Genomic DNA, 106458 nt, shown 5'->3' with positions numbered 1-106458 from the left:
ATTCCCTCCTCCCCAAACAGCCACGCTGTGCCCCTGCTCCTCTGCGAGCATCGGTGCCACAGCCAATTCTGAGCCTGCCGTGCTAAATTCAGCCCTGCCGTGCCCCGTGTGTGTGTGATGGCTGCAGGCAGGTGAGGCCCGGACCTGCCAACCTCCGTGCACCAGGTCCGTGGGAGTCAGGAGCGGCTGGGCCCAGCGATGAGCGCGGGTCTGGGTCAGCGGGATGACGGACAGGAGGGCTGGGGGTACAGCAGCGGCTCTTAAATCTGCAGATGTGATAGCTGCCAGCCAGCTGCTTGCCCAGCTGGGTTTGTCTGGGTTTGAGTTATGTTCTATTTCTTTTTTTTTTTTTTCCTTTTTTTTTTTTTCTTTTTTTTTATTTTTTTCTGGAAGATCCCAAACTCGAGTTGCCACCTGTTGCGCTGTCATGCTTACCAGCAGCACAGCCTTCAGACTGCTCGGGAACCACCGGGACCTGACGTCGTGTCCAGGCCTGGTCAGACTGTTCCAAAATTTAACCGCATTTCACACCCTGGGATTAACGAGCTGGGAGCGGGAGCAGAGGGGATAGAGGAGGGGAGGCTGGTTAACGGCTGTCCCCAGAGCAAGTTGGCTCCTAGGACAAATAGAAACCTTGTTCAGATCAGTGGGATGGTGCCCAAATCCCTGGGTGACAGCAGAAAGGTGGCAGGGGGTCAGCGAGAGGTACGTGAGGAAGGTGAGCGCGCAGTCGGGGCTGGAACGCGCCACACGAGCCCTGCAATGCTGCTGGGAAGACACCCGGGGAGCCCACCCGGTCGGAAATCGAGGACTGAATTCAAGGACTGTGTTCGTAGACAGGATCTCTGCTAAAAGCAGGAGGAGCTGAGCTATGCTGCGGTCCTGGGTCCCTGCTCCTGCTGGGCACGTCCCCGCCTTCGCTTGTGGCGCTGGTTGGAGCGCGAAGCCGCTCTCCGGGACCCACGAGGATGAGGCTGGAGCTGACGAGGGGGGGAAGAGGCGTTCAGATAGCACTTACACATTTCTCCGACCTCTTCCAAAGGCGCCCGGCCCCTTTGAAGCGTGCTCCTCCTCATCAAATCGCCTCGACCTGCCCCAGAGCCAAAGGTGCCTTTGGCAGCCCGAGGGGAGCAGGAGGGTCGCTGCCGGAGGGCCGCCGCCGAGCACCCGCATCTGGAAAGGAGGAGCAGGGGAAAGAGAAATAAAAGCTAAAGATTATCTGTGTTTCAGTTGCACTGGGGTACGTTTCTTTACCCGTTTTGATGCTAATGTCTCATTTAGTATGTTGCATGTGTCTTTTTTGTTTTGATTTGTTTTTTATTAAATAAAAGAGAAAAATGTGTATATTTTTGGCAATTTAAGGTAATGTAGCTAAGATATATTTTTTTCACGCTGCTTGACTGTTCTTTATTATAATAAATAATATTAATATTAACATCCAAGACTTTTTAATGCAGTTAGGGTTTCGGCACTGAAAAAAGAATGAGGTCTGGGTGATGAACCCCCACCTGGGCGCTGTGCTGTCTGCGGGGCTGAGTTGCACGGGCAGGGTTTCTGCCTCTCTGCTGGCCTTGCACCTCGCGAGGCAGAGTTTGCCACACAAAGCCTGGGCTTGCAGAGTTGGACCATCGAAGGCTTTGGGTCATTGTAGGAGTTACTTGGAGGGAGAAGCAGGTTTGGTGCCTGCATCTGAGGACTCGGTTGCTCTCTGCTGTGGCCGGTAGCTGCAAAGCCTCCTCTTGGTGCCCAGAACCGCCGGGCCTGGAGCAGGTCCCCACCGATGTAAGGGGTTGCTGAGGGTGGAGAGCGGTTTGTGCCAGCTGAGGAACTTGTCCCCTGGTTTCTCAGACTGGAAGGAAATGCAGTGTTTCTGCTTCAGTCCTTTGGTGTGGAAGTGGTGGGAGAGGAGCCCAGTGCAGGAGGAAACCCGCTGGGGAGCTGGCAGGCAGCGTGCGGGCACTCGGTGCCAGGGCGCAGGCAGGGAGGGAGGCACGGGGGCTGCTCGTGGAGCACCAGGGGCCCGGATCCAGTTCTGCTGTGTTTCTTGGAGCCCTGAAGCACAAAGAAGCTGACTATTTCTGCAGCGTTGGGTTGGTTTGTTCCTGGCATGGTTCTTCTCTTTCCACTGCTTAGCTCTCGGTAGCATTTCTGTTCCTGTTTTGCAAGGAGGGGGCTGGAGAGGCAAGAAAGGATGGCACTGAGCTTTGTTCCGTGGTTCTGTGACGGATAAGTAGGTCGTGGCATCTTCTTGGACCAGGATAATGGGAGAAATATATCTACAGCAGGTGCATGAAATGTATCTGTCCAAGCAATCCCATGCAGCGCCCCTCTCTTCTACAGCCCTTAGCTCCTACAGGCTCTGTCGCTGGTCTCTCCCAGCCACTCACCAGTGTCACCAGACGTGGCTCTTGCACACACAGTGGCTGTCTCGGTCCTGGACACCACGGAGCCTCATTTTTTCCCCTGTTTCTACACTGGCAGGCGTGCTGTAGCCACAAACCGGCTGCCCTGGCTGGCTGGGGCTGGTTCCGACTCCGGCGCTGTCCCTGCAGAGCGCATGGATGCAGATGGCTCGAGCCCCTTGGCTGCCTACCAAAGACAACACAGACATAGACGAGGTCTTCTCTTGTGCTCGGTAGAGGACTCCAGGGGGGACATACCAAGCAGCTGATATCATACTCTTCGGGGTGAAATGTTCAGGCCAGTTGGCAGGGTGAGAGGTGACCGACATGCCTGAAGCAAGCGGGGCCGCGGGCCGCTGCGGTGGTGGAGCGGGTCCCTCGGGAGCTCAGAACAGGCTGCAGTTGTTTCGCGTGACCGGAGGATTGGCTCGGGATGCAGATGCTCTCCTGCTGCACAGGCCTGGAGACAGGGACATGTGCCGGGGGGCTTCTCTGCTCAGCACAAGCCCATCAGTTGGTCTAAACCTCCCTCTCTTCTCCGAAGGGGAGCGCAGCCACGGCTGCGTCAGGGGCCAGCTGCACAGAGCAGCAACGCCGGCTGCTCCCAAAGCCTTTCAAGTTAAAGCCGGGTTTGTTTGCACACCTCTACACCAGATGGTGATAAGGGCATCGCTCTGTTTTATGTTTGCACTTAAAGACACCTGCATCGTCCGTCCAATTCCAGCCCGATGGGGCTGAGCAGGCACCGCTGTGCCCCAGGCGGTTTGTTCAAGGGCTCTCTCCCAGCCCAGCATGTTTCAGGGCTGGCAGCGCACGCTGCTCTCTTATTTACTGTTGCCCTTGATATATGCTGCGCCGTGCGGTTTCTTAAGCCCACGTAAGTAAAAATAATCAAGTGCCCGTGATCCAAAAAAGCCTTGAGGCAGGGAGCTGAATGTGTCCCTGGTGCCTCTCCTGTGCTCATGGAGTTGTGAAGGCTGCGGATGTCACCTTCACGGCCAGGGGGGAGGCAGCAATAATCTCAATGGTAACTCACAGCAGCAGCTCAGAGGTGTCCCCTCCTCACCCATTTTTCTAGGTGGAGCAGCAGAGGCACGGAGGAGGAATCTGCTCAGGAGCCAGCTCTCCCACGCTTCGATCTGCCTGGAGAAGGGACGCTGGCTCTGCAGGACCCATGGGGCCAAGGCTCCTGGGTGTCCGCAGGGCTTCAGTCCTGCAGGGAAGCTTCTTGGGACGGGAAAGCAGAGGCAGCCAGAGAGCTTGTAAGCCTGCTAGCACAGCTGCTGCCCTTCTGGTCCTTCTGACAGCGCTGATGGACGAAGCCCAGCTCCAGCCGTGGCTCTCCGTGCCCAGCAGGGCGCTCGCAGCTGTGCAGGGGCAGTGAGGCCAGGCGGAGCTTTTGCTTTAGCTCCGGGGGTTTTACGTGAGAACCCTCGGTACAGAAAATCCCCTCCCAAAACCGGGGCATCGCCGTGGAGCTGCAGCTGCTGCCAGGACGGGGCTCGTGGCTGGAGCCCCCTGGTGCTGCGCTCAGGGCTCGGATCAGGCACGGCTGCTCCCCCTTGCCCCCATTTCTCCCCTCCCTGCCCGCACAGGCTCCCCCCTTGCAGCTCCCTCCTGCAAGCCCACAGGTAGTGAAGGTGCTGGGTGCCCCCGGGGGAGGGGGGGGAGCAGCAGCAGCACCCCCGGACCCGATCGTGATCGCGCCCCCCCTCCCCGCGGTTGCGGCCGTCTGCGGGGGCTCAATCACGGCGGCTGGCAGCAGAGCGGTGTCCCCCAGGGGTTAAACGTTAAAAAATAAATAAATAAATAAAAAATAATTAAAAAAAGGAAAAAACAAAAAAGGAAAAAAAAAAAAAAGGAAAAAAAAAAGGAAAAAAAAAGGAAAAAAAAAAAAGAAAAAAAAAAAGGAAAGGGGGGGGAACTCAATGTCCCTCCCCCTGCCCCCCCCGGTCTCTTCCGGCGGGGCGGGGCGAGGCGGAGCCGGCCGGGGGGGGGGCTGCCTGGGGGGGGCGCTGTGGCCATGCTGCGGCTGGGGGCGGTCACGCTGCGGGTGCTGCTCGGGGGCCGGGCTCGGGCCCCCCCGGGGGCTCTGCTCAGCCCCGCGCTCTCCTCTGCCCCCTCCGCCCCCTCCTCCGCCCCCCCGCAGCCGCTGGTGGTGGAGCTGAAGGCGGGGAAGAAATACGCGTGGTGCTCCTGCGGGCACAGCAAGACGCAGGTCGGGCTCGGGGCGGGGGGAGGGAGCCCCCGCGACCCCCCCGATTCCCCCCAAATCCCCTCCATCCCCCTTTGACCCCCCCAATGTCCCCATACACAGCGCGGGGTCGCGACAGCGGGGAGCTGGGGAGGTGGGGGGGGGGACGAGACGAGACGCGGGGTCCCTCGGGGCCGCTCGGGGCGGGGGCAGCAGCGGGACCCCCCCTCCTCAGCGCGTCCCCTTCCCCCTTGTCCCCCGCAGCCTTTCTGCGACGGCTCGCACCGGACGGCGGCCCCCGGCGTGTCCCCGCTGCGTTTCACGGCCGAGGCAGACGGGGCGGCCCCGCTGTGCGCCTGCAAACGCACCCGCACCCCCCCCTTCTGCGACGGCAGCCACCGGGAGCAGGCGGCCCCCCCCGGCCCCCGGCCCTGAGCACGGCCCCGCTGCGGAAACTCGGCCCCGACGGGGGTCACGGAGGCCGGGAAACGAAAACCACCCCCCCCCCCCACCCCGGGACTGGGAGCAGCAGGGAGCTGGGGGGCACCACTCACTCCCCCCCCCCCCCAGGAGCTGGGTCCCTCAGACGCAGCCGGGTGACTGGCAATCTGCAGCATTTATTCCATGTACAAAGCTGTCGTTATACAAATGTTTAACCAATAACGATATATGGGCATCAGAGTATCTTACAGGACATTAAAACGCCGTACAGGATGCAAACATACAGAGCAGTTTGGTTTTGTACCATATAGAAAAAAAAAGAAACAAAAACAACCCCCCCCCAGAGCCCCACACAAACCCCCCAGACCGAGGCGCTGCAGCTGCCTCCCTCAGTCCATTTTAGCCTATTTACAAGAAAAGGGGTGCCAAAACCGAGACGAACGCAGCCCCCCCCACACGCTTCGAGCCCCAGCCGGGGATGGGGAAGAGCCAAGAAACAACCGGGGCCCATCCCCAGCACCCGCAGGCGGGGAGCCCGGGGCTGTGCTACAGCAAAGGTGCCTCCGAGTCCGTGCGGGGGGCGTGCTGCTTAAAAACACACAGAACACAACAGTAACACCCCCCCCCGGTCCTGACCTTTGGAGCCGGGCTGTCCACGCAATTCCCGTGCCGCTTTCCTTTGGTTCTCACCGTGCCGCTGCCGGCTGCTGTCCGGGCGCTGCAGGCACTTGCTTGGTTTTTGTCACTCGTCCCCCCTCCCCAGCGAGGTGAGAGGGGAGATGAACCCCCAGGGTCTGCGCTCCCCGGGGCTCCTGTGCTTTTTTTTTTTTTTTTTGTGGCTGTGAAGTTGGTCCCCTCCCCGGAGCGCGCGGTGCCGGTGCTGCGCGGCTCCTGCCCGAACCAGCAGCGCCTTCCCACGCTTCCCCTCACCGAGCCTCCTGGCTAAAGGCACTGTAGTCATTTTTTTTATTTTTTATTTTAAAATCCAATGTGGGGGCAGGTGGAAAGGGTGGGAAGGACAGAGGGGAAAAAAGCTCTGAAATGTGGCGAAGCTGTGGACGTTTGCCAGGGGGCCGGTGGCGCGGGGGTCCCATGGGTGCAGGCAGCTCCTGGCCCTGCATCCCCCTGGCTGGGTGCTGCCCCCACCACGTAGCTGCCTGGCCACAGGCGCACCCAGGGAGGTGGCAGCTCCCTTGGCAAGGAAAAATCCAATATTCACTGGGGCTTGTGCTCCTAAACCCCCCTGGTACAGCTGGCCCTTCAGCATCAGGGCCCAAGTGTAGTTTTTTTTAGCTGGGAATAAAAAAAGAAACTACTTACTGTGCAGAAAGGGAGGCGTCTGTGTAAGGCTTTGCTAGATCAGAGCCTGAAACAACGTCCAGAGACCACACAGGGAAAGCACAAAAGAAACAGAAACGTGCATGGCAAGGCAAAGCAGGGTGGGCAACACCGGCAAGGGACGCTCGGTGCCAGCAAGCGGCCATCAGCACCAGCTGGCTGCGGGCACCACGTTACTGAGCCTGGTGCAAAAAGAAAACCCACGGAAAAGCAAAAAAAAAAACAAAAAACTCAGGGCACAGCGGGGCTGGGGGCACGCGGACACGGAGCAGCTCCCCCTCCGCTGCCAGAGCCCAGCGGAGCCGAGGCAGCCGGGGGCAGTTTTTGGCTTCTGTGCTTGGCCCTTACCTGTGCTTAGCCCTTACCTGTGCGTCCTGCAGGCCCTGCTCACCGCCCCGTCTCTCTCCGAGCGGGCACGAGGGGAGAGGGGTGGGGAGGAGAAGGGAAAAGCGTTAGAGAGAATGAGCAGGGCAGGCAGCGGCGCCTGCGTGGCTCCCAGCTCCGGCATGCAGCTTCCATAAGTTAAAATTAAAAAAAAAAAAAAAAAGAAAAAAAAGAAAAAAGCATTTAAAAATATTCAACCACATTTATGTGTCTTATTTGCATTTTAAATTAATCTGGTCAATCAATAGAAAATAAGTATGTATAATTTTTTTCTCCCTATGTACACATATATATTTATATATGTATATATATAATATATATAGATATATAAAACCCAGCCAGGCGTCCCTGTTTTGTTGGTTTTTGTTGGTTTCTGGTGGTTTTTTTTTCCCCTTTTTAGGTCAAGGCGGAGGCCGTGCTGCCATTGACAGTCGTTTTGCGGCACCGGCTGGCGGCGGGGGGCAGCGGGTGGCAGTTCGAGGAGGAGCCGTTGAGCGCGGGGCCGGGGCCGCTGCCGGCGGTGGAGCTGGGGGAGCCGTGGGACGGCGTCCCGGGGCTGGGCAGGGAGGACGAGGTGGCGGGCAGCGTGGCGGGGCTGTGAGCTTTGTCGCTGACCGACTCGCACTCGGAGGCGCCGCTGGTGTTGGTGCACTCGGAGGTGGCCGGCTGGGACAGCTTGAGCCGCTTGCAGGCGGGCTGGACGCGGTATTTCAGCGGCAGGGGCCCGTTCTGCAGGGGGGAGAGGGGCAGGAGAGCACCCGCGGGCCCCCCAGGAGCTGCGGGTGGGAGCTGACCTCCAGGAAACCAGCCCTGAAGGGAACACCTCCCTAAGGTGGGGAGGCATCTGGGGGGTTAATTTTTTTGTAGATGCTCCATTTTTTAAGTTTTCCAATTGTTACATTTTCCAATGGCTAAGGTTTCCAATTGGTAGGTCTTCCAATTGTTAGGCTTTCCATTTTTTAAGTTTTCCAATTGTTACGTTTTCCAATTGTTAGGTTTTCCAATTACTCGATTTTCCATTTTTAAAGTTTTCCAATTGTTAGGTTTTCCAATTGTTAGGTTTTCCATTTTTTTAAGTTTTCCAGCGCCATGTGCCTTCACCTCAAGGAGCACTTTTCCAAGCTTTTCTCCAAGAGAAGCCCTGGCAGCTGCAGCCCGCGGCGGGGAAGGGGGCGGCTGCGCTTACCCTCCTCCAGGGGTAGATGTAGGCGATGTCCATCAGGGTGTAATACTCCCGCAGGGGTTCGTCTTCGTAGAGGACTTCCACCTGGCACAGAGGACAGCATCAGAGCCACCAAGGGGACATCGGGGTTTTGCTGAATAGGGCCTGCTGGGGCTCCCAGCGCCCTTCTTGCCCGCAGCCAGAGCAAACCCACAGTTGATGTAAAAAATCCTGGTCCTTGAGGCTGCAAGGATGGGCCAGCAGGGACGGATCCTGCCCAGCACTCACCTGCCACCAATGCAAACCCCGGGCTGCCGCGATATTTGGGAACAGGGGAGAAGCCGGGCACACTGCCGGCAGGGGATGCGACACGGGACAGCCCCCCCCGGACCCGCACACCCCGCGGGGGGCTCGCGCCCACCTTGTACTTGCTGGGAACGTCCATCTTGTTGCGGAGGAACTTGGCCAGGTGCATGACCGTCATCGCGGCGGGACAGCGCAGGAACCGCACCCCGTTCTTCTGGGGACACAGCAAGGGGGGGGCCAGGGGAGAGACATCGCTGAGAGCCCACCCGTGGGTGGGGGCAGCTCCCACCCTCCTCAGCAGATGGCCTGGGGGCGCCCCCCTGTCCCCCCACTATCCCGATGTGGCTGCGCATGGAGCTCCCCATGCCTGGGCCCCACGCGCTCACCTTGTCCTTCTCCAGGTCCCCGTTCTCGATGCTCCCTTTCTTCTCCTCCCTGGGGGGCAGGAAAGCAAACGCAGGACAAAGTCGCAGGAGAAGAAAGAACGAAGGAGAAGTCAGTGCCCCAACGCCTCAGAACCACTACTCCCATCACCACGACACCCTTGGAGGCCGCCCCTGGTGCTGGGGATGCCTCAGCCTCGGGCTCCGCTGGGTGGGTGGGAGCCCAGGGCCGCAGCACCCATGGGAGACAGGGGACGGGGTGTGGGGCAGGGGGTGCTGGCTGCTGCCCCCCTGTAGCAAAGCCAGACCCCAGCCCAGGCAGCGGTTACCTCGTCCCTTCGTAGAACTCTATGGACAGGCTGACGATCTCGTCGTCCGCCAGGTTGCCCTTGTCCTGCTCGGAGACTTCCCCGCGATCCTCGTTGGAGCCGTTGGGAACTGGGGGGCAGGAGGAGGGGGAGGCTGAGCCGCGGCCGGGGGCCGAGCGGGGCCGGGGGCGCCCCCCGGGCTGCCACTCACCCTCGGCCATGGGGTAGGCCGCGTAGAAGTCACGCCGCCTCTTCATCTCGTCTGCAAGAGAAGGGGGGAGGAAGGTGAAGGAAAACCCAGCACGGGGCAGGGGAAGAGGAGCAGGGGGGGCACAGACCCCGGACCCACCGCCCAGACCCTGTCACTGTCACCAGGGATCAGTGCACGCAGGCGGCACGCAGCTTGGGGACCAGGCTCCCTGAGGGGTGGGATGGATTTAAAACCAACCCCAAACCCGTTCTTTCTCCCTCAGTTATAACCGTCCGTGCCCGTACCTTTGAAAAGCCCCGGGACCAGCTTGTACACGATATCCTGGAGGGTTTTGTCTGACCTGGGGGGAAAAGAAAAGGAAAAGAGAGAGAAAAATCAGCCAGATTGGGACATCTCCCCCATCTCCCTCTGTGAAAACTCCCAAATTCTGGCACCCATCCCGCAGCGACGGCTCAGCCCTGCCCTGCAGGAGCAGCTGTGGGCCTGGAGCTAGGCAAGTCCAGCTCCCCCTGCACCCCCCCAAAGGGTTAACCCTGGAAAAAGAAAGAAAACATCTCAAAAATCCTCGTAATTGCCGAGGATGATGACAGCATCATTTTGGGGCCAGGATCCGTTTCAGTAGTCAAAACTATTACAAAAACACACCAAGAACTTGCAAAAAAAAAAAAAAAAATCTAAGATCAGCAAAATGCTTCTGCAACTTTTAATTTGCATCTCGTTTTATCGCTGGGCTCAGGCGCAGCTCACAGCCGAGCCTTTGCGTTCCCCCTGCCGTACACATGGCAGGACAGAGCCAAATGTGAGCTGTTACAAACCAAAGTGAGTTTTTTTGGCTAAAATCTGAGCACCCCCAGGTAAGATCTCCAAAAGCACTCGAGCAGGGGGAGCTCAGGTCCCAGCCTCAGCACCAACCCCGGGGCTGGGGCTTTGCTCAAGGCCTTGGGCTCTGTCTCGCTGCAGGCAGGGCCCTTGGCAGCCTTTAAAAGCTGAATAAAAAAATCTCCAAAACAAAGCAAGAGCAGTGGGAATGGTGAAAAGTAAATTATATCTGCAATTATTTCCACTTTAATAATAAGGCCTTTATTTTAAAGGAAAACAAATGACCATAGCAGCTATTCACATATTATTTTTAGCCTAACCACGTCTTTCATCCCTAATTCCTCGGTGATGTCACTCCGGTTCACAAGGCCCCGCTGTGATTTTATTTATAATACATACCCAGAGAATTTGCTTTATAATTTACAGCAAGCTAATGAAAAAGCAACCTCTGCTGCTTGATTGGCAGCTTAATTACCAGCCGGCCGCTGCTGCTGCATGACTCAACCCCACTCAGCCCGGCGTGGCTGCACCGGGGGGCACAGGCGGGCAGCACCCCGGGCACGCTCAGCATCACGCCCAGCACCCATCGGTGCTGTGATTCACCCCCTCGGCCCCAAATCGCCCAAATGAGGGTGGCCGGGGGCAAGTGGGGTACCAAGGGGACCCTCGATGGCTGGGCTCGGGGCTGCCACGGCCCCTGTGCCGTGTTCCCGTCTGCGCACAGGCGGGGGGGGCTTTGGTGAGGGAGCCGTGGGAGCCGGAGTGTAAATATTTCATAGTGAACCAGAAAAAAAAAAAAACAGAAAGCGGAAAAAGTGTTACTACAGAAACGGATTTACATGGAAGAGGCTAAAAAAAAAAGGAGGAGGAGGGAGGAAAAAAAAAAAAAAAGCGCCCAGTGATGTATTGCAGCCTTTCACGGTTTCTATGCCAACCACCTGCAGAGCCAATTCCGCCCCGATGGGACGTGTCTGCGTCCCCAGCCAGGCGCGGGCTGGCACGAAGCCCCTGTGCCACGGGCACGGCTTCACCTGCGCCACCACCAGCCCCCCCGGTGCCCCCCCAGGGCCACGGCACCGTCCCCACAGGGCGCAGCGCACGGGTGGCCGCAGGTCACAGCAGGGGTGGTGAGGGGCAACCCCTGCAGGCACCCAGCCAGCCTCTCCTGGGGGGGACACCCCCGGTGCCGATCCCTTGGTAGTGGGCTCGGAGCCCCCCCCCTGCTCACCTGATGCTGAGGAGGGGCCTGGTTTTGTGCACCTGGACATCACACATGGGGCAGTACTTGTTGGTCTCCAGGTAGCGCACGATGCAGGTTTTGCAGACTGCAGGGAGAGACGAGACCTGAGCAAACGGGGAGGGGGGAAAAAAAAAAACCAACAAAACCACCAGCCCCACGCCACGCACTGACCCGGGGCAGGACCCTGCTGCCCCTGGCCACAGCCCCGCTGCGGCTTGGGCACGGCCGGCCCGGGGCACCCATGGGTGCAGCGGGGCTGGGACACTCACAGGAGTGCAGGCACTCCACGATGGTGGTGGCGTCTATGAAGTAGCCGCCGCACAAGGCGCACATCAGGTGGGGGTTGAGCTCGGTGATCTTTATCCTGGTGGTCCTGTGCATCTTGGAGCAGCGCCGCGGCGGATCCTCCCTGGAGGGAAATCCCCAAAACAGCCGCTCAGTGCCAGGCCAGGACCCGCAGGAGCAGCCTCCGAGGGACAAATCCAGCCTGGGGGTGCTGGGGCTGCCCCAACCCCGCACCCCACAGCCCTGGGGGGCAGGAGCAGCCCCCACGCACAGCCCCACGCAGCCCCCACCCAGCTCCCTTGGATGCGAGTTCGCATCTCCTGGTCCCCGAGCGGGTCCTGCCTGCAGCTCCCCGGGCTGTGCACACACAGAAACACACGTGCACGCGCACACACCCGCACGCACGAGCGTATTTTGGGTGCGTTTGGTGAAAATGGCATTTCCAGCCACTGCCTCGTGGTTTCTATAGAAACTCCAGGGAATTGGGGCCGGCCACCTGCCCGCGGCCAGGAGCGCACGCGGGCACCTGGGGAGGGCTGAGCGTGCAGGGCCGAGTGTGCAAGGCCGGGTGTGCACGGCCAGGTGTGCAAAGCTGAGTGTGCAAAACCGAGTGTGCAAGGCCAGGTGTGCACACGGGGCCTCGGGGTGCAGGCATTGTGCCCCCACCAGCACAGGGGGCCGCGGGGAGTCGCTGCCTGCGCTCTCCCCTGCCTGCTCCGGACCCTACGATGGGAGCCGGCGGAGCCGGGCCCCAAAATCGCTGCAGTTTTCCTGTTTCTACGGCAACCCCGATACCTGGAGCAGAGCCAGAACCTTATTACAACCAGCCGAGGCGGGGAGAGGGGAGAACAAGCCCCGGGTTTGTGTCAATGAGCGTGGGCAGAGCGGTGGCAGCGCCAGGGTGTGCCGGCAGCGCACGGCCCCCCCCGGGTACGCACACGGGGCCCCCCCCTGCACAGCCCCACGTGCACGCAGCTGGAGGCACACGGACACACCTGTGCCCCCCCCGTGCACTGGGCTTGCAGCGGTGCCAACACCGAGCCAGGCCCCTCACAAGCACCCCAACACCCCAAAAAAACACCGTGCCACCCCACCAGCCCCACAACCGCTGCCGTATGGGGATGGGTTTGGGGCAAATCCTGTGCCCAGGGAGAAAATGGGGCGCGGAGGGGGCTGCGTGTGCAGGGGGTGCTCGGGGCTGTGTGTGCAAGGCCGGGGCCGTGTCAGGCGCGTGTCCTGGGGAAGCCACTCCATGTGCCACCCCCTCCTCGCGCTCCAGGCTTCTGGGTTTCCGCGCAGGGTCCCCGGAGGCAGGTGCACGGGGACGCCGTGGGGACAGCGATGGGGACGCTGCGGGGACGGGGACCACAAGGACACTGCAGCTGCCCCAGCACGGGGCCAAGCGGAGCCCCGGGGGGGGGCTGGCAGCGGGGCTGGGGGCACCGGGGCGGGTCAGCAGCCCCAGACCCCGGGGGCCGGCGCTGGGCACCCCCAGGGGACCCCCGGGTGCCACCCCCAGGGGACACGCGGGTGCCCTGCCCCCGGCTGCCCCCGGGCAGGTGCCCCCGACCCCTGCAGCCCCAGGTGAGGGGGGGGGGGCGCCGGCAGCCTCCTTCTCCCCCCAGCCCGGAGAACGCCAAGTGGGACGGGGGCGCGCAGCTGCCCAGGGCTGCGTTTTGGGTGGGTTTCGATGTTTTTGGTACTTGCAGCCGCCAATGGCGGCCCGGGTCTCCCCGGGAGGGGGGGGCCGGGAGGTGGTGGGGGGGGGGGGGGGAGCCTGAGCCACCGGCGCAAACCGGTTTTAATAAACCCGGGTGATAACAGCCGCGATTTCCTGCCGCGGGGGCGAACAAAGCCCCGGACCCCCCCCCCGGACCCCTGCCCGGTGCTGTCGGAGCGGCTCCCGCCGCCTACCCCGGGATCGCACCCCCCCCCCCCCCCGGGTTTCCTCCCCCCCCGGGTCCCGGCTCTCGGGGTCTTTTGTCTCCGTGGGCGGTGGCCGGGCACGGCGCCCCCCTCCCCAAAACCCCCGCCTGGGGAAGGGCGTTTCAAAGTCACCGCTAACTTGGAGCCTCCCGGCCGCCCCCTGCCCGCGGGACCCCCCCCCAACCCCGGCGCTGCCCTCGCTCTCCCGGCGGCAGCGGAGCCCCCGCGGCCCCCCGACGGGACCCCCGCCCCTCCCGGGGTCCCGGCCCGGCCGCGGGGGGGGGGTGACACCGGCACGGGGCAGCCACCTCGGGGCGGAACGGGCAGGGTTTTTTTGGGGGGGGGGCACGGACACGCGGGGGCGCGCACGGGCACAGCCCCCGGCCCGCGACGGGACGGGAACCGGGACACCCCCGGGCACGGGCACGGCCACGGGCACGCGCTCCGCGCCCCCCCCCCCCCCCCCCCGCTGCTCGGTGCCCGGGGGGGGGCGTTTGGGGCCCGGGGAGGGGGCGGCGGCGGCGGCGGGGAGCGCCCGGTGCCCCTTTGTGCTCGGCGCCGGCTGACAGCCCGCCCGGGGGGGGGGGCCCTGGGGCTGTCACCGGTACCCGGTGATGGGGGGGGGTCCACCGGAGGGTGGTGGTGGTGGAGGGGGGGGTGGCCGCCCCCCCGGGCCGACGGCGGCACAAAGCGGGGGGAGGCGGCCATCCATCGGCCATCTTGAACGCGGAGAGAAAAGGGCGATGGGGGGGGGGGCCCGACGGGGGGGGGGGGGGGGCGGCGGGGCCCGGCGGGGGGGGGCCCGGGGCCCCGTCCCTACCTGGTGGCGGCGGGGGCACCGCGGCCGCCCCTCCGCTGCGCTGCCCCCGGCTGGGCTCGGCGCGGCGCGGCTGGGCTCAGGCGCGGCGCTGCGGCCGGGGCCCTTTTTTTTTTTTTTTTTCTTTTTTTTTTTTCCTCTCTCTCTCTCTTTTTTTTTTTTTCTCCTCTTTCCCTCCCTTCCTCCTCCTTTTTTTTTTTTTTATTTTTTTTCCTCCTCTTTTTTTTTTTTTTTTTTTTTAATTTTTTTTTCCCTCCTCCAGCCGCCGCCAGGCCCCGCCCCGCCGCACGTGATCTCATTCCTTTGGGGGTGTTGCGGGGAGGGGGGGGCCCCGTTCTCGGTCCCTCGTTGCCCCCCCCCACTCCCCCGTCCCTGCCTCCGAGGGGGGGGGCACCGGGACAGGGCCCCCCCTGCGCCCCCCGGGGGACCCGGGCGCGGCGGTGCCTCGGTGCCTGCGAACGGCCCCGGTGCTTCCACCCCCCCTCGCTGTGATCCCCCCATTCTGTGCGACCCCCCCCCAGTGCTCGGGGAGAAAAGAAAATTGCCCCAAATGCGCCGGAATGGGCCCCAAAGCCGGGCCGGGGTGGGGGTGCCCAGCCCCGCAGCACCGAGCGCTCCTCGCGCCCCCCACCCCGGAGGCACCGCCCGGGGAGAGCCCCGGGACCCCCCCCCGGAACCTCCCGGGACCTCCCCTCGGGACCTGCGGGACCTTCCCGGGGCCGCCGGCGGTCGGTGCTCGGCGGGGCCAGAGGGGAGAGGATGGGAAAGAGAAGGGAAAAATGGGAATAAAAAGGGGAATAAAAGGGGGAGGAGAGGGAAAATGGAAAAGGAGGGAAGGGAAGAAAGGAAAAGGTGGAAAATAGAAACGGGGGGAAAAAAGAAAAGGGGGGGGGAAAGGCAGGGAAAGAAGAAGAAAAAATAAAAAGAAACCCCGGGAAATAAAGAGAGAAAAGAGGGAATGGGCGCGGGGGGAGGCTCAGGCCAGCCCCGATGTCCCACGCGTGTCCCCATCCCGGGGTGGGTGCTCCCGGGGGGTGCTCGTTCCCGGGTGGGTGCTCCCTATGGGTGCTCCCGGGGCTGGGTGCTCCCGGTGGGTGCTCCCAGGGTGGATATTCCCGGGTGGGTGCTCTCATGGATGGGTGTTCCAGGGCTGGGTGCTCCCCGGGTGGGTATTCTCGGGGTGGGTGCTCCCGGTGGATGCTCCCAGTGGGTGCTCCCAGGGCTGGGTGCTCTCAGTGGGTGCTCCCAGGATGGATATTCCCGGGGTGGGTGCTCCCGGGTCTGGGTGCTGCCGGTGGGTGCTCCCAGGGATGAATGTTCCCGGTGTGGGTGCTCCATGTGGGTGCTCCCTATGGGTGCTCCTTATGGGTGCTCCCGGTGGGTGCTCCCAGGGATGAATGTTCCCGGTGTGGGTGCTCCCTATGGGTGCTCCCTGTGGGTGCTCCCATGGATGGGTGCTCCCAGTGGCTGTTCCCGGGTGGGTGCTCCCAGGTCTGGGTGCTCCCCCTGGGTGCCCCCTGTGGGTGCCGCCGGGGCGCTCCCCGGGCGCTCTGGCTCAGTGCGGCCGGCGCAGGGCTGTTTCCCAGCGCGGTCTCTGTGGCGCAATCGGTTAGCGCGTTCGGCTGTTAACCGAAAGGTTGGTGGTTCGAGCCCACCCAGGGACGGGCCGCACCTTTTCCTTTTTCACTCCATTTTTTTTTTTTCTCCCCCCCCCCCACCCGAGTCCAACCCGGCGGAGCCCAGCGCCGGGCAGGGGGGGGGGATTTTCATTTTGCAAAGCCCCCGGGGGGCTTTCCCTGCTCCCCCGCAGCACCAGGGAGGGGGCAGCCGGTGTCCGGCAGCTCCTTGCCCTCGGACAGTGCCGAGATGGACCGGGACAGGCTGTGAAGGGCCAGGAGGTGCCCCCCATGCCCCCCGAGGGGTCACAGCTCACTCCAGGGAGAAGCTTCCCCGAGTCGGAGGCTGAGCATGAACATTTCTGCTCAGCCTCTGCCCCCTGCCCCAGGCAGAACTTGGAAGCGTTTCCACCCAGAGCCTGTATTTTGTTTCAAAAAAAAAAAAGCTGAAGGGGGTCCAGGCTCTGCATTGCTGGAGTTCTCCTCTCCTACAAAGTCTTGTAAAATCTATTTATGTTCCCTGCCTGCCCTGATTTTATTTTCGTACCCAAAATAACGTCATTGGTGTTTCGATGCAGGGCGCGAGGCAGTGCCAGGCAGACCCCCGGTGCCTCCAGCTCAGAGCCACAAACAACGCTCCCACCACCGAGCCCAGCGGTGCCGGGGCTGGGGATGAGGATTTCTGCTCCCATCCAGGTCTGACAGCATGAAGGGCAGAGGTGCCCCCTGGGCATCACCTCCCCGGTACCGCCCGAGCCCCCCGGGGCCACAGAGGAACGCAGCTCTGCCGAAATCTGCCTTTGATTCCCGTCTGGTTTTGGTGCTCCTTCTCTCCCCAGCGCGTGGCTCATTCCTGCCAGGCATAATGTGGCCTCTGACTTCATTCCCGCAAGAAACCTTTTACAATGGAAAACTCTTTAAAAATACAACAGGCACGGGACAGGCTGAGCCTCCGGGGCTCGGTCCCTGAGCAGGGCCTGCACGGGCCGGAGGTTTTCATTGAAAGCAGGCGGGCTGCTCTGCTCTGCGTTTGAGAGCGTTTCCAAACACATGGATCTCTTTCCCTTTGGCACAACATCACTCCCCTAAATTAAACGTTTAATCCCGTCTCCTCCAGGAGAGGGGAGAGCTGGCGAGCGGGCATGGGGAAGGAAATCCAATACTCTGCAGAGCGCAAATCCCCCTTTCAGTTGCTTTCTGAATAAAAAATACCCCCGCGGCCACTTGCCAGACCCTTTCACCTCCCCAGGATGGGCCACAATTCGCTGCTCTACAGAGTGACTTTGTCGTGCTGCCCTTTCCAAAACTGGGCACGTTTGGGCTTTGGCCCCAAGGGCAGAGGGAGGATGCACAAAGCTCGACCCACACAGGGCTGTGCACAGTGAAGCAGGACGGCTTTCCTGGGGTTTTTACTTCAGTTCAGACAAGTTTGGGCAACTTTTCCCAGTGCCCAGCTGCGCAACACCCTGCACATCCATCCAGCGGGGTGCTAGCCCCGTGCCCATCCAGCTGTGGGCACTGCATCCATCTGTGCACATTACATCCAGCTGTGCACACTGCATCCAGCTCTGCATGTTGCATCCAGCTGTGCACACTGCATCCAGCTGTGCACACTGCATCCAGCTCTGCACGTTGCATGCAGCTTTGCTCACCGCACCCAGTTGTTCGCACTGCATCCAGCTGTGCACATCACATCCAGCGGTGTGCACTGCATCCAGCTCTGTGTGCTGCATGCAGCTTTGCTCACTGCATCCAGCTGTGCACGTTGCATCCAGCTGCGTGCACTGCACCCATCCCTGCGTGTTGCATGCAGTTGTGTGCATTGCGTCCAGCTGTGCCCACTGCATCCAGCTGTGCTGTTTCCAGCTTTGCTCACTGCATCCAGCTGTGCACACTGCATCCAGTTGTTTGCACTGCATCCAGCTGTTCCCCATTTCCAGCTGTTCCCCATTTCCAGCTGTTCCCCGTTTCCAGCTGTGCCCCCCCCCAGCCGTTCCCGCCGCGCCCCCTCCCCTCGGTCCGCCGCCGTCCCGGCATGCCCCGCTCCCCGTGACTCTTCACTTTTCTCCCCTTTTTGCCCGCCCCCCGGCGGGCCCGGCCGCCAATGGCGGGCGGCGAGCGGCGAGCGGCGGCCAATGGGAGGAGGAGGGAGGCGGGACGAAGGAGCCGGAGCAGCGGAGGCGGCAGGAGCAGGAGCAGCAGGGCCGGGCCTGGCGGCGGAGCAACGACCGGCACCATGGTGGGCACCGGCACCGGCCGGGGGGACCCGGGAGGGCTCGGGGGGTCACGGGGGGTCACGGGGGGTCACGGGGGGTCACGGGGGGAGGGCTGGGGGCACCACGGGGGCGTCCAGGGGAGTCCCGGGGAGTCCCAAGGGTTCCCGGTGGGGCCTGGGGGAGGGCCCCGGGGGGTACCGGGGGGGCTCGGAGGGGCCCTGGGGGGTCACGGAGGGTCCCGGGGGAGGGTGGAGGGGACCCGGGGTGGTCCCAGGGGGAGCCCCGGGGGGTGTCAAGGGCTCCCCGTAGGGCCTGGGGGAGGGCACCGGGGGGTACTGGGAGGGCTCGGGGGGACCTGGGGGGTCCCGGGGGGAGGGCTGGGGGGACCACAGGGGGGTCCAGGGGAGTCCCGGGAGGGCCCCGGGGGGTACCCGGGGGTGCCTGGAGGGTCCCGGGGGAGGGTTTGGGGGGACCCTGGGGGGTTCTAAGGGCACCCGGGAGGGTCCCGGGGCAGGGTCTGGGGGTTCCCGGGGGGTTCTCGGGGATCCCAGTGCAGCCCCCCCTCATCCCGCCCCATCTCGCAGTCGATCATGTCGTACAACGGCGGGGCCGTGATGGCCATGAAGGGGAAGGGCTGCGTGGCCATCGCCGCCGACCGGCGGTTCGGCATCCAGGCACAGATGGTGACCACGGACTTCCAGAAGATTTTCCCCATGGGGGAGAGGCTGTACATCGGGCTGGCAGGGCTGGCCACCGACGTGCAGACCGTGTAAGTGCCGCCCGGCCCCCGGGTTTGCAGAGCCCCCCTTTATGTGAGGGCTAACACCTGAGCATCACCGAGTTCCCTCCTTTGGGGAGGGCACAAAGCTGGTACCAGCACTCCTTTTCTCAGCCTCCCATCACCGGGGCTCTCTGGGGCTGGCTGCTGACAAGCCAAAAGGCTCTGGTTTACGTTAATGCTGTGCTCATCTTTGATCTCACAGCACACAGGGGTTGTGTTATTTCCCTAGTCTTTTATTTCTTGGGTTTACAAAGCTTCTGCTGATGTTTGCAATACGAGAACAGATTATTTTCTAAAAGTAAAACTGCACGATTTAAGGTATCGTCCCTGCTAAGACACCTGAATAATTTCACATATAAAAGGAGCTGCATCTGGGGTGCTCACCTGTTGCAGGCACGCATCAGATTTGCTACCTCAGCACGCAACAGAACACGGCCAGGCCTGGGTGAAGATGAAAGTGAAAGGAGCCTTCTCTGGCTTTAACGTTGTTTCTCCTCTCTTCTTGCAGTGCCCAAAGACTGAAGTTCAGGCTGAATCTCTACGAGCTGAAGGAAGGCAGGCAGATCAAGCCTCAGACGTTTATGAGCATGGTTTCCAACCTGCTCTATGAGAGACGGTAACTGTCAAACACCCGAGTCACTGCTTGTGTGTGAGTGAAGGCTGTGGCTGTCGGTACTGATCCCATTCCAGAGAGCTGGGAGGATGAGGAGGGCTCCTTGTAAAGACTTGTTTTGATATGGGAAAAGGAGATTTCCATCTAGAGACAATCTTATCTTCAATTTTCTTGCAAAACACTGGGTTTTGTTAAAATACTCCTATAACGGTACAAGTTCATTTACTTTGCCATGCTAAAACCATCACAAGATGCTTCCAGATTGATCTGAAAGATCCCCCAGCAAAAGCACCTGTGTAATATTTTCCTTGTATGGATGCTTACATGTGATGTGCGGCTGCTTCCAGGTGGCTGAACTGGAGGAAGACAGAGAAAAAACCTCTACTGTGCTTTTCTTCACAGGTTTGGGCCTTACTACACAGAACCGGTCATCGCTGGCCTGGACCCCATAACACACGAACCTTTCATCTGCTCTCTAGACCTGATCGGCTGCCCCATGATAACCGACGACTTCGTGGTCAGCGGCACCTGCTCAGAGCAGATGTACGGCATGTGCGAGTCCCTCTGGGAGCCTGACATGGTGAGTGAGGCGGCCAAGGTCAGCTCTGCTTCTTGGATTCAGCCTCCTGCTGTTAACTGGAGAACCGGACCTAAACAGGCTGGATGAAAAGCTCTGTCCTTTGATACTTCCTGGAGAAGTTCAGAAGAAAGAGGCTATAGCTTACAGCAGCCTGTAGGAAAATTCTTGCAGCATCGGGGATGATATTTTGAGGTTTGAGCAAAATCTGATGACTCAACACCTAGTTTTTACACCAACTGAAATAGTTTCTGTTCTTCAGGAGCCCGATCACCTCTTCGAAACGATCTCGCAGGCCATGCTGAATGCAGTGGACAGAGATGCTGTATCTGGAATGGGCGTAATTGTACACATAATGTAAGTGCTGCTCTCTTCCCCTACAGAACAGGTAGAATTCCACAAGCTGCATGTTAAAGTCAGTTGAGGGATCTTGCTCCCTTTCAGTAGCATTTTAGTAATGCTGTGTCCCTTCTAAGTGCTGTTTGATTGCTCATGGCTGCTCTCTGCTGCACACTGGCCAAGAGGATGCTCTTTGCCAAAGCTGGATGCATGGTTTGCTTCACAAGTCCAAATGCAGTCAGGAAGCTGCTTGTTTTGCTCATGGTGTTGCTTACTGCTGCTTACAGAATATCCCAGGCATTGCTGCTTATTGCACCTGCTGAGCTCCCCTGGGGAGCAGTGGCAGGAGGATGGGGTTTGCTGAGTTTTAACAGCCACCTTCAGGTTTAGATCATCCCACCTGCACTAGCAAACGAACCACACACGCACGTTGCATCTTGCTAAAGAAGTGATGCTCTTTAAGGAAGTATTTAACAGGAATTTACTGGTAGTTTTCTCTCTCTCTCCCTGTAGTGAAAAGGACAAGATCACTACCCGGACCCTGAAAGCTCGCATGGACTAGCCCAGCACAACTGTGCGTGCGTTTCACACCCCAGTCTGCTTGGACTTTTTTTTTTTTAATAAAATTCTTTATTGTAGTGAACTTTCCTTTTCTTGTATCTGAACGGTAGGTAGGTAATTAAGTTCTCATCTCTAAAGCTATCAGAAGGAGCTTGGGTTGCACACAGTGGTAGAGCTTATCTTTCTCTAAGCCACCTATCCTAACGTCTCCAGGCACACCTACATGTGGCAGAGCTTCAGCTGCATCCTAGGGAGTCAGCAGCCCCTCCCTGGAGGCAGTGTGAGCTTTTCCTGTTAGCTCTAATTTGTTCTCAGAGCCAATACTTGGTAAAATTAGTTTTTACTTAAGAGCCCCGGTTTCCAGGCATGTATAAACAGACTTTTCCAGCTGTGTTTAATACAGGACTTAAAACGAGCACATGCCTCGTGGAGTACCAGCTGATCAGGAGAACACTACACAGCACAGCAATGAGGAACAGATGTACACAAAGTTTTAATTTTATTTTTCTCTGGTTGGAGACTCATCTTGTAACATGCATGCATTTCAAAACAGTAACAGTGTCTCAAACTGCTCCTAGCAAACAGACAAGCACAGAGGACTTAAAATTCCTATTTAAAAAACAGCAGTGAAAAAACCTAGAATGCATTTTTTTTTTTTTTAGTTTTAAACTTAATTTATTCACATTTTTTCAGTTGCACTGATTAGCCCTGCCCACCCTTGTAACCTGTGTGTAATACACTCACTTGACACAACTCCATCCAGCTGCATTTAGCGGTGTGCAGCTAAACAAAGACCAGCACAAGTTCTGAGTGGTGAAAACCAAAACCACTAAAAACGACGGATGACCAGAAGTTGGTTCCCCACGCGTTGCCATTGCTATTACACAAGAATTCATTTCAAAGAGCAAGGAAAATCAGTAGTGGCTAATATGGATACTGGAGAATGGCTCTGCAGAAGTAGGGGAAGGTGACAGGCAAACCTGAAACGGGGCATTAAGACACGGCTGGGGAGAAGAGAGCTGTTTTGTTTTTGGAGCTTAGCATCATAACGATCTGTCGCAGATGGGTTACGCAGTGTTGCAAACCAAGTTTCAGTACACACACTGACTTCTGAAAGGTCTGTACCACCTCGGGGTTGAACACTTTGACCTGTGTGCAGCTTGAAGGGAGGCTTCTATAAAGACTGCTTAGTAGTCACAGGACTGGGAGGCAGCTGCTGAGACATCCTGTACACCAAACATGGCCTGTGACTACCATACAGCCTCGCTTTGTGCCTTAAACTGGGCTGAGGAGAGACCCCATCAAAGTTCCCACTGGAAGTAGCTGGGGCAGCGCTCCGGAGGGAAACACAGAGCTTTTCTCCCAGACAACAAAGAAGTAAGTCAAGGGCTGTAGTGCTCTTGCTGGCTACGATAAACCAAATTAAAAGCAGGATGCTCAGATGTGGGAGTACAGCCTCACTTACAGGAACCCAGGAGTCACCTACTGCCCCAGAATTTTCCTTGTGAGGGATTTTGTGCTCATGGCTATTACAATTAAAACCTGATCAATCAGAGATGGTCTGTGAGCCGAGAGGGGATTCCTCTGCTCCTGGCCATGAGAAGTGAACTCCCACTGACACTTGGTACATATCGCAGCTGCCAGGCCCTGTCCCTGGCACTGACACGAAGGCTGGGTGCTGCCTGCTACCTCCAAACATGGGGCTCCTGTTAAAGGGTGACCCATCAGCGTTCTCGAGTGGTTTTTATTGCACTAAAAGGGCAGAGCAGCACTCAAACAGTGACTGCACTCTGCCTTCTTCCTCTCCCACTCTTCTTTATGCCTAGGAGCTATCTCAGCAGGGAAGAGGCAAGCTCTGGCTTCAAAGCAGTTTGTAGTTCTTAAATTTGGACATTTTTGGCCCATGTTCAGAAAGAGAGAGGCCCCCAGCACAGGCAGGACGATGGATCGAGCAGCTCCCTTCTGACACACACTCACCCTGCCCTCAGGCACTGGAGTCACTCTGCCCACTAAGGTTTTCTTCCTTTTTGAAACTCCAGCTGACCAAAGAATCGCACTGCAACTTGAGAAATCCTGCACTACGCCTGGGATCAGAGCGATCTGCCTACCTACTGCAACTCTTGCAGCCGAGGGTGGTTGTCAGTCAAACGCACTTCAGTGTAAAGTGTTCCGCAGGGTACATGCTACAGACAGAAATATCTACATTCAGCCAACTAGAACTAAATTCACACCAGAAACAGACAACAAACTAGCACAAGCAGTTGTAAAACCAGAATTGAAAGGGCTGGGTTTTCTTTTTAAATACTTGAGTTAAAAAAGTGACCTAAAACAAGATTAAAAAACAAAACAACAACAACAACAAAAAAAGAAAAGAAAAAGTCCCTTTTAAAAACAAATCAAATATTTGCAGCTTCACCTCTTATTCTGGTAATAAAAATACTGTCTAGAAACAAAAATTAGCATTTTTAACATAATGCTACCTCTCAAAATGTAAACAATATACAAAATGCTTACGTTAAACAAAGTTACATACCTGGGTAATACATCATTAAGTGAGAAAATTGCATTTAATTACTTTAATACACACAGTATGGCAACTTGACAGAAGTGGCAGAATTGGGGAAGTGCTAAAGTGAATGGAGTTCACGGGGCTTTTTTGTATCACTTGGGCCAGAGACATCCAATTTAATTCTAGCAGGAGTTTGTTCAGAGTGGAGTACGAAAATACAGTTAGCTGCTCGTAAGCCCTTGGGATCAGTTCTGTAAAGACTGCTGCAGGAATTAACTGCATCTTAATTTCATTCCTGTTTACGAACTTCAGTGAATGAAATCGTTGCTCCTAGCTACACAAGCTCCATTCTTCTGTCTTTGGGTTGCTTGGTTTTTAGTGTCTCCTCGTAGGATGTCTGCAGTTCACTGATTTCCCCCTCTCTCCTCCCCCCCTTTCTTCTTCCTTTTTAACACAATTTAAGGATAAACAGTTTAAAAAATACAAGCTAGTTTCCCAAAAGGAGAACAGCAAACTTACCAGGCCAAAGTTGCAGATTCAATGCAGATTTTTAAAACTGTCAGGAATAAAAAGTGATTGGCATTTAATTTCCAATTGATAGTAAACGTAAGTGCTTATTTTTTTTAAGAGAAAAGCAACTGATATAATGCCCACAAAACTAAGCTGACAATACCCTCTAAGTCCTCCCTTTTCAAGGTGTCCTCATACCTGCACTTGTTTTGTGGCTTTGGCAGCTGGGCACCTTAAGACACGAGGCTCTCCGGCCTCTCGGACAACGGTGCCTTAGCCCCCCACGTTACCCCAAACAGGGACCGGACTACAGAGGCAGAAGAAATTTGTCCCACATCAAAGGGAATGACCCACGAATGAGTAAAGATTCGTATCCCATTACGACCCCCGATATTCACGTGTGACTTCCCAGACACCCTATTTACAGTGCGCTCTCACGGGCTCACTCTTTAGCCCCTTTTTTGTCCCCTTGGAAGCTGAGACCTGCGGCATTCACAGCGCGAGCGGGGGTCTGGACACAAACACCCAGGCCCACATCCAAAATCCAGACCAGAGCTAGCGTTAGTCTAGGGAAATTACCAGGATGGGATGAGCACCAGTTATCTCTCAAAAGGACCAAGTTCCACACAGCAAACTGTAGCACGCGTTACAGCACAGGACAGACATTCAGAAGAGCTTATTCCCGAAACAAAGGCATATGTGAAAACAGTTCCAAGGCAGATAAGCAACATGTTTCAACTGCAAGAGTTTGGTTCAAAACACTAAATCCTGCTCAGAAAGAAAAAGGAGGTTAAAAAAAGAACCAAAAGATCTGTAACTGTTGTGCAGCGGAGCTAACGAAACCCAAAGCAAGTCTGACAAGCTTGGCTGTGAAAAATATTACAAGCGTTCTGGAGACAAAACAGGACGTTATTCACGCAGATCAGTCCCAGTCTGGGGGGGGAGGAAAGGATGGGGGGAGAATCTGGCGCAAGTGTTCGAATATTTCCACTCCTTGACTGTTGCTCTAGAGAGGGGCATGGAGCAAAGAGTAAAAGCCATTCCAGCTCAAGTCCTGAGTCCTCTTGAGCAGCGGGACTCGCTCCAGCCCCAGCTCCCAGCACTCCCCACGGGTGGCGAGTCCAATTCCTTCGTGTGCAAGTCACATTGCCATCTCAAAAACAAACCAACCAGGCAAAGAACCTCTGTCAGGAAACAAATTCAAGTACCTGTTGCAGATCGGGTGAGTAAGGAAGACTGAACATTAGCTAGATTAACACTGGCAGAACCGCAATGTGAAGCTATAATCTAAGAGACATGGCAATTCCTGACTGAGGTGCAAGAGGGAAATGTTCCAGATAGTCAAATACTATCCCAAACCTACGGGCACAAAACACATTTTGCTTCTTCTTTCACAAACTCTTCATAGCTGGCCAATTTAAAGCACGATGGCTCTGAGCACATTATCGTCTGAGGTTGTGCAACGTCTCTACTACTCCTCACATTGTCATTTGAAGTTCTAGGAGTTACACCTTTTTAAGCGATCATCTTTGGTAGATGTTCATTTCCCTCATCTTTCTTGTAAATCAAGTGCAGTTACAAAAAAAAAAAAAAAAAAAGGTTTTGTTACTTAAATTAACCAAAAAATATAAAGTGTCCCAGTCTGAATTTACCTAAAGTTCAGCGACTCCTCCTTATCAGAGTAATATTTTCCGTCCTCGAAATGGTGAGCTATTTTCCTTCCAATTCCTACCAAGAGGGAAATAAAAGGGCTCGTATGTCTTTCTGTTAAAGACAGTCCAATAATAATAATAATTAAAAAAAAAAAAAAAAAAAGTAGTAGTTTGTGGAATCAGGCACTGCTTCACTCTCACTGGATGTGATCTAGAGCGACCCTTTTGTACAGTGCCACATGTCATATCCCTACGGGAGTCTCTTGATCAGAGAGGAGAAAACGTCATTAGAAAGAGCAGTGCAGAAACAATGCACTTTTCTTGTTTTAAAAAGCCCTCGAATCTACGTCTGGGCACTTCTGTAACAAAAACCCACTTTTCCACCTGGGTCAAGTGGACTGTTGGAGGGTGCACCTAGAATTAGTTTTCTCGTAAGTCACACAGTGCCACGCACTCAGTCTTGCTCACACACGCACAAACACACACACACACACACCCCACAAGCTGCTACAGTGTCTGTTTTAGTGTCACAGGCTGCGTTCTCTGGTTGGAAGTAGCCCCTCTTCTCTTCATTTTTCGCTGAAGGCTGAAGATGACTATGTCAGGATATTGGACATAAATTCGTTGAAGCGTTTCGAGTACTGCTCGGGGTTCACGGTGGAGATCTCTGCCCCAGCCTGCAAGGCAGAGAGGAGACAAGTCAGAACACCCTCCTCGGGAGGCAAACCCAAAGGGTGGGGGACGGAGGACAGCAGGGAGCGATCAGGACAACAAGGCCTGGCTGTGCTGGGAGAGACCCACAACAGAGCCTGCAAGTTCTAGGATAAAACAGGTCTAGAGAGATCCCCAAGCTGATTTTAGCTTCTTCTGCATCTTCTGCAGATCACCGAGTCAAAGCATTGCAGTTGTTCTTTTATGGTTTAAGAGGAAAAGCATGAAAAACTCCACGTCCCACTAATCTGGGGTTTTTGAGCCCTTTTGGGAAGTTCGAAGTTGATGCCAGGGAAGAGGCCTGGCCCCGAACGCAGTGTGAGGCAGACTAGAGGCATGATAATTATTTGTTCTGCTCCAGGAAGGAACAGGGAACCTCGGGTCTTGCTGTCCACCAACCAGAGGGAAAATCTTTCAAGACAGGCTGAGGAGACAGTGAAGGAACAGCAGTTCTTGGGCAAGGGATCACCAGAGGATTCCCATACTGGTAGAAAATCGGTGTCAAAAGGCATCACACACACACACAGAGGCACGCAGGCAAAGCAGAAGCCCCAGAGCCCATCCTCCCTGCATGCAGCAGGCTGCTTACCCCATGTTTCACCGTTTTGGCAGCGTGTGCAGCTTTCTTCTTCGCATCGTATGGCGTAAGAATGTCTATAATGGCCATGAAGTACACTTCCTTCTTGGGGGCACCTAGCGAGGCAAGAGAGTTGCTAGCACACCCTGAGCTGTGAGCGAAGCCCGGCTGCACCCCCCTCCTCAAGAAATACAGGGCAGGTCTGTGTCAGTGCAACCAGCAGAGAAAGCAAGGCAGCTGGAGGCTGGGGAAGGGCAGAGAACGACTGGAAAGGGCACAGCAGAGACCCCCACACTCCCTGAACGCTTAACTGCTCTCCAAGCATCACTTCCAACCTTTCAAACTCAACACTCCCACACTCGGCAGGGTCCCTGTCCCTCTGTGACAGCCCTTCACTCCACTTAGCTCAGGCAGACCAGAGGACACCTCCCCTGCCCTCCAGACCCTCTTGGGGGCAATGTTCCACAGTACTCACTTTCGTGACTTTTCATGGCATAGACGTCCACAGAAGGATCGAACTCTCCAGGCCCAAAGAAGCGAGGGTAGTTGAGGAGATTGCCAGGGCTGTCGGGGGGCGTGCCGTAGGAGGAAATGGGGTTGCCTCCAAGGCCGTCGTTCTCACACTCCTCATCCTCTGCCCGATCCTCCACTTCCATCTCTTCCTGCTCCGCTCGGTCAACATCGTGGATCCCGACCAGCAGGCTGTAGTCCATAATCTTCAGCTGAGCTAAAAACTGGGAGAAAGAGGTGAGCGGGGAAAAGAAAAAGAAAAGAGTACCCATGTGGGATCAGAAATCGTCAGTCCGGCCCCTCCCAATATCTCCCTAAGAAAGTGCAGTAGTGAAAGCTAAACCCTTTTATTAGACTATTTATTATTTACTATTTATTTTTAGACTATTTATTTTTTACTAATTAGTAGATTAGACTCTACTCCACAGAATCTACCCAGGCACTCGGATGCCCTCTGCCACCAGCACAATCCTGACTGATTTGTGTGGCTGGTGCAGGAGTGACCTGCTGCTCAGCCCCTGCTGGACTGCTTGGGCCAGAGGCCCCAGAATCCAGGTATGGGAGGCACACTGGGAGTAAAAGCTGTCCCCAGGAAACTCTACCTCCACATCCCGCTTCAGCTTTTCCAGGAAGTTCTTTTTACTCTCCTCCCCAACGTGCAGCTTCTGACCCTCATTCAAGAAGTCATTGTCCTTGAACGTTGGCAGATCCTTGGCCTGCAACAAAAAGCCCAAGTCAAATTCTCCACGCCCCAGAGGAAGGCAGGTATACAGCTCCTTCAGCCACGTGCTGATAGTGCTCAGAAATCGAGTGTGGGGTGGCACCAGAACATCTCCTGCCTGTTTGTAAGGCCTCATCCTGTCCACTAAGCATGAAAAACGCAAGAGGCAGAGCACAGCACATCCATGTGCTCCCTGTACCTCAGGGGAGGTGAAGGGAGACAGAGAGCAACTCGGCTTTAAAGACTGCCAGGAAGACGTGCTGCAGGCTGACAGCTGGGCTCTAGCCAGAGACGATCCAACCAGCTCCCAGAATAGACAAGATATGCATTTTGTTATTTTCTGACTGGCGGAAGAAAAAAATGCTTCTTTCCCTGAAGACTTGCGGAAAAAATTAAAACCACTGTGTTTTGAGGAATTTGTTTGCAACAGGCCCCGAGGAGTTCTCAAGGATATAGAACATACAACCCCTTGTGCAACTGGGAATTCAGTTATTTTCTTCTTAGAATGATATATGAGCGTGCGGTGGCTTTATATAGATCCAACACGAGTAGTCTGAGACAAACTGCACGAGCAGAAAAAGCCAGAGACTAAACAGCCAGTGAGCCAGGGATACTTGGGCACCGTGCAGCCGTGCCTTGATGCCAGGGCTGTTGGTGTAAGAGGAACTTCCTTTGCTTATGACAGTGACTAATTCTGGGGCAAGCTGAAATGGGATTCCTCTATGGTCTCCAGCCTGCAAAGGCCATGTGTGTGTGCAAATCAAACAGAAAAGTAGCACCAGGACTTCCCACGGCAGTGTCAGAGCCCAAGTTTTCAGGGGCAGGATTCTTGGCTGCAGGTTCCCCTTAACGGCACCAGGAGCCAATTTTACAAACATGGTGAGATACGCCAAGAATCGGAGAAGAGCTGGGCTGGTTTGTACCATCTCTGCCCAAGCAGTTCCTGGGCACAGCCTGGAAGGTGGCACACACACAGGGTATTGCTCAGGGCCCGTTTAACTTCCCCTGCTCAGCACCCCTTGGGAAGAGGGAAGTCAGTGGGATCCCACCTGCTTCCAAAGACCAGGAGGAAGGGAAGGCTGCTCGGGGACAGTCCGTACCTTCTCCTTATCGCTCGCTTCCCTGGATACTGTTGAGCCCTAGCAAAAGAATAAAGAGGTCGTTGTTGCACAGTGTTTATATTCCTGAGGAATTTATTGACAGCATTTAAGTCCTTTGTGCAGGTTAAAAAAAAAAAAAAAAACAAAACAACAAAACAAAACAAACCACAAAAAAAACAAACCACCTAACAAACAAAAAACCATGTTCCCCCCCCAATATTTTAAAACCAGTATCAAATCCCTTTTCATGCCTGAGACAGACTTGCAGGCCTCCCTGGTGTAGCACAGGCTGCTTGGAATAGGAGAACTGAATGTCATTTGAGTCTTAAGTGAAGCCCTAGCCAGAGACCCCAAAACCTGGGTCTCTGGACCTTCCCAAGCAGGTGTTACGAAGACCAACTCTCGCCCTCCCAGAAAAGGAGCCCTCCCTTCCGTGACTGCCCCCAGACGCTCACCTTCAGGTCGTATTTCCGATGCACAGTCAGCCTGTGGCTGAACACGTTCCTGGTAACCACCATGTAGGTTTCCACTCCATCCACGGTGAGCCGGTACATGCCAAGGAACTGGGGCAGGAGGGTGTTCCCGTGGCACTCCACGATGAACTGGGGAAGGGGAGAGAAGGACAGCACTGTCAGACAGAGCCCACCCCTGACAGGACACAGCAGGGCAGGTCTGCTGTTGGCACTGGCCAATATCACTTCTTGGGGTTATGCAAACGGATCTGAAAGTAAGGAGCAAAGGACTGGCAGCTAACATGGGCCAGGGCAGAACATTTCCAGTGGTGCCACTTGCCTCTCTTCCCAGCTGCAAGCAGCTGCCTCCTCCCCAGCCCCTTTGGAAAGGCTCATTCAAAGCACTGAGTTCGGAGCATGCTTACAGGGCTCAGGTAACTTCATCATTCACTGAGGCAGGTGACAGGGTGAGCTGTGAAGGACTCAGAGCTGTGAAGCAGCAGGCTGGCAAGCCCTAGTTGGCTCCCAGGTGTGACGGAACAACGCTGCTTTCCTCTGCAAAAGCTGTTTGCAAGCTCCGCCAGGTCGCTCACTGCGCATCCGAGCTCCAGTTCTCCAGCACATCCCGAGCCGTTTGCCACCTCCCCTCCCAGCGTTCCAGCCTCCCCCTACCTGATGGTACTTCTTTAAGATGTTGTGCATCTCCGCCACGTCCTCGCTTGACACCGCCTTAATGACAAACCTCCTGTCGTAGGTGGTGAGGAAGCGGGCCCCGCAGCGGCCCTGGCTGTCGCTGTTCACCGGGGCGCTTCGCGTCACCGAGTTCTGAGGGAAACAGAAGAGAAACGTGAGGAGGAGGAGAGGCAGGAGCTGCCACCCCCCCCGGAGAAGAAAGAAGAGAAGTCTCAGAAGGCAGGTGAGGCACGGGTGACCAGGACCAGCTCCACGGCCTGGCTCTGGAAGAAAAGCCAGCCCAGGGACGTGATGCTTCGTAGCCGTGGCCGTGTCCCAGCCCAGCTCCCGAGCACACACACAAACGAGCTGTGACTTAATCAGAAAGCATCTTCGAGCTCAGAACTGCTGAGGTTAAAGCCCACTTGACTTATTGAGAAGTCTGAACGTGGAGTTCAGAGCTTTCACCTAGGCCTTCACTTTGTTAACATTGTCCTACTCCCACACCTGGCACGCACTTCTGAAGATTATTATTATTCTTATTCATTAACTAATTGGTTTTTAAGAAGGCAGTATCAAAAGAGGTTGGACTCGATGATCTAGAGCTCTCTTCCATCCTATAAATTCTGTGATTCTGTGAAAACTTCTTAGGATTTCCTCCTGGGAAACAAAGAGCTGTCAGGATATTTCCAGGGTTTAAGTAAAAAGGGAACAAAACGAACGAGAGCGGCCTGCCTTCCTTCCCACCCCAAAGCAACGCCCAAGCTGGCAAAAGTCTCAGGAACTCTTCACAGGTCATTCAGAAACCAGAAGCCAGTTATTCCTACAATCGGATGAAAAGGATTGTGAGTATAAATAGCCTGGCTGTTCCTCCAACAACCAGCAGCATCTGTCTTCATCTCCCTGTCTCCACCCTTAGCAACGAAGCACTGCAGCTTCTTTTTGTACGTGCAGCACAATTGGAAAATCCCAAGCAGACCGCAGAGCAGCTGCCTGCTTCCTTCCCTGAGCCACACCACGGCTCTGTTCTCATCCACCCCGATCCCTTTTCCCAGGTGGGAGGACTTTCTGCGAGCCCCATCCTTCTGTTCAACCACAACTCTCCCAGACTGACCTGAGCAGGTCGCCAGGCTCCTCTGCCACTGCTCAAAAACCGCTTTCCAGTCACCTGCGTGTGCTCAGGAGCCATTTTGTCAACCCCCAGTACAAGGCTCAAACTGGTATTTCCTCACCACTGGTGCAGCTGGGGACAGCTGTGCTCCCAGACACAGCAGCACTGACTCCTGAGCCGCGGTCGTTAGCTCGAGGTGATGTCTTTCAGGGTCTCAGGGCTGGCAGAGCAGCCCGGGATGTATTTTTTTAGCTACCCATTACACCGTTCTCGCCTCCTTTCAGCCGTCTGAGGAGCAGACAGCAGAGGGAGCCTGCTCTTCTGCAGACAGGCAGGAGAGCAGAGCCTGCTGAGACCCAGGGATTTACCGTGTCACGCTGCAAGCGAGCCGAGAGGTTTCCTTTCAGAACGAGGCATTTAAAGCCTTTAAAACTTTAATGAAGCAGGGGAAAAACTCTGCTCCTGCCAATGGCTTTAGAAGCTGTCAGGAAAATAAAGGCAAACAAAAAACCCTCACTTCTTGCTGACATTTGCAAACGAGTCCGTGCTACACAGTTTAATCACCCCTCACCTCAAAACCACAGAGCGTTTCTGCTGGAGGAGATGGGAAGCAGAAACTGTGACCACATATGGACATTACCAAACTCCCAGCCCTTAGGTTTACTTCATTCCCTTCCTGTCATTTCCACCTCCTCCAGAGCTGGAGCGTTATATTTAGCATCCTGGCTCAATTCCCACTGCATTTTACCCACCTGAATTTAGCTCGATAAACGTTTTCTGCTTTCTGTTCTAACCAGAGACTTTTAAACAGCCGAACGGCTCTGCCCGAGGTGGAAGAAGCAATCCTTCGGAGCAACAAGTGAGGTGTAAAGGACAGACCAGGTCATGGGAACCAAGAGGGCTGGGGGTGCTCCTACAGCACTTCCTATGGTTTTGACCACTTCTTAAACACAAAGAGAAAAAAAACTTCCAAAATATACTACAGGAGATGGACAGGGAGAAAGAATAATTAGCAGAAATCACTTCACTGCATGCAAGGAGTGCATTAAGGGGCACGGAGGAAGGCAGCACAAAGCAGTGCCCCAGCCCAGGCAGCCCAGGGGCAGGGTGCTGCTGCCCAGAGAACGGGCACAGCAGGACGAGGGGGAAAGGAGAAGGAATAATCCTCCAGGGAGCTGGGCTGGCACCCAGAGCGGGGCAGCAGCCAGCTTTTACTGCTCCCCCTGGGGATGGCCGGCCCCTTGTGAAAGAAAAACAAAGCAAACCATCAGTTCTGCACCAAAAAGGCGTCTTGCTGAGCAAACACCCTCAGTGTGCCTGGCTCCAGCACGATGGGGCAGGGAGCAGAGGAGGAGGACGGTCCCCAGCAGCCAGCAGAGGCGACTGAGACACAGAAAAAGAAGCAAAAAGCCCCTGGCTCCGATGCCAGTGTCCTCAGAGGTTGTCCCTTCTCACAGAGGGACCCAAGAGCTCCCCCCTGGGTCTGGGGACGGGGCAGAAAAGGGGTGCAGGTGCTACGCATCTGCTCCTCGTGCCACGAGACCAGAAACCAGGTGGGGTACCCCCAGTTCCTCACTAAGCTAAGCAAACCCAGCTCTTTGTTCCATCAAGCTCAGAAGAGGAGCTGCTCAGGCAACAACCTAGACATGGGGAGACCTCAGAGAGTCGTGGGGAAGGCGCACACACACGCACGAGTGGCCGTACCACCAGGGAGAAGCAGCTCAGCGAGATTCACGGGAAATAAAGAACAGAAAGAGCACAAAGCTTGCAGCCCTCAGCCCCGCCAACGTGCTGCTCTGGGCTGGCAGGTTGCTGAGCATTTTGGTTGAAGCCCTCGGCCACTCAGTGCTGGCGCCATGCCCGCCTGTATCAAGGGCAGCGGAGTGCCAAAGATAAGGGGTTTAATTACCCAGCACTCGGCCGGCTAAAGGCCACGCAGAGATCAAAGCCACCCTCTTCTGCCCCGCTGGCTTTCCCCTCATCTAAGTGGCCTCTGAGCAGCGGGTTCTGCACAGCCTCCTGTGTGTGAGGCTGTGCACCCAAGGGTGGCCCTGCTGGCAGAGCTGCAGCATCTTTCACTTTTCACCTGGAAAAACCCAATTCAGCACTTAAAGCAGCACCCAAACCTACAGAAACACGACAGGCTCACGTTCCCTGCAGATCTGGCTCGTTGTTATCCCCCAGCCCCTGCCCACACCATGGGCTCTCCGGAGCAGGGATCATCTTTTCGTCCTGTGATTGCTCCGCTGCTGGGGGACAACGGTAAAACCATTCAAACCGTGCTTATAAACCCAAAAAACTGACCACAAATAATGTCGGTACTGTGTTTTCTCCCCCAGCTTTGTTATTGTGTCCCAGAGAACGGATTCAGGAGGGCAGGGAGAGGAGAGAAGGTACCTGGTAGTCTTGATCATCAATCCCAAATCTTTCCCGGAGGTTTCGGAACACCAGCGGGCAGTACTCCTTAAATTTAAAGCGACTTGGCAAGTTCTCCCTAGGGCAAAGCAGAACAGAGATCCTTGTGAAACGATCAGCTGGTGAAACCAGGCTCCCTTCGCCTCCCACTACATCACCCACCCCGGATATCCAAGCCCCCTCCTGCCCACGAGGGCCCCGTTCTGCCGATGTTTGCCCCTTTTTGGATGCCTACAGAAGTCATCTGGTGCAGGACTGCTGGCAGGAGCCTTGACTCCTGCCAGGTTTGACAGAATAATTTCTCTTTCCTCCTCCTTCGTCGCTTTGCTCCGTTCGGTAGCGCAGCTGCCCCCTGCCACACGCTGCTGCTGTTTGAGATGAAAAGCTGGAGGAAATCGGGGGGAAGCTCTGATTTCAGGCCGGATCAGATCACCGGGGCATCAAAATAAAGGTCAGCGTGAGCCAAACCTCGCCCAGAACACGGAGAGGTTGACTCAGCTCCAGCCTGGCACGCTCCAGAGCACTCCAACGAGCCCAGCACCGTCCCTACCCCTCGCTGCCCGGCACAGCAACCCCCAGGGCTGGGGGACATCCCCCTCCCACGTCCCCGTGTCCTGCTACGTGCTCCTGGCAGGGCCAGATCCTCTTGGCATTAGAGCAGGGAACAAACCCAAAGGCCTCCACCCCACCAGCTGCCCCTACACAAAGGGTTTTAGGTACAAATAAGCTGTGGAGCTCACGCTTACTTGTTAAATAGGTGATTGTCCACCTTGATCTTACTGTAGGCTTTGAAGTCGTCGGGCATCAGCATGACAGGGACGGGAACATTGCTGAGTTCATTGATCTGAAAGAGAAAGGAAAAGCAGACTCAAAACCCATATTCCACCGCCCTGCAGCTACCAACCATGGGTTCACGGGACGCCAGCTACCCCAGGAGCTGGTTTTGCAGGGCTATAACCCATCGGGCTGCTCAGACACCTCTCATTGAATCAATCACAGGGAGAGTGCTCCCCAGCCACCCTCAGCCCTTTCCTCTGATCGTTTAGGATCCAGCTTAGAACCGAGCCCAACCTACAGACCAAGAAACAGCAGATTTCATGTCTTAAATACCTCCCCTTTGCCTTTATTTGGGAAGCGTTGCATCAGCCCACTTCTGGACTGGTTCTCGGTGCTACAAGCCACGGATGGGCAGCTCCTCCACCACGAGCAGCCAGCACACGGAGCGGGCAGCGCCGCGCAGCTCCCTGCGGGTGCTGTTTCCATGTTTGCTGTCTCTGGTTGCTCTTTATCCCACCTTCTCCGGAGGGATGAGTCACTCCACTCGATTGTTTTTGCTCCTCAGCCATGTGTGGCAGCCACAGGGACAGAGGGGAGCAGAAGAAGGAACGCTCAGCTAAGATCCTACGGACAGGCTCATGCCGCAGCGCCCCGCGGCCACCACTGCTGGTGGTGCTGGGCTGCCCTGCCCCAGGCAGTGCCCTAACGAGGAGCCAGAGCTCGAGAGCAGGCAGTGCTGGAGAGCTGCAGGCAGCTCTGGCAGCTGCCAGCTCCAGGTTTTGCTCCCAGCACCCAAAGCCCAGCAGAACGGGTGACCCCCAGCACGCCTGGCACCTTCCTGCCGCGTGGGGACGGGGTGCAGGCTGCCAGCCTCGGGACACGGAGCCCGGTGCTGGGGCTCCCTGCGTGCACAAACAGCCCGGAGATGCTGCCACGTCTCCTGCGAGGAGCTGGAGGCAAAAAGAAGCAGGAAGAAACCATCCTGCAGCGGGATCCGCGGCACAGCTCGGCTCCGCGAGGGGCACGGAGGCGCACGAGGCCGCCCCGGTGAGGTGGGCACTTTTCACATCCTCTCCCTGTCGCTCCCGATGGAAAAACCAGACCAGATTTAACAAACGTCAGACTGGAAAGACACAGACACGCGCCGCAAGGAGGAACGGTGCCTATTTTCAGAGGCTGCCATCCCACACAGCACAGCAGCAGAAAGGAAAGCGGCCGCCGCTCCGCCAAGAGCCCCGCCGGTGCTCCCTGAAGCCCTGCCCGGTATTTCCTTCACAGCAGCACCCAGGAGCATTAAGCACTCCCATGAAGTGCTTCGGGACGTGTGGGGAATGCATAAATCACGTCACACGCCTCCCTGGGCTGTGATCACAGCAGAGCAGGAGGCCAAAACCTCCCCGGCTTCAGCCACGGGCTTCATCCTGCACCGAGCGAGCCCTTGGGCGAGAGGGAAAGGAGAGGGAAAGGGAGAGGGAAAAACACCAGTGGGAGGCTCTCAAACCCCGGGGTCCACGTCTCAGCCCCGGCGAGCCCCCTGCTGTCACCTTCCCGCTGGCAGAAAGGGGAAGAGAAAATTGCTAACCCTGTGCCGAGCCAGAGGTGCTGCCTCCAGCCCTAATTACGGCTGTCTAACGGGAGGGGAAGCCCGGCAGCACCACGCCTGCTCTCAGCCCCCTTCCCGGCGGTGCCGAGGCACAAAGATGCCGTTTGCAGCCCTGCTCCAGCACAGAGGAAGGGTGCTGATGGCTGGGAGGGAGCAGCAGTCGGGAGATTTTCTCCTCCCTGCCAGGAATTCAGAGAGGAGCGCGAGCAAAGCGAGATCTCAAGACGTCTCCGGGTGTCCTCGTTTCTGCCCAAAGCAGAAACCCCAAAGCAAACCTCTCCCAGCTTCCAGCTGCGTGCAGCAGAGCTTTCTGGATGCTTTGGGATCCTGGCTCTGGAGGACAGGGAGAAGGAAGGGATTTGTGCCACGGATTGCTGCCTCACGGAGCTCCCCAAGGAGCTGAGGTGGCCGCCCGTGGTCCCAGCGCTCGCGGCAGGTCCTCCACCACCATTAGATGGCTCCTGGTTCCTGCCACCAGCCTGAGATGAAGCACGGTTTGGGGCTGATTGACTGATTTATTCGGTAAGAGGGACGTGCCCTGCATGTTCCCACAACTCCAGCGCTTGATCCTTTTCTCAGGACCCCGAGGGAAGAGGAAGGAGAAGCCCCCACCCCGTGCCGTGGGTAGGGGAGACCCCAGCCCTGCCTTCTCGCGGGGCAATCCCACGAGTGGCAGGGCCTTTCCACGCATCAGCACCACCCAAAACCACCAAACCTGGCCCCAAAGCAAGCAGAGAAGAGCAGCGGCCGGCGCTGCCCCGCAGGGCTCCTCTCCTGCGCTTATCGTGGTGGAATCTGAGCAGCCTCGGGGAGCGCCGTGACGAGCGCCTGGCACACGTCTGCTCTCTCGCCTTCTCCCCAGGCAGCGGCGTGCAGCAGATTATATTTAGCAGAGCGTGGCCCCGGGCATTTATGCCACGGGAGGCAAGGTCACAGCAAGGTGCCCAGCACCCAGGTGCCCGGCAGTCCCTCAGCCTGACCCCGCTGTGTCCCCCGGGTGGATCCCACCCGTACCAAGCGTGCCCGGAGCTCTGGAGCTCTCCACGGGGCTGGCCTCGAGGTGGGCAGAGGGCTCTCGGGCAGGGCTGTGCCTGGGGCATCTCCACAACCCCCTCCTGCAAAGGATTTAGAGGTCCCCAAGCTGTAAAAACCTCGGAGGTGCTGCTGTGGAGCACGAGCTCTTGGTGCCAGCGCGGTGCTGGCTTTCTCCAAACCATCCAGCCCTTCAGACCGAACCTGTCTTTGAATCCTCTTGCACACGAGCCTGTTTTTGCAGGGTTTCCTCACGCCAGGAGCTTCCCATTTCCCCACTGGGCAGAAAGATCCCCAACAGGGATCAGCCCTGAGCTGACAGCACCACCGAGAAGAGCATCTTGCTGCTGCCACCTGCACCAAGCAGCAGCTCCCACGAAATTGGTCCTGCCCCAGGTCACAGCACGCAGGGCTCAAACCCGACGGCCTCACAGAAAACTGGGCACACACCGGGCTGGGAGGGTCCCAGGGGATTTAAAACCAAGCCTCAATTCAGACAAACCGCCTGGCATCCTCACCAGGCATTGCTGGAGGGATGCTTCACAACTCCCGGCTGGTTTCTCACCTCCTTCCGAGACCAAAGGACAGCCCCGTGCCCGGAGTTGTCCCAGCAGGGGACAAGGCAGCGGGTGACAAGGTGTCAGGACAGCAGCAGGCGAGGGAGGCAAGAGGAGAGCCCCCCCCTTCTCCCCTGAGCCTCAATTCTCCCTCCTCGCCCCTCTGCCTGGCAGCAGAGGAGCAGTGGTCAGCAGGACCCTGGGTTTATCCGCGGCTGATCACTTGTCCCTGCCACCAAAGCCAATTCCTTTGTCAATAAATCACGTTTCCATACTCCGTGCCGCTCAGGGACAGCTGTCAGAACGGACGGGCCAGGCACAATTTGGTTTCAAAACCTGACTGGAGCCTCAAAGTGGCAATTACCATTAGCAAATGGATGGGAAAACGCAATTTGTTTACTAACAGGATCCAGATGATGGAGCGTGAGAGCCTCCTCTCCGGGATTCTTTACGACAGGAACTCGTGCAGGAAAATACCAACGCTTTGTTCCTCTCAGCCTTTCAGCCCGGCACCTCCAGGTAGCTCCTGCACGCCAGCTCCACCTCACAGCACCCCGAGGAAGCAGCTGGGACACGTGCAGCAAAAAATCACCTCGACCAGCACGGAGACGAACCCAAACCTGCAGCAAAACTTTGCAGCTCTCAGCACGGAACAACCAGGCAAGGGCTAGAGGGAGCAAACCCACCGTTTTTCCATGAATTAGAGCATGATTAATCAGCAGCCGGCCCAACAAACCCCCGTGCAACGCTGTGATGATTCTTGGAGTTGATAATTTCTACCAGCGCCCTGGGGACGCCGGCGTGCCTTGAGAGAGAGGGAAGCTCCCGGTGATCGCGGAGCCTCCTCTTTGGGATCAAAGCACTCAGAAGCCTGCTGGCGAGCAGTCCCACACCCTGACGGGCTGCAGCACGGGCAGAGCAGGCAATATTGTACCCCCGGGGGGGCAAACGGGGCTGAGGAGCACAAAGGTTCAGCCTCCTACCCGCATCCTGCAGCAGTGCTGGCTCCTGAGCCCCGCGCTGCTCGCTGAGCTGCCCCCCAGCAGCTCTCTCCTCATTTCCCCCAAGGGAAGCAGCTCCTGGAGTCCCTGCTTTAAAAGATCACCCCCTTTTCAACAGAAATGGGATTTTTTTAACGCCTGCCAGCATCCCCGGACCCTCAGGGATCTGTGAGGAGCGGCGTCGCGCCCCACCGAGGCTCTCCCCTCGCTGCCGGGGGGCTCCCGAGGAGGCACCAGGAGCAGGGAGCCGCGGAGCCGCGTCGCCTCCCCCAGTGCCATGACAACAGCAGGCACGAGCAGAGCTTCCACGGAGCCATCTCCACGTTTGCTGGATCGCTCAGTGCCAGCTAGCAGCTGACAGAGGCAGAAATCGAGGGCGAACCTCCAGGACGCGGCTCCCTCCTCTTAGCCGCAAGATCCCACGCGGGGTCCTCTCCCCTCCGTGGTTTTCTGGCTCGAAATCTGGCTGCTGGGCTGACACCACCCACGTTTGGCCCCGTTTACGCCAGCCTCAGCCCCACCCCGGCTCCGATTGCTCCCAGTTTTGGCTGGGGACCACCGGGACGGCCCGGACCCAGCTGAGGATCTGAACAGAACCTCCTCCAAGCGGTATTCCAGAACCAGCTCCTGCTCTCCAGGCGCTAACATCGCAGCTCCAGATGCTCCCCAGCCCCTCTCCAGCCCCGTGGCTGCTCCCGGTGCCCCCCAGCCCTCTCCTCCTGCCCTCGCAGCAGCTGCCGGTCCGCCTGCTCGAACACCAGGCAGGGCCGAGCCGCTGCCAGGCTCCGTTAATGGACCCAAGAGAATTTCCTCACTCAGCAGAGACGGAGGATTGCATAAAACGCTCGCTTTGTTTGTTTGTTTGATTCGTCCACGGGAAAGTTCATCCCAATGCCACGTTTCTGACAGCGCGTTGTGCCGCAGGGACCCCGGGGCAGGTCCCACAGCCCCGGGATCCACCCTGCCCTGAAAAACTGGGGTGCAGAATCCCCTGTAAGATACCTAACGACGTTCAAAGCCTCTCCTGAAGATCCTCACGGGCTGCCCAGACCCATCTGCTGGGGCAGCACCAGCAATTCTGCTCGCTGGATAAGCGGGACACCAACACCTCGCCCTGCTCTGCGCAGTTTTGGGTGTGTTGAGCAACCACAAACGCTCCGGCACGGCCACGCCAGCTCCCGGCCCTTCCAGGCACCCCAAGGCTCGCCCCAACGCAAGCCGAGAGCAGAGGCAGCGAGCTGGAGGAATAAAATAGGAAAGAATCTGCTGGGAAACGCTGGGTGCCTGCCCGAGGGTGAGGAGGTCACGGCTGAAGTTTGCTGAACCCTTCCCCAGCCCCTCGGGGTACGGTCCTCGTTTCTGGCAGCGGTTCCTTCATAAACTCATCCGATGCAGCTCGTTGCTTCGGCGTTCCCCCACAGCCATCAGCTTGCCTCCTTCCCCGTGCCCGAGTGTTTTCACGGCCAAGTGCTCCAAAAGTTACAGCGCCCTGACCCCGAGCCTAAAAATGATGCCAGAGCTCCCAGCACCGGGCAGCTAAAAGGGGACATCTCGCTGCCACCGAGCAGCAACCAGCCCTAGGAGCCCACAAACGGAACCGGGAGGAATCTCCCCGATTTCCCCGTTTCTTCACGGCTCCTAACAGCATCGCTGATCAAAGCCAGCGAGCAGCAAGCACTGGGAAGATCCTTTGAGGAAGACAATGCGGCGCTGAGCTGCACTTGGGAGCTTTCATTCCGTTGTCACGCGAGCTGGGAACGTAATTCTGTGTTTCCAGAGCGTTATTTGCTTCTGCAAAGAATAAACCCCGACCCTTTTCGCTCTCTAGAAATCCCCCATTAATGCAACAGGGAAACGGGCGCCTGAACCCGAGGGTGCATCCGCCGAAGGGATGAGGATCCTGAACCCTTTGGGCACCTGCAGCACCTCCCGGAGCAGCAGCCACTGCTTGCATCCCTGCTGCCCTTCCTGTGCCAGGTCTGTGCCAGCCCTTACAGAGAGGGGAGGCTTCCAGAGGAGCCCATGAGGACGGGCTGCTCTTAGGGACGAGCAGCGGAGGTGGCCCCGGAGGCGTTTCCCCGGGAGCTGCTCCCGGTACCGACCCCCGGGGGAAACCGAGGCCGGGCCCCGGGAGCACAGGGCCGGGGTTCTGGCAGCTGAGAGCCCTAAAGCAGAGGGAGGCGGGTGGCAAACGGTGCCCGAGGGATTTAGGATGGAGCTGGGAGGTGTCAGGGCTCCTGCACAGCCAACGAGGGGACGCAGGGGAGCCCCCCAAAAAAATAGGCAGGGCCCTGAGCGAGCAGGGGGGGGGCTGAGGAGGGGGTGAGGAGCTGGGGGGGGGCTGAGGGAGGGCCCGGGGGGGGCTGAGGGAGCCGGGGAGGGGACGGCCCCGGGGGGACAGGGGGCTGGGGGGGACAGGAGGGGTCGAGGGGGGCTGGGGGGGGGCCCAAGGGGACCGGGGGGGGTTCCACGGAGCCCCCCTCATGGGGTGGGCGCCCAGGGGCCGGGATGGGGGGGGTATGAGGGGGTGTGGGAGGGTGTGGGGGGGTGTGAGCCCCTCGGTGAGGGCCTGGGGAGGGGGGGGGGGGGACCGGGGGGGGCTTGGGGGGAACTAGGGGGGTCCGGGGGGGGGCTCGGGGGAACCGGGGGGGTCCAGAGGGGAACCAGGGGGGGCTTGAGGGGAACTGGGGGGGTCCGGGGGGGAACCGGGGGAGGCTCAGGGTAACCAAGGGGGCTCGGGGGAACCGGGGGTGAACCGGGGGGGGCACCGTGGGGTCCCGGGGGTCGCTCACCGTGTGGTTGGCCCCCCACATGAGGACGCTGAGCAGCGGCTCGGAGGCCCGGAACAGCTTCACCTTCTGGCACACGAAGTGCTTCTTCTTCGTCTTGGTTTTGCTGGCGCTCAACGCCGAGCTCAGCCCCCCCACGACCCCCCCACCCCCCCCACCTCCCCCTCCTCCCCCCCCCGCCGCCGCCGAGCCCCCCGCGCAGTTCGAGGCCATGGCGGAGCCCCCGAGCCCCCGGCCGCGCCCCCCCCTCCCCTACCGCATGGTCCCGCCCGGCGCGGCGCCTCCCCCCCCCCACACACACCCCCAATGGTACCGCCCAGCCCCTGTCAAGCCCCGGCGCCGGCCTGGCCCCTCGGTTCCTTCCCTCCCCCCCCCCACCTCGCTGAGGTGGTTCCGTCCCCGCCTCCCTGTCTTTTTTTCAGCTCCCCCCCCCCCGCCTGCCCCCGCAGTGGTTCGTTCCGCCGCGCCCGGCCGAGCCCCGGCGGCGCCGCGCTGAGGGGGCGCCAAGATGGCGGAGGGAGGGGGCGGGGCTGGGAGGGACCATATGGCGGAGCGGAGGGGGGGGGATAAATAACGGGGGTGCTGAACGCGCGGCGAAACGGAGCCGGTCACCGGTTAGCCCCGGTGCGAGCGGAGCGGAGCGAAAAGAAACGGGGTTGGGTTGCGGCGGGCGGCTCGGCGAGGAGCGGCCGCTGGGAAAAGAACGGGCAGATAAAATCCGCCCCCCCCTCCCTCCCCGCCCCAAGGTGGTCTCGCCCAGCTGGCGTGCAGTCCCCGCCCGGGCCACGCCCCCTCGCGGGGATGGACCAATGAGCGGCGAGGCGGCTGGAATTATGAATGGGCCGCTGCTGACGTCACGGGCCACTACTAGAAGGCGCCCCCGGTGCGGCTCCACGGTTCCGTACGGCCCCGGAGCCCCCCCAGCGGCACGGGAAGGGGCAGGGGCGGCACGAACGGCTCGGAAAGGACGGCTCCGGGACGGACGGCTCGGTAGGAACGGCTCTATTGCAAGCACAGCCCTCTGCTGCCGCGCACCGACCCCGCACCCGCACCCTGTGTGGTCACAGCTCCGCTCCTCGCCCTCCCCTCCGGAGCTGCCCCCACCGGGAACGACCCCCCCCCCGGGCCGGGGCTGTGCCACGCACCGGGCCCGCAGGGGGTCGGGGTGGGCCGTGAGGGCTGCCAGAAGCAAGGCTTCGCTCAGCCAAAGGAGCCCGCAGGAGCCTGGCGCAGCAGCTACCGCCCCGCAGAGCCCGGCGCTAAGGACATACAAAAAACAGAACCACGCGAGGTGGAGAGAACAGGGAGAGCTCGGGCACTAGGCTAGGGAACGCCAGGGCGCGCGGCTCCTCCAGCTATGGTGTGTTGGCGAGGGTGAGGGCATCACCCAGGGAGGCGCAGCGCCAGAAGTCCGGAGCACCCCGCAGCACAGAAATCCAGCACCTCTTTGGGAGGTGGAAACTGGTCCTGGAGAGAGCAGTGAGCCTGGGCTGGAGGCCTCTCACCTTTGGGGATACGTGTCCGCTTAGCTCCTGCACAGGAGCAGGGGGAGAACAAGTTTCATCTCTGCATAAAGTTTTTTTCCAAGGCGGCGGGAGTTCTCTGAAGGGAGTGGATGTTGCGCTTTACTCGGTCCTCTAGAGTGGAAGTAGACGCGCTCTCTAGTTTTAAGCGACTGCAGAAAGAATAATGAATCAAAAAATTAGACAGGTTACCACAGAAGTTTACAATATTTTTGAGATTAATTAACAGAATTTGGAAGAACTAGATGTCCCTAGTTTTACTGCTTAAAAAGATATAGACAGATCTACACCATAATCTGAGCATCTCAAATGCTGGTTCCACCACCCACTCCTGAGAAGATGTGACCTGTATTTCCCCGGAATGAAAACGCAGATAATAAAGACACTCACTGCAAGAACTTTCCATCCCGGGAGTCCAGCTTCTCCAGCTCTCGTTCCAGCTCCTCCTCCTTTCGGTGTTTCCTGAGGTTGTTTGCTCTCTCTTCTTCCCGCCACTTGGCATTTTCCATCATTTCCTGGCGTTTACGCTCCAGTTCCTCCGGAGAGATCTTTCTAGATGTGTAGAAAACACCACTACTGTAAATAAAACTCTGCTAGGCCACAACCCTCTCTTCCTTTCCATTCTTTACGAGTTATGCCCCTCAAAATTGGGGGTGTTTAACATGGCTTTTCCTTTGGTACCCAATCAGCAAAGCTTGCAATTTCAAGTCTAAACGTTCTGCTCTGCCATGCCCCCAGGAAAGGCTGTTTTCCTCTTCCTTTCAGCCTTCTCATTTTTAATTGACTGGTAAGGTGATGCTGTCAAGGTCACCTTTTCCTGATGACAGTAAACCAGAATGCCTCTAATTAACAGCCCGTAGGACAAAGCCTTTCTTCGCATTACTGCCTTGCAAAGTGATGCGAGACATATGGCGAGCCAGCAGCCCCGTGAATCGGTTTGGGAAGCTGTCCAAGGAGTTAACGAACAACCAAGCTCCAGAGCACTGAGCTGAGCACTGAGCTGAGCACTTCGTCACTCTCTGTCTGACTTTCCCGACATCTGATACAATCTATTTTAGACAACAGAGCAAATTTGATTCACAGATTACACCCAATTGTTTCACAGTCTTTAGGGCAACTTCCCCCCAAAAGCACAGGGACAACGTTTTGCTTACCTCGTGTACCCTGGAACGTGCTGTCGTCGGTAGCTCTTTTTAGGGGAAGGGCTTCTGGCTCTTCCTTTCTCCTCTCGATTGCTGTTTGTAACACAAAATTACCTCTTTTTAGGACAGATGAACAAAACATACGTTATTACACCTCTAAATGTTACCTGGATTTTTTGTACACATTCTGAAACTAAAATCTCTCCCGGAACTACAGGACCGTTACCTGGCTGCTTTGTAAGCAAATGTTAATGGAAACTAATCATGTACTGAGTCATATTTTTAATCTGATTTAATTATTTCATTAGCAAGCAATGAGCACTTGGTATCTGATTTTATCAGCGTTTAGTAGGGGTAATTCAGCAATTACAAGTACCTTCTAAAGGAAATTAGGGGCCCAAATTAAGTACAGCCATAAGCAATGCCTAATGTGTGCACCCAGGAGGAGGCTGTCGCAAACGAGCAGCACGTTGCAGACAACAGGGCCCCTCCAGCTGCTAACCTGTGTGTTTCTGCACTCGTACAGCTGTGCAGCTCCTGCCTTTACACCCAGAACTTACCACGGTGGCAGGAGGAGACTGAGTAACAGAGCTTTTGATTCCTGAGAACCGCCCCCACCAGCAGCCCCTAGTTTATGTTTTCCGTGTCAGCCCCACTCACTGTTTGCTGTGCCTGGACGGAGACCTCGATCCCCTGCACCCCGACTGTTCTGTGCTCTTCTTGCTCCCACGTCTCTGCGGCGAGCGGGACTGGCTCCTGGACCTGGAGCGATCCCGGTGCTTGTGGGGGGCCCTCTCCTGGCTGGCAGCTGGGGAACTCCGAGACTTGTGGCTCAGGTCAGAGTCCCTTACCTGGAATGCAGAAGTGACCTTCAGGACAGATTCCCCTGAGAGCATCACAGCGAGGCTACAGAGGAGACCTCAGGTTAGACTAAGGGCAGGAACCACAAAAAACATTTTTGTTTGTGTTTATTTATCTCATTTCCTAGGTTCTTATTACAGGCTTCACCTTTAAGATAGTTTAAGACAGTTTAACTTACGGTGTATCATACTGAAATTGTTCTGACAATTAAGCACAGCATTTAAACAGACGTGTGACCCTGGTAAGAGAAACTAAATAAATCCTAACCTGAGTTCAGAGAGAATAAAATGTCCTACCAGCATCTGAACAGCTTCGGTTTCAAGGCTTGGATGGCTCCAAATTGAACTTTCTTAAATCATAATCCCCTTCTACTTAGTGGAGCAGCCTCTTGCAACAAGCAGCCTCAACTTTTGTTCTTCCCTAACCCAGGAATTTGCTGCTGAAAGCTGTGTGAAACACGGGTCCTTACCTGTAAGCCATATCCTGGGACTTTGGTAGGAGCAGGTTTCCAGGAGGAACTGTTCATCTTCTTCTGAGACCTAACGAGAAAACAGAGCAGTAGTTTTGATGCAGATGAGATCAATAACATAATATTTTTTACTTTAAAATGTCATAAAAATAACTTAATGCAAAAACAATGAAGTAACAATAGAGAAATGGTTAGGCAAATTAAGAGCATTAATTAGAAAGATAAGGCTTGCAGAGGATTAGAAAGACAAGAAAAACAGCCAGCTGAAACAGGACACGAGATATTTTCATTACAACACCTCAAAACATACCTAGCTTTGCTTCGCTCATCATCACTGCTGGCACTTTCACTGCTAGAACTGCGATGTCGATGTTTCTTGTGCTTCTTCTTCTTCTCTTTCTTCTTCTTTTTTTTATCCAAGCTGTTTTGCAGCTATAAAGCAAAACACTATCTCATTAGCAATAATTACTGTCCCTACACTCGTGCAGTCAGCATCACAAGGCAAGGGCAAAGTAAGTAAATCACTAGCTAAAAAAGCACAGCCTAGGAGCAGGAAGAAAAAAATACCACTGAATCCAAAAGGACGAGAAATTAATTGTTGCTGACAGACTGATAAGGAACCTTGTCCTATTATACGGGGAACAGACAAAGCTGAATTTATTCTGTTTTCCTATGAGTCAGGAAATGGAACTCAGCTCCTTCTCCTAAATATTAATTTGACCTATGAACCTGTCCTCAGTTCAGTGCTTTGAGTCTGTGGAGGAGTATGGAGATAAACCTACCAGTTCTTTGATTTTCTTCATTTTCACAGGATTATTCAGAACTTCTCTCTTCTTTTCCTCCTCTCTCTTTCTAAAGCAGAATAAAAGAAAATTAAACTAGTATTTGCAAGCAACTCAAAGTATATTTTAAGACCACAAGAACAACCTCTAAAAACATATAATGCAGAAAAACAGGCACATTTGATACATTCAGCAAAACAGGCCCAACTAAGATGAAGTCTGTCCTTTTCTTTTCCACGAGAGCACAACTATAAGGGTAAAAAAAAATCGTTCTGTTACCATCCACTGGGCTACAACGCTGTTAAATGGCTGAACTCTCAGAGCAAACCAGATCAATTCACACACACATAGGAGGGTAACATAAGTTTGCAGAGATGAATCAAGGAAGAATGACAATCTTTGTTGAATTCAAGTTAGAAAAACTACTGAAAAGCAGCAAACTGACTCGAACACGTTATTTGACTTGTTGCTGTGTCTAGAACACACAACCAAAAGCCTGCTAGTCAAGTAAGTGGCTGGTGAACTCTCTGCAGCCAGGACTGGCACCTGCAACCTAAAGCTCACAAACAAACAGATAAAACTTTGAGGAACAAACTTAGCAGCATTCTTTAAGTAAAGAACTAAGATAGTTCTTATCAAGTTACTGTCACGAACGTTTTGTCTGATCTACTGCTGCTTTCACCCCCATGTTTGGTACCTGATCATGAAGAGCGGATCCTCACGGATTTTGTTTGCCATGTCTAGAACAGAATTGGCACCAGACTTGGCAAAAATGGAGCCTGGGAGAAGCCCGGTCTCGTTGGAACAGCCCGCATCCTTGTCTTCTGTCTTCTCAAAGACGTATTTGTCCACGGGACGACCCATCAGGTACTCCTCTCTGTTGACCATGCCCCCAGGACCCTGGTACATCCACTCCAGCTTCTCTTCTCTTTTCCTGTTGCAAACAAGAGCGTCTTATTCTCTATTACAGAGCTCTAACGGTAAAACTTTTCCCTTCTAAAGGTAAAACTAAAAGGTAAAACTTAAAGCACTAGCTTAAGAAGGCGAACAGAAGACTTTCTGCATTGCACACGTTAAAAACAGTGCAGAAAATACGTCCCTCAGGGGCACCAGCAGGGCATGGAGCACGCCACCAGGCAGCACCGGTCCCCAGCAGGCTGTGGGTGCCGTGCAGTGGGCTCCGCGGCCACTCCTCACCTGACGGTGCCCATGTCCTCGGCGTAGCGCTGCATCTCCTCGCGGGCCCGCTCCTCCTGCAGCTCCCGCTGCAGCTCCTCGATCTTTTTCCGCTCGGCCTCATGCTTCTGCTCGGCCTTCCACACCTTCTCCACATTGCGCAGGGTCTGTGGGTGCCAGCTCTTCTTCAGGTTCTGCGGGGGGCGACAACCACAGCAGGGCCTTGACTTAGCACCCCGATAAGGGGCCGGGGAACGGCCTCGGGATCCCCCTGAGCGGGACTGGGCCCTAAACCCGCACCCCGAGGCCCTGTCCCGATCCCTCGGGGCCCGAGGCCCACACCACGAAGCCCAGGGCCGGTACCGGAGGCCCGGGGCCTGCTCCAGGAGCCCACGGGCCCGGGTCCCACACCCCTAGGGCCCTTCCCAGCCCCCCCGAGGCCCTGTCAGGATCCCTCGAGGCCCGGTGTCGGTACCCGAGGCCTCCCCCGCCCCGGCCGGACCCCCCCTCACCAGGTCGCCCCCCCCCATGGCGCCGCTCGCTCCGCGCTCCCCTCCCCGCCGGGCTCCGGCCGCCTCTCGTCACCGGGGCGTGGCGCCGGTTGACGACGTCACTTCCGCCGCGCCGCTGATGGCGGAAGGAAACGGAAGAGCAGGGCCCGGCCTTAGGAACCCTCCCGGGGCCGGTTCTGCCCGCGGTGGGATTCGAACCCTGGTCCTCCGGGCTCCCAGCCCGGCGCCCTGCCCCGGAGCCACGCGCGCCCGCGGCGGCTGGGGCGTGGCGCATGGGGGAGCGCGGCTGCCCGCGGGGCCGAAGGTCCCGGGTTCGAGTCCCCCCAGGGGCGGGAGCCAGCGCCCGGCTGCGTTAATCCCGGCTTCCTTCAAGCCGTGGTGCTCGGTGTTTGAGATAAACAAACACTGCTCCGTCTGCATCGCCTCTGGCGCTTGTGTGTAAAGCAAAAAGCCAGGAGGAATAGGAAGGTGTGGGCTGCTGTTGTGGTGTAAAGCTGGCAGGGGGCTGGGAACCACGCGGCTGCTTCCAGCTCGCTCTGCCCCGGTGGGATGGGGAGGAGAACCCGACAGGGAACGATGCGAGAACTCAGGGGTTGTAATAAATACAATGGTTTATTAGGTACAGCACAAGCTGTGCCCACAAACAAAGCAAAACGAGGAATGAATCCAGCCTTTCCCATCAGCTGGCAGGCGTTCAGCCACTTCCAGTGGCTCATCACTTCCACGGCTCATCAAACACGACAGCATTTGGCTGCCCAAGAAGCTCCCGATGTTGTCACCCCCCTCCTTTACCCCAGTTTTTATTGCACGGCATCAGATGGTACGGAGCATTTCCTTGGCCATTGTGGGGCAGCTGTCTTGGTCTGTGTCCCCCTCCTGGCTTGTTCATTCTCAGCCTTCTCCCAGCAGGGCAGCAGCAGAAGAGTCCTCGGTTCTGGGTGAGCACTGCTTTGCAGCAACTAAAACATTATCACTACTGTTTTCATCAAAAATCCAAACCACAGCATCATACAAGCCTTAACTAATAAAATTAGTTCTCTCCCAGCTGAAACCATGACAGATTGGCAAAAGAATGTGAAGTGACCTCTAAAACCTCTGGGGAATAAGAAGGTCTCTCCCTATTCTGTCTGTAAAGAAGAGAGGATGGAAAAGGAGGTAAAGAGAGGGGGCACCTGGAGTTGAACCAGGGACCTCTTGATCTGCAGTCAAATGCTCTGCCACTGAGCTATACCCCCTGAAGCAACACCTGCACCAGGTGGTTTTAAAAACATTTACACACAGCCAGTGTCTGACCACGGGTTAAGATTCATTAACTTGGCAGCAGCCTGGACAGGGCAATGGACATAATTGCTGCAGAGAGTTACTACAGAAAATTGCAAACTTAGACAAAAACAGCGCAGGGCAACTCAGAGCAGAAGCCCTGAGCTTTCCTGGGCCAAAGGCTGGCTGAAAAAGACATTTAAAAGAGGGGGCACCTGGAGTTGAACCAGGGACCTCTTGATCTGCAGTCAAATGCTCTACCACTGAGCTATACCCCCTGGAGTGACACCTGCACCAGGTGGTTTTAAAAGCAGTTACACACAGCCAGTGTCTGACCACAGGTTAAGATTCATCAACTTGGCAGCAGCCTGGACGGAGTAATGGACATCATTTCTGCAAAGAGATACTAGAGAGAATTACATCTCACACAAAAACACACAGACAGCACAGAGCTGCTTGGAGCAGAAGCCCTGAACTCTCCTAAGCAAAAGGCAGGTTGAAAAAGACAATAAAGAGAGGGGGCACCTGGAGTTGAACCAGGGACCTCTTGATCTGCAGTCAAATGCTCTGCCACTGAGCTATACCCCCTTGGGTAGCAACCAGAAAGGTGCAGGAGAAAAAAAAACAACAACAACAACAAAAAACAAAAATCACAGAGAGCTCAGTTGTTTTTTTTATTTGACAGACTCCTTTGCATTAAAATGCACATGCCAAAGTATATTCAGAGAATCAATACAGGAGACAAAGTATAGAACGACTGCAGTCTCTTGGCTGATCAAAATAACTCCTACAGCCCAGAAGGCAGCATCGTGCCTTTGCTTAGTCACTGACACGCATACAAATTTGGCTGAGTTTTTAGATTAATGCTCTGTCCTGGGTTTGGTTCAGAGACCAGCCCTTTGGCCAAACAGTAGCTCACAGGATCTAAAAATGAGGCAAACGCCTCGTCCTTTTTCCTGAAAAAAGCACAATAAAAAGAGGGGGCACCTGGAGTTGAACCAGGGACCTCTTGATCTGCAGTCAAATGCTCTGCCACTGAGCTATACCCCCTGAAGGAACACCTGCACCAGGTGGTTTTAAAAACATTTATACACAGCCAGTGTCTGACCATGGGTTAAGATTCATCACCCCGACAGCAGCCTGGACAGGGCAGTGGACATAACTTCTGCAAAGAGTTACTACAGAAAATTGCAAACTTAGACAAAAACAGCACAGGGCAACTCCGAGCAGAAGCCCTGAGCTTTCCTGGGCCAAAAGCTGGTTGAAAAAGCCATTTAAAAGAGGGGGCACCTGGAGTTGAACCAGGGACCTCTTGATCTGCAGTCAAATGCTCTACCACTGAGCTATACCCCCTGTGGCAGCCTCCTCCACGGCTGGAAGTTTTCCGCTCATTCCAAACAATTCCAGCACATCAACAAATTACTCCCAGCACAAAAAACACTGAAGGAAATACCTCTCTGCTCACAACCTCCACGGTGCCAGTCCTCTTCTCCTGTCAATCTTCTTCTTGCTGCCTGGCTACCACCACGTCTGCCAGAGGATGTTCCCTGCAGAGAGTTCAAGGGAAAGCAGTCAACTGAGAAGCCCCAGATGGACCTTTTGGGGGCAAAAAGTGGAGGAAAAGGGGAGGGGGCACCCGGATTTGAACCGGGGACCTCTTGATCTGCAGTCAAATGCTCTACCCCTGAGCTATACCCCCACCTGGGCAACACCTGCTGCATTCCAGGCCTTGTGTTCACAGCACCTGCGGCACGGCTCCCGCAGGAATTCCCTCTCCTTGGCCTCCTCCCAGCCTCACCAGCCCCAGGCCTTGCACCACACCTGCTCACAGGCTCCTGGGGGTCACGCCAACCACTTCCCACCTTGTTTTCTCTTACAGCACCTCGTGATGGAGTAGGAAAACAGAATGCTCAGAAACACCCACCTCAGGAGGCCTCCGAAGGCGCTCGGCCGTGCCCCTGTGTGCTCAGGGCCTCACCCAAACCACACAGGGAGCAGCTCCAGTGCTGCCCGCAGCCTTGCTGCCTTCCTCACTGACGGGCTGGAGGCTGCAGGGAAGGGAAACGCCGACACCCGGAGCCTCGCCGCCGCCTTCCAGCCGGGCCGGGCCCTGTGAGGACGAGCACAAACGTTTTATTTAGCACCAGGCAGACATCAAAGGCTGCGGGGTAAAATAATTCACCCCAGAGGTAACGCGCCACAGGCAGGGAGCGCCGGGACGTGTAATTAAGGTAATGAAGCAAAGGAATAATGAATTATAAGTGAGGATAACGAGCTGTAGGTGCGGAGACCGAGCTGTGCCCGCCCCCACCCCACAGGCCCATGCACCCGGTGCCGGGCCCACCTCTCCCCGCCGCCCGTTAACGGCCGGGCCCCCCCCAGCCCCGCTCCAGGCCTCCGGTACCGGCCGGATCCCAGCCGACCGCGGCTCCCGGGGCAGGCGGGGGGCGGCTGCCGGTACCGGGGCCCGGGGCTGGGGTCCGGGATCCCGCCTCCCCCCCCGGTGCCCCCGGCCCCGGTCGCGGTCGCCGCCGTCGCTAGGCCCCGGGCCGTGGCGCCGTTTGATGACGTCACTTCCGGCGCGCCGCTGAGGGGGACCCCGGGGAGCAGCGGGGGCGGCGCTGGGGCCAGAGCGGGGAGATCCCAACGGGAGCCTTGGGGACACCGGGACGGCCCCGGGGGCCTTTACGCAACCCGACAGGACGCAGGACTCTGCACCTCCTCTCTTTCCAAACAACCCTAACCGGAACAATAACCCTAAACCTGACCCTAATCGTAACTGTAATGACCCTAACCCGAACCCTAAGCAAAACCCTAACCCAAACCCTAAACCTCATGACCCTAAAGACCCAAACCCTAAAGCGAACCCTAACTATAACCCTAATGACCCTAACCCTAATCCTACTGACACTAACTCTAACCTTAACCCTAATTCGAACTCTAACCCTAACCCTAACCTTACCCCAACCCTAATGACCTTAACCCTGACCCTAACCTTAACCCTAACTCTAACCCTAACTCAAACCCTAACCTTAACACTAACCCTAATAACCCCAACTCTAAGCCTAACGACCCTAACCCTAACCTTAACCCTAACCTTAATGACCCTAACCCTAATGACCCTGACCCTAACGACACTAACCCTAACCTGAACCCTAACCAAATGACAGAGCTAACCCTAACCCAAACCCTAACCCTAATGGCAGAGCTAACCCGAACCCTAATGACCCTAACCCTAACCAGGGCCCTGGACACTTTCCCCCATCTACTCCCAATGGAAACCTTTGGGTAGACCTGAGCTCCCTCGGGAGCCTCAACGCCCCCCTCCCCCCCATACACACACACCACGTGACCCGGACCCTGCTCTCAAACAACCCGCGCACCCCCCGCCCCTCCCATTTATGGGCGTGGCTTCGCGTCTCTCATCCAATAACTGCCCTTCCCTCTTCCTCCCTCCCGCTCCGATTGGCTGCAATCGTCGGGGGTGGTTCGCTCGCCGCGCCGGAAGCGCGTCATTTGGTCGGCGGGCGGCGGAGGAGGAGGATGAGCAAGGGGCGGGAGGGCCCTGCGGCGGGTGGTGAGGGCCGGCGGGGCCGGGGGGCTCCCGGCGGGGCTGGGGCCGCCCGCGGTGACCGCGCCGCTGTCCCCCAGGAGCCGCCGCCGTCCTGCTGCGGTACCTGCGGGAGCAGAACCGCCCCTACAGCGCCCAGGACGTTTTCGGGAACCTGCAGCGGGAGCACGGCCTGGGCAAGGCGGTGAGCGGGCCGGGCCGGGCCTGGCTGGGCCTAGCGGGGCGGGGAGCGGGGCCTTGCTGACCGCCCGCCTCCCTCAGGCCGTGGTGAAGGCGCTGGAGCAGCTGGCCCAGCAGGGCCGCATCCGCGAGAAGGTGTACGGCAAGCAGAAGGTTTATTTCGCCGACCAGGTGAGCTCCGGGCCGGCCCCAGCCCTGCCCCAGCTCCCCCCCCTCCAGCCCCGCTGAGCTCCTGCTGCTTCCCTCCCCCCTTCCAGGAGCAGCTCCCGGCTGCCAGCGATGAGGAGCTGCGAGGGCTGGACGGGGAGATTGCGGCGCTGTCGGCTCAGCTGCAGGCTCTGCAGCAGGGCTGCCGGCAGATGGAAGCGGGTGAGGGCTCCCGGTACGGCCCCGGTGCCGGCCGTGGGCTGCGGGGCTGGGTGGCTGGGAGCCGGCTGCTGGTCCTGCCGGTGATCGGCGTTGCCTTGCAGAGCTGAGGGAGCTGAGCGGCTCCATGACGACGCCTGAGATGGCCCGGGAGGTCGAGGAGCTGAGGAAGGACTGCGCCAGTTACGCGGACAAGCTGGAGAGGATCAAGTCTGCCACCAACCACGTCATGCCGGAGGAAAAAGAGAAGGTGAAGAGGGGCTGGGGCTGAGCAGGGGGCACGCAGCAGGGCCCAGGTTGGGGCCAGATGTACCAAACCCTTGGCTGGGTTACCCTGCTCCCGGCCTGGCTCACCCCAGGATGCCAGAGGTTGGTGCTGGGCCCAGACTGCTCCTGTGTGGGCTGCGCACACACATCTTGGAAATGTGTCCCTTAGGCATATCTTGAAGTAGCCTGAGCTGTTTTTTCCTTGCAAGCCTTCGCTTCAGGCAGTCACTGGGCACTTTATCAATTCAACCTGTCCCTCTCCTGAGCTGTCACAAGGCACAATTCATGTCCCAGTGAAGGCTTGGGGTCGCTCCTGCTGCCCGAAACCCCTCTGGCCATAGCCCAGATGTACGACGTCCTTGGAACCAGACCTTTCCCAGCTTTGGGCTTACAGAGGCTCCGCAGGGCGGCTCCTGGCTGGGTTGTTCTCATTTTGCCTTGCTCTTGGCAGGTGTGCAGTGAGCAGAGGCTGTACTGTAAGGAGTGGAGGAAGAGGAAGCGGATGGTAAGGCTCTGCAGTGAACACAGGGTGGGTGGGCAGCTCTGGTGGGGGGAACAGTGGCAGTGACAGTCCCACAGTGACACTGGTGCCTGTAGGGGACAGGCACAGTCGGCAGAATTGCTTGGCAAGAGTTCTGTGAGCTGTGACACAGACTGGGGGGACTTCAGGCAAACACTGACTATTAAAGGTGCTCTGTGCACACTGCCAAGCGCTGCCCGGGCTTGGTAAGGACTAACGTGCATCAAAGCCTCTGGGAAAGGCCGTGTCACTGAAATAGCCGAGTAAGAAACATCTTTGAATATTGTTTTTTATTGTGGAAACAAAAGGAATGCTCCTTGAATCAGAAAGAGCAGTTTCCACCTTTCCCTGAGCTGTGCTGGCTCTGACACCCCCTGCGGGCCAGTCCCAGGCAGCTGCAGCAGAGGCTGGGAGTCAGCCCTGAGCCTGACCCCAGGGCTCTCTCTGTCCTGCCAGGCGACCGAGCTGCTCGATGCCATCCTGGAGGGGTACCCCAAAAGCAAGAAGCAGTTCTTTGTAAGTCCCAGCACCCGGCTCGGCCATGGGAGGGCTGTGCCAGCAGCTCCCATCCTGCCCCGAGCCCCTTTTGTCCTCACACAGGAGGAGGTTGGCATCGAGACGGACGAGGACCACAACGTCACCCTGCCCGCAGCCGTGTGAGGTGCTGAGGGAGGCCTTCACTTCAGGGAACAGAACGTGCTGATGGAACTCAGCTGCTGTTTTTGGGCTGTTTTTTTTTTTTTTTTTGGGCTTGTCCTGCATCTTTTGTATGCGTTTGTTTTAAGTACTTTGCCCCTGGAAGGGTTGTTGGAACGATTAACTCAGCACTGAGCCCTTTCCCTTTCTCCCTTGCCGAGGGAATGCCATTTTTTTCCTTACTTTCAGCCCAGTGTCCTGCTGAGGGCCGGTGTCTTCACCGGGCTGTGGCCAGGAAGCTGTAACTGCCCTGGTTTGGAGGCTCTGGTGGTGTAGCAAGAAGAGGAAGCGAGTGCCTGGTACAGGTGAACGAACTGGGTTTGGTGGGGGCTGCAGAGCCCCAGCAGGAGTTCAGCAAACTGAAAGGCAGGGGGCGGCTTCCCAGGGGGTGCACGGAGCTGTACACAGGCTAGGATTCATTAAACACCGTGCTTTTGTTCCAGACGTGCTTTGGTGTGGTGTCTTCTGTGTTCAGAGTGCTGCAGGGCCACCCTTGGGTGCAGCTCCCCTGCCTGGGGGGGAAGGTGAGAGCCAGGAGGGTGCTGCTGCCCTGAAAGCTGAGCCAGAAACTGCGTGTCCAGCTCTTACCTGCTTCAGGGAAAGGCTCTGGGACCCCAGCCACAAGAACTCAAAGCAGAGATGTCATTAAAACATTCAGCACAATTTATTTCATTACTTCTCGTCATAGAAAAATAACAGCAGGTTTGTAAAAACCCCCGTCCTCCTCGCGAGGTGGGGGGCTGCTTCTGGCAGAGGCTCTCAGCCCCCGGCAGCGTTTTCCTTCCTCACCAAGCAAGCCCTCCAGGGACACGGCTGCCCCTGCGCTACCAACTCCAGGCATCGCCCCCAGGCTCAGCTCCTCGGGGGCTTCCATCGCTTTGTATTGAAAAGAACACCCAAAAAAAGGGGGCTGGGGAAGAATCTCGTATAAAAATTAATCCCCAGAAGGGTTCCTCTCGAGTCAGGTAGGAGCAGCTTAAACAAGTTCAAGCTGCAGCATCCCGACCAACAACGTGGAGCTGGGAAACAGCATTATGGGGGAAAAACACCCTAAAATAGCTGCTGGAGGGGTAGCAAGAAGGTGATGAGTGAGACCAGACCCTGCTGCAGGCATCGCTGCTGTGGAGGGGGTCCAAAAACCCCCAGAGCAGCAAACAGCTCCTGCACTGCTCCACCCCCTCTGTGGGGCTGCAGCGTGCAGCACGGTCACTGTCCCAGCAAGGATCTGTCTGCAAAGCTGACACCGAGAGGGCTTCACAATGATTTCAGTGATTTATAAAATAAAATCAAGGCTGGTTACGTGTATATACGTATAAAAAAAAATCCTATGGTTCTAAGGAGGAGCAGTGAGAGCTCCCGGCAGCGCGGGGCTGCGGCTACTGCACTACTTCCCTGGTCAGCACGGCCACGTCACGACCTGAAGCCAGGCACATCTCAACGAGCACAAGCAGGAAAAGACTGCAAAGAAAGTCTGCTCCCTTCTGGGCTTTTATGGCTACAAAGAGAGGTCAGGACAGCGAGGCTCCCCCGGCTGCTCCCCACAAGCACAGCCCTGGCAGTGAGGGGCTGATCCTTCCTGCAGCTCCCCAAAGCATCTCCGCAAGCCCAGGACAGCCTCTTGCCCTCCTAAGAGCTGCTTCGGAGGGAGGGAGGGAGAGCCCGCAGCTGTGGAACCCTCCTAATTTGTGTCACAACAGCTTTTAGCATGCCTGCTTTTTTCATTTCCCAGGGGCAGAAGGGTTTTTAGCCCAGCCTGTTATGGAGCAGAGCTGTCCTGCCAGCCCGGCTGTGGCTGTGGAGAGTCAGTGGCCCAGGCAAACCCAACCACAACGCCTGCCTGAGCTAAGGACTCTCTGCTGGCTGCCAAGACAAATTCAAAACACTTTTTTTTCCTTTTTCCCTTTGCTAAGTCCCTAGAAGTACTTGGTAACGTCAGCTGTGACGGTACCTGTGGAGCAGAGATGCGCGCACAGCCTCGTTTCGGTTTTGCAGTCACAATAAATAAATGGAGAAGCTTCAGGAACAGCCCCGAAGCTGCTGGTGAGGGAAGGCTCAGTACAGCTGGCTCTTCAGTTGGTGCAGGACCCCGATGACGATGTCCCGGAGCGTCTGGGGCAGAGAGGAGACCGGGTCAGTTGTTGCAGGGGAGGAGCAGCCCTTCCCCAGCGAGCTGCTCCTGCTAAAATCCCCATCAGGAGGCACACACGGTGCATGGAAGCGATCACCCCTCCGTGGTCCTGGGCTGCATGGCCTCAGCACAACGAGGACCTGGCCTGCCTGCGTGCCTCACCCCCCTCAACGGCTTCTTAACTCCCCGCAAACTTTTGGGTGTCTTAAGGACGTGGTGGGAAGGGGCAGGACCCCTCCTGAACTGTTTTAAGGGGCCGGCTTCCAGCCCGGCAGCTGGAGGTGGGATCTTACAATCACGGAACCGTTAGGACTGGAGAAGCCCCTCCTGGCTCGCCCGGTGCCCGTGCTCACCTGGGGCTTGCAGTGCTCCTCGATCCAGCTGAAGACGCAGGCCGAGAGCTCCTGGAAGCTGGTAACTGAGATGGAGGCGTTGAAGGACTGGAAGAGGGAATCCATGACGCCTTGGAAAACGTTGAACTTCATCTGGTCGGAGATCTGGTCCTTCCCCTCGTTCGGGTTGTCCTGGTGAGCTTTCACGATCTGCTCGTAGTTCCTGCAACCAGCCAGGAGCCCGCGGGTGAATAAACTCCGGGCAGCTGCAGCCTCCCGGCCACCGGGAGCAGATCCATTTTCAGACTCAGATCCACCTCACGCTCAACCCCACCAGCTGGCCTGAGCCAGAGCCGAGCTAACGAGCCCCTAACGAGGAGGGATGCCAGCGGGGAGGCGCAGGATTGGTACCCCGGGTGCTGGGCTGCCTGGGGAGCGCTGGGAGCACCACAGGAGCCTCACAAGGACGGGGAAGAAAAGCAGCAGGAAGGAGAGGGCAGCGAGCACGCAGCTTTGCTTACACTTTCATGATCTTCAGGGCCATCACTTCTTTCCTGAGGATAGAAACTTCCTCTTCTTGCTTCTTCTTTTCCTTGTGCAGGAACTGGATGTAGTCGATGGCTGAGCAACAAAACACAGCGCGAGGTGTTGGGAGCACGCACGGCCCCCCGAGACCCCCCAGGGCAGTGGCAGACCCGAGCCTGGGCACCACCAGCTCCTGGTGGCCCCAGTTCTCCCGTGGGTCAGCACCCGGCTTCCCCTGACCACAAGATCCCCCCCCCCGAGCTGTTGCAGGGTGTTTTGGGGTTTGGGAGCACCTTTTTACTCTCCCTCCCCCCTCAGGACTCACTTTTCTGGAGGACGATGGCCTTGCTCAGCTTCTGGGAGCCGATGGAGAAGTCCTGCTGCTGGCAGGTGGGGACGATGGCCTGCAAGTCGTCGTAGCCTTTCTGTGGGGAAGCAGAGCCCCGCGTTTGGGGTGTGGGGTCACACACCCCACCCAGGGCTCACACGCAGGGTTTGGGGTGTCCAGATCCGCCGTGGTTTCACACGGGGCCAAACCCCAGCTCCCACCACGCAGCCAGACGGAGCCAAGGCGGCTCCCAGCACACGTAGGGTTAGGAGAGTAAATCCAGCAGCAAAAAAAAAAAAGGGAAAAGGGCACAAAAAGCAGGGTTCTGAGCGCCACAGGGCCCCAGGAAGCGGTGAGCCACCACGTTCCCATGGCCTCGGGGTTACCTTGATGGCATCTCGTCTCTTCTGCTCCGCCTGCGTGTGCGCCCGCCTGCGCTGGTCCTTGTAGGACTCCTTGTAGGGCTCCTGGTGGTAGTCGCTGTCCTCATCGTCTGCGGGGCGACAAAAAAAAAACATGAGCACGTGAGGGGGGGGCTCAAGCTGGGCCCCTTCCTCCCACAGCTCTGCCATGGCCCCCAGGACAGTTTGGGGACACCCCGGGGCACCCCCGGCTCTCTCCACATGGGGCCAGGCAGCGGGCAGGGGGATGAAGGGAACGACCTGGGGACAGACCCCAAAACCCACCTGTGATAGGGACAGAGGAGGGAATAACTGGGGGACAGACCCCAAAACCCACCCGTGATGGGGACGGAGGAGACAATGACCAGGAGATGGACCCCAAAACCCAACTGTAGGGATCAGAAGAGGCAATGACCGGGGGCCTGCCCCCAAAACCCACCCGTGTTGGGGACGGACGAGGCGCTGGTGGAGCCGATGCTGTTGGCGCGGGACACGACGCTCCCCTTGCGGGCGCAGTCCCCGAGCAGCGCTGCGGGCGGGCGGGCGGCCGGTGAGGGGCGAGGGGCGGCCACGGGCCCCCCCCCCTCTCCCCGCCGCCGCCCCCCCGAGTCCCGGGGAGCCCCGGGCCGGGTCCGGCCGCAGCCCCGAGCCCCGGCGGCACCTACCTGAGTCCAGGCCGTTGTCACCGTAGGCGGCGTCCACCTTGGGGCGGCGGGGAGAAGGTGACGGTCAGCGCAACCGGGCACAACGGGACCCGACCGGGCCCAACCGGGCCAAACCGGGACCCAACCGGGCTCAAAAGGACCCAACCGGGACCTAACAGGGACCCAACCGGACCCCAACCGGGCTCAGCCGGGCCCAAACGAGACCCAACCGGGACGAAAAGGGCTCAACGGGGACCAACCGAGCCGAACGGGGCCCAACCGGGACCCAACCGGGATGAACCGGGCCCAAATTGGACCCAATTGGGCTTAACCGGGACCCAACCGGGACGAACCGGGCTCAACGGGGACCAACCGGGACCCAACCAGGCTCAACCGGGCCCAACCGGGCTCAGCCGGGCCCCCTCGACCAGGCCCAACCGGGCCGAACCGGGCCCTACCGGGCTCAACCGGACCTAACCGGGCCCCCTGGACCTTTGCCCTCCGCCCCTCACCCTTGACCTTCACCCCCCCGCAGCCCCTCCCCGTGAGGCCCGTGCCCGGTTCCCGGTGCCCCCCCCCCTCCTCCCGTTCTCACCTTGCCCCACGAGTCCTCGGCCGCGGCCCCGGGCGGCTCCGCCATCTTCCGCCCGCCCCGGTCACGTGCCCGCCGCGGGGGCTGATGGGAAATGCAGTCCCGAGGAGCCGCCAGGGGGCGCCCGGACGGGACCGGGGGCGGGAGGGGGCGGGGCCGGGGGAAGGGGGGCGGGACCGGGTCGCTGCCCGGTGCTTGCGTAACGGCGCTGACGTCACTGTGACGCAATGGGCGCCGGGCCCGGGCCAGAGGCCGTCGGCCGCGGCCTTCCCTTGGCCCTGACCCCGGGAACGGCCGGGGGAGGGCGGTGGGGGCGGGGCGGGGACGGGGGCACCAAGGGGATGGGAACGGGATGGGGATGGGACAGGGACAGGAACGGGACAGGGACAGGGGACAGCACAGGGACGGGGACGGGATGGGGACAGCACGGGGACAGGGGCAGCACAGGGATGGGGACAGGGACAGGGACGGGATGGGGATGGGGACAGGGATGGGACAGGGGCAGCACAGGGATGGGGACGGGGACAGGGATGGGGATGGGATGGGGACAGCACAGAGATGGGACAGGAACAGGGACAGCATGGGGACGGGATGGGGACATTAAGGGGGTGGGGATGGGATGGGGACAGGGGTAGCACGGGGACAGAGATGGGACAAGGATGGGGTGCAGCACGGGGACAGGGACAGGGACAGTACAGGCATGGGGGGCAGGATGGGGACAGGAAGGGGATAGGGACGGGATGGGGACAGCAAGGGGATGGAGATGAGACAGGGACAGGGGTAGCATGGGGACAGAGATGGGACAGGGATGGGGTGCAGCATGGGGACAGGGATGGGGACAGCAAGGGGACAAGGGGCAGCACAGTGATGGGGGCCACACGGGAAGAAAGAACAGTCCCGAGCCAGTCCGTGCCCCACGTTTTATTGCCCAAACACCACAAACAGAGCGGCCACACAGCCCGCGGCCACTTGGTCCTGGTGTCGACAGCGTTCAACAGGAGCAGGGCTTACAAAAAACAATAAATTATCTCCGGGGTGGTTAAATAGCCATAAATAAAATAGGGGGAGGCCCTCAGCGGGGCTGGGGGCAGGGTCCGGCCGAGCTCAGGCCCGGCGCGCTACTCGCTGTGCGGGGCGGGCGGCAGCCTGCGGCCCGAAGAGCTCCCGCGCCCGGCCCTCGAAGGCGGCCACCATCTGCTTGGCCACCTCGTCCAGGAAGAGCCCGGCCAGCCGGGAGTGCAGCGCCGAGCGGAACTCGAAGGAGACCTGGCAGGAGGCGAAGAGGTGCTGGGGAGGCTCGGGGGGACGCAGCGGGGCCGGCAGCCCCCTGCCCCCAAAGCCTGTCCCGGTCCCCAGCACCGTGCACTCACCGAGAAATCCAGCGAGCAGCTGTCCGTCCGTCCCGGCAGCCCTGGCCCGAAGCGCCACAGCGTCTCCAGGTGCCTGAAGAGCCGGCAGTCGCTGCTCACCGCCTGCGGGAGGGCAAAAAAGCTGCTGGGTGCCCAGGCACCGCGCACCCAGCACCGGGCAGAGCGGCAGAAACAGCCCCAGCCCCATCCCCAGGTGCCAAGCAGGGGACTTGCAGGCGGGACACGGGGCTGCTGGAGCGGTTTTAGGGCAGGGGGAGTGTTGCTGGGGGGCAGCTTTCCTTCCACAGGAGCAGTTTGGGGTCTCCGGATCCGGGGTGCATCGCAGCCCCTCGCCCCCGGTGCCCCCTGCCCCCAGCTTTTCCCCCCCACATGGATCTGCTGAGCCCCAACACCCAGACGCAAACCCCAAACCCAAGCAGGGGGGGACACCACGGCTTACCCGGATCTGCCGGGGCCCCAGGGACACCTCGGAGAGGTACCGCTCCTGCAGGGGGGGGAAGCCGACCTCGAGCTCGGCCCGCAGCACGTGGCCGCGGCGGGACAGCACGGCCGAGCGGCGGCACCACGGCACGAAGAGCCGGTAGTCCCCGACGTTGGCCACCAGCTCGTACATCTGCTGCGCCGAATATCTGTTGGGGGAGGCAAAAATACAGCTCAGCACCAGCACCTCGCACCCGCCCGGTAACTGGGTGCCCCCCCCCTCCGGTACCGAACTCACCCCAGGACGCGCTGCTCCCGGTACCCGGTGGCACCGGAGCCCACCAGGCTGAGGAACGGCCGCGCTGGCTGCACCGGCTGCGGGCACGGGGAGCGGTGGGCAGCGGGGCACCTGGAGAGGATAAAAAGGGGGTCAGAAAACCGGAGCTGCTGCCCCCTCGGTGCTCTGCACCGACCCCGGTCCCGGTGTCCCGGTGTCCTGGGGTCCCGGTGCCGGTGTCTCACCGGGCAGCAGCCCCGAGCAGCGTCCGCCCGCACCCGGCCATGGCTCGGCTCTGCTCTGCGCGGCCCCGTGCCCCGTACCGGTACCGGGGCGGGACGGCCCCGGGTGCCCGCTGATATCACGGGGGAGCGCCGGGGGCGGGACCGGGAGCCCCGCCCCCCCACCCCGTACTCGGACCGGGACCGGGACCGGCACCGGGACTGGCACCGGGACCAGCACCGGGACCCTCCGGGGCTCCCAAACCGCTCCCGGTGGAGCCACCCCCGGTGTAACGGGAACGGAGAGGGGGGAGCCCCAGGATGAGGGCACCGGGACCAGCACCGGGAGCAGGGCAGAGCCCCGAGCAGCCCCGGCCGTGGGCTGGTGGCACCGGGGGGACACTGTCCGGTGGCACCGTGGGACATCCCGGTGGGCTGCAGCCCCCCTCCGAGCAGGGAAGAAGCCCCCGGGGTGGCGGCGGTGGTGGGGGCAGCCCCCGGGGGGGGAACGGCTGAAAAAGGGGACAAAAACACCCCACAGACACTGCCGAGGAAAACTGCTCTTTAACTGGCACAGCGGGACGGGCTCACAGTGCCCAGGGCCTGTCCCCAGCCCTGGGGGTTTGGGGGGGGGCTTCAGGCGGTGCCCCCCGCTCTCAGGACGTGCAGGCACCAGCGGGGGGGGCTCAGCCCTTTTGACCCAAGGCACTGCCGCAGCCATTCCAGCTCATTCCCACTCCTGGGGTCACGGTGTCCGGCGGCTTCAGCAGGGCAGGGGGCTCCCGGCCCCTCTGCGGGGTGAGGACGCAGCATGGGGGGGGGTCAGCCCCAGCCCCTCCGCACCCGTTTCACGGACGGTGCCCTCGCCCCACGTCCCGGCGCTGCTCGATGCTCGGTGTCCCGCGGGGCCGTTAGCGGGACGGCGATCCGGCCGCGGGTGCGTGGCTCAGGCGCTGCTGCAGGAGGTCCCAGGCCTTCTCCACCTGCCAGGGAACGGCCGTCGGGGGGGAGGAACCCCACGAGAAGGGCTCCCAAACCTTCTGCCCCTTCCCTGCTCCATTCCCAACCCTGAACGTGAGGAAGGACTTTACCGAAAGGGTTGAGAGGATTGGGATGGGCTGCCCGGGGAGGTGCTGCAGTCCCCAGCCCTGCAGGGCTTTAAAGGATGTTTAGGTGTAGAGCTCGGTGATGTGGGTTAGTGCAGGGGTGTTAGGTTAAAAATTTGGACTGGGGGATCCTGGAGGTCCCCTCCAACCCCAACAATTCAGGGATTGTGTGAACTCATCCCTCGTCCCACACCATGGCAGCCTCGCGGTGAGCCCCAGCACGCAGCCCTCCATCCCCGTCCCAGTCTGGGGTCCCCCCCTCACCACCCCGGGGGCAGAGCCCAGCTCGGTGGCCGGCAGCTCACCTGCTTGCGGGTGACTTCGGGCTCCCACAGCGTGCACAGCACCACCTGCGACTGCTCCACGCGCTGGCTGTCGCTCATCTGGCTCCGCAGCCGGCTGCGAGCAGCCTCCTGGCTCAGCCCGTCCCTGTCCATGATGCGCTTCACAGCCTGGGGGGAGCGCAGGGGGGGACACTCAGGGGCTTGGGGAGGGGGCAGAGGGGATCAGCAGAAGGGCAGCACCCACCTCCTCCTCGGGGATGACGGCCGTCCACACCTCGTGCACCATCTCCTGCCAGCCGGCCTCCAGCAGCACGGCAGCGTCCAGCACGCACACGGCTTTTCCTGCAAAACGAGGCCATCGCTCGTCGTTCCCGGCCAGGCAGAGGCACCACGAGCGCTCCTCGGGCTGCTTTCGGGGGCTGCGTTTGCCCAAATGCCCCGTATCAGGGGGGCAGGTGCCCCCTGCACACCCCAAGCCGATGCCTGCAGCCAAACGCCCGTCAAGCCCCCCCGGAGCTGGGAAGGTTTTGCTCCCGGAGGTTCCACCACAAACAAATTCGGGCTGTTTCGGAGCAGGAAGCACAGCAGCAGCAGTGAAAATCCCCAGCCAAAAAAGCAGGGGCTGAGCACGGGAAATCCTCGCGGTGCTGCCCAGAGCAGCGGAATCCCTGGGGAGGGGGGACTTGGAGCACAGCACAGGTCTGAATGCCCCGTTTGCACGCCCCGGTTACCTTGAGCATCGGCTTCCCCGATCTCCTTCCTGACCAGCCGGGCGATCTCAGGCCACACGATGTCCGTGAGGCTCTTCAGCCGCTCCTGGAAGGGAAGCACAGCGGGGTTCAGAGCTCCTGGGGGGCCAACGAGGGACCTGCCAGCCCCCGAGGGACCCTCAGGAGGAGCCTGGGCTGCGGCAGCGCCAGCGAGCGGGGGCTCCTGTGCAGCTGCGGGGTCACCGAGCCCCACTTGCCACGCGTCCAAGTCCCCTGACGGCCAGAGGGCACGGGTGACGTGCACGGCGGGGCTTCAGCTCGGCGCTGGGTGAAGGACAGAGGGAAGCAGGGCTTGGGAAGCAGCAGCAGCAGCTGCCAAGGGTGCCGGGGGCACGTCCTGCACGACCGCTGACGCGGTGACGGAGAAGTGATCCCCGTGTCCTGCCCTCGCCGTGCGGCACTGCCCGCCAGCACGCTGCCAGGAATAGGGCCAGGAGCTCAAAGGGCTGCGAAGCAAAAAGCCCCCGGCACAGACGCAGAGACAGCTCTTGGCTCGGGAGATTAAATATTGACACTCCCCGCGCCGCTTTTACCTGGTTTCCAAACACTTTGGCCCCGAGGACCTTCCTGTTAATCGTCCCGTCTTCGCTCAGGATCTCTGCAAGGCAGGAGGGGAAGGTGTTTGGGACGGGATGAGCCCCACTGATGCCCCCGTGGTAAGATGAGGCCCACGGGGCAGAGCAGGACTTCAGCACAGGACCCCAAAGGGCCCCATGGTGTGGGACCGGACCCGGGATCTCCTTATCATACTCCAGAAAAGGATGGACACGCAGCAGCTCAGCCCAGACCCTCGAACCAGCCCCTTGAAAGCAGCTCCGCCATGGGGCACGGAGGATTTGGGGAAAAACTTTGCCCCTTTGGGACCACCCAGCCGTCCCCAGGGACCCCTACCTGCCCCAAACGCCGCCAGCACCCGCTCGTAGGCAGGGCCCCCGGGGAGGTAGACGGCGTGGCCCAGCTTGTCGGCGTCGATGAGGAAGGCTCCGAGCTGCCCCAGGAGCCTGGCGATGGAGGTTTTGCCGCTCCCGGTGCCTCCGGTCAGGCCGATCACGTAGGGGCGAGGCGGCAAATTGGGGGCTTCCTGCGGGGACGGGGGCTGCCGTCAGGCTGGGGGGTGGCACACAAGGGTCCCGCGGGCGTCGTGGCAGCTCCCGGCCCTGCGGAGTGGGGACTTGTCCTTCCCTGGGGCTGGGATGTGCCGAAGGCAGGCAGGCAGACCCCCAAATGTCCCCTCTGTGGCAGGGGACGGGCTGGCTCCAGCACCCCAGGCTGCCATCCCTGCGGCTCCCCGACTTCACGAGGGCATCGAGCTTTCACCCTGCAACTCACCCAAATTGGTGGCCCCACTTGGGACCCCAAAACCCCGACCATTGCCTGCTTTCTGCCCCATATTTCACCCAGACCTGCTCCGGGAGTTCAGGACAGGAGCACCAGGGGCATCTTCAGGGACATTTCCCAAAGCCAGCAGCGGGGTCCAGCCCACTCTTGGGTCCCACAGACCCCCGGCACCATCACAACCCCTCCGAGCGTCCCCCCCTCACCCGCGGGGGCCGCAGCAGCGTCCCGAGCAGCCTCTGCCGCAGGCTGGAGGAGCTGATCTTCTCCTCCTCGTTCCGGCCGTGCTCAGGGTCCTTGATCAGCTGAATCTCAAAGAGCTCCAGCGCAGCGAGCCCCTGCCGGGACAAGGAGCCCACTGAGCCGCCGGCAGCCCCGGCGGCGGGGCCGGGAGGTCTCAGCCCCCTCCCCAAAATTACGTTCTCGAGTCTCTTCTTGTTCACGGCCTCCCCTCCCTTGCGCGTCTCCTCGCTGACCACGATGCAGCGCAGCTCGGGGTCGGTGACGGCGGGGCCGTAGGGGTCGCCCAGGGGCACGATGTCATACAGCACCCGGGGCTGCACGTCCGCCAGGAACTCGCGCAGCTTGGCGGCCCGCAGCTCGTAGGGCTCGATCAGCTCCTTCAGCACCTTGTCTGCGGGGCACGGGGAGGGCGCGGGGGCTGAGCGCGGAGCCGCAACGCGATGGAGAATGGGAAGGGAGAGAGGGAGAGGAACCGGCCCTGGGGTTTTGGGGGCCTGCCTTCTCCAAAGCCCCGCTCCTGGTGGGTCTCCTGCTGTCACCCCAAATCCCGGTGGGGCTCCTGCTGTCACCCTATCTGTGGTGGCACTGGGGTGCAGGGACACTGGGGTGCAGACCCCTCGACCCCCTTCCCACCAGCCTCCCCCCAAGCCCCTCCAGGCTTCCCAGGGCAAACTCCGCAGCCCCTCTGCCCCCCATCCCCACCCCAAACCCTCTCCACGACCCTCTCCCACCTCCCCTACCCCCGGGGCCGTCCCCCCCCCGTCCCCAGCAGCCCGGTGCCACCCCCGCAGCACTCACGGCGGAGCAGCTCCCCGTCCGCCACCCCGACCAGGAGCCTCCTCCGGGCCAGGAGGCAGCAGGCGCTGAGCAGCAGGCGGTGGGCACCGTGCAGCCGGTCGAAGGTGCCCCCCACCACCACGTCGGGGTAAGCGGGCAGCTCCCCCTCGGTGCCCTCGGGGGCAACCCGGGGACCGTCGGGGCCGCCCAGCAGCAGGGTGGGCAAGCCGGGGGGGCAACCGTAAGCGGCGGCCGCCAGCTGCCGGAGCCCGAAGCTCACCGGGTCCTCGTCGCCGCCCCCCCCGTCGGCCAGCAGGACGCGGGGCGGCTCCGCCAGCCGGTGCCCGTGACCCAGCAGGACGCGCACGTCCAGCCCCCGGTGCGCCGCCGCCGCCGAGTAGAGGGCGGCCAAAGCCCGGAGAAGAACCGGAGCCGGCGGAGGGGCTGCGGGGAGCGGTGCGGAGCCCCCCAGGAGCAGCCCCGGCTGCAGGTGCACGTAGAGCGGCCCCGCCACCAGCCCCGCCGCCGCCGCCAGCGCAGCCGCCGCCCGGCCCGGTACCGAGCCCAGCGGGGCCGTCAGCACCAGCAGCCCCGACGGGAACGGCGCCATGGCCCCGCCGGAAGACGGAGCCCGCCCGGAACGCGTCACCGGACCGCCCCGGCGCCGCCCCGGTAGCGGAGCGAGGTCGGCATCGCCGCCCCCGGGGGGGTTTCGGGGCGCCGGAGGGGACGGGAGGGGTGCGGGCAACCGGAGGGAGCCCCGGGGCTGCGAGCTGCAGGCTCGGTGCCTCCCGTTAAAGGCTCGGTGCTGCTCGCCCGGCCCCGGTGCTGCCCGCTGGGGGCTCGGTCCCGGCTGCCCGCCCACCCCACTGCTGTGTCCCGCAGCCCCAGGACTGCCCACCGGACCCCACTGGCTCAAAGAGCCCCGGTAGTGCCTGCTGGAGCCCTGGTACCAGTCCCTAAAACAGCCCCCAACTGGCTGCCCAGCCCCAGTACCGGCTGCCCAGTCCCAGTACCGGCTGCCCAGTCCCAGTACTGGCTGCCCAGACCCAGTATCACCCCCTTGATCCCCCATGACCCCACTCCAGCCATCCCACTACCCCCACTGGTGCCCCAGTCCCAGCGCTGGCAATGCCCACCACCCACCCACCACCCTGTCCCACAAACAGCGGGGCCGGAGCCGGAGCCGTGCAGCAGCAGCAGGGGTTTATTGCTGGCACCGAGGGACCCATCCCCTGCCACCGGTGCTCCGGAGGTGCCGGTGCTCAGGGCTGGTCCCCGCCATCATCACCGGGGCCGAAGACGAAGTCGTGCATGGCCCGCACGTAGTCGGAGCCGTCGGGGCTGGCCAGCTTCAGGCGCACCAGGGGGGCAAAGAGCTGGGTGGTGGCACAGCGCAGGGGTGGGCAGGGGGTGCTGATGGCCTCCAGGAACACCTGGCACCGCACAGGGCTCAGCACCGGCCCCGAGCCCCCAACCCATCCCATATCCCCATCCCATCCCATGTCCCCATCCCATATCCCTATCTTATCCCATATCCCCATCCCATCCCATATCCCCATCCTGTCCCATCCCATCCCATATCCCCATCCCATCCCATCTCCTCATCCTGTCCCATCCCATCCCATATCCCCATCCCATCCCGTCCCATCCCATCCCATATCCCAATCCCATCCCATCCCCGTCCCACCTGCAGCACCTCCTCCACCTCCTGGCCCGCGTCGCGGAAGAGGCCGTGGCAGTGCCGCAGGTAGCGGCGGTAGAGGCTCCGCGTGTCGTGGTCCAGCCCCTGCAGCTCGCTGCCCTCGGGGTCCGCTCGCTGCAGGTTCTGCAGGAAGCCCGTGTTGACCGGCCCGCACTCCACCAGCGTCACGCTGCGGGAAGGAGCAGCCCCACAGGGGGGGAGCCGTCAGCCCCCAGCCCCAAGCTTCGCGCCCCTTCCCCTCACCGCCGCCGGCACTCACTGGATGTTGAAGGGCCGCAGGACGATGGCCAGGCTCTCGCACAGCCCCTCCACGGCGAATTTGCTGGCGCAGTACACGGAATTGAAGGGCACCCCTTGGGGCAGAGCGGTGCTTTGAGAGCTGGGCTCCCCCCCCCCAAGCCAGCACAGCTCACACCCCCCCCCCATGCAGCGCCCACCTTGCAGCCCCCCGACGCTGCCGGTGACCAGGATCCTGCCGGCCCTGCGGCGCTTCATGGCGGGCAGGAAGGCCTGGATGGTGCGGATGGCCCCGAAGAGGTTCACCTCGAACACCGTCCTCATGGCCTGCTCGGAGCACGTCTCCAGGGGGCCCATCAGGCCCACCCCCGCGTTGCACACTGCCGGGGCACGGCCCCCGTCAGCCAGGCACCCCCAGCACCGGGGTGGCAGATCAGGGACGGGGACACGGGCACCAAACCCCCTCCCTCCTCCCTACACCCCCAACCCCATCCTTAGGGCTGCAGCACCCCCCGGCCCCACGCAGGACCACCGTGGCTCATCCTATTATTTGGCACCCGGTCCCAGCTGATGCCCAGGGGGGGCGGTGGGAACCGTACCCAGCACGTCCAGCCGCTGCCCCTGCACCCGCTGCGCCGCGGCAGCCAGCGAGCGCGGGTCGGTGACGTCCAACTGCAGCAGCTCCAGCGTTTCGGGGCAGCTGCCCCCAAACCTCTCCCGCAGCCGCTCGCTCTTGGCCAGGTCGCGCATGGTGGCGAACACTGGGGGAGAAAACGGGGCCGCGGGGCAGCGCTGCCGCCCCAGGGACCGGCGGGGGGAGAACCCCTCGGTGCCGGGACCCCCTCGGTGCCAGGATCCCTGTGGTGCCAGGACCCCCTATGGCACAGCGTCGCCCCTTTACCTTTGAACCTGCGAGCAGAATCGGCTGCCAGGCGGGCGGCCAGCCCCAGCCCGATGCCCGAGGAGCAGCCGGTGATCAGCACCGTGGTTTGCTCCATGGGCACCGCGGCAATGCCGGGCCCCTGGGGGGCTGCGCTGTTTAAAAGGGCCGGGCAGGGGGCCCATCCCTCCCTCCTTCCCTCCGTGTTTTGTCTCTCTGCTTATCTCAAGGCCCCTCCACCTGCCTCCCTCTGCCTTGATGCTGGTTCAGCTGCCGAGATAAAGACCCCGCGGCAGAGCCAGGGAGGAGGCACGGGGGGCACGAGGGGAAGGCAGCCCCGGAGCTCCACACCAGCCGGGGACAGCCCCGAGCAGCAGCCCCGCAGCTGACCGTGCTTTTTTCCTCCTCGGGGAAAAAAAAAATCTCATCTGCGAGCTGCTCCCTTGCCAAAATTCAAATAAATTGCAGGCTGGGGAGAAGCGGAGGAGCCCGACAGCACTCAGTGTCCAAGCCTTTAATAGCTCTGCAGGTTTCAGCCCCCACCCTGCCTGGGGCCAGAGTGACCCACGGCCACGCAGCCTTGGCCCGAGCCCCAGCGAGGGGAGGAAAAGGCACAGAAAGAGCCCGGCCTGAGGAGCCCGGCCCCAGCATCACCGCAGAAATCTCTGCCAAGGCTCCTTCAGTGCCACAGGCACCAAGCACAGCAGGGGCTGCGCTGAGGCCGACGGCCCCACAAGGAGGGGAGCCGGGGGGGGCACGAGCCATGGGGCAAGGCTGGCTCCCTGCTGCTCAGCCAGGGGCAGGCGCTCGGTGGGGACGTGCCAGCCCCTCTGTCCATCTGTCCTCTGTCCGTCTGCACCGTCCCAGGTCCCACCGAGCAGCAGAGCGCTGCCTCCTTGCTCCGTGCCGTGGGGCGGCTCAGCTCCAGTGGGGCAGGCGTGGGGCAGCCAGGAGGGGCCGTCAGGGCTGAGCACGGTGCAGCAGCGGTCCCTGGGGCACAGCCAGCCCCACAGCTGCCTGCCAGCCCCCTCCGGGGCTCGTCCTGCCCATGCAGAGCACGCAGCCTGGTCCCAGCGGGGCTCTGCGCCTTCATTCCAGCACCGCCGGGACGCGGCGATCGGGGAGGGACGCGGCGATCAGGCGAGGAGCTGCAGGAGCCTCGACGCGTGAGGACGCGGGGTCTCTGCCCTCCCTCCTGGGGGAGGCTCCGAGAGGCATGGCCCCAAATCACGCTGGCCCAGCCTGGCTCCGCTTCATGGCCCCGGGGTAGTATTTGAGGAAAAGCTTCCTGGAGATCTCCAGCGTGTCGCCGACGGGCGCGGTAGGGTACCGCTTCTTGTTGTAGATGAAGCCCCTCTCCACCTGGAAGACGGCCTGGTTGAACTGCTCCTGGTGGAAGGGGCTGCCCGAGTTGAGGCTCTCCACCAGGAGAGAGACGAAGAGGCTCCAGCGCACGCCGTAATAATCCAGCACCAGCCCCCCCAGCTGCTTGTTGGCGTAATCCAGGATGTTCCCGCTCGGTCCCCAGAGCGTCAGCTGGTTGCGGGCGTTCATCTCGTACAGCTCGGCCTCCCGGTCGCTCGTGGCCGCGGCGCGGGCGCTCTCCAGCCAGCGGCCCAGGAGGAAGAGGCGGTGGCTGGAGAGGAGGCTGTCGAGCTCGGGCAGCAGGTCGTACACCAGCACCCCGCCGGCCGTCAGCAGCTCCGGCAGCGCGCGGCTCTGGAAAGCGCCGCGGATGCTCAGGTAGTAATCGGCCACCAGCTGCTGCACCGCCTGGCGGGTGACGTCCACCAGGTCGTAGCGGTAGGTGAGGCTGGAGCCCAGCGCGGCGCCGGCGCTCAGCAGCAGCCTCCAAGCCTCGTAGACGTCGCTGGCGTTGTACCAGAGCTGCGTGTCCATGTGCAGGGACGGGCGGCGCACCAGCGGGCTGCGGTTGTGGTTGACGCAGACGCCCGTGCAGTTGTAGGCGCTGCGGAGGAGCAGGCGCCAGGCGGAGGAGGCGGCGGCGTTGGCGGCGCCGTAGCGGCGCTGGGCGTAGCGGGACACCCAGGCGGGGAGGTCGAGGGGCTCGTGGTGCCAGCCCAGCTCGTTCATCAGCTCGTACACCACGTCGTTCTGCTCGATGCCCTCGGGCGCCAGCCCGGTGCCCACCATGGTGGAGTTGGGGAAGCGGCGAGCCTCGAAGGGGCCGCGGTTGATGGACTCCACGGTGCCGAAGAGGCCGTGGTTGCCGCCGAAGTTGTGCAGCATGCACCAGATGAAGGGCTGCCCGTAGAAGGACTCCGTCCACGGGTAGACGGGCTTGGACTCGGCAAAGAGGTCGAGGACGATCATCCTGCCCAGGGGCACGCCGTGCAGCAGCGCCCGCACCTGCGCCGGCTGCCAGAAGTCCGGCTGGTGCTGGAAGAGCCAGCCCTGCATCAGCCACAGCGCCTCGGGGTCGGCTGGGGACGGAGACACGGGGTGAGGCACGGGGAGCACCCCCGGACCCCACCGCCACCCTCTTCCGCGGTGCCACCAGGCGGCCCCGGCCCCGACCCACCTCCCGTCATCGACCTGAAGACGGCGTTGCTGACCCTCGAGAGATACGCGGGGTCGGAGGACAGCGGGCTCATCTCGTTGAAGGTGTCGGCGCTGTAGATGTGGTCGGTGCCGAACTCCTTGATCAGCTCCTTCAGGAAGAGGGTGCCGATCACCTGGAACATGGGGTCCTCGGGGTCCAGCAGGTAGGGGCAGGAGTAGGTGCAATTAAAGTGGCTCCAGCCCCCGAGGCGAGTGGCGTTCACACGTGGGAAGACCCTGAGCCGGAGGGCAGGGACGGGGATCAGGAGCAGGATGGGACCGCACGCTGCAGGGCAGCCCCCAGGGGCACCCGGTGCTCCCCAAAGGTGGGACCCGGAGCCGGGACCCGCCGGGCAGGGAGCTCAAGGACCTGTGGGGTCTGCGGGCACAGCCGCACGTACCGGAGAACCCCCTGCGGCACGTGGCCCGCGAAGGCCGGCAGCACCGTGATCATCCCCAGCGAGCGCATCCTCTCCACGACCCTGTACTGGGAGAGAGGAAGAGGAGGGAGGAAGAGGAGCGACGGGAGAGGAGCCCCGGGCCCTACGAGGGGTCTTTGGGCACCCGGGGAAAGGAGCCCGCACCCAGCACCACCCCAGCAGGGCGAAGCAGGACGAGACCCCCCCTGGTACCTGCAGGTAGAGCTGCTTGAGGTGCCAGGAGTGCGGCAGCGGCCCTGCCCAGCCGTGGAGGTTCCCCAGGCGGTTCCACGCCAGGAACGCCGGCCCCGTGAAGTAGGCGTCGATCTCCGACTGGTTCAGACCCAGGGACAGGTAGACCTGCGGGCAGCCCGGCCGTCAGCTCCCCCCCCCTTTCCCCGACGCCCACCACGGCCCCCTCCCCGGCCCCGGGGATACCCCACCCGCTGCCAGACGAGCTCCTGCCCCATGAAGGCCAGCGCCAGGTTGATGCCGCTCAGCGCCATCCAGTCGATCTCCCGCTCCCAGCGCGCCCAGTCCCACCAGGCGTAGGAGTAGCTCTGGGTGCAGACGTTCTGGTAGTAGCGGTACCTGGGGCACGACGATAGAAGGACCGGGGGTGGGTGGGGGGGCACCCCGCTGCCTCCCCCGTTACGTAAGGTTGAGCGCCTTTTGTCCCGGGCTAACGAGCTGTGAGCGGTGCCCGGCTCCGTGCCCGAGCTGGCACAGACCGTGGCACGGATGGCACCAGCGGAGCCCCCCCCGTACGGACGTCAGCAGCACCGGGCGGGGGGGGGGGAGCCGGGACACGAACAGAGCCCCCCGGGTGCCCCCGTACCCAGGGCGTTAACGGAGCCCCAAGGCCCCTGCACGCCGGCAGCACCCGGTGCGTTAAGGGAGCTCCGTGCATCGGTAGCGCTTGGGGAGCCCGGTGTGGTAACGGAGCCCCCGGTCCCCATCTTGCACCCCGTGCATTAACGCAGCCCCCGGTACCCCCCCCAAAACCAGCAGCACCGGGGAGCCCGGTGCATTAACGGAGCCCCCAGCACCCGGTGCATTAACGGAGCTGCTGATACCCCCACGGACCGGCAGCACCGGGGAGCCCGGTGTGTTAACGGAGCCCCCGGTGTCCCCCGTGCAACTTCAGCACCCAGGGCAGTAACGGAGCCCCCGTGCACCGGTAGCACCGGGGAGCCTGCTGCAGGAACGGAGCCCCCGAGACCCCCCAGCACCCGGTACATTACCGGGGTCCCCCCCCCGGTGTCCTTCTCACCGCCACCCCCGGGACCCCAGCGCACCGCCAGCCCCGTGCCCGCCCCGCCCCGCCCCGTCCCGTCCCGTCCCGGTGCTCGGTCCCGGTACCGGTTGGGGGTGGCCGCGCGGATCTCGGCCGGTACCCGCGGTAGGGGCTCGGGCAGGCGGAGCTGAGCCCCGGCCCACGAGAGGTGGCAGCCGCAGAAGTCCCGCAGGTAGCGGTAGAGCCCGGCGGCGGCCGCCACGCCGCTGGAACCGGTCACGGCCACGGCCACGGCGGCACCGGGAGGCGACAGCAGGCGGTAGGCGTCGGGGCCGCCCGCCGCCAGCCTCCCGTCCACCGACAGAGCCACGGCGGAGGCCGCCCGGGGGCCCAGGAGGCGCCGAGCCAGGGCCCGCACCGCCGCCTCCTGCCGCCGCTCCGGGACCGGGGCCGGGGCCCGAACCGGCACCGCCAGCAGCGCCGCCAGCGCCGCCACCCGCAGCGGCCCCGCCATGGTCCCGCTGCCTCGCCCTGAGCGACGTGCCGCTCCGCCAATCAGCGCCGAGGCCCCGCCCCTCAGCCGGCGGCGCGGCCAATGTGGAGGAAGGGGGTGGGGTGTGGCCGCGGGGTGGGGCGTGGTTATGGATAGTGGGCGTGGTCAGGCTGTTAGGCGTGGTGGTAGCGGTGGGCGTGGTCATTTGAACGGGCGTGGTCAGAGTGATAGACATGGTAGCGGGAGTGGGCGTGGTCACGGGGGTGGGAGTGGTCAGAGGGATTGGGCGAGGTCTAGTAGAGGGCGTGGTTACTTGAAGTGGGCGTGGTCACGGTGGTGGGAGGGGTCGGGGTACTGGGTGGTGGCAGTGGGCGTGGCCACGATAGGGCGTGGTCACAGCTGTGGGCGTGGTCACGGCGGTGAGGGCGGGCATTAGGTTTAGGCTTAGGGTCAGGTTTAGGCTTAGGGTTATTGTTAGGGTTAGTGTTAGGCGTTAGGGGTAGGGTGTGCATGGCTATGGTTATGGCTAGGATCAGGGTCAGGCTTAGGGTTATGTTTAGGGTTAGGGTTAGGTTTCAGGTTCAGGTTTATGGTTAGGGTTAAGGTTAGGGTTTGGTGTTAGCCCTAGGGCTAGGACTAGGGTTAGAGTAATTGTTAGGGTTAATGTTAGGGTTAGGGTCAATGTTAGGGTTAGGGTAAGGGTTAGTGTTAGGGTGAGGTTCAGCGTTAGGTTTAGGGCTGGGGTTAGGGTTAGGTTTCAGGTTAGAGTTAGGTTTAGGGTTAGGTTTAGGCTGACGTTTAGTTTTAGAATTACAGTTACGGTTACTGGTGTTTGAAAAGAGAATGCGCAGAGTCCCGTTACGTGTGGGACTGCGTAAAATCTCCCCCAGGGCGTTCAGGTGAACCCAAAGGCTTCCATTGGGAGCACTTTTTTATGGGAGAAAGTGGCGCCCTACGTGTTCTCTAGGCTCCTATTTAGGGTTGGGCTCAGTGCTCCTCACAGGGAGGAACCCACCAGAAGATATGCGGCCCCACCAGAGGATATGACCCCAAAACTGGCCACACTGGGGAGACACAGCCCCAAAAAGATCCCCACCAGGTGGATACCACCCCCGAAACAGCCCCACAAAAATGAAAAATCCCCCCAAAGAACCCCAAAAATGGCCCCTGCAGGGCTTCTTCTGCTACCACTCCCCAGAAATCAGGGGCACCTGGCAACTGCTCTTGTAGCAGCTCCTGAGGCAAAGAAAAAGAAGCCAAGGGCCGAGGAGGAGGTGACGGAGCTGACCCCAACGCTGCCAAGCACCGGCCCCAGCCCAGCCAAAGGATGAGAGGAGGCTGGGGAGCAGCCAGGGGGTGAGTGGCTCCCAGGGAGCTCTGGGGATTGATTCCAAGATGAAACAAGAACTGGATTTTAAACTGTTGAGTGCACGTGTAATACACAGACTCGGTGGTTTGGTATCACCCAGCAATCCTAGAGGTTTGTGACAGGCTCTTTACTTCAGATCCCAAAGTAGGCTGACATTTTATCAGGTGACAGCTTGTCCTTGCAAGGCCAAACCAAAGATTTAGGCTAGTATAAAATTAATAAAGCCCCCACCTTACCCATGCCTCCTTAATTCAAGACAGTCTAAGCATCTGTACGGCCAACACTTTCAGGCAAGCAGATTTAGACAAAAAGAAGCACATACACGGGAGTTTCCCTGAAGAGGTAAGTTGTTTGCTGCACAAATGTGATCTGTATCAGTTTTTATGGCTTAGAAAAAGCAATGGGAAAGCTCAGTGACTCGGAAAGGGCTGGAAGGCTCAGGCCATCCAGCTTACACGTCTCTCCCCTATGGGTTGCTGGTTTGTTTAAGTGCCCACAGCAGGTAAAAGCTCTTCAGTCCCTTGCGGATGGAGCTGGCGTCCTCTGTTCGATTCCTACTGGCAGGTTCTAAGCTATACAAAGCTGTGAAAGAGGCCCAGAACAAAAGTGGCTGAGCAGGCCAGCTCCGCTTCTTCCCTCCTCCAGAAAACCTCTCCCTAGTTGTTCCCTAAGAGGCAGTGTCAGGGGAAATGTAGTATTGCTACTGTCCATGCCGGATGTGTTTGGGGATAACACAGGGGATTTTTAGTAAATTGTTAGTCCGGTATTTTAAGAAAGCAACACAAGAACAGCTGCCACACGTCGATGTTCTTTGCAGGACTCTAGTCATCACAGTAGATGTCTTATTGCCATTATGTCTCTTACAAAATAGCATCACTAGAAAGCTTGAGCTGGAGATGAGTGGTCATTACAAGTACAAACAGTTGTGGCCGTACACCACCACGTCCACAAGGGGAGCAAGGTGTTCGTTTCTACCCAGAGCTGGATATTGCTGGGAGAGAAGAATCGGGATTTCTGTGCACTTTTGAGGAGCAGGAAAGGGTTGTCTTAAAGACAGAACAGCATTAAGTCCTAGACACTAAGTCTGAGGGGAAACCAGTCCCATTCACCTTGTTGTGTATCAGCCCCGGAAGGTCGGCTTCCAGATTGTTCTCAGTGACGCTAATTCAGTCTGATTTGTGGTCTCTTGGCTGCAGACACCAGATTTATTGTCTTAGGTGAGGAAATTTGGAGCAAGCAGCATCCTGGCAGACAATGCAGGGCAACGCATGGGTGATTGTGGAGCCATCACATCAACACCTTTTCCCTATGAATTACCAGGGTGGTTTATTTTAAAATCCAAGCGAGGCTACAGAGTCACGGCTCACAGCGGTGCTCCCAGCCAGGACTGGTTGTCGTATCACTCGTACTCACACGGGAGACAATCTAGATAACTGTGCAATGCTTCTTCCTTCCAGGATTCCCCTCCACGACGCACGTCAGAAAACCAGAAAGGAGGTGATGCGATTGCTTACTGGCCCCGTGAGCCAGCAGGATCCAGCTGGTTCAGCTCAGACTGATCCAGCAGTTCAAAGTCATCCCCTTCCGCGTCAGTGTCCAAGTCCGAGCTGGCCGTTCTGAGGTAAGTCTTTGCACCTCTCTGGGGATTGTTGCTGTGCGAAGAGCCCGGCTGAGCGGCTCCCGACAGCGCAAGCTGGATCATCCCCCTGGTGACAAACCCAGCTATGTTGTTAGTGAGATTCTGTACAGATGGCAGCGCGCCGGCTTCTTCCTGGTAATAAGGGAAGTGCAACTCTTCCGTTCCTTGCGGGCGGTAAGCCAGACTTGGGATCCCAATGCTGGTGTCATCTTCATCATCTAGGCCAGTCGCTTCTGGGTTGATGGAAGGGAAGTCAGGGAGATCCCTGGCAAAAGATTCTTCCGGGTCACTGTGACCATCCAGGTCTAGAAGAGGAGAGAGTATTTTAAATACGCAGCACATGCCAAACACCCTGAAGGCAAGAACAGCACAGCACTCAAAATCTGGGCCATTACCTCACCAAGACAGACGGTCTCCTATCACCTCTGCATCACGCTGTCTTTAATCTCCCCCTCACATAGCTATTCTGGGTGCCTGCTTACCTCCCAGCTCACTCTCAAGGAATGCAGGTGCTGAACGAGAGGAAACTACCCTCTCGCTCAGTCAGCAGATAAGCAGAGGGTACAGAAGGGTCTTGGACAGGACGAGCCGGTTGTGCCTACACTATAATGACATGACCAGAGGGACAGGCCGGTCACGGTGACAGAGGCTGTGCTGCAACACACATCCCTGCGGTCAAGGACTGGCAGAGCTGGATCTGCCTTTGAAGAGCAGCTGAAATTGCTCTACCAAAGCACCACAGGAATTAAGGAGGAAGCTCTGCGCTGAAAAAACAGGTAGTTTCATCTCGTCTTGGCCAGCAACAGACATCAAACAGCCAGACCTCAGGGACAGAAGGGAACGCACGGCCTCCCTCCAACCTGTCGCACCGGTGCCTGCTCAGCATTCCACACCCCTGAGGAGCTGCCAGTTTCCTCTCACCTTCTGATCCCTCTGTCAATGGAGTCTGGCCCCTTGAGAGGTTAAACATCCCGTTCTCAGTGTAGGAAACCTCAGCATCTGAATGCTCCGAGTCAGAGATGGTTAGTTCCTTGGCAACCACGGAGTCATCCAGCTTTGAAACAGGAGATACATTAGAAAATATTAAATACTGGAAAGCTAATTCCTCTGCCATCATCCAGTGGCTGCCAGTTAAACCCAGTCCTCATGGCAGGCTGGTATCTGAGGCTCGTTTCATGTTACTGCCTAGCCTAGGAGCTGGTACAAGCAGTTCTGGACACCCACAGTACCCAGTACGTTCATGTACAGTTCACTACCTTGGGACAGAAAGCAGCAAGCTCCTCTTCACTGTCACTCCCATCATCTGTGCCCTCCTGATTAAGGGATCGGTGACGCACTGTCAGAAACCAGAGTCAAAGCTTATTATTGCTGTTAGGACAGAGATCTTACACCAAGAAAAAAAAAATATTTGGCAGGCTTGGACATAACACAGCATGTTTGGTTCCTCAACAGAGCAATGGGGTCATTTCTGACTTGGGCTGCTGCAGATCTTTTGCTGCTGCAGATCTTTTGCTGAGATGAACATGCTTAGCAGCAACCTCGCACTGAAAAGACGAAGGACTCGGTACAACTGCAACCCAGAACACACGGTTCTGACAGCTGAGAACTGACACAGCTCAGCACCATGAAGAGCTCACACCATGCACTCCCTGGCAGACTCCTGTGGAGGCAGAGCTGCCTCGTTTCGTCCCCAAAAGTACTTGCAAGTATTTGCCAAGGGAACTGGAGTGACTGCCACGCGAGACGTGCAGGGCTATCCCACTCCACGAGCAGAGGCTTGGTTTACAGATGGGTTCAGGTACGAAGTATCAGTGTCTGAAGGGCCAGAAACACCCTGTAGAAACTTACGCTGCTTCTCCCGCTGCTTTGATATCATGTAGCCTCGCACACTGAAATCCAGCCGCTGCAGAGCTGGCTCCAGCTTCAGGTACATGCGGTGCCCCAGCCTGTGGTAGACAGCCAGGGGCCACAGCAGGACGAAGAGCACTGAGGGAAGAGGGAAGGCTGATGAGAAGTTTGCACGGTGTGCTACCTGGCAAACAGCTTGCCCGTGTTGTGATGCAGTGTCACACACATCCAGAATGCAAGATCTGGGCACTGAAGGTGATGCTGCTTTAGAGTTGGTGCAATCACCTCTGCCAAGGTAACAAAACGGAGAGGCTGACCTTTCAGTGCTCAGATCCATCGTTACTAACCACTCAGACAGGTTGTGTCCGCACCAGAGACCTTAGAGCCCTGGACAGGAACCACCACATTCTAGGCAGAACACATTACTTTAAATTTTACAGCCATTAACATGACCCTTCCTTTGGAGCAGGAACGGTTGCTGCTCTCTTTGGAGCAGAGCCTGACTCCTCAGACAATCAGATCCTACTCGTTTCTATCCCTTTTTCATTTTCAAGTCTGTATTTGGCATAGGGATCTTCTACTTACACAGCAAGTATGAGAGCAGGAGTCCAGGGATATACCGGCCCAGAACAGCCAGGAAAGTAAAAACTCCACAGACTAGAAGGCAAAACTGAAGACATGGGAGACGGTGAGTTTCCAGGGTTAAGCAATGGAATCACTCACTTCTTGACCATCTTGCTCCCTGCAGAATTCTAGCTAAAGTTGTAATTTAACAACAGCCAAGCCTTCCTAGCGCTACCCCATTCCAGGACTAGAACAGATTCAGGAAGTGTCTGCCTTCACAGCCACAGGCAGCACAGCAGTTTCTTGCTTCAGATTATAGGGAGCTTCCCAAAGCAGGTATGCTAAAAGCGAGGAAGAGACTGAAAGAGAGAGAACTCTTTCACAGTGAAGAACACAAATGCAGTTACAGGTTCCTCTTTGCGTAAGCCTCAAAAACAAGAGCAACAAAAAAAATTGACACTTTTTCTGCCTACTAAAATCCACTGGCGGTGATGCATTTGACAGACACTTAAAAAACTAGAAAGCTACAGAAGGAGCAGCTCTATTGCCACCTCACTAATGCAATCAACGTGCCAACGCTTGTTTTCTCCTCCCTCCTCCACATGATTATTCTGCCTGTGCTTTCTATTCCTCTGCACCACTTCACAGCCATGCCAAGCTGGGAGACTTCCCATGGTAACCTCCCCTGTTTGGAACGCGTTCAGCCAGCGCTGGATGCCATCACAAAAGGATACCAGCAGAGGCTGGACAACCATGCCATCTGCTAACGCCTGCACATTCTCACCTTGCCAGGGCTTTGCCTCTTGAAAACGAAGAGATTGTTGAAGAAGTTGGTCCAGGTCACCCATCCTTCAGCCAAATGGTGACAAAGTTCGGGCACCCCGAGCAGCCGAGGGTGGACATATCCCCAGCTGCAGTGAATGGAAAAAAAATCAGCAACAGACATTAATTACTGCATCAGATTCAGTGCAGACATCCCTTGTGACAAGCGCTTGTCACCACACCACTTTCTCCTCTCACCCAGCTGCTCAGCTCTAGAGAGGAGCCTCAGCCTGCCTCTCAGAGCAGCGCCTTGCCAAGAGCAGCGCTCTGCATCCCCTTCTGCAGGCGTCTCCGTTCTCCCACAGCAGCTAAGGAGCAGTGATGTGAGTCACTCAGCCTCTTGTTGTCTTAGACTAGAGCTTCCACGCTACTGGAAGGGAAGGGGCCCGGCAGAAGCAAATCAAGTGAAGCCATTTGCTTTCTCTGCATCGATTTGGTCAACAGCAACCCCCAAAAATTCAGCATGAAGCTTCCAGGCAGCCTTGTACCTTATTACTTAATAGATTCTGTTACTTGGGAGGTATTATCTTTGGCAGGTTCTATTAGTGCTTCTTAACTGCTGGTCACAGGAACCTGAAGCTTAGGAACAGCAATTCCTTTTGTATTTGGGCCTCTTGCAGTAAACAAACAAACTTCTCTGGCAACAGCTCAAGTGATTTAATCAAGAGCTGAGCATCCAAGCATGGCCGGGCAGCACAAGCAGGCAGAAAGGTGTGCCCAGAGAGAGGAAGGTGTTATTAGGAAGGCAACACCCAAACATTTCTCAACCCACTGTTATTAAAGCTGCAGTCAGGTCAGAACTATGCAGGAACAGCTTCTGGGAAATGCCTCTTTAAAACGTTCCAGATCTAGTCTCAGAAGATTTCTTTCTTTCCAACAAAAGCCCCGGTTGTTTTCCTACTACTGGAGACCCACACAAAAGGAATTGGTTTTCAGGCAGCACCTCCAACCCGGGGGTGCAAGTGGAAGTGGCGGTGGAAGTTTTACAACACTCAAGCAAGCATTAACTGCCAGGCAGTCTGAAGGCAGAGATTAAATATAACATAATGGCTTGGGCAAGTCAAAAACCTGTCACAACAGCACGACGGAGGGCTCCATCCTCACTGCATTAAGCAGCTCCCTGCTCCCCTTCCTTCCTCTCTAAGAAGCCAACATTCCAAGCACGTGCAGGTACCAATTACACGGGAGCACAGCAAAGCACCAAAGAGCAGAGGATTCAATTAGTTTCCTACCTCTCATTGTCTAAGTCGCCAGGTCTTGCCACTAAAATATTAAGAACAGACACGACATTAGTTGCAAGGAATTTGCCATAAGAATGCTTAGCTCTTGGGGTTTAAGTAAAGCTTTAATGAGTTGGGAGGTGCCTGGAAAAGACATTAACTATTAAGAACCAGAGACGCATCACTCCCTAACACATTCTGAATTTGTACAGTGACGGTACAAGACTGCAAGAGAGCCTCCTTGCTGCTCCTCACACTGGTTGGACAGCATCTGGAAGGCTGCTCTGGTTGCAGTAAGAGGTATTTGCAAAAAAAAAAGTTCCACTTTTATCTCCCTCCCTTCCCCTGCACACACCCAGAAGGTGAAGGACAAACAGTTTGCTTATTCGGAGCCATCGGATTTACGCCTTTTGATATTTTTTCACCCAGACCAGGACTTGAAAAGTGAGCCAGGGATGCACCAGTTCTCCTGATGAGTTTAAATCAAGATTATGCAGGAGCCGGGCAGAAAACTCTCCCCACTTCCCTCACCAGTAAGAACACTTTGGTTATAAAGCCTGCAGAAAGCTGATGGCAGGAACCGAGCGAAGCTTTAATGTCTTCCAAAGAACTACCCAGAACACAGGCTGAGGCACAAAAGCTGGGGCAGAACCTGCTCATTAGTTACAGAACTCTCTCTGGGAGCATGGAAACCACATGCACTGCTTCAAAGGTCATCTGACCGTGCAAAAGCAACAAAATCCTGCTCGGATTGGTATTATTCATGAGCACACTAATATTACAAATGAGAAAAAGAGCTGCTTTGTTCCCTGAAAGCTTAAGACTAATTTAATTAACAGCCGTTAAGATGCCTCTCCTTTTAATGAATTTTCTACTTTGTAGGCAAGGCTGGGACTCATCTCTGTCTTAAACCTTGAAGCTGATTTATTACCGAATCCGAGGAGAAATCCAGACGTATTCCATAAACGCTTGCTTTTATATTGGATTTTTGAAATTTTAATTTCTTGCTCCTGTACTGAATGCTTAGAAGATGAATTACTGCTTCAAAACCTGCCCTAACTCACACACCAGCTGTTTCAAACATTACCATTTAGTGAAATGCTCTCTTTATTCTAGAGTTCTTCTCTTAGCAGATTATTCTGTACAACACAGGTTGCGGAGATCATTTCCTTGTAACTCAAGGATAGTTTGTGCTTCACTAAAATTAGACAGAGATGACAAAAGCCCCAACCGGTGAATATTCCAACACGCCATAAAACCACACCTGACGAGCAAACAAGAGCCTGGGGTGACATCCCACAAGCAGAAGCGTCACAAACAAGCAGGCTACTTCATGACGTGTTAAAAGATCTCAAGTCTCTACAAAGCAGAATGGAAGGGAAACTCAGAAGGTTACGAGACACTGGCAGAAAAAACTCTTATTATTTACAGGGGTTAGGGCTTCCCAGAGCAACTCCAGGAAGAACGTGCCTACAGCATTCTTGCCTGCTTCTGGATTCACACCAGAAAAAAGCCCTGGATTTTACCTCTTGAACTCCAAACGCTGCACACTCTAGATCTAAAAACAGTACTTAACGTTCTGATATTAACTTAAACGTTGCAACTTACCTCCAATTTCAGGCCAGATTTTGTTCTTCCACTTATCTATACAAACTACTACAATAAGAGTAAACGCAACCAGGAACACCAATCGAAGAGAAGTCAGAGCAAAGAACCTACAGGGAGGAAACAAACAGATAAATAACCAGCACGATCTGCCTGACACAGACGAAAGGAGGCACAAACCACCCTCAAAACCTGGTTACAGCTACAGCAAGAGAACAGAAAGCAAGCAGTAATCAGTCAGCAATCAGCCTGCCTGCACTGCCTGGGCCAGGAGCTTATCTCGCAGCCGCCTTGAGAAGGTTTTATAGTATCTGTTTGTGTCATTTCTAGCACAACCACCCTCGTTTACAGCTCACTGGCCAGAGGCGAGCAGAACCTCCTGCCCTTCCCCTGCTGTTCACCCACCAGCTCAGTTCCTGCTGCCTGTTTTGGTGCTGTTATGAGAGGGACAAAGCTAAAGCAGAGCTCAGCGCTTCCAGCGCTTGTTGGACGCAGCAACAGGTCACCAAGTCAATCTGCTTGCCCAGCAGCTCAGCCCGCAGCCCAAACCCCAAAGCGTGACCGGGAAGGGCTCTGAGGAGAAGGCAGCGCTCAGCAAACCCCGCGAGGGGCAGGAACGGGGGGCACAGAGCAAAACCCCTACAGCACCGAGGGGCTCTGCTGGGGGTTTGGGGGGCAATGCCTGAGGCTTTGGGGGCTCTACACAGGGTTTTGTGGCCCTGTCCAGGGTTTTGTGGCCCTACCCGGGGTTCGGGGGCCCTGCCCGGGGTTTCAGGGGCAAAGCCCGTGGTTTTGGGGCCCTGCCCGGGGTTCGGGGGCAATTCCCGAGGTTTTGGGGGCTCTACACAGGGTTTTGGGGCCCTGCCCGGGGTTTCGGGGCCCTGCCCCCCCCACGCCATTCCCCCCAGGGCTCGGTGCCAGGCCCCACAGGCACCAAATCACCTCAGCTCCCCCCCCCCCAGGCTCTCCCGGTCCCGTCAGTGCCCAGCAGGGCCCGGACCCTCCCCCCCGGAGCCTCCTCAGCCCGGTGCGGCCCTGCCCGTCCCCGTCCCCGTCCCCGTCCCCTCCGCTCCCCGGGGGGCGCTCACCAGAAGAGGCCGTGCGCCGCCACCCACCACAGGGCGCTGCGGCCCGGCCGCTCCCACACGAGCGCTGCCTGCAGGGCTCCCAGCAGCGGCTCGTAGGGCCCCAGGCGGCCCCGCAGCGCCGCGCTCAGCTCCTCCACCCGCCGCCGCCGCTCGCCGGCCCCGCCGGGCCGCGCCGCCATGGCTCCCTCACGGCATCAACATCCGGCCGCCGCCAACATGGCGGCCGCCAGGGCGAAGGGGCCGGCGCCGCGCTGGGCGCCGCCATCTTGGCGCAGGCGCGGTGGAGGCGGCCGGGCGGCGCGCACGCGCGTTGCCGTGGCGCCGCGGGAGGGGAGGGGGCGGTGGGGCGGAACTGCGCGGCGCGCAGGCGCAGTGCCCGTGGCGGCGGGCGGCGGGCGGGAGGAGGCGGCGGCGGCGGCGGGGAGGCGGGAGGGGAGCGCAGCGCAGCGGCGGGCGCCATGCCGCGGGAGATCATCACGCTGCAGCTGGGCCAGTGCGGCAACCAGAGTGAGCGGAGGGGCGGGGGGGCGGCGGCGGGGCCGGGCCGGGGCGGGGAGGAGCGGGAGAGCGGGCCCCGGGCGGGGCTGGGCCGCTGTGAGGGAGGGGGCGGGGCTTAGGGAGGGGGCGGGGCTTGAGGAGGGGCGGGGGGCTGTGTTTGGGGGCGTGGTGTGTGAAGGGGGCGTGGCCTGATGGCGGGCGGGGCTTCAGGGTGTCGCGGGCGGGGCCTGCTGGGGGTGGGGCTGTAGGGGTGGAGGCGGGGTTTGCTGGGAGGGGGCGGGGCTTTGGAGATAGGGGCGTGGCCTGCAGAGGGTGTGGCCACAGAGGGCCTGGGGTGAAGGGGGCGGGGCCTGATGGTGGCTGGGGGCGGGGCCTGCAGGGGGTCTCCCTCCCCCCCCCAGCCCTATCCACCCCCCCCCCCGCTGACCCTATCCCCCCCCTCTGCCCGCAGTCGGCTTCGAGTTCTGGAAGCAGCTCTGCGCCGAGCACGGCATCAGCCCCGAGGGCATCGTGGAGGAGTTCGCCACCGAGGGCACCGACCGCAAGGACGTCTTCTTCTACCAGGTACCCGCGGGGGCACGGCACGGGGGCTGCACCCGTGGGTGCTGCAGGGCTGGGGGCTGCACCCACGGGTGCTGGGTGCTGCCCCTTGCCCCAAGGAACGCCCCCAGAGCCGTCCCGGCTGCTCCAGCTCTCTCCTCAGCAGCCCCCCGTTGGGGTCAGCCTCGCAGCCTCGGCCCCCGTGCAAACCCCAGCGGCAGCCTGAGCCCCGCTCCCGCTGCCCGCCCGCTGCCAGCCCTCCCGGCCCTGCTCCGGGTGCTGCAGGGGACGTGGTGGGGAGGCAGCACCTAACTGCTGGGGGAGAGCCAGCCCTCTGCGCTCAGGGGACGCTGTGAGGCACGTGGAGAGGCTCTGTGCTGCACGGACGTAACGAGTTTCTCACCCTCCTCTCCTCCGTCAGACGCAGGCTGTGCTGTGCTCTCCTGCGGCCAGGGGGTGGCACGCTCGGTCGCAGTTTCCCTGCAGTCAGAAGCTGCACTGAGCCGCGGCTGCGTCCTGATCTCGCTGCTCCTCGTTAAAGGCAGATGACGAGCACTACATCCCGCGAGCCGTGCTGCTGGACCTGGAGCCCCGGGTCATCCACTCCATCCTCAACTCCCCTTACGCCAACCTCTACAACCCAGAAAACATCTACCTGTCTGAGCATGGCGGCGGAGCTGGGAACAACTGGGCCAGTGGCTTCTCGCAGGTATCAGGCTCTGGTGCCCCCGTGTGCGAGCGCAGGTCGGGCATTGAGGCACGAGGCTTTACATCAGGCCAGCAGCTCCTGCAGAGCACCACGTGGCTCAGCAGGGACTTAGGACTGATGATCTGGGGCACCCTGGGTGCAGGACTGCAGGACCGCCTCGCCAGTCAGACTTGGTGGGGAATAAACCCATCCCGTTCCGGTCTCTTTTGCAGGGAGAAAAAATCCACGAAGATATCTTCGACATAATAGACAGAGAGGCTGATGGGAGCGACAGTTTGGAAGTAAGTAAATCGAGGATTTTGGCAGCGGTTGCCCTGCCTGGTGTTTTAAGAGCCAGGCTGATGTTTTACGAGGTCAGGCTCAGCCCTTGCTGAGGTGCTGAGCAGACAGCGAGGAGGGAGGGGAGCTGGGGCAGCGAGGTCTTTTCTGTCATTACTACATTTACCAGGCTTCCCCAGAAATCATTTTACCTCAGTGGGGCATTTTTCTGCCCCCAATGCTGCTTCCACAGGATGCAGTCTGCAGGAGGAGTTCTCCCTCTCATTATCAAGCTTTTTCCTTTCCACCCCCGTCCCGTGGCTCCCCGGCAGCTCCGTGCTCTCTCTAGCTGGATCGAAGGGGCACCAGGGACACCAAGAGCTCGGAGACAGCTTTCAGGCCGCTTTGCTGCCTGCCTCTGGCAGGACCTTGGCTACCGTCGTGTAAACCCAGTTTCTGCGTGGGGACAGGCACGGCTCGCTGGTGTTTGTGTCAGGCTGTCACATGGCAACAGAGAGAGGGAAAATGCGGCTTGAAAAACAAGCTGGCAGCTCCAAGAGCAGGTTGTGGGACCTGCAGCAAGGCGGGGGGAGCTGCCCTGAAGTTAGGTAGAGGGAGTTTGGCTTCAGAGACCCTGGAAGGCTTGCCCAGGGAAAGGGCTGAGAAGGTCCTCGTCCATTTTATACGAGCACCTGGGTGCTGAAGGTGACGTCTGAGCTGTCCTGAAGTCTGGTTTGGGCTGGGAGGAATCCAGGAGGCTCCCGAGCAGCGGTCGTACCTCGTGGTGTGTGCAGAGAAGCAGATTCCTCCCCCCCTGACAGAAGTGGCATGAGGAGCGTGCGATCTGGAGGAGCCAGGGCTGAGCTCTGCCTGCCTTCGGCTCCCTCTCTGCAGCCCTGGCCACGCAGGGGAGGTTCTCACCCTCTGCCCTGCTCTCGGGGCTGACCCGCGCCTCCTTCTGCTTCCTCGCAGGGCTTTGTGCTTTGCCACTCCATCGCCGGCGGGACGGGCTCGGGGCTGGGCTCCTACCTCCTGGAGAGGCTGAATGACAGGTGAGTGCTCGGCCCCAGCCCCTTCCCGCACCGCAGCAGAGCCTGGCCCATGCCCGGGCACCCAGCCAGAGCTGAGAGCTGGAGAGAGCTGACTCAGAGCCCCAGCCACCGCCCCCACCCAAACACTGGCTTGTGCAATCCCTGGCAAACAGCCCGGGGAAGGGACGGCTCCTGATACGCCTGGGGACTACAGAGGCTCCGGAGCTGGGCTCGAGCTGTCCCAGCGCTGCCTTCCCTCGGCCCCTCTCAGCAGGCAGCTGCCTTCTGCCACCCTGAGTGCGTCGGGGAGGGGTGGGAGGCTCTAACTGTGGGCTTGGAGCTGCCGTCCCCGCCTGTCGGAGCTTGCAGCCTCTTGAAAAGGCCGGCAGGCAGCTGCTGGATCAGCCTGCGGATGGCTCAGCCTCGCCTGTAGCTCCGTCTGGCAGCCTGCTCCCGTGCTGCTGGGGTAGGCACTGCCGGGACAAATTCCCTCCCTGGGAGCCGACTCTGGCACGCAGCGCCGGTGACTCACTGCTTGTCCTGAGCCCTGGAGACTGCAAAGGGAGCTGGTGGGAGGGGAGCGTGCTGCCTTGGCCCTGTTAACCCTTCTGAGGGCTGGGTTTTCTCCCCAGGTATCCCAAGAAGCTGGTGGAGACCTACTCGGTTTTCCCGAACCAGGACGAGATGAGCGACGTGGTGGTGCAGCCGTACAACTCCCTGCTGACCCTGAAGAGGCTGACTCAGAACGCTGACTGCGTGGTAAGGGGGGGTCCCCAGCACCTCCAACCGGGCCGATTTGGTGCTTCAGGGCACGAGGACTCCGCTCTGACCCCTGCCGAGCCGTCCTGCCCTGCCCCTGGGATCCAGCAGGTTTTCCCCGTGGCAGCGAGGGGCTGGCTGTGCTTCCCCTGCAGCCTGCCACTCCAGCTCCGTTCCAGCGTTGCTTCCAGCACCCACAGCCCCCAACCACGCAGCGCCTTCAGCCCTCACCCTCCCCCAGCTCCCAACCTCGTCCCTCCCAGCTCATCCCCGCCGGGAGCAGGGCAGGGGAGGCTCCGGCGGAGCTGCCGAGGCTGAAGCTGCCGTGAGGTGCTGGCCCAGGGGCTGTGCTCTTCGGGAGAGCGCTGGGGAGCGTGGCCAAGGCGGAGGGAAGAGCTCCCATTGACAGTGTCAGTTACGCTCCACGAATGAGTCAGCTCCGTGGTTTCCAGTGTCTGCCACCTGCCGCGGGAGGGCTCGGCCGGGCTGCGGCGCTCGGGGCCTGCGCTGGGCCAGGCTGCGGGATCCGGTGCCCTCAGACACGTGGCCGGGGCTGCCTTTTCCTCTGGGTGCCTCCCTTAAGCTTCACGGAGCTTTTTTTTTTTTCTTTCTTTTTTTTTTTTGTCCCCTCCTGCAGGTGGTTCTAGACAACACAGCCTTGAATCGCATCGCCACAGACCGGCTGCACATTCAGAATCCCTCCTTCTCTCAGATCAACCAGCTGGTGAGAACCTCCTTCTCTTCCCTCCAGAGGAGCTGGCACGGGGCTTTCCCGGTGGTTTTAATTGGGTTTGAGCTCCCCGGGCTCAGCGTGGGCAGCCTGGAGCCGGGAACGAGAGCCCCCTGCCCTTCCTCGGGGCGGATTCCTGGGGCACCCCGGCCTCCTTCTGCCCCGCTGTGCTTGGAACACGCTCCGTGGCCACGCGGTGACCCGCTCTTCTCCCCCAAAAAGGTTTCCACCATCATGTCTGCCAGCACCACCACGCTCAGGTACCCCGGCTACATGAACAACGACCTCATCGGGCTGATCGCCTCGCTCATCCCCACCCCGCGCCTGCACTTCCTGATGACGGGCTACACGCCGCTCACTACGGACCAGTCGGTAAGGCAGCCCGGTCCCTAAAGCAGCCCGCCGGGGGTTCCTCCCGTTCCCCGAGGGCATCAGGAGCTGCCACGCTCGCCTGCTGCCATCCCTCAGCCCCAGAGCCGTGGTGGGAGCTGTAAATGCTCGGTCCTAAGCCGCGTGCAGCCACCTCGCCTCGCCCGACAGCCCGAGCGTGACGCCACTCGCAGCTGTGCGTGTGCTGGGCTGCCTCCTGCACGCCTCAGGTCGGCGGTGGCAGCTTTGGGAGAGCTGACAGTGTTTGATTTGGCAAAAGGCAGCCTTAGAAACGATCAGAGCGAGCTCTGCCCGCCAGGCCCGTCGCCGCAGTGAGCCACCAGCTCAGGCCGCCGCTGGTCGGTGTCACGCCGAGGCTGAGCGTGGTCTCCAGGTGTCAGCCCCTACCCCGAAGGGATGGTTGCCCCTCGGCTGCATCAAATGCTGCCTCCCACCTTCAGCTTGGCCCCAGCCCGTGCCCCCCTGGCTGCAGGGGAGGCCGGGGCTGTTTTGTTTTGAGACACTCACCTGCGTTGGCCGCGTCTCAGTTCTGCTCGGGGCTAACAGCTGCTGTTCTCCTCTCGTTGTGTGCATTTCCTCAGGATGTTACTCAGAGAAGCAAATCTGAAAAACTGCTGGCTCTGAAAAGGGTATCGAGCGTGTGATCTGTCCTCCCAGGGAGGAGGAGTGTGGGGAGGGGTTCAGCCAGCAGCTCGGAGGGGGCCTGGGCTGCCACACCGCCGAGCTGTCCTCACTGCGGGCACGCACCTTTGGGTGCTGGCACCCCCCATGAGGGCTGCAGCTGTGCAGGCAAAGGCTGACAGCACCCACGGGCTCACTGCAGAGCGATGGGGTGTGGGCTGCAGTGGGGAACGACCCCGTCCTCTCCTCCAGCCCTGCTCCTCGTCGTGGCAGCAGGGCAGGACAGGTTGATGGCAGCAACACAAAACGTGGCCCCGGCGCCCTGAGCTCGGCTGAGCTTCACCCCTCGGCCCCTGCTGTGCTGCTGGAGGAGCTCAGCTCCCTCGGTGGAGCCTTGGCTGCTGCTCCAGCTCTCAGCCTGGCCGTGCCTGCGGTGTGACGTTGGGATTTGCCCACCCTGCATGCGGCTTTGCACGTGGCTCCATCCCCCCGGGCTGAGGGCTTCTCCCCTCCAGCTGCCCCCTGCTCCTTGCGTGCGTGTGCGGGGCAGCGGGAGGGCGAGGGAGCAGCCCGCCCGCTGCCTCTGACCCCGACTGCCCTTTGCAGGTGGCCAGCGTGAGGAAAACCACGGTTCTGGATGTGATGAGGAGGTTGCTGCAGCCGAAAAACGTGATGGTGTCCACGGGGCGAGACAGGCAGACCAACCACTGCTACATCGCCATCCTCAACATCATCCAGGGGGAGGTGGATCCCACGCAGGTGAGCTCCCGGTGGGGATAAACCATCATCGGGGATAAACCATCGGGGATAAACCATCCCAGCTGTTCCAGGCACTCACGGGAGTGGTGTGAGAAGGGCACAGCCACCACCTTCCCGCCTGGGGATCCCTCAGCGAGCCTGAGAACTGGCTCCAGGTTGCTCCTGCGTGGGCCCTGGCTTCCCAGGAGGGCCGTTTGTCCCCGCCGTTTGCTGAAATCCTTTCTGAGGTCACGCATCCTGCCAGGAGCAGCTCCTGGGGCTGCTTTGCCCAGCGCTTTTCTCCCCCTCGCTGCTCTCCTCCCACCAGGTTCACAAGAGCCTGCAGCGGATCCGGGAGCGAAAGCTGGCCAACTTCATCCCCTGGGGACCCGCCAGCATCCAGGTGGCTCTGTCCCGCAAGTCCCCCTACCTGCCCTCCGCACACCGCGTCAGCGGGCTGATGATGGCAAACCACACCAACATCTCCTCGGTGAGTTCCCCCTGCACCAGGGGCAGCAGCAGCCCCCCGGAGCTGAGCTTTTCCCCTTCCAGGCACAACCTTTCCTCCTCTTGGCCTTTTCCAAAGCCCCATCGGGGCCTGCAGGTGCGGGGTGGGGGCCAGTTCCCTCCTGCAGCACGGCGGGGTTCAGCTCCAGCCTGGGCTCCCACCCTTCCTTGTAGGTCCCCGTCCCTGGTGCTGCTCTCCCAGGAGCTCAATTCCTTTCTTCCTGGGCTAAAGCAGCCCCAGAAGCACGAGCTTGGGGCGAGCATTGGCCGGGGGCAGGAGCTGGTCGAGCAGCAGCCGGGGGAGGCTGAGGGCCCCGTCCTGGTGTCTCTGCGCGCGGGCTCCCCGGGGACCTGGGGCCCTCCTGACCCCCTCGCTGCTGCCTTTCTCCAGCTGTTTGAGCGGACGTGCCGGCAGTACGACAAGCTGCGCAAGCGGGAGGCCTTCCTGGAGCAGTTCCGCAAGGAGGACATCTTCAAGGACAACTTCGACGAGCTGGACAACTCCCGGGAGATCGTGCAGCAGCTGATCGACGAGTACCACGCGGCCACGCGCCCCGACTACATCTCCTGGGGCACGCAGGAGCAGTGAGGGCCCTGCGTGTGGGGGGAACGGGAGGGTCCCACGGCCTCCCCCACGCGTGCCAGCGGGGCTCGGCTCTGCTGTGCCCACCTTTAGCACCCCTCCGAGCTGCCCGGCCGCGGCTGGCATCGCCACGGTGGCTGCACACACACACGCAGGAGCGGCTCAGCACGGAGCTGCACTGCCCCTCAAGACCCTTGGCAGGGGACAGCCTCTGCTCCACGGGCCCAGGACGGGACTGGGGCAGCTGCTGGTAGGGAAAGCTCTTCCCCTGGGAGCACGCGCTCGCACGGAGGAGGGCGAGAGCGAAACCGGGGGCCGGGAGCGGGCTTGGCCCAAAGATTTGGGTCCTGGGGCCGAGGGCTCTGTGTGGCTGAGCCAGTCCCCTTGCCCTGGGCACGGGCCTTGTTCCTCCTTCGCCAGATCAGGCCTGGGGCACAGGCTGGATCTATATTTTTGTAGGTTATTTTGCTTTAATAAAGGCTGTTCCTGCACTGACCCCACCTGCAGCGAGCAGCTTCCAAGTGGCTCGTAGACACAGCCCCCAGAAACCAGCGCTCACCTCACCTCGCCGGCCGGCCTCGGCACCCAAGGGGCTCCTGCTGCATGGTGCAGGGTGGCCGGGCAGGGCCGGGGAGCCGGGTGGCAGCTGCAGCAGAGCCAGAAATACTGGAAGGACCTGCGGCACGGCTGACCGGGCGCCGGCACCGCCCTGCCTTCGCCTCCCGTCCCGCACGCGGGTGCCCGCGTTAATGTTTCACAGGGGCGAGGCCACGTGGAGGACACGGGGTGCACAAAAAAAAAAGGTTACCCACTGTTCCAGCCCCAAGGTGAGGGGGTGGCACCTCGGGGTGGCATCGGGCAAGGGGTTGGGGCTGTCCAGCATCGCCGTGTGGTCCTGAGCGCCCTGGGTGCGGGGCGGCGCTGGCCCCAACCCAAACCCCGTCGGCCCAAGGTGAGAATTAGCCTTTTCCTCTGACCGTGTGGCACGGAGCAGCGGGCTAAAAATACTCGCCGGCCCTCGCAGCTCCGATGCTCCCACGCCCTCTTTGGCACCGGCCCCGCCGAGGCGCCCGCTGCGGGGACGGTTCCCCCCCAGCCGGGGCAGCCAGTGCCAGCGGGTGCCGGGGGGAGCTGGAAGCGGAGCCGCGGCGCTGGCCGTGCTGTTGACGAAATGCCAAAGGGCAGAGCGAGGAGCCCGGCTCCCGGCGTTGGCCGCAGGGACGGCGGCTCCCTGCCCCCCCCCCCCCAAGGACACGCTGTGCCGAACCCTCTCCCCGGCGGAACGGGGGGGCCGCCCGGGTTTGGGGCCCCCGCTGTCCCCACGGGGACGGGATCCCATCCGCGCCTGCCGGGTTGGGGGACGCAGGAGGGCTGCGCTTTCCTTTTGTGCATTTATTTAAAAAACAAAAAACAAAAAAACGACAACGAAAACAACAACAAAAAATGAACAAAAACAACAACAAAAAAAAGAACAACAACAACAACAAAAAAAAAAACAACCCAAAAGACTGGAACCGACAAACTTTACAGAGGCAATGCCACGGGGCTGAGCCCCAGCCGTACCTGCCCAGCCCACCCTGCCGCCCCCCGGGCCGGCCACCCCTTGCACCCCGAGCCCCACCGCGGGGCCACCCGGCAGGAGGGCGCCAGGCCCCGAGGCGGCTCGGCCAAAAGCCGCCCGCAGCTTTCCAGGAAGGGTGGGTGCAGCGGACGGACAGACGGACGGATGGACGGACGGACGGCAGCGCCGCTGCCCAGCACCTCCTCGCCCGGGCCAAAGCACCGGGATGGAAGGAGCAGAGGCAGAGGCAGAGCCGCCAAGGGCAGCACGAGTGCTGGAGGCGAAGGCACCAGGGGGACAGGGGAAGGGGACGAGCCTGGAGGGGCAGCAGCGTTGGGGGGGGGACCGGCCGGGGGAAGCAGGAGCGCAGCCAGCACCGGGCACCCGCGACACGGCGGTCCCGCCGCCCCCTCCAGGGAAAGTGCTGGGAGACGTGGGCGAGCGGGCGTCTCGAAATAAATTAAGGAAATAACCAGAAAGGCAACGGTGGAGCGGGGAGAGCGCGGGGCACCGGGGGTCGGCGCGGACCCCGCCGCTCGCCCTCCCCGCGCCATCCACCCGGAGCATCCTCCTCCGTGGCCGCCGGGCTAGCTGCCGAAGGAGCCGGTGGGCGGTGGGCGCTGCCAGGGCCCGGCCACGGGGCAGAGCCCCCGGGGAAGCGCGGCGGGGTCCGGATCGAGGGGTGGGGGGCCGGGGGCTGGCTCCTGGGGTGGCCGGCGGGCAGCCGTGGAGGCGAGGTACGTGGTGAGGAGCTGGGCGATCTCGTCCACCTGCGGGGCGGAGGGGAGACGGGTGGTCGGAGGGGGCTGCGCCCTAGGGGGACGTTCCCAACAGTCCCCCCGAGGGGGACAACGGATGGACGGACAGACAGACGGCAGGACGGAGGGACAGACGGAGGGATGTCCCTTACCTGGGAGGTCTCAAAGAGCAGGTCCCGGTCTTCCACGGACAGGCGGAACGTGCTGCTGTCGGAGGCCCCGAAGGAGGAGATGCGACCGTAGCAGAAGCTGTCCAAGGGCTCGGGCTCCCCCGGCTTGTACAGCGACACGGCCTTGGCCCCGATGCCCAGCCACAGCCGCTGGGGACCGGCTCCTACCGGGCTCTGCGTGGAGAGGGGCGTCAGGGCCACCCCCTCCCGCCCGTTCCCCGTCCCCTCGCCGCCGCGCCGGGGCCTCACCGCGCGCAGGTCGACGTCGAAGAGCGTGGAGCCAAATCCGGGCCACTCCCGCACCAGCGCCACGTAGGCGGCCATGGCTTCGGGCCGGCCCATGCCCTGCAGCAGCTTCCACTTCTCCACGATGGCAGCCATGGTGCTGGCCCCCTCCTCCCGCAGGCGACCCCGCAGGCGCTGATCCCTCTCGGCGCGCTGCTTGGCCAGCGAGTGCCCCCACAGCCCCCCGGCCAGCAGCCCCGCACGCAGCCGGGCCCCCCGGCATTTGGGGGGCGGGGGGTCGGGGCGGGGGGCCGGCAGGCGGGCGTGCAGGACGTGGGGTGGGAAAAGCTCCTCCAGGCGCGGGAAGGGGGCGTGGGTGGAGAAGTCACTGTTGAGGCTCTGCAGGCGCAGCGCCGCCAGCGTCTGCAGCGTCTCCTCCGACGTGGGCACGTAGCCCCGCAGCACCATCTCGTGAGCCTGAGGGAGGGCAGGGTGAGACGGGTGCCCGGGCACGGCACGGCCACCAGGGCACGGCCACCCGTGGCACCATGGCACGGGACAACCACTACGGCACGGCCACCCGTGGCACCGTGGCACGGGACGGCCGCCTGTAGCACCGTGGCACAGCGCGGCCACCCGTGGCACCACGGCACGGCTCTCACCTGCTCAAAGAGGAGGGCAAACTCCAGGCTGTCCCGCGGGACGTTGTCCGTGTCCAGGAAGCCGTAGTGCTTGAAGCAGAGCCGGCACGGCGCGTCCTGCTCCCGCTCCTCCCCGGCCAGGCTGCGCCAAGAGAGCAGCGCCGTCAGCGCCGGGCAACGCAGGCGGGCGCAGCCCCCCGCAGCATCCCCTCGTCCCCGGGACCCGTTTGCCCCCCTTCCTTCTCCCTCCCCGTAGGCAGCAGAGCAGGACATTTACTTTTCAAACCTGGTGAGGACGTCGGCCAGCAGCGTGGAGCTGCCCACGGGCTGCTCCCGGAGCCGGGACTGCTCGTAGAGCGCAAAGAGGTTGGGGCTCTGGGACAGCCCCAGGCGCGACACCAGCTCCCGGGCCACCTGGGGCGAGACAAAGGCAACCAACGGTGACTGCGCGTCCCTGGCCGCGGCGCTCAGGGCTGCAAAGGGACACAGACAGGTCACGGCGGGCAAAGCCAGGCATCCCCGCGTCCCCCACCTTGCCTCCCCGTCCCCGTCCCCTCTGCCCGACGCTCCCCAGCCCCGCGCACGGCACGGGTTCGGCCCTCACCTCCTCGGCCGTGGTGTGGGAGCTGATGGCCACGCTGCAGGCGGCGGCGCCGGGGCAGTGCACGGTGCAGACCATCTCCTGCCGCCGCATCAGCACCAGGATCTCCTCCAGGGACGGCACGCACTCCCTGCCCCTCGTCTTGCCCAGCGCCTCCCGGATGAAGCAGGCGTACTTGGCCATCTCCGAGGCGGGGAAGCGGCTCTCCGTCCTGCGGGGGGGGACACCGGGGTAAGAGGAGGGGAGGGGGTCACAGCAGCGCCGGGGATGCCGCGCCAATCCCGGTGGGAACCCGGCGAGCTCCGTGGCACTCGCCTGTCCAGGTGGAAGCGCAGGAAGCGCAGGACAGGCGGGGAGGGCAGGAACGTGCAGCTCATGCAGGTGAGCAGCTGCCAGTAGTGCAAGTCGCCCGGCCCGCCCGGCGCCGGCGGCTCCGTGGTCTGCTTCACCAGCTGGCAGTAAATCTCGTCCACCAGCGGCGGCAGGTCCAGGCAGGTCTGCAGGATGCCCTGGATCAGCGGCACCGGGTCCCGCTGCGACTCCAGCTGCTGCAGCGAGTTGAAGAGCTTCACGGCCTCGTCGCGCAGCGTGGTGTAGCTGCGGGGACCGGGGGCTGTGGGATGGGATGGGATGGGATGGGGAGGAGGTGTTAACAGCCACGATTTTGGGCTTTCCAAATCGCCCCCAGCAACCGGGCACCGTGCCCACGACGTGGAGCGGTTCAGACCCAGCCCAGCTCCTGCCACTCCTGCTCAGCACCCGGCCCTCCCCGCTGCACCAGTGGCATGGGACCGGCACCGTTTGGCACCCCTGGGTCCCCCTCCCACCCACCCGCTCACCGCTTTGGTCCAGGCTGCCGTAGGGGAAGGGCAGCAGGGGGGCGTAGAGCGGGCTGCTGGTGTAGCGCAGGATGGGGTTGCAGCGGTAAATCTGCTCCAGGACCTCAGGGCTGCCGCAGTGCTCCTGCAAAGCGACAGCAGCGGCTGCAGAGGGGCCGCCCGGCCGAGTTCCTGCAGTGTCCCCCCCCGTGTTCCCCCCTCTGATGCCACGGACTCACCTCGACGTCGCGCATCAGCAGCTGGGTGGGCGTCTGCACAGGCGCCTTGCTGTCGATGACCTTCTGCACCGCGCACACCCAGCGCACGGCCTCGTTGAGGTGCTCGCTGTACAGGCGGTAGCAGTGCTTCCTCCCAAACACCGTCACGCTCCAGTAGCCTGCGGGGGGACACACAGCTCACCCAACGCCCCCTCCCCGGGTGCCGGAGGGTGACACGGGGTGCGTTAGGGTCTGCCAAGGGGACGCCCACCCGTTGGGCACCCTACCCGTCTCCTTGTAGGTCTGCTTGTCCGGCCAGAGCACGGAGCAGAGGCTGGTGAGCACGAGGGAGCCCAGGCGCTTGGCTCCCTTCTCGTTGCTGCTGTAGTAGTCCAGGGAGTCGGGGGTCAGCACGAACCAGTACTTCCGAGGCCGGATCCAGGGGGTCTTGACGCCGCCCCGCACCTCCCGCTGCAGCCAGCCTGGGAAGGAGAAAGCTTCAGCCCCTGCCACCAGCCCCATCCACCCCACTGGATGCCCGTGTCCCCTGCCTTGTGCCACCCTCGGATGGCATCCAGCCCGTCGGGGCACAATCCTGCCAACCCCAGCTGTGAACCCAGGGGTAGGGCAGTAAAAAAACACCCCGTAGCGCTGCGCCTACCTTTCACCAGAGCATCGGGGTCCTCCTCCACTGGCCCCGGCCCCTTCTCCACGATGAGACTGCGCATCTCCTCCGACACGAGCAGGGACCTGGGGACATCGCAGGGCTGAGCCCGGGCGCCCGCAGGAGCCCGCCAAGCCCCCAGAAGCGGGGGCCAACGGTGCCACAGCAGCGGGGAGCGACGTCCCCGGGGGGCACCGGACACCCCGCAACCCCGCGGTGGGAACGCGGCACAGCCATCGGGTGCAGATGACCCCGGCTAAAAATAAGCTGTTTGCAGTCGCGGCCCTGCCAAGGAATTCGGAAAATGAACAACCAGGAAGGAATGCTGGCAGCGGTGTCGGCACTGGGAGGACGGGGAGCGAGCAGGCCCCTGTGCCCCCAGCACCCCATCTCCCTGGGCATGCGGCGTCCCAGGACACGGTCCCCACGGACAGACACGGCCCCGCAGAGCCTCCCGGGGTCGGGGACCACGCACGGCCCCACTGGCAAACCCTGCCGCAGCCGCGCCATCCGACATGGCGAGGCCGAGGCAAAGGGATGGGGATGAGCCCGAGGGTGCAGCAGATACGGGGACGGAGCCCGGCAGTCCCAGCACCACCAGCCCCTGTTCTTGCCAAGTGCCCAGCCAGGCGAGTGGGGCAGGATGGTGCACAGCTCCTGCAGCACCGTGAGGGGGACGCGACGGGATGCCCGGCGGCACGGGGTCACTCACCGCTCCGAGCCGCTGCTGGTGCGGGTGGGCTGGCTCAGGCTCACCTCCAGGGACGCCTGGGGAGGAAGGAGACACGTCTCAGCCCCACAGCCAGCGCCTGGCACTCCCCAAAACCACCTCCCCCCGATCACCGCTCGGCTCCAGACCCCGAGGGACAGGCTCGCGTCCTGGGGAGCACCTGGGGCTGCAGCTGGGGCACCCCTTGGGGCAGCCGCCGGGCGCGCTGGCCGCGTATCCTCAGCTGACCCCGGCAGGCTGAATACCGTGCAGAATTGCACAAGGTCAGTGCTGAGTAATACGCTTACGGCACAAAGTCCCATTGTAATGGGGCCGCTGACTTCCTGCCCGCGGCGGTGGGACGCTGCGCAGGGAAGTCCCTGGCCCTGCAGCGGGTTACGGGGGCCGGTTCCTCCTCGCGCGGCACGGCCTGACGTTGGCGGTGCCACACACGTGACGAGCCTGGCACACGTGCCGGGACATGAGGCAGAGCCCAGGCACGGGCAGGCACCGGGCAGGGCAGGGCAAGGCAGCAGCGCCGGGGCGCAAGGATGCGGCGGCACGGGCAGGATGCGACCCCAGGAGAGGCGCGGGCTCCCTGCCAGCTGCAGCTCCACGGGGGCAGCCGCAGCCAGGTCAGGGCGCTCCAAAAACGCCGAGAAAAAGAGACGGCTGCTAAAAATAGCAGCAGGGAGAGGGGGAGCAGGAGCCGCTCCAGGTATCGCCGCGCCGGGGCAGGAGCAGGCTCCGCTGACCCGTGGCATTAAGGGCACCTGTCATGCAGCGCTGGCGCCTCGTGCACGGGGCCAGCTCCTGCCGGGGCTGTCCTACCACCAGGGTCACGGCCAGGGAGAGCTCCCCACGCTCCTGCCCGGCTGCGAGGCACAGAGACGGTGCCCAGCTCCTCTTGGCCGTGGACTGCAGGAGGAGACGGCGGTGGCCGGCTCCTTCTCAGGGTTATAAATAAACAGGAGAGGAGAGAAGCCGCCGCGGCAGGGCCAGGGCAGCTGCTCCCACGCTCCCGGGAAGGGGCGGCTGGCGCCGAGGGTTTCCGAGGACCCCGTGGCCATGGGGCGGGCAAAGGGCTCCCCGGGGAACCAGCGTCACGGCCGCCCACGCCAGCCTGGACCTCCGGAGCCAGCGCAGCCTGTGGGACACGGGAAAGCCCAAAACGGCTTCTGCTGCTGGCCCGTGCCCTTGGCACCACACCACTGGCACCCGGTGGGCCCAGCTCCAGCCCCTGGCACTGCTGGGGAAGGGGATCCCAGCACAGCCAGGCCCTGCTGCAAAGGGGGAGCTTGGAGTGTGTGTGGGGGCTCAGATCCATCCCCAGCCCGGCTGTAGGGGAACCAGGCTGCAAACCAACGGTGCTGCGGGGCAGGAGAGGGGCTGCAGCGAGTTGAGCTCTCAGCAAGCCCCGCATCCCCTAAGGGCAGGGATTCAGCCCCGTGGCTCCCCAGCCGCCCCCGCGCTATCAGCCGTCCCCAAGGCAGCCCGGCAGGAGGGAAGCGCCGGCTTCCGCCGCGCTGCTCCGCTTCCCCGAGCAGAGGAAGCAGCCGGAGCGGGGAGATCCAGGCCCTGCTCCCCGGCGCGGAGCGTGCCGGGAACGGCCCCGGCAGCGCTGCCTGGACCGGCAGGTCTGCGCAGAGCAACCCCGAGGAACCCATCCCGCAGGGATCCCCAAACCAACCCGACCCTCGGAGGTGGCACGGGGGTGATTCCAAGCTGGGATCCGGCCCCGCTGCTCCTGCCTGAGGAGCAGCAGCGCCCCGGCTTTGGCTGCGCCCCGTAGCCCTGCGGGTGCCCAGGCTCCCACCGGGCTGGCAGGGCACCAGGAGCGGCCCCGGCAGCAGCCCCACGGCTGGGAGCCAGCAGCCGCCGCCACGGCCCACGCAGCACCGAGCGAGGGACCCGGGGGCACCAGCACCGCTTGGGCTGAGTGGCCAGGAGCCAGCCCCGCTTGGGAACAGGGGCTGGGGGCACCGGGGGTTCCGGGAGCCCCCAGTGCCCCCCCCAACTGACCAGACACAGCCTGAGCTAATGGGAACACGGAGCCAGGCCCCAAAGGGATAGAAAAGCAGCCAGGCTGCCTGCTCCCAAGGAGGGCAGGCGGACCCCTGGGCCAGGGGACCCCGTCCCCTCTGCCACCCTGCAGACGCAGCCCCATGGACACCAGCCAGGCACCCTCGCCCCTGTGCCCCCCCCACCGTGCCCCAGGCCCTGTTCATAGGGGGGCAACACCCCCGGCCAGCCTCCCCCCAGTGCCCCAGCTCAGCCAGGGGCAGCACACGGGGGGCTCAGGACGAGCCCAGGGGGTCCGCAGTCCCCCGGGCTGTGCCAGGATCAGCCCCAGCCCCTGGGCAGCCCCCCGGTCACACCGCGGAGCAGCAGGAGCCCGGCCCCCTGAGCACCGCAGAGCCCCCCCCCGCAGCTACCTGCGGTGGTACCGGGAGCCCGCACGCCCCCCGCGGCCGGGACACCCCCCTCCGGCTGCCCGGGAGCCCCGCCGAGCCCCGGTGGCTCCGGTCCCGGTGGCCGGGGAGCGGCCGGTGCGGGGACGCGCCAAGGGCACCCCTGCCCGCGGGCCCCGGCGCGCCCCGACCGCGGTAGGGACGTGCCCGGGCAAGCGGCGGCGGAGACCGGAGCCGGCTGGTCGCTACCGGGAAGGGCCGGATCCGCTCCCGGTGCCCCGAGCGCCGGGCCGAGCTCTCCGAAGCCTCCCGGGACCGGGCAAACCCGTGCGCACCGCGGTGCCGGCCCCGCACGGCGCGCACCGGGACGGGCTCCGAGCCCCGTGCGAGCCGCGCTCGGGGCCCGCAGGCAGCGGCCGGTGCACCGGGAGCGGGGCCGGTGCAGCGCAGCCCAACACGGTACCGGACAGCCGCGGGCCGAGCCGAGCCGAGCCCAACCGAGCCGTGCGCCCCGGACGGGACGAGGGGCGCACGGCGGCACCCACCGCGCCGTGCCCAGCCGCGGCTCCGGTCCCGGTGCCGGTGCCGGTAGCACCCACCTGGTCTCCCTGCGCTCGGAGCTCGAAGGACGCCTCCTCCTCGGCCTCGCCGTCCGCCTCCCGGTCCGCGTCGCCGTAGTCCCGCCGCAGCAGCGTGAAGCCCTGCCGGCAGCACAGCAGCCACCAGAGCCCGCCGGGGAACGGCATCGCCCCGCCGGGCCCGGCCCCGCCGCCCGCGCTGCGCCGAGCACCGGCCGCCGCCACCGGGACCGGCCCCGCCGCCGCCGCCGCCGCCCCGGGCGGGCCGGCCCCGGCGCGTCACCGGCCCCCGCCAATCGCCGCGCACGGCCCGGGGCGGAGCCAGCGCGCCCGGGGCGGCGGGGCCGCCGTTTGCGTCATCCACCGGGCGGGGGCGCGCGGCCGAACGGGGCTGGGGGGGCAGCACCGGGCACCCCCCACCCCCGGGTGCCCGCCCGCCTCCAGCGGGGAACCGGGCACGTCGGGGATTCGGGGCGATCCGGCTGCCCCGGTGCACCCGGTGTGGGCAGCGGCACCTCGGTACCGGGCACCGGTGGTGCTCGGTGCCAGGGAGGTGGTGGCCGGGCTGGTGGCACCCGGTGCTGTGCACCGGGGCTGTCACCGGTGGTGGCATCGGGGTGCTGCATGGCACCGAGGGCATGTGCAGCCCCCACCCCTCGGTGTGCCCCCATCCCCATCCCGGTGAGGCCTGGCACCGCCGGTGCCGTGTGCCGGGGCTGGGAACGGGGCCCCACGGGGCGCACGGTGCCACCACCCGCAGCAGCGTGGCCTTGGCCACCCCTCGGTGCCACGGTCAGGCAGGGCAGGGTGCTCCTGCCAGCCTTGGCCACTCTACCCATGGAAGGAACCGATGCCGGGGTCGCACCTCGGCCCCGTGACATCCCCCAGCCCCGCTCCCGCAGCCCCCGAAGGGGTTAAGCCCCCCAGCCCCGCTCCCCTGGAGCCGCTGGGACCGGGGATGCGCAGGCAGGAGCCCAGGAGCCGCCGGCTGCCAGCTCGACGCCCACGCAGCACCGCCAGCCCCACGGGGCCACGCAGGGAGGGAGGGAGCTGAGCCCGCCGGGGGGCCGCAGGGGACACGGGGCCAGCGTGGGCGATGTGGCACGGCCGTGGGGCCAGCAGAGGTGGGATCGGGGTAGCCCGAGGGCGACGGTTGGGTAGGGAGATGGGGAGCTGCGTGCAGGGCCAGGTGCTCCCCATCTGGCACCGGGTTGGCGAGGGGGGGGGGGAGGCTGGGGGGTGGCGGGGGGATGGGGGCTGTGCGGTGCTGAGTCAGCGGTAATTGCATTTCCTGCCCAGAAGTAGGCGAAGGGTCTGGGCTGGATTCTCCCAGCGAGAGCACCGGGCTAATCCCAAAGCGGGACCCGTGTGTGGGTGAGCGGGAAGAGGCCTCCAGCCCGCAGCACGGGGAGGCACTTCCCCGCTCTCAGAAACCCCAGAAGTGGCTGCGAGAGCTCGGCCAGAGCCAGAGGCAACCCCCCTCCTGCTGCCCCCTGTGCTGCTCAGCACCACGGCACCGCTCAGCCTGGCCCCAGGATAGAGGACGAGGGCACCCCCGTTGTGCCCACCCCGGAGGCACCGACCCCGGCCCTGCTGGGATGGGATTTGCTGGGCCAGAACTCAAGGGGAAGTGAGAGGAGATGAAAGGAGAGGAAAGCCCCTCTCGCCCCTCAGGCTGGGGGGGGGGGTTTCCAGCCTGACCCAGAGTAGGTTTTTCCCAGGGGATCACGCTGCTGCCAGCCCCAGGGGGATTCCCAACCCCTCTGCCGCCACCTCGGCTGTGCTGGTGGGGACGGGGGCCGTGATACCCCCAGCTCCTGCCTCTTCCTAGGCCGTAGCCCCCTGCCCTGCACAAAGCAGAGCCCCCTCTCCCCACTGCGGGGCTGCAGCCAGGCTCCCTCCTGCTGCTGGAGCCCAGTTTGGGGGGTTCCCACCCTGCATTTGGGGGTCCCCACCCTGCGTCTGGGGGTCCCCGCCCTGCGTTTGGGGGTCCCCATCCTGCATCTGGGGGTCCCCATCCTGCGTCCGGGAGTCCCGGCAGGGGCAGACGCGTTCAAGCCCTGCAGTGCTGGGCACCCGGGTGGGGACAGGCAGGGCCAGGCAGGGCCAGGCAGGGCCGGGCAGGACGCGCTGGGTTCTGCTGCCGCCTGCAGGCATCCCCCGGCCAGTGCCGGGCCCCTTCCCCGCTCCCCGCCGCCTCCCAGGTCCCCTGAGCCCGCAGGGACAGGGCCACTCTCCCAGCGGGGTTCGAGCAGGGTTTATTGCCAGGGTGGGAAGGAAAGTGCAAGCCAGCGCTCTGCCCAGCGCCCTGCTGCGTCTGGATCCGCACGCAGCGCTCCGAGCTCGGGGGCATCCCGCGGCCCCCTCCCAGAGCCCCCGAGGCCATTGCACGGTCCCGCCGGAGCACACGCGGCACCGCGTGGTCCCCCTGGGGCGTGCTCATCCCCCCAGAGCCGTGTGTGACACTGCACGGTCCTTCCAGAAGGCAGCTGGCGTTGCACGGTCCCCCCGAGCTCGGGGCATCGTCCCCATCCCATTGTTGGGCAGGACGCTGCGGGGCTCCTCGTCCGTCTGCCCACGAGTGCGCTCTGTCCATCCTGCCCCTGCCAGGGTGGTTCAAACCACTTAGGGTGGCTCAAACTCCCCCAAAACGGGGGCGTTGAGCCCCAAGGGTGCCGCTACCCGCCCCTGGGGCACGGGCACCGCGTCCCTACGCCACGTCCTGGCAGGTGGAGAGCGACGAACGCCGGCGGGGACTGGGGCAGCCGGGGCAGCGCGGGTCGATGGGCCCCACGCAGCCGGCATCGCTGGCCAGCAGCCACAGCTCCCGGCGGAAACGCTGCCCCAGGAAGGCGTAGAGCAGGGGGTTGAGGCAGCAGCGCAGGTACGCCAGCCCGCCGGTGATCAGCAGCGCCAGGTCCTTGCGGCGGCTCTGGGCGCAGCTCACCTCCCAGCTGGCCAGCAGCTCGGCCGTATCCAGCAGCACCATCAGGCTGTGGGGCAGCTGCAGGGCCACGAAGACCAGCACGAGGGCCAGCAGCACCCGCAGAGCCCGGTGGGGTTGGGTGCCCCGAGCCGCCAGCAGCGTCCGAGCCACGGCCGCGTAGCAGCTCGCCATCACCAGGAAGGGCACCGCGAAGCCCAGCACGACCTGCGCCAGGTTGGTGGCCCCCCGGGCCGCCCGCGAGACCGCCGGGGGGAAGACGACGCGGCAAATCCGGAGGTCCTGGTGCTGCTCCGCTCGGCCGTAGATGAACTGGGGCAGCGCCAGCAGCGTGGCCAGCAGCCAGGCCAGCCCCGCCGTCAGCCAGCCGTGGCGGCGAGCCCGCGGGCGCAGGCGGCAAGCGGCCGGCACCCGCACGATGGCTACGTAGCGGTCCACGCTGATGCAGGTGAGGAAGAGGAAGCCCCCGTAGAAATTGAGGGCGTAAATGCCCTGCAGCGCCCTGCAGGCGGCCGTGCCCGGGGCCCAGCCCTGCAGCGTGACGGTGACGGCGAAGGGCAGCGTGAGGAGCAGCAGGAGGTCGGAGAGGGCGAGGTGCAGGAGGCAGACGTCGGTGACGCTGTGCGCCCGGCGGTAGCGGGTGTGCGTGAGCAGCACCAGCCCGTTGCCCACCGTGCCCAGGAGCAGGAGCAGCAGGTAGACGGCCGGCTGGTAGGTGCGGGCGAAGCCCTGCACCTCCTGCTTCTCGCACAGCTCGGGCAGCATGCCGTCGTCCCACGCGGGGTCGTACTCCCAGGAGTAGAAGTCGGTGGTGGCCGCTGTCTCCATGGCGGTGGGGCTGGGGTTCGCCTGCGCAGAGGGATGAGGAGCGAGGGAAGCTCCGGGCGTGCACCAGCCACAGCCGCAGCTCCGCTGCGGTGTGCAGCCTCCACCCAGCCCCGTGGAGCAGCACAGCTCGCTGCAGGGAGCCCCGGCAGCGCCACCGCCCCGGCCCTTTGTGGGCTGCCCCGTGCGCAGCGAGGTTTCTGTCTCACACCCTCTCCAAGGCAGCGGTGGCTTTTGCCTCGCTCAGTCATTGCGAGAGCAGCCGTGCCCTTCCCGTGCTCCCTGCTGCAGCTCAGGGCTGGAGGGGAGACGTGACCCCAGCCCTGGCGTCCCCGGCACAGCCCCAAATCTGCCCTGACCCCACCATGGGGGAGCTGCCCCTGATGTTCCCAGGGGCTCGCACCAAGCCCATGGCCCCGGGGGGCCCCATCCAGCCGGCCCCCAGGCTCCATGCTGGCGGTGCCAGGAGCTGTGGGTGCGCAGAGACCTTCCCCAAGCACCCTCATGCTTGTGCATGAGCCCTGGGGATCCCTTTGGGGCTCAGCCCCACACTGCCTGGTCCTGATCCTGGCCAGGGATGCGCCCGGAGCATCCCCCTGCCTCTCACAGGTCGCGGGTAGATGTGCCCAGTGCTCCCAGTGCTCCCAGCTCCCAGCGCCCGGTGCTTCCAGCTCCCAGCCCTGCCACAGGGGAAAGGGGCAGCACCGCAGCCAGGATCCCAGCACCAGCCAGGATCAGCCCCCAGCAGCTCCCCCAGCTCCTTCCCCACTCTGGGCTTGGGGACCTGGAGCACCCAGCACTGCTCTGCCCTTCCCCAGGGCGCTGCCTCCCAACCCACAAGGTGCACAGGAGAACATTTTAAAGCAGAAACAGGAGCCAGAGAGCGGTGTCTGCGCCCGGAGACACCCAGCGAACCCTCACTGCAGCCCCTCACCTTCTCCATCGCCCTGCAGGACCTCTCCCCTCCTCGCCCAGTGGAGCCGCCGGTGTCTCAGAGCTCTGCAACCTGTGGTTTGAGCATGTGCTGCACCCGATACCGAGAGCTGCGCTGAGAGCACAAACCCAGCCCCGGGGGGAAGGAGAAGCAGCCACGACCCTGCTCCGGAGCCGTGTCCCACGTCTTCAGCTTTGCGGCCAGCATCTGGCCACCGGGTGACAGAAATAGCTGTGCTCCGCTCAGCGCTGGTGACACGGGGCTGGGGACAGCACCTGGGGGTGGGAGGAGAGCCGGGCTGCGAGCAGGGGCTGGTTGGGGACACCCAGCGCTTCCAGGAGACCCCAGCCCGGGGGGCTGCTGTTTGCATCTCCCACCCCATGCGAGAGCCACACGGGGACGATGCCAAGGAGAGGAGCGGGGGCTGCTGTGGGCTGTTGGCACGGGGCTGGGCGCAGGCAGGACGCCGGCCTGGAGGGATGGTTGGAGCCGTGCTCGGTGCAGGCATGGCTTGTTCGGGTGGGAAACGGGGGCTCCACGAACCGGGGGCGGCTGCTGGAGCGTGACATCCCCCCCGCCCCTGGGGTCCCATGCTCTGCTCTGTCCCCAAGCCCCCGTGCCCCCCCGAGCACTGGGGGGACGACCTGCTGGTT

General features: G+C 60.9%; 15 protein-coding genes and 1 long non-coding RNA gene across 22 annotated transcripts; 4 read left to right on the top strand and 12 right to left on the bottom strand.

Moving 5' to 3' along the window:
* Positions 1–4400: 4400 nt before the first annotated feature.
* Positions 4401–5091, top strand: CISD3 (CDGSH iron sulfur domain 3). The gene is made up of 2 exons (XM_082779026.1): positions 4401–4620; positions 4861–5091. The coding sequence occupies exons 1-2, from the start codon at positions 4426–4428 to the stop codon at positions 5029–5031; spliced, it is 366 nt and encodes a 121-aa protein (XP_082635152.1). The 5' UTR covers positions 4401–4425; the 3' UTR covers positions 5032–5091.
* A 371-nt stretch (positions 5092–5462) lies between these two features.
* On the bottom strand, positions 5463–14333 carry PCGF2 (polycomb group ring finger 2). 2 transcript variants are annotated; one of them, XM_082779024.1, is made up of 10 exons: positions 14220–14333; positions 11458–11597; positions 11177–11273; positions 9414–9469; positions 9130–9180; positions 8940–9048; positions 8614–8662; positions 8343–8441; positions 7946–8026; positions 5463–7488 (listed from the first exon to the last, which is right to left on the bottom strand). In XM_082779024.1, exons 2-10 carry the CDS (start codon positions 11567–11569, stop codon positions 7156–7158), a joined length of 987 nt encoding a protein of 328 aa, XP_082635150.1. In that variant the 5' UTR covers positions 11570–11597; positions 14220–14333; the 3' UTR covers positions 5463–7155. The 2 variants fall into 2 exon arrangements, with proteins under 2 accessions (XP_082635150.1, XP_082635151.1); XM_082779025.1 differs by having other exon boundaries at positions 8343–8438.
* Positions 14334–17989: 3656 nt separating this feature from the next.
* PSMB3 (proteasome 20S subunit beta 3) lies at positions 17990–21001 on the top strand. Its single transcript, XM_082778788.1, has 6 exons — positions 17990–18071; positions 18633–18817; positions 19338–19445; positions 19845–20022; positions 20282–20376; positions 20872–21001. The coding sequence occupies exons 1-6, from the start codon at positions 18069–18071 to the stop codon at positions 20918–20920; spliced, it is 618 nt and encodes a 205-aa protein (XP_082634914.1). The 5' UTR covers positions 17990–18068; the 3' UTR covers positions 20921–21001.
* A 4441-nt stretch (positions 21002–25442) lies between these two features.
* Positions 25443–41741, bottom strand: PIP4K2B (phosphatidylinositol-5-phosphate 4-kinase type 2 beta). Of its 2 annotated transcripts, XM_082778944.1 has the most exons (10): positions 41622–41741; positions 34606–34703; positions 33842–33938; positions 30334–30486; positions 29665–29811; positions 29210–29248; positions 27991–28104; positions 27354–27612; positions 26891–26994; positions 25443–26267 (listed from the first exon to the last, which is right to left on the bottom strand). In XM_082778944.1, the coding sequence occupies exons 1-10, from the start codon at positions 41640–41642 to the stop codon at positions 26187–26189; spliced, it is 1113 nt and encodes a 370-aa protein (XP_082635070.1). In that variant the 5' UTR covers positions 41643–41741; the 3' UTR covers positions 25443–26186. The 2 variants fall into 2 exon arrangements, with proteins under 2 accessions (XP_082635070.1, XP_082635071.1); XM_082778945.1 differs by lacking the exon at positions 26891–26994.
* Positions 41742–42611: 870 nt separating this feature from the next.
* On the bottom strand, positions 42612–48171 carry CWC25 (CWC25 spliceosome associated protein homolog). Its single transcript, XM_082778802.1, has 10 exons — positions 48084–48171; positions 47593–47765; positions 47093–47329; positions 46396–46465; positions 45924–46045; positions 45614–45683; positions 44944–45134; positions 44296–44376; positions 43532–43693; positions 42612–43293 (listed from the first exon to the last, which is right to left on the bottom strand). The coding sequence occupies exons 1-10, from the start codon at positions 48099–48101 to the stop codon at positions 43179–43181; spliced, it is 1239 nt and encodes a 412-aa protein (XP_082634928.1). The 5' UTR covers positions 48102–48171; the 3' UTR covers positions 42612–43178.
* Positions 48172–48645: 474 nt separating this feature from the next.
* LOC309887232 lies at positions 48646–51888 on the bottom strand. Of its 2 annotated transcripts, none has more exons than XR_014319036.1 (4): positions 51688–51888; positions 51268–51453; positions 50797–50890; positions 48646–49736 (listed from the first exon to the last, which is right to left on the bottom strand). It is a non-coding gene; the product is annotated as an uncharacterized lncRNA (long non-coding RNA). The 2 variants fall into 2 exon arrangements; XR_014319037.1 differs by having other exon boundaries at positions 51748–51883.
* A 998-nt stretch (positions 51889–52886) lies between these two features.
* PSMC3IP (PSMC3 interacting protein) lies at positions 52887–55387 on the top strand (the record flags this gene model as incomplete). Its single annotated transcript, XM_082778777.1, has 8 exons — positions 52887–52920; positions 52995–53098; positions 53176–53265; positions 53352–53463; positions 53565–53710; positions 54179–54232; positions 54704–54763; positions 54848–55387. 8 exons carry the CDS (start codon positions 52887–52889, stop codon positions 54905–54907), a joined length of 660 nt encoding a protein of 219 aa, XP_082634903.1. The 3' UTR covers positions 54908–55387.
* A 207-nt stretch (positions 55388–55594) lies between these two features.
* MLX (MAX dimerization protein MLX) lies at positions 55595–59951 on the bottom strand. Its single transcript, XM_082779347.1, has 8 exons — positions 59897–59951; positions 59323–59359; positions 59097–59186; positions 58643–58749; positions 58254–58353; positions 57925–58024; positions 57425–57626; positions 55595–57052 (listed from the first exon to the last, which is right to left on the bottom strand). Exons 1-8 carry the CDS (start codon positions 59939–59941, stop codon positions 56996–56998), a joined length of 738 nt encoding a protein of 245 aa, XP_082635473.1. The 5' UTR covers positions 59942–59951; the 3' UTR covers positions 55595–56995.
* Positions 59952–60813: 862 nt separating this feature from the next.
* On the bottom strand, positions 60814–62585 carry LOC309887522 (coenzyme Q-binding protein COQ10 homolog B, mitochondrial-like). Its single transcript, XM_082779290.1, has 5 exons — positions 62206–62585; positions 61982–62092; positions 61703–61892; positions 61264–61365; positions 60814–61159 (listed from the first exon to the last, which is right to left on the bottom strand). The coding sequence occupies exons 1-5, from the start codon at positions 62244–62246 to the stop codon at positions 60998–61000; spliced, it is 606 nt and encodes a 201-aa protein (XP_082635416.1). The 5' UTR covers positions 62247–62585; the 3' UTR covers positions 60814–60997.
* A 136-nt stretch (positions 62586–62721) lies between these two features.
* On the bottom strand, positions 62722–67327 carry COASY (Coenzyme A synthase). Of its 2 annotated transcripts, none has more exons than XM_082779288.1 (9): positions 66718–67327; positions 66096–66310; positions 65883–66014; positions 65233–65422; positions 64875–64939; positions 64303–64387; positions 63816–63913; positions 63593–63716; positions 62722–63164 (listed from the first exon to the last, which is right to left on the bottom strand). In XM_082779288.1, exons 1-9 carry the CDS (start codon positions 67304–67306, stop codon positions 63004–63006), a joined length of 1659 nt encoding a protein of 552 aa, XP_082635414.1. In that variant the 5' UTR covers positions 67307–67327; the 3' UTR covers positions 62722–63003. The 2 variants fall into 2 exon arrangements, with proteins under 2 accessions (XP_082635414.1, XP_082635415.1); XM_082779289.1 differs by having other exon boundaries at positions 63593–63739; positions 66718–67326.
* A 634-nt stretch (positions 67328–67961) lies between these two features.
* On the bottom strand, positions 67962–69739 carry HSD17B1 (hydroxysteroid 17-beta dehydrogenase 1; the record flags this gene model as incomplete). The annotated part of the gene is made up of 6 exons (XM_082779264.1): positions 69540–69739; positions 69238–69399; positions 68839–69018; positions 68661–68754; positions 68387–68570; positions 67962–68132 (listed from the first exon to the last, which is right to left on the bottom strand). Exons 1-6 carry the CDS (start codon positions 69634–69636, stop codon positions 67962–67964), a joined length of 888 nt encoding a protein of 295 aa, XP_082635390.1. The 5' UTR covers positions 69637–69739.
* A 267-nt stretch (positions 69740–70006) lies between these two features.
* NAGLU (N-acetyl-alpha-glucosaminidase) lies at positions 70007–74250 on the bottom strand (the record flags this gene model as incomplete). The annotated part of the gene is made up of 6 exons (XM_082779000.1): positions 70007–71962; positions 72061–72317; positions 72482–72567; positions 72713–72859; positions 72943–73090; positions 73862–74250. 6 exons carry the CDS (start codon positions 74248–74250, stop codon positions 70746–70748), a joined length of 2244 nt encoding a protein of 747 aa, XP_082635126.1. The 3' UTR covers positions 70007–70745.
* Positions 74251–75684: 1434 nt separating this feature from the next.
* Positions 75685–84654, bottom strand: RETREG3 (reticulophagy regulator family member 3). The gene is made up of 9 exons (XM_082779335.1): positions 84385–84654; positions 83300–83406; positions 81704–81734; positions 80434–80560; positions 79671–79755; positions 79086–79223; positions 78494–78573; positions 78159–78291; positions 75685–77542 (listed from the first exon to the last, which is right to left on the bottom strand). The coding sequence occupies exons 1-9, from the start codon at positions 84561–84563 to the stop codon at positions 77109–77111; spliced, it is 1314 nt and encodes a 437-aa protein (XP_082635461.1). The 5' UTR covers positions 84564–84654; the 3' UTR covers positions 75685–77108.
* A 140-nt stretch (positions 84655–84794) lies between these two features.
* On the top strand, positions 84795–92244 carry TUBG1 (tubulin gamma 1). Its single transcript, XM_082779274.1, has 11 exons — positions 84795–84891; positions 85334–85446; positions 85964–86131; positions 86344–86412; positions 87362–87441; positions 88053–88179; positions 88817–88903; positions 89132–89281; positions 90527–90679; positions 90987–91148; positions 91557–92244. The coding sequence occupies exons 1-11, from the start codon at positions 84843–84845 to the stop codon at positions 91752–91754; spliced, it is 1356 nt and encodes a 451-aa protein (XP_082635400.1). The 5' UTR covers positions 84795–84842; the 3' UTR covers positions 91755–92244.
* A 925-nt stretch (positions 92245–93169) lies between these two features.
* PLEKHH3 (pleckstrin homology, MyTH4 and FERM domain containing H3) lies at positions 93170–101342 on the bottom strand. 3 transcript variants are annotated; one of them, XM_082779273.1, is made up of 13 exons: positions 101124–101342; positions 98117–98172; positions 97402–97490; positions 97028–97222; positions 96762–96919; positions 96544–96667; positions 96020–96317; positions 95708–95915; positions 95390–95517; positions 95125–95245; positions 94487–94939; positions 94220–94411; positions 93172–94079 (listed from the first exon to the last, which is right to left on the bottom strand). In XM_082779273.1, exons 1-13 carry the CDS (start codon positions 101268–101270, stop codon positions 93897–93899), a joined length of 2352 nt encoding a protein of 783 aa, XP_082635399.1. In that variant the 5' UTR covers positions 101271–101342; the 3' UTR covers positions 93172–93896. The 3 variants fall into 3 exon arrangements, with proteins under 3 accessions (XP_082635397.1, XP_082635399.1, XP_082635398.1); XM_082779272.1 differs by having other exon boundaries at positions 93174–94079; positions 95381–95517; XM_082779271.1 differs by having other exon boundaries at positions 93170–94079; positions 94220–94939; positions 95381–95517.
* Positions 101343–103445: 2103 nt separating this feature from the next.
* Positions 103446–105838, bottom strand: CCR10 (C-C motif chemokine receptor 10). The gene is made up of 2 exons (XM_082778865.1): positions 105806–105838; positions 103446–104895 (listed from the first exon to the last, which is right to left on the bottom strand). The coding sequence occupies exons 1-2, from the start codon at positions 105812–105814 to the stop codon at positions 103813–103815; spliced, it is 1092 nt and encodes a 363-aa protein (XP_082634991.1). The 5' UTR covers positions 105815–105838; the 3' UTR covers positions 103446–103812.
* Positions 105839–106458: the final 620 nt, after the last annotated feature.

Source organism: Aythya marila, assembly GCF_965140915.1.
Source record: "Aythya marila genome assembly, chromosome: 25".
Lineage (NCBI taxonomy): Eukaryota > Metazoa > Chordata > Aves > Anseriformes > Anatidae > Aythya > Aythya marila.
The sequence above is the reverse complement of the archived record's forward strand: the minus strand, read 5'-3'. Positions and strand labels throughout refer to the sequence as shown.

Excerpts from the sequence above, each read along its gene's own strand:
- RETREG3 (XM_082779335.1), bottom strand. The coding sequence starts at position 84,563 with ATGGCGGCGCGGCCCGGCGGGGCCGGCGAGCGGCGGCGGCGGGTGGAG. Across the intron at positions 81,735-83,299 it reads AATCTGGCCTGAAATTGGAG|TGGCAAGACCTGGCGACTTA; the intron begins GTAAGTTGCAAC and ends TTAATATTTTAG. Across the intron at positions 79,224-79,670 it reads CCTGCTCTCATACTTGCTGT|TGCTCTTCGTCCTGCTGTGG; the intron begins GTAAGTAGAAGA and ends CTCTTCCCTCAG.
- PIP4K2B (XM_082778944.1), bottom strand. The coding sequence starts at position 41,642 with ATGTGGGGGGCCAACCACACG. Across the intron at positions 34,704-41,621 it reads TGTGGGGGGCCAACCACACG|ATCAATGAACTCAGCAATGT; the intron begins GTGAGCGACCCC and ends TTTCTCTTTCAG. Across the intron at positions 33,939-34,605 it reads GACAATCACCTATTTAACAA|GGAGAACTTGCCAAGTCGCT; the intron begins GTAAGCGTGAGC and ends GCTTTGCCCTAG.
- LOC309887522 (XM_082779290.1), bottom strand. The coding sequence starts at position 62,246 with ATGGCCGGGTGCGGGCGGACGCTGCTCGGGGCTGCTGCCCG. Across the intron at positions 61,893-61,981 it reads CGGGAGCAGCGCGTCCTGGG|ATATTCGGCGCAGCAGATGT; the intron begins GTGAGTTCGGTA and ends CTCCCCCAACAG. Across the intron at positions 61,160-61,263 it reads GCTGCTCGCTGGATTTCTCG|GTCTCCTTCGAGTTCCGCTC; the intron begins GTGAGTGCACGG and ends GCCTCCTGCCAG.
- COASY (XM_082779288.1), bottom strand. The coding sequence starts at position 67,306 with ATGGCGCCGTTCCCGTCGGGGCTGCTGGTGCTGACGGCCCCGCTGGGC. Across the intron at positions 66,311-66,717 it reads GGACGGGGAGCTGCTCCGCC|ACAAGGTGCTGAAGGAGCTG; the intron begins GTGAGTGCTGCG and ends CGTGCCCCGCAG. Across the intron at positions 63,165-63,592 it reads CCGAAGTCACCCGCAAGCAG|GTGGAGAAGGCCTGGGACCT; the intron begins GTGAGCTGCCGG and ends GTTCCCTGGCAG.
- PSMB3 (XM_082778788.1), top strand. Across the intron at positions 19,446-19,844 it reads AACCTGCTCTATGAGAGACG|GTTTGGGCCTTACTACACAG; the intron begins GTAACTGTCAAA and ends TTTTCTTCACAG. Across the intron at positions 20,377-20,871 it reads GGCGTAATTGTACACATAAT|TGAAAAGGACAAGATCACTA; the intron begins GTAAGTGCTGCT and ends CTCTCCCTGTAG.
- PCGF2 (XM_082779024.1), bottom strand. The coding sequence starts at position 11,569 with ATGCACAGGACCACCAGGATAAAGATCACCGAGCTCAACCCCCACCTG. Across the intron at positions 11,274-11,457 it reads CGTGGAGTGCCTGCACTCCT|TCTGCAAAACCTGCATCGTG; the intron begins GTGAGTGTCCCA and ends CTCTCCCTGCAG. Across the intron at positions 8,663-8,939 it reads GAGTTCTACGAAGGGACGAG|GGAGGAGAAGAAAGGGAGCA; the intron begins GTAACCGCTGCC and ends CCTGCCCCCCAG.
- MLX (XM_082779347.1), bottom strand. The coding sequence starts at position 59,941 with ATGGCGGAGCCGCCCGGGGCCGCGGCCGAGGACTCGTGGGGCAAG. Across the intron at positions 59,187-59,322 it reads TGACAACGGCCTGGACTCAG|CGCTGCTCGGGGACTGCGCC; the intron begins GTAGGTGCCGCC and ends GCCCGCCCGCAG. Across the intron at positions 57,627-57,924 it reads GCCCTGAAGATCATGAAAGT|GAACTACGAGCAGATCGTGA; the intron begins GTAAGCAAAGCT and ends GGCTGGTTGCAG.
- CISD3 (XM_082779026.1), top strand. The coding sequence starts at position 4,426 with ATGCTGCGGCTGGGGGCGGTCACGCTGCGGGTGCTGCTCGGGGGCCGG. Across the intron at positions 4,621-4,860 it reads GCGGGCACAGCAAGACGCAG|CCTTTCTGCGACGGCTCGCA; the intron begins GTCGGGCTCGGG and ends TGTCCCCCGCAG.
- PLEKHH3 (XM_082779271.1), bottom strand. The coding sequence starts at position 101,270 with ATGCCGTTCCCCGGCGGGCTCTGGTGGCTGCTGTGCTGCCGGCAGGGC. Across the intron at positions 95,916-96,019 it reads CTGCGCTTCCACCTGGACAG|GACGGAGAGCCGCTTCCCCG; the intron begins GCGAGTGCCACG and ends CCCCCCCCGCAG. Across the intron at positions 94,080-94,219 it reads TGCTCTTTGAGACCTCCCAG|GTGGACGAGATCGCCCAGCT; the intron begins GTAAGGGACATC and ends TCCGCCCCGCAG.
- CWC25 (XM_082778802.1), bottom strand. Across the intron at positions 46,466-47,092 it reads GATCCGCTCTTCATGATCAG|AAAGAGAGAGGAGGAAAAGA; the intron begins GTACCAAACATG and ends ATTCTGCTTTAG. Across the intron at positions 45,684-45,923 it reads GATGAGCGAAGCAAAGCTAG|GTCTCAGAAGAAGATGAACA; the intron begins GTATGTTTTGAG and ends TTTTCTCGTTAG.
- TUBG1 (XM_082779274.1), top strand. The coding sequence starts at position 84,843 with ATGCCGCGGGAGATCATCACGCTGCAGCTGGGCCAGTGCGGCAACCAG. Across the intron at positions 84,892-85,333 it reads GGGCCAGTGCGGCAACCAGA|TCGGCTTCGAGTTCTGGAAG; the intron begins GTGAGCGGAGGG and ends CTCTGCCCGCAG. Across the intron at positions 90,680-90,986 it reads GGGAGGTGGATCCCACGCAG|GTTCACAAGAGCCTGCAGCG; the intron begins GTGAGCTCCCGG and ends TCCTCCCACCAG.